The sequence below is a fragment of the Lissotriton vulgaris genome, chromosome 4_1 (assembly GCF_964263255.1).
Source record: "Lissotriton vulgaris chromosome 4_1, aLisVul1.2, whole genome shotgun sequence".
NCBI lineage: Eukaryota > Metazoa > Chordata > Amphibia > Caudata > Salamandridae > Lissotriton > Lissotriton vulgaris.
In genome coordinates this window covers 2066067613-2066211791 of record NC_141691.1, presented here as the reverse complement: position 1 = coordinate 2066211791, position 144179 = coordinate 2066067613, and the positions used below count along the sequence as shown (strand labels likewise).

Here is a 144179-nt window from a genome sequence, read left to right as displayed (position 1 = left end):
CACTGACCTATTTACACTCTATGCACTTTGTAATTGCACTGAACTATGAACTGCATGCACGCTGCAAAGTACAGATTTGAGCAAAGATTAATGGTGCAAAAAGGATTAATTTGGGCAGAAATCTATTCTCATTATTAAACACACACCCCAACTATGGTGTTCCTTTTTTTAAATTCTGAGTCGGTGCTTCTCTAGACCAAGCACTATTAAACTATACTGCCTACCAGTAGTGTTGACATGTGACGCATACACCTTGTGGCCCGCTATCCTATGTAACATTTCCTATATGCTGAATTATACTTGTATGATGGATTGTCTATGTAATGTGTGTGATGAAAGTGGTCTGACACCCTACACTGGTATGAGTGGTGCTATATATTCATCTGCGAGAGAGTGCTCTACATGCATCTGAGAGAGAGTGCTATATATGCATCAGAAAGAGAGAGAGTCCTATACATGCATCAGAGAGAGAGTGCTACACATGCATCTGAGAGAGAGTGATATACATGCATCTGAGAGAGTGCTATATATGCATCTCAGAGAGAGTGCTATATATGCATCTGAGAGAGAGGGCTATACATGCATCTGAGAGGCAGGGCTATACATGCATCTGAGTGATAGGGCTATACATGCATCTGAGAGAGAGTGCTATACATGCATCTGAGAGAGAGTGCTATACATGCATCTGCGAGAGATAGTGCTATACATGCATCTGAGAGAGACTGCTATACATGCATCAGAGAGATAGTGCTATACATGCATCTGAGAGAGACTGCTATACATGCATCTGCGAGAGATAGTGCTATACATGCATCTGAGAGAGACTGCTATACATGCATCTGAGAGAGAGTGCTACACATGCATCTGAGAGAGGGCTATATACTCATCTGAGAGAGAGTGCTATATATGCATCTGAGAGAGAGTGCTATATATGCATCTGAGAGAGAGTGCTATACATGCATCTGAGAGAGACTGCTATACATGCATCTGAGAGAGAGTGCTATACATGCATCTGAGAGAGACTGCTATACATGCATCTGAGAGAGAGTGCTATATATGCATCTGAGAGAGAGTACTATACATGCATCTGCGAGAGATAGTGCTATACATGCATCTGAGAGAGAGTGCTATATATGTATCTGAGAGAGAGTGCTATGGATGCATCTTGAGAGAGTGCTATAAATGCATCTGAGGGAGAGAGTGCTAAACATGCATCTGAGAGAGAGTGCTATATATGTATCTGAGAGAGAGTGCTATGCATGCATCTTGAGAGAGTGCTATAAATGCATCTGAGGGAGAGAGTGCTAAACATGCATCTGAGAGCGAGTGCTATAAATGCATCTGAGAGAGAGTGCTATATATGCATCTGAGAGAGTGCTATTTATGCATCTGAGAGAGAGTGCTATATATGCATCTGAGAGAGTGCTATATATGCATCGGAGAGAGAGTGGTTATGGAGACTCGGGCACTGTTAAAGGGTGGTGGTAAGGGAATCCGTGGTGGGGGTGGTCATTGGGGGGGGGGGGGCAACAAACATTATCGCACCGGGTGCCACCAGCTCTAAAGCCGGCCCTTCTGGTGAGACTGCATCCCCATCAGCAATTACGCTACTGCTGAAACTACAACCCCTGCTGCTGTTGCACTCCTGAGAAAACTACACCCCTCAGCAGCGATTGCACTACTGATAAAACTACAACTACCAGCAGCCACCGCATTACTGGTGAAAACACAACCCCCATCAGCCGTTACACTACTGGTGAAATCGCATCCCCATCAGCTACTGCACTACTCTTGAAACTACGGCCCACAGGAAGCATTGCACTCAGTGCTTTAAATGGGCCGGTACTCACCGGTACGGAGTACTGCTCCCTTTGAGTACCAAAACTTTTCCTTCGCCAAGGACAGTACCGGTACTCTTAGGGGAAAGCCAGGCAGGGCAGGCTTGATGGCACGAAAAAGGGTAGGTAGAATGGAGGGAGGGTCAGTGTACACCTCGAATGGAGCCGCTGCTGAGCACCCCGCAGCGGCTCATTGCATCACTTAAGGGCTGTCTTGGGTTGAGGATGCCCTGCTGCCCTCTGTGAATAAAAGTTAAGGGTCCAATCAGACCCTGCCTAGTCCATCACACCGGAGGTGTGGGGCTCTGATCCGATCCCCTATCCCAAAAATCAAATTACAGCGTGACACCCGAGATGAATGCACCTCTCAGCACAAGTCTGCGTGGGGGAGGGAGGTTGGGGGGGGGGGGGATTTCACACACTACCCAGCATCAGATTGGGAAGGCAGGCATTGGGAGATGGGATGGTGCCTAAGGGTCTCTCTGCTTTTCTTCCCGGCTTGTCCATGCTAGCGCCCTGAAGCTATAGTCTGCTGGGAAAGGTGGAGAGTTAGTGAATTGGCCTTGCTGTGTGCCTGTTGTTAGCACCTTCGCTCCAGTGTCTATCAGGCCTTGGTGGGGGGTTATGTGAGGCATCTTTCCCAGATAGGAACATTGAGAGGATGTAATGTTAGGGTCAGAGCTACCTAAAAAAGGAACAATGAAAACAGGTTTGAGTCTCAGCTTCAGTTCAACATCCTGTGATTCTGGGCAAATGACTTTTTTGTTTCATATGTGCCTAGGCTCAGAGACAATCTGCATTGGTATGACATTCCCACAATAATAAACAGAACCTTTTGCACATGGGAGGAAAAACCAAACACTCCACAGATTATCAAGCACAATTGGCACAAAGGAAATGGGGCTGCCATTAAATGCCTGCCTCCAAGCTCCGCCTCTAATCCCACCCACAATTGCCCCTCCTCCATCCACTGCTTAAATTAATGAGAACCTGCACTTATTTTTTCCCATTTAAAGCACTGATTGCACTAATGGTAAAACTGCAACCCTCAGCAGCTGCTGCACTGCTGGCTTACAAGATTTACAACGTTAGCGTCGGACAATCAACTTTTTGACGCGGGCGCGTTGAGAGATACGTGTGAGGGGTCCTTTGTTCGGTCTTACTTCAGGTAGCTGTGCTGTGTTGACACACATGACGCTGCACACACGCAGCATATGCATCGCACTGTGCAGCGGCTGTGCTGCCTGTGCATAGACTCGCTGCCATGTTGTCTGCTGTCCCAGGGACACCCTCAGACTGAAGAATCTTTTTAGCCAAAAATAATATGCTCTCTGGAAAATGGTTTCATTTTTAAAACCATTTAGCATGAAGTTGCCAGTTCCCGCGCGCAGTGCACTGCAGGTATAAGGTACAAGTGGCCAGCTGTGCACTGTTTTAGTCAGTTAATATCAGAGGGCTGTGCAGGGGCGTGCACTGCACTGACCTGCAGTGACTCAAGGTACTGTGCAGTGCATCGGCAGGGACAGCTGCTGTGCAGTGCATCGGCAGGGACAGCCGCTGTGCAGTGCATCGGCAGGGACAGCTGCTGTGCAGTGCATCGGCAGGGACAGCCGCTGTGCAGTGCATCGGCAGGGACAGCCGCTGTGCAGTGCATCGGCAGGGACAGCTGCTGTGCAGTGCATCGGCAGGGACAGCCGCTGTGCAGTGCATCGGCAGGGACAGCTGCTGTGCAGTTCATCGGCAGGGACAGCTGCTGTGCGGTGTATCAGCAGGGACAGCTGCTGTGCGGTGTATCAGCAGGGACAGCTGCTGTGCAGTGCACCGGCAGGGACAGCTGCTGTGCAGTGCATCGGCAGGGACAGCTGCTGTGCAGTGCATCGGCAGGGACAGCCGCTGTGCAGTTCATCGGCAGGGACAGCTGCTGTGCAGTGCACCGGCAGGGACAGCTGCTGTGCAGTGCATCGGCAGGGACAGCCGCTGTGCAGTGCATCGGCAGGGACAGCTGCTGTGTAGTGCACCGGCAGGGACAGCTGCTCTGCAGTGCATCGGCAGGGACAGCCGCTGTGCAGTGCATCGGCAGGGACAGCTGCTGTGTAGTGCATCGGCAGGGACAGCCGCTGTGCAGTACATCGGCAGGGACAGCCGCTGTGCAGTGCATCGGCAGGGACAGCTGCTGTGTAGTGCATCGGCAGGGACAGCCGCTGTGCAGTGCATCGGCAGGGACAGCTGCTGTGCAGTGCACCGGCAGGGACAGCTGCTGTGCAGTGCATCGGCAGGGACAGCCGCTGTGCAGTGCATCGGCAGGGACAGCCGCTGTGCAGTGCATCGGCAGGGACAGCTGCTGTGTAGTGCATCGGCAGGGACAGCCGCTGTGCAGTGCATCGGCAGGGACAGCTGCTGTGCGGTTCATCGGCAGGGACAGCCGCTGTGCAGTTCATCAGCAGGGACAGCTGCTGTGTAGTGCATCGGCAGGGACAGCCGCTGTGCAGTGCATCGGCAGGGACAGCCGCTGTGCAGTTCATCGGCAGGGACAGCCGCTGTGCAGTTCATCAGCAGGGACAGCTGCTGTGCAGTGCATCGGCAGGGACAGCTGCTGTGCAGTGCATCGGCAGGGACAGCTGCTGTGTAGTGCATCGGCAGGGACAGCCGCTGTGCAGTGCATCGGCAGGGACAGCTGCTGTGCAGTGCATCGGCAGGGACAGCCGCTGTGCAGTGCATCGGCAGGGACAGCTGCTGTGCAGTGCATCGGCAGGGACAGCCGCTGTGCAGTGCATCGGCAGGGACAGCCGCTGTGCAGTGCATCGGCAGGGACAGCTGCTGTGCGGTGTATCAGCAGGGACAGCTGCTGTGCAGTGCACCGGCAGGGACAGCTGCTGTGTAGTGCATCGACAGGGACAGCTGCTGTGCGGTTCATCGGCAGGGACAGCTGCTGTGCGGTTCATCGGCAGGGACAGCTGCTGTGCGGTTCATCGGCAGGGACAGCTGCTGTGCCGTGCATCGACAGACACAGCTGTTGTGCAGTGCATCTGCAGGGACAGCCGCTGTGCAGTGCATCGGCAGGGACAGCCGCTGTGCGGTTCATCGACAGGGACAGCTGCTGTGTAGTGCATCGACAGGGACAGCTGCTGTGCAGTGCATGAATGAATGAATGAATGAATTTGTACTTGTAAAGCGCACTGCTGCCCCAGCAACGTGGCGTCCTGGCGCTGTACTCATACTGCTGTGGAACCCTTCCTGGCTTTTCCCTGTGAAATGTCCACTCCTGGGCACCCCCAAGGTGAAGCCAGGCATCCCAGCTCATCGGCAGGGACAGCTGCTGTGCAGTGTATCAGCAGGGACAGCCGCTGTGCAGTGCATCGACAGGGACCGCTGCTGTGCAGTGTATTGACAGGGCAGCTGCTGTGCAGTGCATCGACAGGGACAGCTGTTGTGCAGTGCATCGAAAGGCTCAGCTGCTATGCGGTGCATCGGCAGGGACAGCTGTGTGCATTGGACCGGCAGGCAGTGGTGCAGTGCAGTAGCAGTGAGTGCTGCCACTCTGCAGTTCTCCACCTCTGGCTCTTCCAGATGTGGGTTCTCACCAGGCTGTACCAGGTCGCTGCTTACCATGGCCCAGCCCCCGCACACAGGCAGCGTTGCCCCCGCCCACCTGGACAGTACCCTATCCCAGCACTGGAGGGTCATGGAGAAAATAACTCCTCCTCCACAGATCATGAGCCCAACTGGGGGCGCTCCTCTCTGGCTAAATGAGGTGACGCTACGTGCTTCAAGGCACTGCAGTGTAACAGTGATGGGACGCCTCAGCACCAGTGAGAGGCCACTTATCTCTCTGCCCCACTCCTATCTCTCTCTGCCATAGGGCCAGACCCCCTCTCTTCACCACTGCCAGGCCACCTCTGTCTGCCCCCGTGATGGGAGGTCTCTCTCTGCCCTGGACAGGCCACCTCTGTCTGCCCCAGTGACAGACTACCTCCTCTCACCCTCCACAAGTGACAGGCAACCTTTCACTGCCCCAATGACAGGAAATCTTTCACGGCCCTGGTGACAGGCCACCGCTCTCTGCCCAGGTAACAGTAGATCTCTCTCTGCCCTGGACAGGCCACACCTCTGTCTATCCCTGAGACAGACTACCTCTCACTGTCCACAAGTGACAGGCACCTCTTACTGCCCCAATGACAGGCCACCTCTCACTGCCCCATGACAGGCCACCTCTCACTGCCCCAATGACAGGCCACCTCTCACTGTCCCAATGACAGGCCATCTCTCACTGCTCCAATCACAGGCCACCTCTCACTGCCCCTATGACAGACCACCTCTCTCTGTCCCTGTGATGGGAGATTTTTCTCTGTCCTGGACAGGCCACGTCTGTCTGTCCCAGTGACAGACTACCTCCTCTCACCTAGTGACAGAGTAAAAAGGTAGTCTCACTGGGACAGACAGAGATTTTTCTCAGTGACAGACTACCTCTCACTCTCCACTAGTGACAGGCCGCCTCTCACTGCACGAGTGACTGGTCACCCCTGTCTTTCGCAGCGACATGCCACCTCTTTCTCCCCCAGTGACAGGTCAGCTCTCTGTCCCAGTCACCAGCCACATCTGGCTCTGTCCTCTGTACACCCTGAAAATGTGGGCTTGCTGCAGTGATACTGACACAGGCTAGCCATCTTAGAATGGGTTTTACATAAAGCTTATTTGAATACCTTGCATGCTCTCCACTGTGCACTGCAGCTTTGAAACACACTGGCCAGGGGTCAAGACTACTAAAAGCAAATGTACTTTTCTTTTTTAACCATCCGAACAACAGCTGTCACGTGGAGTTTGCACATGAAGCTACTGTTGTGACTACACTAGCCAAGGACACACTACATTACCAAAGGATGGTATTACCCATTCTCAGAGCAAAGAAGCCATTATATTTATTTAATTTATATTTTGGAGAAATGCTTGTCCCTGCAAACAGCAATGAATTTTATTCTCAAGCCGTGATATCAAATTCAACCTTTAATTCCAGCTTTGAGTTGGGCCTTTTAAAGCAAAGCACATTTCGGAATTGCAGTTCTATATTCATATTCGATGAGCCGAAAACATTAGAAATGAAGAATTAGCAAGGATACACAATGTTAAAGACGTATGGAGAAATCTGTTTCACGATATACCTGGATATACTTATTACTCCCCACCTCATAAACGGTGCTCACGAATAGATCTGGCTTGGGCTTCGGATGAAATTATTAATACAGGACATATGGAGATCTTCTCAAGGATCTCATCCGATCATAGCCCTATACTTTTCATATTTAATATTGTTCAAAGGGTACCTGAACTTAGACTCTTCACGTTCCCTAGATATTTGTTAACAGACTCAGTATTTGTAGCTAAGCTTAAGGAACATATTAAAGAATTTATCAAAATTAATATCAATACTACTAATCTCCTATCAGTTTGGGACGCTTGTAAAGCTTCTATTAGGAGAGTTGCGCAGCAATACGTATTCAAACAAAACTTTATCCGCAAGAAAGAGCCTAAGGCCATCTTAGCTAATATTTTATTACTTGAGAATCAACTAGTTGACAGACTTAGAGCTGATGAGATGAACGCGCAAAGCATAGCTCAATTAGAAACTAAACTTGTAATTCAGCGCTCAACTCTTAAAAGCTCTCTTAGGGAGAAAAAATTTCAGAAAATTATTAAATACAAATTATCTCAATATGAATGTGGGGATAGAGTTGAGAAGCTTTTGGCATATAAAGTTGCAGATGATCGAGCAACAACCCTAGTTAAAGCTATTAAGGGTCCACATAACATTCTATACACTCAACCAGCACAAATTCTGGGACAATTTGTCTCATACTATGAAAATGTATATACCCCCGAGAGTAGATGCACTGAAGTTCAGATACAATCCTATATTAATAAGAACTTGCCTGTAGGAACATACTTGGAACATACATTAATTGACCAATTGGAAGAGGAGGTTACATTAACAGAGCTTCGCCTCGCTGTTACCTCTCTTCCATCTAATAAAGCGGCTGGCGAGGATACACTTCCCATAGAGTTATACAAAACTTGCGCAGATAAAATTCTACCACTGCTCTGCTTGGTCATTAATTCAATTGCTGCTATTGGGAAGGCCCCGGATTCATGGAAGACAGCTAAAATTATGTTCTTTAAAAAAAAATAAACCTCCTGTGGAGTGTGGGTCTTATAGACCTACATCTCTGATAAATACTGACGCTAAAGTTAATTCTAAACTTTTAGCAACGCGATTAGCTCCTCTTATGCCCCATTTGGTAAACGATCAACAACACGGCTTTGTTGTTGGGAGGGACACCACCACACATGTCAACATGGCTATTACTGCTTTCGATGTGGCTACAACTAATCTCACCCCACTCGGTATGATACTTTCAGACACGGAGAAGGCGTTCGACCGACTGGGGTGGGATTATTTGTGGGGAGTCCTAAGGCAATTTGGTTTTAGAGGGCGTTTCTTGAGAAGTATACAGGCATTATATAAGGACCCTAATGCTAAAATTAGCTATGCTGGGGCACTCTCATCAACTTTTCCAATTTTGCGGGGGACGCGGCAGGGATGCCCGTTATCACCGCTGCTTTTCACTTTCTCTATGGAGCCATTTATTAACGCTTTGGAAGCTCAAACCAAGATTTCCCCTATTTTGCATGAAGGTAAAACTCTAAAAATTACCGCATATGCAGATAATTTCGCTATTTATACCACCAATGTTGCGGATGCATTAATAGGGATAACGGCAGATGGTAAAAATTTTTGGACTATCTCAGGCTAACACAAGTCATTATGAATTATCAGGCCAACCTACAAGTGCAAGGACTCTGTCAATCTGCAGTATATCTAGGGGTAAAGATATCATCTAAAATTGCTGATATAAATTCATTAAATTATGATCCTTTATTAAAAGAAGTGATCAATCTTTTGAAAAAATGGCACAAGATCCCATTAAACCTCATAGGTCGTATGAATTTGATCAAGATGAACATACTGCTGAAGTTTTTATATCTTTTCCGTTCCATACCTTGCCGCGTTAATAACTTATTCTTTAAAAAATTAGACGCATTCTAAGTAGTATTTGGGGCTATAAGAAGGCTCGTAGGTCTATGACAATATTAAAACTCCCATCTGAAAAGGGAGGTTTAAACTTCCCTGATTTCAAAGCTTATTTTTTTGCTTCTTTCTTAGGCCGGCTTCGTAGCCTATTTGTCGCTAACAATCAATATTTTTTTCACCAATTCATGCTCGGTGGTTACTCAAAACAATTCCTGGCAAAAGTACAAGACCCAAATTACTTCAAACGTGTAAAATTTAAGACTGCAAGAGATGTTGTATTTATATGGAAACAGATGCTGATTAAGTGCAATACTTCGTTTTTTCACAAAGAGCTGCCAATATGGGACAATCCTGGGCTTCCAGATATTTTTAGAGATAAAATTGGTTGGGAATGGGCTAACTATGGTGTTGAGACACTAGGGGATCTTTATGGTACGGATGTTTTTTTACAATTTCCAACATTGCAACTTTTGTATAAATTGCCCGAAAAAATGAGATATGAATACATTCAAGTTAAGGATTACTTAATACGTAAAATGAATCTGATAGAAATTACCAGCTCAGATATATGGACTTGTTTCTATTCTGTGCATAGAAAATCATTAATTAGTTTGGGATACAAGTGTCTCAGTCAAAATACCTTTGACGAAGCCCATAGATTGGCACTAAAATGGACTGTTAGCTTAGGATCTAACATGACAACCCAGAATATTTTCGTTGCCTTAGTCAATATCAGTTAAGCCGTCCAGTCCTCCAGTTTGAAACTCCAATCGTATAGGACGATTAGTCAACTGTACTACACTCCATTAACATTTTCAAAATGGGCACAAAATAATTTCAATAATGACCGTACTAAATGTCCTAAATGCGGTCTGGTGGCAGCAGACCTCATACATATGATTTACTTGTGCCCATCATTAGCGAAATATTGGTTGGACATACAAAATATTTTAACCCAAAATCAACTGATTAATTTTTCATTAAATGCCGCGGTACTATTGTCCATATACCCGGTTAGTTCTACCTATAAAGATCTGCTAAATATTACATTGGCTTGTGCTAGACTGGTGGTAGCTAGGGCCTGGATTTCTCAGAACCCTCCTCATACAACCGAATGGTGGACATTGGTTTATGAAATTTATACTATGGAAGATGCTATTGCCAGGAATAGAGAAATCAAAGCTAAAACAAAGTTTGCCAAACTATGGGGTAATTGTTTGCAATTCCAGTAATGATTTGAATCATGTATGTTTTTTTTGTTTACGATGTTATTAATTATTAGTGATTTGTCCTGACTAGGAATTACTTCTCTTACTTGTGTCTGTGTTTTTTCATAATATGAACTTGCACCAAATTGAATTCGATTTATTTTTTCTGATTTTGTATTTGGATATGTTAATCTCCTTGACTTGCTTGTCAAATAAAAAATAAAAAAAATTTAAAAAAAAGAAATGAAGGAATAGTCTGAAGCAAAGGGTCTCTGCTGGTGGATCATAAATCCCCTTAATTGAATAAGCATTTACACTAGCAAGGACTTGGAAATCTATTCTCCTCAACACAATCAAAATGAGACAACCAAATAGAACACCTTTTAAATCTTGAGAAAAATTACAAAAGTACATTGTCTCTCCAAATAAGGAAATGTGTTCAAGCTTCCAGTATTTGATTAAAGCAAAAGCCAATGTCATAATTAAAAATAAATATTTGCATTTCATCATGAGTTAAAAACTCCAAGTAGGATCGTGTTTGATATGAAATTGGAGCACTGGAAACAACACAATCAGACATTTCTTCGACAGTGAGTAATATCGCTAGTAAAAGTGTTATTGTCCACTGCCTTCTTTGACTTGTACTTCCTGTTCATAAAGTGCCTGCATTCTGAAGTTGTGTCCACAAAAATCAAAGATCCTAAATGCAAACTTTAGATTTTCTTTGGGAGTACAATTTGATTCACAACCTTCCAAGAGCTCCTTGTGAAAGATCCCATGTTGTGTACAGGGAATCAGCAGTTGCTGCAGGACTTTGAGATATGCCCCATATTTCTTACTCGATAGATTAAGAAGTCAGACCTGCACATGCTCTGCTTAGCTTGGGGAGGTCTCCTCTAACCTAGGAGGGATTTTTCTCCTTATGAGATGCACTCAGCACCAGGCGATAGAGTGGCAGCCACCCTTGCCACGTACACTTTAGTTTATTGACTGCGGATGTCACCTTGCCATCACTTTATTCAAGAATTCATCCTCACCCTGGGAGATTGCCTGGGCTATCCATTGATTAACACAAGATGTCACAGGAGCATTCTGAGTCATACTCTTAGAAATGTCCAAAAGAACCAGATGGTTCAGTCCAGGAATGGGTGAGAGGAAAACCATTTACTGCAATACATGGCCTCCCTAGTTAGATCAATCACACAAAGGTATCCACCGACCCTACAATAATCGCACCCAGACGGTAGGGTTCAAGATTGCACATTCTCCGTCCTCCTTGTGACAATAAACCAGCAAGCCTAGCTGTTTTTATTGGTGAGCCTCACCCACTCTGGTGGTGGTATGCCCCATCAAAGGGTCGCATCCTGTTCCTGGGTGAGCCTCACCCCCTCTGGTGGTGGTATGCCCCATCATCGGGTCACATCCTGTTCCTGGGTGAGCCTCACCCTCTGGTAGTGACATGCTTCATGATCGGGTCGCATCCTGTTCCTGGGTGAGCCTCACCCCCTCTGGTGATGGCATGTTTCATGATCGGGTCGCATCCTGTTCCTGGGTGAGCCTCATCCACTCTGGTGGTGGCATGCTTCATCATCGGGTCGCAGCCTCGTCCTGGTTGAGGCTCACCCCCTCTGGCAGTGGCATGCTTCATCATCGGGTCACATCTTGTTTTTTGGGTGAGCCTCACCCACTCTGGTAGTGACATTGTTCATCATCGGGTCGCAGCCTCGTCCTGGGTGAGGCTCACCCCCTCTGGCAGTGGCATGCTTCAACATCAGGTCGCATCCAGTTCCTGGGTGAGCCTCACCCACCCTTGTAGCTGCATGCTTCATCATCGGGTTGCATCTTGTTCCTGGGTGAGCCTCGCCCTCTGGTAGTGGCATGCTCTGTCATCGGGTCACATCTTGTTTTTTGGGTGAGCCTCACCCACTCTGGTAGTGGCATGCTTCATCATCGGGTAGCATCCTGTTTCTGGGTGAGCCTCACCCACTCTGGTAGTGGCTCAACATCGGGTCGCATCCTGGTGCCTAAAAACCAGGATGGGCTCAACAGTATCCCATGGAGCACTTTTGGGATTTTTGGTGAGATAAAGTGAACAGTGCAGTGATTCTGCTGGGTACAGTGAGTGGGAAAGGAAAAGCTGTAAAGTGCACTTCATCTCTACACTTTAATCATATTTTTGAGACTTTATTTCCTTAATTCTTTGGTTTTACGCATGAGAAAGTGTCACTCTAAGGGCCACATGCTTGGCAACAGAATGTCATTCATAACTACCATGAACCCCTGAAAATGTCATACATAAGCGATGTGCACAAAATGGCAGCTATATATTCCCAAATATATGCAATCAATCACCTGCTCCAGAGGTCCCTTCACAAGTACCAATAAAATATACACTTCTTTGTAAACCTATTTATCAGTTTCACAATTGATTTGACTGTTCACTGAATATAGATACAATTCATTTAAACAATGCTGGAGTCTTGTTGGGTTAAATCCAGAATAATAATGTAGTCTGTATAGATTAGGATTAGGATTCAAATTATTTGTGCCACAAATGACTGAAGAACGTCATGTAAGAAAATGGGTTTCTGTTGCAGTACCTCCACCACACACTTTTTTGCCAGGTTTCTGATGCACTTTAACTTGATATGCCCTTGGTCCCTGCCAATCAGGTTTCCAGGGCATGTGTTCTTTTCCGAAAACTGTATCTTTGTACCCAAAATTGGCACATCTCTGGCCACAGGTAAGCCCCTTACAAAAGGTGCCAAGGGCACTGTGACCAAGAAAGGGCTCTAAGGGCTGTAACACCTATTGTGCCCTGCACATTAACACTCCCACACTGCCATTGCAAGCTCCGTGTTTTGGTGCACAAAAAAGTGAAGCGTTAAGATGGAACACATTCCTGTGTGCCATGCCTGCAACCCACTGCCTGGGTCCTAGGTAGGTTCCACCCTTAGAAAGGGGCACTAGACCATGGGTGAGGGTACAGTTGCATGGGCACTGTACGCCGACCGTCTCTAAGTCCATTCTTAGACATTGTAAGTGCAGTAAAGCCATAAAGAGTATATGGTCTGGGAGTTGGTCATTACGAACTCCACAGCTCCATAATGGCTTTACTGAAAACTGGGAAGATTGGTAGCAAACCTCTCAACACATTAAGCCTGCACTGATGCCAGTTTGGGATTTAATGTAAATTGAGTCAGAGGGTATCTATGAGTTGCCCTCTGAAAAACTACCAGCCCTGGTGTGGTTACTGAATGGCTTCCTGCTATTTGCCACCACCAGGCAGGTTTCTGGACCCCTGGGTAGTGGGCCTCCGCTTTCTGAGTCCCAAAACAAAGTCCATCCTGAGCAGAGGTGTCCCAGGATGGGCTGGGTCCACAAAGACAAAGCTTCAAAGGCAATCCCGCTTTGTTAGCTGACGCTGCCTTTTGCTACCCCCAGCAACTGGCTCCCACTGGTTCTGACCCCCAACATGGATGGCAGAATCAGCATGAAAACTAAGTTAGGAAGATAGGTGTACCCACCTTTGCCTTCCCCACCCCACAGGTATGAGAAGGCAAGGTGAAGCATGCATCTTAGTCCCTGACATCTTAAAGATGAGGGGACACAGCCTATTAAGAGAGGTGCTCATGCCCCTCTTCCACTGGAGGATGGCATAATAGGGGGTTGTTAGAAATGGGGGTCTCTAATTGGCAGGTTGTTACTCTGTCCAAGCGGTGTCCCTTCTGCCTAGTCAGGATAAGGGGGATACATTTCTAAAATACCCCTACTGACCACCTGGGTAACTTGCAGTCAGGAGTCAGGCTTATCTCAGAGGCAATGTGTAAAGCATTGGCACATAACACAGTGATAAAGTGAAAGCACTATAAAAAGACACCACACCAGTTTTAGATAAATATTAAATATTTGATCCGTGCAAAACAAGAACACAAATGTTATAAATCCACCATAAAGTTCTTAGATATATCAGCCAGCAAAAATAGACTTAACCCCTTCCATGCTTATGGCGAGCACAGCTCGTCATGAGGCACAGTGGAGCTGTGCTCATGACGAGCTGGGCTCGTCATAACGGTCGCCGTCCGCCCATGCATGATTGATTCCCCGCCTGTGCAAGAGAATCAATCAGTGGGCGGAGTCGTGACAAGCCCAGATCATCATGAGCACAGCTCCACTTTGCCTCATAATGAGCTGGGCTCATTGGCCCCCTCCCCCGCACTGTGGGGGACTTACCCCCACGGCGAAGGGGTTAAAATACAGTTCCTTGAAGTCCATAGCCCTGTCCAGGACTATCACGGCATCCTGAACAACAAATTCAAACAGTTCTGTCTAAGCGCTGCGTTGCGGGCCAGCTACGGTGTTGGGAAGAACGACAAAACAGTACCTTTAGAAATGCAGGGTATCAGGGACCTCGTGGTGAGCTCTAAAGAGCCGACGTTACACGTGTTGAAGATCGAGCTCCGTGCGGTTGAAGTCGGGAGTGGCGGGATCAGCAGGCATAGGGGATGCGGTGCGAAGTGCAGCGGTGTGGTGAGCACTGCTCTAAGGTCGCAAGGTAGGCATCGGTTCGGTAACGGTCGTCCAGTGGCGTCAGTGAGAACAGGGCTGCGGTGCAAGTCCCAGTGCTGGCCAGTACCGGCGCAGGCAGTGGCATCATCGCTGCCAAAGCGCTGTAGTCGGCTGATGAACCAGAGTTGATGGTGTTACATCAGTAGCCCAAGGCTGCGGTGTGGGATAGGGCAGTGTGTTGTGTAACTTACCAGCGGTGCCCTCAAGCCATGGTGTAAGCAGCTGCATCAATGTTGGCATGGAGCGTCATCAAGATACCAAACAACTGTGTGAAGCGAGGCAGTGCGAAGTGCCGTTACCACAGGTCACGGTGCAAGCAGCGGCTCGGTGACATCATCAGGCAGCATCATAGTTGAGATCAGGGTTGTGGCACGAAGTGTGGTGGTGCCTTCTGAGGTGCCTTCAGGACACAGAGCCGGCAGCAGCGGCATTGACAGTGTAAGGTTGCTTTTTCTTCTGTTGCACTTCAATACACAGATTTGCAAAGTAAAACATGTAAATTACAATAGCCCCAAAAAAATGGGGGGAGACAATCAATAATTTTTTCAAAAACATATAGCGGTCTGTATTCCAAGGATTCAATATACATCAATAGTTATATCAGCACTATTTTAAATGTATGTGGGTGTAACCCAAATAAACGCGTGCACATACGTGCTCGTGCAAGAAGTGAAATGCACAAGCGATACATATAAAAAATTTGAGTACACGGCGTATAAACTTTTTAATAAAGAATGGTTACAAAACAGTATATTTTACAGTGTGAAAAATTAATCCAGTGTTTTTTTAGGTAACCACCACAGCACCAAGAGATGCGCTGAATGGTTGAGGCGTTTCGAACTGTAATTAATTCAGGTCGTCATCAGGACCAGGTTACAGATGATTTGAGGAGTGCTGTGGTTGGAAGTAATCTACAAGGTATGGATTGGTTCAAACGATCAGGATAAATCTATTTAGGACATAAGGTGTGCCAGCACGTTCAGGCGCAGGGCGGAAGTGGTCCAACGAGGTTGTTATGGGCTGATGAGTGAATACAGCACCGAGTACAATAACCTCCAACCAATGAAAGTCTGAATCAGTGTGGTAAACTGGAGTGAGTGAAAATGGCAGTCTTCGGGGCAGCCGGTCCTAAGTACTGTGCCTGTGTTGGAATCCAGGACAAAACAAGGGAAACTAGTGAGAGTCTGAGACAGGATGGAGTGAATGCATGAGGATTGCTTTGTACTATGAGTCAAGGTACAGTTTACCACACTCAGGTCTCCAGATTGCCCACTGGCATATCTGGCTGCTACCCATGCCCACAGCGTCTTTTGTAGCTCGTCTTTTCTGCTGAGGCCTCTGATTTGGACTTTTAGGTTTTCGCAAATAGCCTTCAACTCATTACATTGTAGGTTTCCAACCTTTCCTCCTCAAAGGCCACTTCCAGGAATGCAACTGATGATGCTTCTAATTCAGGTGTGATGCAGTAGGAGGTTTCAGTTAAAAAAGAAGGGAACCCCAAATTAGACCTAAAAGGAAAACAGTATGTGGTACGTAGTGGTCTGCGATATGGTAGTATTTTACACCAATCACTGTAGGTCAAGTGCAAACGCAAGTCCTATCCTCACCATTAACAAACAATGTTAGAAATGGGGGTCTCTAGTTGACAGGTTTTCAACCTGTCCAAGTAGGGACACTTCTCCCGAGTTAGGGTAAGGGGGATACATTTTTAAAATAACCCCTGCTCACCCCCTGGGTAGCTTGACACGAGCAGTCAGGCTTATCTCAGAGGCAATGTGTAAAGCATTTGCACATAACACACAGAAATACAGCGAAAAACCTACAAACTGACACAACACCAGTTTTATAGAAATATCCAATATTTTATCTGTGCAAAACAAGACCGAAAACAATAAAAATCCACCATACAGTTCTTAGAAAAATCAATAAGTAAAAATAGACTCAATATGCAGTTTCTTGAAGTCGATAGATCCGTCCGGGACAATCACGACATTGTGAACAACAAATCCAAACAGTTCTGGCTGACAGCGGTGTCGCATGCCAGCTACAATGTCGGGAAGACCCGCAAAACAGTAACTTTAGAAATGCAGGGCATCTGGAACATCATGGTGATCTCTAAAGAGCCGGCATCAGAAGGCATCAGTTCTGGAGTTCATTGCAGGTGTCATCCGGCCCTTGAAGTCACATGTGTTGCAGATTAAACCCCATGTGGTTGAAGTCGGGAGCGGCCAGCATTGGGGATGCAGTGCGAAGTGCTGTGGTGCGGCGTGTGGTGCCCTCAGGTCGAGGTGCAGGCAGCAGCTCGGTGATGGTCATCCAGTGGTTTTCTGTGAGACCAGGGCTGCGGTGCGAAGTGGTGCAGTGAATATCACGGTGCCGGCAGCGTTGTTTTCATTGCTGAATCGCTGTCGCCGGCTGACAAACCGGAGTTAATGGCCACCGGCATCAGTAGCAATGTGGGACGGGGTTGTGCACTGTGCAACTTATGAGCATTGCCTTTAAACCACAGTGCAAGCAGCGGCATTAATATTGGCATGGAGCATCGTCATCAGGGATACCAGGGTGGCGGTGTGAAGCAAGGTTGTGCAAAGCAAGCAGCCCACAGGTCAAGGTGCAAGCCGCTGCTCTGTGGTGGCGGCGGGCATAATCGTTGGTGAGACCAGGGTTGTAGTGTGAAGAGTAACGATGCCCTTTGCGGTGCCTTCAGGACACGGAGCCGGCAGTGGCATTGTTGTTGGCATCAAGTTGCTTTTTCTTCTGTTGCAGCACAGTTACCAGTGCTGCTAGCAGATGAACTTGAAGTCTTTGTGCTGTTCCTGAGACTTCTTGAACAGGGGGCACGCTCTACCTCAAGCCCTGGGAGAAACTCAAACAAAGAAGTTGCAGAAAGTTCAGTCCAGTCCTGGTCAGGGCCCCACTATTTATACCATATTTTCTCTTTGTGGCAAGAATCTCTGATCCCAGTCAAAACCAGTTCTGCCGTCTCTGTTCCAGCTTAACTACAGGAAGTGGAGACAGCATTGTGCAGAGGAGACACTGCCTATTCAGGTGCTAGTAAAAAATTCTTCCTGCCACTCTAAATGCAGACTATGCCTATTGAGCCCAACTACGAGTCATCCAGGAAAAGCAGGACACACCTCAACCCCCCTTGTAGCTGATTACAGTAAAAGAACGTTTCCAACCCGTCACTCTAAAACCAGACAGTCAATACCAATGTTCCCTCTAATTTTGTTCCTCTATGTGCGGCAAAGAAGGAAGTTTGTGCACCACAGGTAAGGCTTCGTGCGCCGACATGCAACAAAACCCTACGCAAAATGCTGGTTATATAAGTTACCAAGTGCTTAATGTGTGTTTTGATTTAATTCCAATTACCCTCTCAGTCGTTGTAGGGAGACAAACATATTTAAATTCTTTTTGTAGGTCAGTCTGTCACCTCTATCAGTCTCTGGACGTAAACAATGTAATATTTAAGATCCACCAGTGTGGAATCCATTGAGGAAATTATGTAATTCCACTACTTGTTCAATTTCAGAAGATCTCGTGGCTCCGGTCAACCCTCCTCGAACGAGTAAGAATATTCAACAATTGTCAAGATCACCAAAAAGCAAAGAACTAACAGGTCCCTAGCAAAGGGTCCATCAGGTGCAGGTGACAGGATGTAATAAGAGGTGTAGGCAACTCAATGTTTTATTTCTCACTCACATTCACTTCCATGCATAAATGCTCCAACAGACTGACTTCATCTCAATTAGAGCACACCTGAGGGTTATCATTTGCTTTACAAATCTTACAGTACAAAAATATATGATAAAACAATTATGTATCAATTCAACCAATTTATTGAGATCACTTGAAAATGACGGTACATTTCTATGGAAGAAATTGGGTTTAGGGAGTTAAACATCCATGAGGGCTTAGAATAATTAGGAAGACACAGATTTTGGCTATAAATGTGGGTGCAAACCTTAACTGGGAGACAGCGCATGGCCCCCTCCTCTGGAACTCACTGCCTCTCGAGCTCAGAGCCTTAACCTTATACCCACAATTCCGAAAGCAGCTCAAGGCTCATTGTTAGACCTGGCACCTTGGCGTGAGTCTCCCTTCCACTTTTTGCTGATGTGCCTCCGATGTTTTGCTGGTTTTCCGATACTCAGGGCACTGCGCCACGGCTGATCCGTGCCGCAGTGCAAGTGCTCCCTACTGTAAATTGTACATACGATTGGTATCCATGATTGGTGCATTGGATTTACTGTTAGTCCCTAGTAAAGCGCACGAGAGAGTGCCGGGGCTTGTAGATGCCAATACTGCTGGTGGGCCTGCAGCGCTGGTTGCGCCACCCACCGAAGCAGCCGTAAAGATGTGTCTGGGAACTGCGACCGCAGAACCCGCGTGCGGTCTCGTACTGTCACGCTAGCTGGGCAAGTGTCCCCACTTGCCAGCACCGACCCTTCCCTTGACTACATATTAGTCACCCCTATGGTAGGCCTGCGGGCAGGGTGCGTTGTAGGTGCGAGGTAGGACAAGCCCTGATGTGCGTGGCCTGTCCTGGTAGTGACTTGCAACGAAGACCGTATTTCACTACTGAAGGCTACCTGCTCCATTAGGCCAGACTGAGCTGCGAGGGTTATTACACCCTATAAACCCCGCAGGCTCAAGGAGCATGGTAGTGAGTCATGTTTAGTATGCCTGAACTCAGGATAAGGAGATATTTCTTGTAGTCAAGTTTATTTCAGTATCCTGGGTTTGCAAATGCTACTTTTAGAAAGTTAGCATTTGCTTGCTTAACCATTTCAGCCGCCTCTGCTGGTGTGTATCTGACTGTCTGGGATGTGTGAGTGACAGGGCTGGAGGGATGACAGGTGGTGAATGCGCAGATTACACCTTAGTGGGAGGTAGGAGTGCCTCTTGACTCGAACTGTCACTGTGCTCGACCTCCACAATGCTGGCTCCACCCTCCTGGGGAGCGGCGGATGACTCTGCCGGCACCTGGCCCAGGAAGAGCAGAGCCCCCATCAACAAGGTACTCTGGCCACTCCTGTCCGGACAATGCTGGCTCCACCTCCTGTGGGGCGTCTGATGCGCCTGCCCCTCACACTGAAAGCAGAAGCCGGAGTGCACCCGCGGGGGTACTCCAGAACTGAGAGTGGCTATGCAAAGGCCCCCCTGGCCTGCGAGAACAAAAGAATTGGCCTATAAAAGACGGAGCCCTGCTCCTTGAAAATTAGATCCGGTTTGGGCCACAGAAAGACTCTGCCCTACGAGAAGGACCGTGAGAGACAAGGAAGGGTGCTGACTCTTGCCTGTGTCTGGTGCCTTGCTGCTGAAGGAGAGGAAGACAATAAGACTACGAAAAGACTATTGTGCGACTTGTGCCAAACTCTGCAAAGAGATCTCCAAGGGCTTGCGACTGAACTTGCCCCCTGACCAGCGTCCCAGGACCAGTGGACGCTACCCCCTGGGAAAGCGACTGCGGAGGCTGACCATCGCCGCAGCACCGACGGAGGAATCTCCTCTAAGGCTTCAACATCCTCCCGACCACCGTGACCGGGGCCCAAAGCAACAGCAGAAGCAAAGTGAGGTCCAGCCGCCGCTGGCCCGAACACCGTGACCGCAACTGCACCGGGAGCCCGAGAGCAAAGCAAAGGAGGACCCGTCCGGTCCGAGCTATCGAGGGACTGCATAGCGAGCAGTCACTCACCTGCAAGGACGGACAATTGCCCTACGAGAGTCCGCAAGGTCGGTAGCCTGCCCGACAGCCCAGCTGTGAGCCACAGCTGAACCAACATTTGGCTGGGTACGTCCTGCACTTGGGGACCGTATTGCCACCTGTGACAACCGCACAGCCGCCGCCTCCAGGGTCGGAGCGGACGACGAGGAAAGGACTCTGCCGCCACAGAACACCGCTGCCCCGGACGACCAGTGACCTGCTCGGCCGAAGAGCCACAACGATCAGCGACCCCGGGAAGGCAACGCGACGTGGGACAGATCCCTTGGAAGCCGCCGGCTCCACAAGAACTTTGAATAACACCGGCCTACGGGCCTCAAGAGAACTTCCATAAGAACTGTGGTAACCCCAAATTACGTAACTTGCAACCATCTTCATAAAGTTATTGACTGTATTCACAAGCCTGCTTAGAATCTATATAAAGAGATATATTTTTTACAAGAATACAGTCTGGTCTCGTTGTGTGGTGGGTTGGGTGTAAAGGTGTACTGTTGCAAGTGTTTAACCCAATGTGCCCCAAAGATTAGCCTACGACTGCTTAAGCCACACTACCTAGAGGGTAAGCAGAGGTTGTCTGGAAGGTAACCCTCAGCCCTGACGAGGAAGAGAGAGTCCCTGCTTGTCGCTAGTGTTGCACTGCGCCAACTAGAGCCTCCCCCTTCCTACATTGGACGCAGCGGTGAGGATTTTCGAATTTACACTTGCGATAGTTATACCTGAGCTTCTGACCACTACACAAGGATTACGGTGCAGTTACTAAACCACAGACTTTGCTTTTTGAATTTTGCCGGAAGAAGATTCCGAGTGCAGAAACCATGCCGGGCACAAAGAGCCTGGATGGAGCGGAGTCCACGACCTCCGAGGTGTTGGAGATAGAATGGGACGCCGCAAAGCTGGACAAATACTCAAAGATGGAGCTGAAGTTTTTCTGTAGGAAACTAAAGGTTCCGCACGCTGGTTGCAAAAACAAGCCGGAGCTCTACAAGGCCCTGAAAGCCTGGGTGGAGTCCAGAAAGACCCCGGAAGAGCAAGACGTCCTCGCCGAGCAGAATACGACGGAGGAGCAGAATGCGCTTGGGGATCTGATCGATCTGGAAAGGCAAGACAGCGAGCACAGCTTGGGTAAAGGCCTGTCGCCAGAGGAGCTGGCGGACAGGAAGGAAACCCGGAATCACGAAAGAAAGTTGGCAGAATTGAAAATCCAGCTGGAGCTTGAAACGAAAAGAATGGCGCTGGAAGAGCGAAAGCACCAGATGGATTATGAGGTGAAAATGAGGGAGATAAGTCTCAAGGAGAGAGACTTGGATCGTCCTCCCTCTGGTGGCAGCACATCGCCAGTGCAGGTAGAGTCAAGAGTGCATATCCCGAAGGACGTAGTCAAGGAGTTCTTTAAGGGGGATGACATAGGACAATGGTTTAGGGCATATGAGGTAGCCATGTCCTCCCACCGGGTCCCTGACAAGGATTGGGGAGCGGGGTTGTGGGGAAGGTTCCTTAGCGAAGGGAGAGATACCTTGCTAGATTTGCCCGTTGAGAATCAGAGGTCCTATATCCACATGAAAGAAGCTTTGTTGAACAGGTACGGGCTTACCCCTGAAATGTATAGACAGAAGTTTAGGGGATGTACTAAGCGGCCTGGGAATACGTATGTGGAGTATGTGACTTACTTTTGCAGAGCGCTGGATGGTTGGGTGAAAGGTAACAAAGTTAATGATTTTCAAGGTCTCTTTGATTTAATTGCATGGGAGCACTTGTCTGATCACTGTTTTCCTGAGTTACGCCAACACCTGATCGATAGCAAGCTGTCCAACCCGAGGAAGCTTGCTGAGGAGGCGGACCGCTGGCTCAGCACCAGGGTCCACAAGGGTCCCGTGGGAGATTCCGCCAAGAGTGGGCAGGGTCCCCAGCAGAAGAGTGGGGGGACAAGGGGGGAAAACAGAAAGGGTTCCAAAAAGGCCCCCAAAGTAGTTCCCAAGGGAATCCGCAGCAGGGTTCTCAGCCTCCCCCACCCCCGAAGCAGAATGGGGCCCCGACAGGTAAACCTGTTCCAAAGGGGCCCTTCAATTGTTTCAAATGTGGCGAGCCTGGGCACATATCCAGTGACCCCAAGTGTCGCCTATTTGGAAAACCCGCACCCACTGGTGCTCCGCCCCGACAAGTGACTAGCGTTCACCTGGGAGAAGAAATGATGGTCCCGGGGGGTGGAGATCCCGTTCACATGACCCTGGTCGCGTTAGGAGACAGTGAGATGATCCCTACGAACTACCTGCCCTCTAACACTAAGAAATATGGGCAGGTGGTGATCATCAATGGCAAGGAAGCTGAGGCTCTTAGAGACACAGGAGCCAGTGTGACTGCGGTGAGGCAGCACCTGGTGTCTCAAGAGCAGGTTGTACCCCATGCCTACTGTAGGGTTATCAACGCTGATAATTCTGAGAGTCAGTGTCCGATGGCTCAAGTTCCCTTCGAGTGGGGGGGGTCTCTGGTACTCTGCAGGTCTGTGTGAGAAAAACCATGCCTGTTGACTGTTTGCTAGGGAACGACTTGGAGCACTCCCCTTGGGAAAAGGTGGAGAAAACGACTCACCTGCGGATGGTGGGTCTGCCTGACTGGGCGTGCATGACCACCCGGTCGATGGCAGCCAGTAAGGGTGATCAAGAGGTCCTGGGGCCTGATGGAGAGGCCCAGGAACCGGCCTTAGGGAGAAGGCGCAGGAAACCGGCCCCGGAAGTTCCTACGGTCCAGGAGGAGGCAGACCCTGAGGGGGATGCCCTGGAGCCTACAGGGGAACAGATCGCTGAACTGGGGGACCTGCCTGAGCTGACCCATTGGCAGCAAGAAGGAGGACCCTCCAGGGAGGAATTCTGCAGGGAGCAGAAAGAATGCCCTTCTCTCGTGGGTATGCGGCAGCAGGCTGCAGACCAGGCCAATGGTGTTCAGGCCAAAACACATTACGTGTACTGGGAGAACGACCTCCTGTATTCGGAGCCTAAGGCTGCTGAACCTGGGTCAGCCCGTGTGCTGGTGGTACCCCAAAGGTTCAGAGCCTTCCTACTGGGTCTGGCTCACGATGTGCCTTTAGCAGGACATCTAGGGATGGACAAGACCTATGACAGGCTTGTCACCCACTTCTACTGGCCCCAAATGCATAAAAGCTCAGACGCTTATTGCAGAACCTGTCCGACTTGCCAGGCAAGTGAGAAGACGGGAGGGAAGAACAAGGCTCCCCTCCAACCCTTCCCTGTGGTCGGTACGCCATTCCAGCGAGTGGGTATTGACATCGTTGGGCCTCTGGACCCCAAGACAGCCATGGGCAACCAGTTCATCCTGGTCTTGGTGGACCATGCCACCCGGTACCCTGAAGCCATCCCTCTGAGGACAGTGACGGCTCCCGTGGTGGGGCGTGCACTGATGGGAATTTTCTCACGAGTAGGATTCCCTCTAGAGGTGGTGAGCGACAGGGGGACCAATTTCATATCGAAGTATATGAAGTCCCTTTGGCAGGAGTGTGGCGTAACGTACAAGTTCACCACACCCTACCATCCCCAAGGTAACGGGTTGGTTGAAAGATTCAACCGAACCCTCAAAGGCATGATCATGGGCCTGGAAGGTCCGATGAGGCGTAAGTGGGACGTCCTCTTACCATGCCTGCTGTTTGCATATCGCGAGGTACCACAGAAGTCCCTAGGGTTCAGCCCCTTTGAACTACTGTACGGCCACCCCGTGAGAGGACCACTGAGTTTGGTAAAGGAAGGCTGGGAGCAATCTCCCAGGAAACCTCCCCAGAATGTATATAGCTACATGCTGGCCTTCAGAAACCAAACCAGGCGCTTCAGACAACTTGCCGAGGCAAATCTGGAAGCGAGCCAGGAGGAAATGAAGCGGTGGTACGATCAGAATGCCACTCTGGTCGAGCTTCAGCCTGGACAAGAGGTGTATGTCCTGGCCCCAGTGGAGCCCTGTGCCCTTCAAGATAAGTGGACAGGACCATTTGAGGTTGTGGAGCGGAAGAGCCCTGTGACATACTTGGTGGACATGAAGACACCCAGGAACCCTTTGCGGGTCCTACATGTCAACCGCCTCAAGCCCCACTTGCGAAGGTCCGAAGTGGGCATGTTGTTGGCAACTGATGACGGAATGGAGGAGGAGTCAGAGCCTCTACCGGACCTCTTGGTGGCCTGTGAGAAGGATGGGTCAGTGGATGGAGTTAACCTCTCACCCTCCCTGACCGCCGAACAACAGGAGGACTGCCGCCAGTTGCTGGGGCAGTTTCCAGACCTGTTCTCCCTGGTTCCGAGTGTCACAGATTGGTGCGTCCATGATGTGGACACTGGAGACAGCTTACCGGTGAAGCATAAGGCTTACAGGGTAACTGACAGGGTACGGGCCTGCATCAAGGAGGAGGTCTCCAAGATGCTTGCCCTCGGGGTGGTTGAGTCTTCCAGCAGTCCTTGGTCCAGCCCCGTGGTCTTGGTTCCGAAGGCTGCTGCGCCGGGAGCCACACCCGAACTCCGGTTCTGTGTGGACTACAGAGGACTCAATTCAGTCACGAAGACTGACGCGCACCCCATCCCCAGAGCTGACGAGCTCATTGATCGGCTAGGGGCTGCCCGGTTTCTCAGCACGTTTGATTTGACGTCTGGGTACTGGCAGATCGCCTTGACCGATGGGGCAAAGGAGAGGTCGGCATTCTCTACACCAGATGGGCATTTCCAGTTCCGGGTTATGCCATTTGGAATGAAGAATGCCCCTGCCACCTTCCAGAGATTGGTCAACCAGGTGTTGGCTGGACTGGACGAGTTCAGTGCCGCCTACCTGGATGACATCGCGGTGTTCAGCGGCACCTGGCCCGAACACCTGCGACACCTCTGGGAAGTGTTGATGGCCCTGCGCAGAGCAGGCCTCACAATCAAGGCAAGCAAGTGCCAGATTGGGCAGGGTTCAGTGGTGTACTTGGGACACCAAGTTGGGAGTGGCAAGGTAGCCCCCTTGCAGCCCAAAATCGAAACCATCCTGGCTTGGGAACCCCCCAAGACCCAGACTGCAGTGAGAGCCTTCCTGGGGCTCACTGGGTATTACAGGAGGTTTGTCAAGGGCTATGGCACGATCGTGACCCCCTTGACAGAGCTGACTTCGAAAAAGCAGCCCAGGAATGTGATTTGGACTGACACCTGTCAGAAAGCTTTCGACACCCTGAAGACTGCCATGTGCACGGCGCCCGTGCTCCTGGCCCCAGATTTCTCCAAGGAGTTCATTGTGCAAACAGAGGCTTCAGAGCATGGTGTAGGGGCTGTTCTTTCACAGATGACTGAGGAGGGCTTTGACCAACCCGTAGCCTTCATAAGTCGGAGGTTACTTCCACGGGAAAGTAGGTGGAGTGCAATAGAGCGTGAAGCATTTGCTGTGGTCTGGGCGCTGAAGAAGCTAAGACCCTACTTGTTTGGGTCTCACTTCCGAGTTCAGACGGACCACAGGCCCCTCAGATGGTTGATGCAAATGAGGGGTGAGAACCCGAAACTGTTGAGGTGGTCCATTTCTCTACAGAGTATGGACTTTACGGTGGAACACCGCCCTGGCACCGATCACGCCAACGCTGACGGTCTGTCCAGATTTTTCCGCCTTAGTGATGTGGAACTCCCTGGGGAAGGGTAGTTCCCCCACATTTCAGCTGGAGGGGACACATGTTAGACCTGGCACCTTGGCGTGAGTCTCCCTTCCACTTTTTGCTGATGTGCCTCCGATGTTTTGCTGGTTTTCCGATACTCAGGGCACTGCGCCACGGCTGATCCGTGCCGCAGTGCAAGTGCTCCCTACTGTAAATTGTACATACGATTGGTATCCATGATTGGTGCATTGGATTTACTGTTAGTCCCTAGTAAAGCGCACGAGAGAGTGCCGGGGCTTGTAGATGCCAATACTGCTGGTGGGCCTGCAGCGCTGGTTGCGCCACCCACCGAAGCAGCCGTAAAGATGTGTCTGGGAACTGCGACCGCAGAACCCGCGTGCGGTCTCGTACTGTCACGCTAGCTGGGCAAGTGTCCCCACTTGCCAGCACCGACCCTTCCCTTGACTACATATTAGTCACCCCTATGGTAGGCCTGCGGGCAGGGTGCGTTGTAGGTGCGAGGTAGGACAAGCCCTGATGTGCGTGGCCTGTCCTGGTAGTGACTTGCAACGAAGACCGTATTTCACTACTGAAGGCTACCTGCTCCATTAGGCCAGACTGAGCTGCGAGGGTTATTACACCCTATAACCCCCGCAGGCTCAAGGAGCATGGTAGTGAGTCATGTTTAGTATGCCTGAACTCAAGATAAGGAGATATTTCTTGTAGTCAAGTTTATTTCAGTATCCTGGGTTTGCAAATGCTACTTTTAGAAAGTTAGCATTTGCTTGCTTAACCATTTCAGCCGCCTCTGCTGCTGTGTATCTGACTGTCTGGGATGTGTGAGTGACAGGGCTGGAGGGATGACAGGTGGTGAATGCGCAGATTACACCTTAGTGGGAGGTAGGAGTGCCTCTTGACTCGAACTGTCACTGTGCTCGACCTCCACAATGCTGGCTCCACCCTCCTGGGGAGCGGCGGATGACTCTGCCGGCACCTGGCCCAGGAAGAGCGGAGCCCCCATCAACAAGGTACTCTGGCCACTCCTGTCCGGACAATGCTGGCTCCACCTCCTGTGGGGCGTCTGATGCGCCTGCCCCTCACACTGAAAGCAGAAGCCGGAGTGCACCCGCGGGGGTACTCCAGAACTGAGAGTGGCTATGCAAAGGCCCCCCTGGCCTGCGAGAACAAAAGAATTGGCCTATAAAAGACGGAGCCCTGCTCCTTGAAAATTAGATCCGGTTTGGGCCACAGAAAGACTCTGCCCTACGAGAAGGACCGTGAGAGACAAGGAAGGGTGCTGACTCTTGCCTGTGTCTGGTGCCTTGCTGCTGAAGGAGAGGAAGACAATAAGACTACGAAAAGACTATTGTGCGACTTGTGCCAAACTCTGCAAAGAGATCTCCAAGGGCTTGCGACTGAACTTGCCCCCTGACCAGCGTCCCAGGACCAGTGGACGCTACCCCCTGGGAAAGCGACTGCGGAGGCTGACCATCGCCGCAGCACCGACGGAGGAATCTCCTCTAAGGCTTCAACATCCTCCCGACCACCGTGACCGGGGCCCAAAGCAACAGCAGAAGCAAAGTGAGGTCCAGCCGCCGCTGGCCCGAACACCGTGACCGCAACTGCACCGGGAGCCCGAGAGCAAAGCAAAGGAGGACCCGTCCGGTCCGAGCTATCGAGGGACTGCATAGCGAGCAGTCACTCACCTGCAAGGACGGACAATTGCCCTACGAGAGTCCGCAAGGTCGGTAGCCTGCCCGACAGCCCAGCTGTGAGCCACAGCTGAACCAACATTTGGCTGGGTACGTCCTGCACTTGGGGACCGTATTGCCACCTGTCACAACCGCACAGCCGCCGCCTCCAGGGTCGGAGCGGACGACGAGGAAAGGACTCTGCCGCCACAGAACACCGCTGCCCCGGACGACCAGTGACCTGCTCGGCCGAAGAGCCGCAACGATCAGCGACCCCGGGAAGGCAACGCGACGTGGGACAGATCCCTTGGAAGCCGCCGGCTCCACAAGAACTTTGAATAACACCGGCCTACGGGCCTCAAGAGAACTTCCATAAGAACTGTGGTAACCCCAAATTACGTAACTTGCAACCATCTTCATAAAGTTATTGACTGTATTCACAAGCCTGCTTAGAATCTATATAAAGAGATATATTTTTTACAAGAATACAGTCTGGTCTCGTTGTGTGGTGGGTTGGGTGTAAAGGTGTACTGTTGCAAGTGTTTAACCCAATGTGCCCCAAAGATTAGCCTACGACTGCTTAAGCCACACTACCTAGAGGGTAAGCAGAGGTTGTCTGGAAGGTAACCCTCAGCCCTGACGAGGAAGAGAGAGTCCCTGCTTGTCGCTAGTGTTGCACTGCGCCAACTAGAGCCTCCCCCTTCCTACACTCATCTTTTCACGAAGTCCTTCAACTGATCCACTAGCAGTTTGTCTCTCCTTCCCCCAGCTCCGGTCCTTTTGCCTAGATCTTCTGTTACTTGTAGCGCCATGAAACCGCTGGTGTACGTGCGCTTTATAAATAATTTTAAATTCAAAGTTAAATTCAAATTCAAATTCTACAGGCTGAGACATGGTCCAGCTTCATCAAGTCCTTGGTGGATGTTCTGTCCCACATGAAGCCATAGCCGTACAAAACAAATAACTGGTATTCAATGGGAAAGAGTGTCTCAGGCCCTAGGAGAGAACAATAGGCAACAGCATCAACCACAGATTCAGCGCCTACCCACTGACAGATTTGGTGTCTCATTGTCCAGTCATTATTCCTTTCTCCCTTTCTCATTGGCTCAATTTGGGTACCAAATTTTGTTAAAAAAAACCTTCACAGGAGCCTTCAAACGTTTAGCAGCACAGTGGTGTGGACATACAGCACCACACAATAAAGACCCCCCCACTTTGCTAAATTATCTGTTTTTGGGTAATCACTATTTTAATGTTTTCTTCTGTACCCATTTTACCACATGTTATAGTGCTTAGAATCAGCCTAAAGGTTTCTAATACGTGTATAATGAAAACTACTCTGCAACGCCTTAGTTCTACTTTACCAAACTCTTTCCTCTAATCTGAAAATACGTGCGACCTTTGAACTAAGCTTAATAGAATACATGAGCACCAGGACATATTCCCAGCACAGTTTTCATTCATACATCTTTATGATTTTATAAAATGTTCATGACCAAAATGGCATAGTTGAGAGACAAAAACCACCTGGTCTGTCACTGTAGCTGGTCGAACGCTACTTGGCCTCAAGTCCTGCCTTAGGTCTAACATGCTTACAATAAAGATTGTAGAAAATAAAAATCTTCCAACACATCTAAATTAATTCTTAAGATTCCTAAAATCACAACATTGTGGTTTCTTTTTCAACCTATATATAGTCTAATACTTGAATCTGTTTACCATGGGTGGGTTGAGGGTTCTCAGGCTATTGTTGTTACAGGAGTCTCACTAGCTGTTAACTTACACTGTTTAATACAGCACACACTGTGATATTACGCCCATGTACGACCCCCTTAACGCAAAGTAATGAACAGCAGCATTTCGCACTGCTTTGTGTTACTTTTCCATACAAACCAATGCAAATATGTATTTGCTATAGTTTGTAAATACCAAAACTGGCTTAGTGTCATGTTAGTATTGAAAACGTGATGCTAACCCAATGCTAGACCTTTGCGAGTCTGGGCCTTAGTGTATATTTTATTGTTAAACAGACACAAAGCAACTCGCAGAAGTGGTGTAATGTCCAAACAAATTACCATTAAATTGATAGTTCTATCGCTGTATAATACGCCATCAACATTGCAAACAGGCATGCATCTGGCACCCAGCTATTAATGACATTACCAATACGCTTGCACAGCCTGCTTAGAGGTATGAGCATAATAATGTATGGCTACACAAGCAAAGGGGGATCCTGCATTATGCAACAAAATGGACATAGCCCTACCAGCACTTACAAGAGCAACTAGGGTTGGACTGGCTGATAGGGCAATCAGGAAGCGCCCAATGGGCTGGCCTGACAGGCCAGTGTTTAAGCCAATCTGTTGGCTGTTTTTGGGCCTGTTTTAAGGTGTGGTGGGCCGTTTTTTACCATTGATTTCTATGAAATTAAAACCAATGCCAGCAGCAAACTCAAATCCATACAGTCTTCCATAACTTGCAAAACACTTATAGAGCGTGCCCTTAAAAGTTAACTGCCTCAATCCCTAAACATAGTTTCTTTTCCAGTCCAACCCACAGAGGAACCACCCTTGGTAACGGTAAAAGAAATGGCTTTACTTTGAACGTCAAACCAATGCTGTTTATAGCACATATACAATTTTTCTGCTTCTATAACTGCCACAAAAATCTCAGAAAGTTCAAACCTCCTTGCTCCCATTCTGTTCTAATGCTTTCTAATGTTTTGGTAATAAAATAACTTTGGCCATCATGGGGGGCGCTAGAGGGTGTCAAGCAAGATGGCCACACTTGCGTGAGGCTCTTGCTGCTCGGAAACCCATCCGGCAATTATCCTCCTCATCTCCCAACTTTTGTGTAGTTAAAAGACACCATCTGTCTGCTGGGACCGCTGAGCGTGCGAGGAGTTCCTCTGCGCCCGTTGGGCCTGCCTGGAAGACGCTAATCTTACACTGCTGACCTCGCGGCCGAGGAGCGCAAAACTGCAGGTGATCGGTGTGGGGCAACACCGCGCTGAGGGAGGAGGTTCGACCGAGAACATCCCCGGTGCCTGACACTGACCCTATGCCGACTGCCAACACTGGCGCTGGGGTCGAGCTCTGCTGGCGCGGAGTGGACTACCGCAGAGGCCTGACTGACCTGACTGCGGAGACCGGACGCTGGACTATCACGGCTGACATTCCGCCGACGTCCTTCCTGCTGGGCTGGAGATATGTGGCCAGGAAGTCGTGGGGAACTAGATTGCATTTAGAACGGCTGTGGCCTTGTCTTGGGACAATGCATACCAGCACACCGGCAGCCTGCACAGCTCTGGACCAGGGATTGGCCCAACTTGTGCACGAGAGACCGCATCAAGGGTAGGAGGGTTGTCTCAGGTCCTGACAACTTTGGCTGGGGACCCGCGGATGCCACACTAGCTGCCACCCGTGTTCTCTCACACCGGGATGTTGATTGCTGCCCGCGGCGACTGGGGCCCTCCGGTGTCAATGCTGTGGGGAGCACTGAAGAGAGGCTGCGCTTTACCGATCTTGGGGAACTCAAACCTTGCGCTTGGATACGTGCCCAGACCGGATGAAAAACTAGCCCCAACTGCCGCGGAGCCCTGCCGACACCACCTTGGCTTCTCCTGGCTGTGCGGACGCCTGAGGGGACCGACTTGGGCGACTCAGTCCACTCACACATTGCCTACCAACCCTGCGAAAGCCTCCCGGAAACCAACAAGACCGACACTGCACGGGGTTAGGACTCACCCACGGGCGGCCTACACCCCCACCGCTGACCCACAACATGCTTGACCTTGAGATCTTCACCTCAAGGCAAACAGATGCAAAGGACGCACTCGTGCAATGGATTCTCAGCCGGCCCGGGAGCATCGGCGCACCTCCCGCTCCATCACCATGGGAAAACCAGATGGGTGACAGCCGAAACTCACCTTTGATGCCCGTAAGTCTGCCCGCTCCCAGACAGAACCTGATGAAGACCAGGCTGATGCCCCAACCACTTCCACCGCAGACTTAAAATAACTCTTGCTGGTGATGCAATCAAGTTTGACATCCATTGAATACAAAATGGACTCCATGAACACTAAGCTGGACGGCCTTACTCACAGGGTGGAGAAACATGATGATCGACTAACAGAGGCGGAGCGGCGTATTTCTGATCTAGAGGACACCACAACAAAACGCACGCTCAAGATGGAGAGGGTCTTGAAGGTGATAGTGGCAAAGAATGAAGATTTAGAATATCGCGCACGATGGAACAATCTCCGCATACTCGGAGTGCCGGAATTAACAAACACCGGTAAGATGGAAGAATACGTCAAGCGCCTCCTCAAAACACTGTTTGGACGGGAGGCTTTTTCACAAGTCCTAGTTGTCGAACGAGCACAGCGCTTGCTGGATAACGGGCCCTCTCCTGGGAACCCTCCCCGTCCCATAATAGCTAAAATACTTAACTATCGGGACCGAGACACTACCCTCCGTCTATCTAGAGAGCACGGCCAGCTGCACCACGAGGAGATTTATCCCGACTTCACTCTGGCAGTCCAGGAACAAAGACGAAAGTTCCTCCAAGTTAAGAAAGAACTACAATAGCTTACGCTGCCATACGGAATGCTGTTTCTGGCCCACCTAAAGGTCACCCATCTAGGAAAGAAGCATTTCTTTAGCAATCCACAACACGTCCAGGACTTCCTCAAGACTCTACCCAAACAGCCTTCGGGCCGATCCTTGTCAGATAGTCACCCGGAGGGAAATGGCAGCACATCCGATGTAGAATGACCCAGGTGCAGCTGACCCTGTACGGCGGGCTGCGAGGCTCGCTGCAACCCAATCATGCAATCCATGAGAACCTACAAGAACCTGCAAAGGTCCACACAAGGTCTAGGCAAACATGCTCGTGATCCTAACATAATGGCAAACATTGACTGAGCCCACGTCATACAGCCCACACTATACGGGCTGCAACACATGTAAAGACCTTGTCATGCATTGCACAGAGCAACTTCAAAGATCAAAACGAGCAACGCGTCCCCAGGACGGGTAAGAACCTGCTCTCCAAAGAGTATCACCATCACCAATAAACCTAAAACTCATGTTCCCCCCAACAGTGCCCGCCGCTACACATGGACTAATATCCACCCTGCATATAAGCGTCCAAACATGGGGGCCTGGAGCTGAAAACTGGCCTCCGATACATTTACAATGCTTAGCAAAGCCTTGCCGACCGGACTCCTCAGGACAAATAAACGTAACAGACGTTATGTTGAGATGAAGGCCCACAACGTTGCACAAGCACCCTCGCTCGAGTGAGGTGACCCTTGTCACCCTCTAGATTCCAACCGACAGGTGAACCCTAAGAACTGTACTTTGCAGCTATGTTACTGTTTACACCACCTTCGCCAGTTGGGAATCTGGCATGAAGGGGAAATTGGGAGGAGGGGTGGGGATTGGGTCACGGCAGGATTGGGCTGCTGGTGTGGGAGGGGGAGTCATGTGTTATTCACTGAAGGGAACAGTAGTGTATGTTATACCACTCACCACTACACGCTATGCACATCCACGCTCACGCTGTAGAACCGCAATAGAACCCGCTCGCGCTCTAATGCCAAAATCTTGTACCATCTGTGAGAAGTTGGCCTGATATGCAGTGCCCACTATTCTAGTGAACACTATGTATCAGTCCAGACAACCCTTATTGATGATTGGTTGTAAGTCAACCTTATTGACCAGCTATCCTAGTAGCGTGGATACGAGCAGTCTAAGGCTAAAGACTCGAGAGGGCGTGTTAAGCCAGCTGTTATACCACACATATACCCCTTGAACACCAAGTGAAAGGACACCACACAAGTGTTATGAAAATAAACAGTGTATTTATTAAAATCACAACAGCCCTGTACTCTTTATCAGGACAGGGTACTAAGCACAAAACAAAACTCTTACGAAAATACTTAAGTTAGCACAGTATATACAAATGCCCGAGGGGCACGGAAAACCATATACTCTGAAAGTGGAATGCGAAATTACTAGCAGGTAAGTACAGTACTAATAGGCTTTGGAATCGCTAGGACTTGACTATAGAATCGTTAGATTACTTCTAGGAGGCCCAGGGGACTCGGGTGCAGAGTGTGCACTCTCACGCGTGATGCGGGACAAAGTCTATGGTAGCTAGTAAATGCAAAGTTAGTGTTCTCGGGCGAACCCGACCTGGTAGGAGGAAAACGAAAGTGGATTCTGACCCTTGGATAGTGAGGCTATGCTGGGGCACCGAAATGCCGAAGTTACCTACCCCAGGGGCTGCAGCTGCATAGGTCTCAAAAGACGTCGGGAATCCTCGTTGACAGACCAGGAGCCTGGAAGAAAGATGCTGGCAGGCGACCAGTGAAGAGAGTTCGAAGTGATCCAAGCCTGGATCTTGAAGATAGATGACACCTGAAAGCAGAGGGGACCAAGTTCGTGACTACTAGCCAGTAGTCAGGTGGCACCAGGAGGGCACCAGATGGTAGTCACCTCGACTAGGTGAGTGGGCGACGTTGGGCTCTGCAGATCTCACGGACCAGGAGGCGTTGTCGGCGACCAGGATGGAGGAGCGAGCTATCCCACGATGGAGGAAGCTGTCGGCGTCGCTGGACCCAGGATTGGGCAACAAAGCCTTGGCTAATTCAAGCCCACGCGGTGGACCTAAAATGGCGTCTTGAGTGGACCAGGAGGGTCCGGGGTGCTCCTCTTTTGGAAGGGAGCAAGGGCCAGTCTGGAGCAACCAGACCAGCAGCAGTGATGTCATCGGGCGTCGTTCAGAAGGCCACAAGCCAGCGGGCTAGTAGCCAAACAACGCGGTGAGCAGCAAAAAGCAGAAGGGCCCCACGCCGATCGTGGAGATGCTGGGGGGCTGATCTTCGGTGCTGGAGCTGCTCAGGGTCGGGGCTTCTCGGACCCCAAAGCACTCACCAGAGGAACACTCGGCGGGCGTGCTGTAAAGAAGTCGTGCAGTCTTGGCGATAGTCGGTCCCTCGAGGTCTCGTCGCACTCACGGTTCTCAGCTTGGCTGTAGAGGTGAGTAGAGGTCAGAGGTGCCAGGGAAGCCGGGTCTCGTCGAGCTGTGTCGTCGGATTCCTGAGGAAGGACTTGCAGCAGACCGCAGTGTTCTTAAGATGGTGCCTGCGGAAGCAGGGTGACTACTCCTTAGTCACAAGGGAGAATCTTGAAGAAGAAATGTTGAAGTCCTTTCGCAGAAAGTCGTGTCTTGATTCCAAAGATGATCTAATTTGAACAGGGGGCCCGCTCCTATCTTTATACTAAGAAAAGGGGCTGACCCGGTGACTAGGTCCTGCCTATGGGTGGGACTAGGAAGGGGGTAGTTACACCCCTCTCCCATGCCGGACTTTCCCCAGGCCAGGGGCTGGTGTGCCCCTGGAACTGGTTCTAGCCGGCAGATGCGTAGTGAGCACCGGGGTGCCACTCAGCAGTCACCTTCCTGTAAAGCCCTGCCTACCCAGGATACACAAAACCCTGTCTGGGATGGTGCTAGCACCGCCCCGGACAGGAAACCCTTTGTCCAAGCTCTCCTCGCTGGAAGGACTCCCAGCAGCAGGAGGTCAGACTCGTGTCTGTGGTGGCAGCATCCATTTTGTGGAGCTGAGGCTTCGCGTAACTTTAACCGGGGTTCACAGTTACATACATGTCGTGTCCCTCTAGAAGGGTGGAATGCTAACCCCGTCACCAGAATTGACGAGGGGTTAGTATTCCAATTCGTATGACACCTTACTCGACATGTTTTGATAAAGCAATACCAAAGATAGCATTTAACCGCGAGGATTATAATGCACTTAAGAGTATATGGTTTGCAATATCATGGAACAGCTATTAGGACTTGGTTCCGCAAGCTGCAGACAGGCTCAGCTCATGCCAGAGCACCATCTCACATGATTCCAAGCACTCTGCCTTCAGGATTGTCAAGGCCTGCCATAGGAGTGACTGATAGGAATCTGTGTGTCCATTTCTAGGGTTAGATATAGGTATACTATATCTACAGCAAAGGGTGATTACACGACTTTGCCCCAGCTGTCATGCAGCCAGTTGTGTCAAATTTAGGAGGCCAGCCAGGGGTGGCATAATACATGCTTCAGCCCCTGGTAGGCCCTGGGTACACCTATGCCCTGAGTTACAGGGTCTGATAAGGTGGCCCAGTACCAATTGGTAAATGCACCTAGGGTACATGTCGTAATTTAGAGAGAGAACAGCCAGGCTGTGGGTCTGATTGGCAGGCCCACAGCCAGAGAAAGTCGTAAACCAGTGAAACAAAAGCAAAAAATCTGGGTGATCATAGGATTGCAGACCCTACTCTCCTACACCATCACCATGGAAGACCGCCCTAGACCCCCACCTATACCTTCCTACCTTGGAATGTTCGAGGCCTGGGTGACCCCCGCAAACAGCGACACATTCTGTCATACTTGGACCACCTTAATATTCATTGCGCGATGCTTCAGGAAACGCACTTTAGCCTCGCTGCCTCCACCACGTTCGCATCCCGCTGGGCAAATTATGCGCGCCTCATACTATTTCTACGCCTGAGGCACGGCAGTAATGATTAACCGCTCGCTCCCCTACACCCCCATAGGATCCCACAAAGACTCGCAAGACCGCTACAACATCCTATGGGGTCGACTGGCGGCTCAATCCATAACTCTTGTCTCCTGCTATGGACCTTACACTGATGACCCAGAGATCTTTTGGGTACTATAGGGTAAGATCCTCGACATAGGGTCCACACATTTGATATGGGGCGGGGACTTGTGTTACCTTAGATCGCTCACTAGACCGCTCGCACCCACAACCGCACCATTACTCTAAGGCACACCATATCCTTAAAACGATTGTCGAGGAACACAAATGGATAGATGCATGGCGCCACTTCAAAGGGAGGAGACTTGTTACACCACAGCCCTCTCCTCTTGCTCGCAAACTGATGGGTGGCTCCTCACTAAAGGCCTCACCCCTCGGCTGTGGCACTCCTCACACCTCACCCGTACATACTCCGAGCTTTCCCCAACGCTGGTCACCCTTACCCCCCACATGAAGAATTGCCCTTCCTATCCTGGCATCTGAACCCACAAAACCTACTAGACCCAGTATTCAAACATGAACTAGAAGAAGAAATAATTGATTTATTCCCACCTAATGAAGGCTTGGTCGAAAAATACTCCACGATATGGGAGACATTCAAAGTCACCATTCGCGGAATCTGCATTGCAAAAAGCGCGGGAATTCTAAGGGATATTTGCTCCACGCTTCGCAAGCGTGAAGCAGAACTCAAACAAATGGAAAAAAGAATGCGGGAAGCCCCCGCTCCTTAACTACAAGCTCGGCTGAGAAGCTTACTTACTGAATATCAGGAAACATCTGAGAGCGAATGTTAGTTTAGAGTCAAATACCATCAGGCGCGTAGATATGGAGAGTGCGACAGACCAGGAAAGGTGCTCGCATCCCTGACTCTCCCCCCCCATGCATTTATAATATGGTCCTTGAAATCGAAGGTGAGGACGGCCAGGTGAACAGGAACACTGCTGAGATCGTGGGGGCTTTCCGCTGCTTCTACAAAACCCTGTACAAGACACATAGAACCCACCCGGTAGATTTCACCCCTTTCTTTGAGGACACCGCAATAGTCTGGCTGGGGAATGGACAGAGGGACTTTCTTCTTGCGCATCATGAGGATGAAGAGATCATATCTGCCATAATTCAATTACAATCAGGCAAGGCCCAGGGCCGGACGGCCTACCGGCAGAATTTTATAAGACATTCTGGCACTTACTCATCCCCCTACTGCAACATGTCTTTGAGGAAGCTCGCGAAACGGGCATACTTGCCCCATCAATGCGGAGGCGTGCATAGTTTCCCTACCCAAACAAGACAAGTCGACCTTGCACTGTGACTCATACAGACCCCTCTCATTAATGAATGTCGACGCCAAAATATTAGCAAAATTAATCGCCAACCGCATCAGCCCCCTCATGACTGTACTAGTACTTCCAGACCAATCGGGATTCGTACCCAACAGTGGCACGCATCACAATTTATGCACTTTGTTTGCAGTCCTCCAGGACATTGAGCCAGACATGAACGCTGCTGAAATATTCCTCGACGCTACCAAGGCATTCAATTTGTTAGAATGGGACTATCTCGCGTTTGTATTGCAACACATGGGATTCCCCGCTCCTTTCCTGGCCTGGGTAGACTTACTATACACTGGCCTACAGGCGAGAGTCATGGTCAACGGGGTCCAATCCAACCCCTTCCCAATAGCCAGCGGCACCCGCTAGGGGTGTCCCCTCCCTTCTCTACTCCTCGCTTTAGCAATAGAGCCCCTGGCGCCCAAAGTCCGACAAAATATCCGAGACCATGCACTGATCTACCCAGACAGACAAATCTTAATCTCACTCTACGCGGACGACCTCACGCTATATTTACGCAACCCAGACGAAAGCCTGAACCCCATTCTGAGATTCCTCATTCTATTTGGTCACCTCTCTGGAATTAACATCAACCGGGAGAAATACCAAATATTCCCTCTCACTGTCTCCACTGCACGCTTCGAGCCAGACTATCCACTCACATGGTGTGGGGATACACTTAAGTACCTCGGAATAGTCATTTCCAGGAACTGAGACGAGCGGATGCTCTCCAACTTCGGACGAGCACTTGATCTCCTCACAGAAAAAGTTGACAAATGGATTGCGACAACCCTCTCCATGGCTGGCAGAGCCTCCCTGATAAAAATGGTAGTGCTACCCAAATGACTATCTTTTCATGAACATCCTTCATGCATCATTTTTTTTAAAGATATTAAACCCCAAATGATTTGACTGGTCTGGGGAGGAAAACAAGCCAGGCTGAGGTGGGACATCCTCACAGGACCCTTCGCTGCTGGAGGATTTGAGATACCTGATCTAGAACTTTATTACATCTGTGATCAGGCTCACTTCGCAGCCTATTGGATGAACCTCCCCCTTACATGCCACACCTGGCAATAAAGGATGGATACATGACCCCTACACCACGTTCGGCATATCTGAGCACTCCTGCGGTCCCAAGGCACCTGGCCTCCAACACTATTTGAAGCACTACTGGGACTTGGCAGGATCTGGCTCGTCGAACTCACAGTTACCTACTCTATTCCCCTCTACTACCCATCCAGGGGAGACATGATCTCCCAATCACACAAAAAGGGGGATGTCGCCGTCTGCTGCTCATACCATCCAGACCTACCTGGGGACAACTCTATGTAAAAGGGAAGTTCTGCACTAGTGTCTAATTCTTCGGTGCCTCCTCTCCCACCCCGCTAGATCAGTTTTACTATATTAGGCTCAGGCAAGACATGAAAACCCTCACCTCATGCTTCCCACAGGAACCTTCGACTATGATCCCCCTCCACGCTCTTTTGCAGCAAACCCCCCCCAAGCATGTGGTGTCACTCCTCCATCGCACCACCCAATAGGAATGCAACTGAGATCCACCCCTAGCGAAGAATATATGGGAAAGTGAGCTAGGACATCCCTCACTGAAGAGCAATGGTCCTTCTGCCGTCGCCAGACCAGGGAAGTCTCCACCAGTAGCAGATTGCATATTATACACTACAAATACATACACCGGGTATACTATACGCCTGCGCACCTACATCATCTACACCTGTGTGAAAATGACCACTGTGGCTGATGTGGAGAAAGGGGAGCTCACTTCAGACACTTGGCCTGGAACTGCCACATTTCCGCCGCTACTGGGGGAAAGTTACACTTGCCTTAGACCAAATGACAGGGATACACGTATCGGAGGACCCCCTCACCGCACTCCTGGGATATACTGAACTGCTGCCGGCTAAGGTACGACGATATGTTTCCTTGGCAATCCTCCGAAGCTAAACCACGAATTGCCTGTACGTGGGGCAGAGGAAGAGCTCCTAAATTTAAGGACTGGCTGCAAGACCTTATATATTGTCAAGAACAGCTACGTACCTGCGCAGAACTCTTACCACCCTCCTCTAACCCGCGGGATATCTGGGGGCCTCTCCAGAATTATCTCCTGGAGCACACCACAACAGCAGACAAGACTACTGACTCCCGCACTGAAGGGGCTAACACATAGGGTGGGGATGACAACTGACGCGGGGAGTCATCGCACAGGCCAGGTCATTCCAACAAACACGTGGCTATGAGGTTTGGGACACACCATGTATGAGCGTACCTATGTGAAAGGATCTATTGACTGTGGACATTCTACGCTGCTAAAATTGGTAAATAGTGGAACTCTTCAGTTGTTGTTTGTTTTTCAGATCATGAATGTTCGTGACCTTTTTTCTGAGGCCAATTACAGTGCTTGCCCACCTGACGCGGCTGGCCCGATGTGGTTGTAAGGGATGTATGATGTTACAACGCGTACTTTTAGCACGCATACCATTACAACGGATTTTTTACAACGCAGGTCATTTTACAATGGATACCATTACAACGCAAAAAACTACAACGCACATACTATTACAACGCATACCATTACAACGTAAGTATAGGTAAGTATATGATATTAATATATAATATTAAAATATGTTGTAAATATTTATTAATGTATTATTTAATTTAATTATTTGTTATATATTATTTTAATAAAATTATTAATTAAATTAATTTTAATTTTTTAATGTGTAAAAATAGGTTAAAAATACCCCTCTACCCCAAAACCCAAACCCAGCCCTAAAACCTAAAAATACCCCTGTACCCCAAAACCCAAACCCAAACCCAACCCTAAAACCTAAAAAAAAACCTGTACCCCAAAACCCAAACCCAACCCTAAAACCTAAAAATACCCCTGTACCCCAAAACCCAAACCCAACCCTAAAACCTAAAAATACCCCTGTACCCCAAAACCCAAACCCAACCCTAAAACCTAAAAAAAACCCTGTACCCCAAAACCCAAACCCAGCCCTAAAACCTAAAAATACCCCTGTACCCCAAAACCCAAACCCAGCCCTAAAACCTAAACATACCCCTGTACCCCAAAACCCAAACCCAGCCCTAAAACCTAAAAATACCCCTGTACCCCAAAACCCAATGTTTTAAAAAAAAAGATAAACTTACCTATAATTATACTTACGATGTAATGGTATGCGTTGTAAAAGTATGTGCGTTGTAGTGTAATGCGATGTAAAGGTATCCGTTGTAAAATGACCTGCGTTGTAATAGTATCCGTTGTAATGGTATGCGTTGTAAAAAATCTGTGGTAACAGTTGCATACCGGTTGTAGGAGGCTTGCTGTGTACCTTCTCCTACGCCCCTTCTGCTATATATAATCTCACCTTGTATTGCCAGCCCGCCTGGGATGTAGATCAATAAAATCTTTTAAAACTAAACAAATGTTTGAATAATTACTGTTTGCTTTCTCAAAAGTTAACAATATAAAGATATACAGTTAAAAAACAGAGCGAGTACGATTTTCATGGCTACAAAGATGGCCTGCATTCAGAGGAGGGGTTCGGAGAGGCGGCATCGAGTAACGTCAGACAGGAGAGCGCTGCCAGTGCCTGATTTAGGTTGTCGCCTGTTTTAAGTTACAATTTCATCAGCTGCTAGCAGGGCGACCTGCATAGCCTGCTCTCTGTACCGGATGCTGTTCACTGACCTCTGAGTCAAGGGCAGGGCCACTGGAAATATGGGATTGTGCTATGCCAGCTTTTGATGCATAATCATGGATTTGTCACATTTATCACTGTCCATCATCTGATGCATAATCGCATATTTTAATATAAAAAATGAGTTTCTAGTTCAAACAGTTCAAAAGATACTAAAAATGCAACATCATGTGTTACTTGCAGAGGAGGGCCCTGTGCAAAGGTTGAATGGTCACCTTTCTGTCACTTTCATTCCAATAGACTTTATTGATTTGGGGTAAATTCACATAATCAGTAAAATTTAGGAGCCTCAGTTTAATCCATAACATCACTTACGTTCCACTGTTAAAGCTCTCCAAACTCTGCAAAAGGGAAGAGGTGTGGCGCAGCGGCCAGGGCAACTGACTCCGGAATATGGGGATCACGGTTAGATCCCCGGCACCGGCGGCAGATTAGCCCAGCACCATGTGACTCTGGGCATTAGCTTGCTTAATCTTCCCGACAGCCCCCAGCGCCTAGAGACCCTAACGGGTGATTGTGCGCTTTACAAATGTGGATATTATATTATTATTATAACATGAAAAATAAACAGGAATTTCGAATTCAGCACAGTTGAAATGCTTGTTATTTTTTTTGGTTCGACTTGCTGGAAAAGCTCGAACAAGAAATATGTTTTGCTGGCTCTAATTGAACACAAATAAGTAAGCAGGATCTCAGAATGATAGCAATAATAGTAACAACTGAGAATTATTGGTTATGTGAGGTGAAGAGTTGCCAGATAACAACCCTAAATAAAGAACCTAAAAGAAGAAACAAACAACAACAAAAAAGAGACTAACTCCTTTCCCTCGCTCTCGTGCATAGTCCCAATGTCATAAGAGGAGCCATAACCCTCCGTCATCTAAGGAAAGTTCTGTTGCTTATTGCTAAACGGGAGTATTAAACCGCTACCAATGAGGTGCAAACAGTGTTAACAAATGTAAAAGAGACAAAATAATGAGGTAATACTATCACTAACTGTGCAGCAGGAGGCCGCAAAATGGGCCTTTTTGTGACGCATAATTTAGTCAGCCCTGCCGCATAATTTGGCCCTCTCCTGCCTCATAATTGCAGTAGTCCTCGCCAGGGGCTACATTAACACTTTGCTCAGTCGGTCCCATTTAGTGAAGCTGTTTATATTCCTCAGTGGCATCTAACCGCCATATTCATGAAAATCGGCATTTGCGATTCTGTAATAGCGAAAAAAAGCGAATCGCTATTCAGAAATCGCAAATCCGAATTCATGAAGAATTGCGATAAAAAAAAGCGATTCGCACGCGATCGCAAATTCCGTTAGCGATGACCGATAATCTCAGAATAATCGCTATTTCCGGCTACCCGCGCCTGGACTGCGAGCTCGCAAATAGCGATATCGCTATTTGCGATATCGCTATTTGCGAGATCGCAAACTCGCGAGATCGGGAAAACAGGAAGTCGCATTTCGAGCCCAGTGATGACATCACAACCAGGAAGCTGCTGGTTCCCACCACCATTCTCCACAGTGAGGCTGAGAGAGAGGGAGCATTTTGGAGAGCTGCAGCTAATCAGGAAAAATACCACAGAACCACAACCCTGGTACAATGGCTGAGGAACCTGCACCTGGCACCAGCAGCTCGTCTGGGAGCAAAAGAAAATTGAAATTCTCAGAGCAGGAGCTTGAACACCTCATAGAGGGGGTGGTGGCAAATCATAACAGACTGTTTGGCACCAGATTCTAGGAGGGTTCCTGAACAGGAGAAGCGCCGGAGATGGCAGGGCATAGCGTCGACTGTGAACTCCGTGGGAGTGGCGGACAGGTCCCTCGATGAATTAAAAAAGCGCTGGTACGACCTCCGAGGCCGTGCCAAGGAGAAGGTGGCGGCGCGCCTTGGGGAGTCCTCGGGCACTGGAGGAGGAAGACCAACTGTACCACCCAATACTGCCATGGAGGACCAGGTGGAGGACACCCTGGAGAAGGAGGCCTGTGTTGGTTTTACAAGACTGGACTCATCCCGCACCACCCAAGACACCCAAGGTAAGTGGCATGCGACTGCGACCCTGCCCCCTATGGATGTCCATGACCAAATAGGCTCCTCCAATGTCCCATAGGCATGCCATAGTTGCACATCAAGGAATGTCCTGAAGCATTGTGGGAGATGTAGTCTGGCCACAATGTTGTAGTACCACAATGCAGCCAGACAGGTCCCAAAGCACACAAAGCCACTGCCATTCAGGGAATGTCACCCAGCATGCATGTAGCAACTGCACGTCTGCCAGATACATGCAACTAATGATCCACCACTTACCCCCACAGGTGGCGATAGCAGCGACAGCGAAAGGCTGGAAATCGATGAGGGGGTCCAGGAGGAGGTGCCACCACCAACCCAGGCACCAGCCCCTGCCGCTGCATCAACACCAGCAGCAACAACCACCTGCAGTGTCCCCCCTGTGACTGGTGCAGCACCCACAGCCGCTGCCAGGCCAGCCACCATCGTGCCACCTGCTACTGCTGCTCCTCCTAGAGCCGCAGCCAGGGCAGTCACCACTGTGCCCCCTGCATCATCTACACCAGCCACACCAGCAGTCACACCCCCTGCATCTGGCGCACCTGCAACACCTGCGGTCATACCCCCAGCAGCTGTCGCCTCTACATCCGGGGCTGCGCCAGTTTCCACGCTGCCGCCAGCCACACACTCAGGCCAGCAGGGCAGGCGTGGCAGGTCACGCCAGCATTCCACACCAGCTAGCAGGCAGGCCAATGCTCAGGGACTGGCGCAGCTCAGCGTCGAGAGACGCATGCTTCGGATTCACCAGCGCCAGGCACAGCAGCAAGGATCTATACAGCTGCAGCTGCACATGATAGGGCGCAATGTGGCCTCTGTTGCAGGCCACATGGAAGGCATGAGGGCAGACATGGCAGGTGTGGGAGAACGATTGGACACCATGACTGCAGCCATGGCAGGTGTGGGGAATGGAATGGCCCGCATGGCTGCAGCCATGGAGGCCAACACCGCTGCCATGTCGAGACAGCACAGTGGAGCACGCCGGCGCCACCGCCAACTAATGACCCGGCTGGCCACTTACAGCAGGGCAAGTTACGTAGCAGCGAATGCTACTTCTCTGTTGGCGCGGCGCTCCCTGACCCAGCAGCACCAAATCATACAGTGCAGCGAGGACATGACTAGGGTGCTGGAGACCCTCACCACGGCCGTCATTGCTCTTCACCCTCCAGCTATTCCATCTGTTGTGGGGGGTGATGATGCGAGTGAGGGGGCGTCCAGCGTCAGCTCTCAATCTGCCTCACAGGTCCCACCACACACCCGCAGCACCAGGCCCACCCCATTGCCTGAAGCCCCGGAGGAGGATGCCCCTCAGAGGCGCTATGGCGCAACGCGCAATAGGCGCTCCTGAGAACTGCAGTAAATCAATGGCACAGGCTGAGGTTAAGCCTGCCATGTAGTGATGCACAGCAGTATGGCGTAATACTGTTTGTTGTAGTTATTTGGACTGGAACCTTATTTTTATTTTTGTGAATTGAACAAATACATTTATTTTGCTACACACATTAGCGTTGTGTCATCATTACATTTAGCATGCATTGTTGATTTGTGGGGTGATGGAAGTGGTTGTACTAGAAACTGTTCACTGTGATGTGGCTGCGACGTCTGTGCCCTTCTGCTGGGTTCTCCCCATGTGCATGGCGTGCATGTGCAGGTGGCCGGTTGTCCCCCTCATATTCACTGCCAGAGATGTCAACAGGTATCCGGTGCTTGGTTGCAATGTTATGTAGTATTGCGCAGACAGCCACAATGCGGCAGCACTTTTCAGGACTGTAATACATGGCCCCACCTGTCTTGTGCAGTATGCGGAACCTGCTCTTGAGCAGGCCAAATGTCCTTTCTATGCAATTCCTTGTCCGTATGTGTGCAATATTGTAGCGCCGTTGCTGGGGTGTAGCAGGGTTGAGGTATGGGGTCAGGAGGTATTCACGGAGGGCGTAGCCACTGTCACCTGAATGAGAGGAGCAGATGGTGATTGCCTGTGCTACGCTGTTACATCTTTGCAATGTGACATTTCCAACAAAGTGTACTTACCAAGTAGGTGTCCTTCCCCAAACTCTCCCCTGACCAGTCGTGTGTGGAGTCCGCTGTGCCGGAAAATGAAGGAGTCATGGGTACTCCCTGGGTACTGTGCGACAATGTCAGTGATGTATGTCTTAGCATTGCAGACCATCTGGATGTTGAGGGAGTGGTAGGACTTTCTATTGCGGAACATATACTCCATGCCAGCTGGTGGGCAGATGGCGACGTGGGTACAGTCTATACATCCGAGCACATGTGGAAAATGGGCTACATTGTAGAATTGTAGCTTGGTCATGTCCAATTCCTGTTGGCTGGCGGGGCATTGATGTGACGGTGTAGCTGGGTGAGCATGGCGTCAACAAAAGTGTGGAGGCAGCGTGACATGGTGGGCTGGGATATCCCCCCAGCAGCCGCTACTATCCCCTGGAAACTCCCCGAGGCCAGGAGGTGCAGTCTACACAATACCTGCACATGTGTAGGCACAGCATTGGTACGGCTTGTTGGGTGCTGCGTCAGGGGGTCAAGGTCCTGTATTAGCTGCATTATCATTTCCCCATTCAGCCTGTATTTAGCATATATTTGCTCTCTGGTTTGGCCCAGCAAGGTGACCCGCTGGCGGAATATCCTGTCCTGGATCCTGCGTCTCCTCCGTGCTAATCGCTCTAGCCTGCGACGCCTCACCACCATGTACATTCCTGGCATTGTGGGACTCCTAATGCTGCTGCTGATGATGGTCCTTATGTGTGATTGGTCAGGCCAGTACCTGTTGGTGATAGGACAACGGTTTTTTAAATGTTTTTTTTGCATGGCTTTCATGGTTACCACCTGCTTTGAGTTGTCCTTATTTTGCGCGGTGCAAATAGCGATGTTTGGGTTTTTCGCTAATAGCGATTTTTCTTGAATACCGATTGCGATTATATTGCGATTTCACAATTATTTTCGCAGAATCCGTGGTGTGTCGCTATTTCCGATTCGCTAATGCTCACCTGCCGGGATTCTGCGAATATATTAGCGATTTCGCAAATATGTGTTTGCGAATTCGCTATTTTGATGTTGAATGCCGATTACGGAAATTGCGCCCGCATTTGCATTTTCGCAGCGATTGCGGGCGCAAGTTTACTTCATGAATCAGGCTGTTAGTGGTTGAGTACCTCGTCAGGTTTGGGTAGGCTTCATAAATACAGCACCATATAATTTCCGGGTGACGTGCTTTCAGCATACAGGATGCATAATGGACTGCAGCAAGGGTAGCCACCTGGTGGGTTATCTACCACTGGTATGGTAATGTCCCGTCGGTACAAAAATAAGCACAATCACTTAAAGCCATTATTTTTAGCCCTTCTCTGTACAACTTCAAACAGGAAATATAAATAGAAACCATTTTTAAGGGTGTTCCAGAGCAGAGTTAACAATGCCTTAGAAATAATTTAGGTAAATAAAGTCAGAAAAGTCATGTTACTAAGGAGTATTTTCGATTTTGTTTACAGTTCTATTTAGTATCATGCCCTTGCAGACCCTTAAAAATGGCTGGTATTTTTCACCTTGGAAGGTTGTGAACCTAACTGCAGCTCCTTATTGACAACAGCCCTGTGAACAAACACGGTCAGATCTAATCTCTGTCACTTTTAAGGTTTTCTAAAAATAGGACATTCTGTGCTCTATAACAAGCCGATGTGGCAGAAGGCAGACCTGGCAAAAGCCCCTCTGTGCAGCTCACACCCCTAGGCTAATAGTAAAAGAAAACAGGCTGTGTGAGTTAAAAATGCTTGCTCAGTCCCTGTATAGCCCCCCTCCCGCCCTCACCCCCATCTTGTGTGCTCTGCAGGCCCAGGCTGCCGTGCAGCTTTTTACCACCACAGGGGTCCGACACCTCCACTCCCGTTCACTTTACCTTTCTCAGCATCAAGAGAGACACTGCCTTCAACACTGATCGTCTTTCTAAAAGACGATCTGCTAACAGTAGGCAGGCTCTCTCCTTCCTAATGCCGAGAGCGATCTGCGTGCTTTCAGATTAATTCTGAGCGCATGGTGAAGGCTGTGTGCGCAAGCGAGCACCTTGGAGGAAACACAGGTCAATACACAAACCAGCAGAGGCACACAGAATGGTTAAATGAGAAAATGCCTAATTTCTAAAAGATTCATTTTCAATCACACAATTTATAAAATATCTCCCTAAAAAGATGTGATATTAAATTCAGTTCAGAGAGTCTACATTCTATTTCTCTATATTGTCCCAATAGATAGTTATATTTGTAAAGCAATTTCCATGTTAGCTTATGGGACAGATAGACTGTCAATACTGATAAACGAAATAGGCAGTATTTCACTATGAGGACATGTCAAACACACCAGGGTATGTCCTACCTTTCACAAACACTGCACCTTGCCCATGGGTGTACCTTGGGCCAACCTGGGGGGTGCCTTACTTGTAAGAAAAGGAAGGTTAGGGCTCGGCAGGTGGGGGTACTTACCAGGTGGACATCGCAGTAAAAACTGAGTGCAGAATCTGCAGTGGCAGGTCTGCGGACCCTATGAAAGGTTGCTTGTGTGGGTGGCATAATCAGTGCTGCAGGCCCACCAGCAGCATTTGATTTATTTACAGGCCCTGGGCGCACACAGTGCACTGTACTAGAGACTTAGTAGTAAATCAAATAAATCAAACATGGAAACACCAATCCATAAACACAATTTACAGGAGGAACACTTGCACTTTACCAATGAACAGAAGTGAGAAAGTGTGCAGAGACACTAAGCCAGCATTACGAAGTCCAACATACCAAAGAAACAAAGGGTCAGAAAGCAAAAAAAGACAGGGGAAACACGACAAAAGATGCCAGGTCTAACAGGGGTGTACTCACCCCAAGGAAGGGACCTATTGGTCCAAAACTGCACACCCCTGTTATGCCCCTAAATATAGTATTTAGGGGCGACCCTGAACTCTGCCTCCTCAGATTCTTGGAACCCACGATGAAGAAGGACAGAAGAAGCTGCACAGCAGAGGAGACTGTAGAGAAGAAGTGACTTGGCACCCAGTCCAATTGGCCAGTCTGCAGTTTCCAGACACCCTGCGCCAAACGTCAACTGGTTCTGCAGCCAGCGACTTCCAGGACCCCTGGGAGGACTGACTGCCTTTAACAAAGACCCGATTTCCTGTGAACAGCAGCGGTGTTCAGAAGAAACTCCAAAGAAAGACTGAGTCTGCTGAGGTAAAAAAAAATCCCAGACAAATGAAGCCACAACTGCACCCAATGCCTACGGCTCGAGTGCAAGTGGCCCACCAGTCGCAGCGAGGTCCCGGTAAGGTGAGACCTAACCTCAAAAGGCACCATTGCATCTAGCCGCCCTGCGCCCTTTGATAGAGGACCTGAAGTGCACCTATGTCCCTGAGCTCTCCAACTTACCTGCCCAGCTTGTGATTCCTCCCAGAAAACATCCTGGGCCGAGCCTGCAGACAAAATGCAAAACCAGCAACCTCAATAGGATTGCATTAGACATAGTTGTGTCTGCAAGTGCAGTTCTTTGAAAGACCTGACAGGGGCTAGTCAGGTAGCGGGTCTGCACCGATTTGTTTAAAATCAAGTAACACTAAGGTTTAAAAATAAAGGGGTGTGCCGGTTACACACATATCTTGTTCATTACTAAAAAAAAAACACTCGCACCCAGCACCCCCAGCTATGAATTTTGAGGAGATATCACACTTAACGGCCAATCAAGCTGAAGTAAAAGGATACACAGATGAGGAAGCAACGAGCATATACTCTCTGATCAAAGAAACCAGGGCGTTCCAAGCGGCCCCAGGCACAACCAGCAAAACTTTAAAGCAATTATACCTATGTGATTGTGGTGTTCAATGAGGTGTGAATACAGGATCAAGTTCTGATAAAGTGTTACCAACAATTGTGCTCACATACATGTACGACTAGAAGCACTTTGTTCATTTTCATTTTTACTTATGTTATTTTTTGGTTAACTACCTACACACTCGTGAATCTAGTTAGTGTTTACTTTTAATTCACATACGTGAGACGTAATAGACTCGCTTTTTAGATCTAAATTGATGTTCAAGCTAAGCGATAGTCTGTCTTCTATTACTAGTGTGAGGAGGCGATATCTGTAGTTTTTTTTTTTTTGTTTTTTTTTTTTTTGGTGTAAGAAGTTTATTTGCACTTAATAGATATGATAACACCATACATTTGCTTCGCCTACAACCATCAATGGCCGGCTGTTTGCGTGTATGCCCAAATGGGCTCGCTGGAAAATAAAAAAAAAAATAAAAAAAAATTACACAGCCCATCAGCCGACATCCCGAGGACCGGCGGCGTATTACAATGCAAACATAGTAGTAGTTTCCAGTGCTACAGTCATTCGTCACAATGCCAGTGTTCTTACATTTTTGGTATAATTTTCTCCCAACTGTACTTAAAATTAACCGTCCATTAACTGAACTCAGTAGTGTCTATCGGTATTAAAAGTTCTGTGTCACAGCATCCTCCCTCCCGATCCATACCACGTTATTGGTGTTCATTAGTATAACCCCCTTCACATTCCGGCCCTAGTTGTCCTCATTTACCTCCCGTTCTGCCTCGTGCTGCGTTACATAATCTCTGTAGTATTCCCAATAGTCCCTGGGCCTAGATCTGGCTGGGAGATCCTCTTCATATGTGATCAGCGTATCGTTTAGCCAGCAATAGCGCTACTGCGCAGAACTTACGCTTCCGTGCTCTGAGCTGTGGCTCGATACCTAAGAGGCAAATCCTGGCTTCACATAGTAGGGAGGTACCCAACATTACATTCAACGTTTGTATTACTTGTTCCCAGTAACCCGCCACTTTACGACAATGCCAAGCGAGGTGCATGAAGTCCGCCCCCTCCTGTTTGCACCGTTTGCACCTTGAGTCTTCCTGCAACCCATACCTAAATAGTTTGTGAGGGGTGTAGTACACTTGATGTAGATATTTGTAATGTATCAGCCGTAAGTTTCCATTCGGTGTCAGCATGTTAGTCAGCATACAAGCAGATGCCCATTCTTCCTCAGTGAGTGGTGACACTAGGCCCTCACTCCATCGCTGCCGTGCTTTGTCAGTTCCCCCACCTATCGCTCCCTGTAAGCTCGTGTATAGTTTGGACACTAGGTGTGATGCCGTGGGTGTGGTGAGTAGGAGTTGCAGGGGCGCTAGTGACGTCGGTTCCTCCGGGTGTGCTGGGTAATGTTCCTGTAGGGCCCTCTGCAGCCTATAATAGTTAAACTTGAATAGTAGGGACGGGTTACTTATGTATTGCAATGCATCTAAAGGTTGGAATACCCCGTTTTGATACAGGTCACCCATTTTGTCTATACCTGCCCATTTCAACAGATTCATGCCTGCTTGTTCGTGTGTAACGGAAATATGTGGGTGGTGGGCCAGCGGAAGAGCCGGAGCGTACAGCGGGAGAGCGTTAGCCGCCTTGCCCATCAGCCTCCATGCTTCCGTAGTGGCGTCTACAGTGTTAATATCTCGTTCATGCAGTCTGGGGCGTTTGTGTAATAATATGTTTGCCAGTGGTATCGGGTCCGTGTCTCCTGCCTCCACCGCAACATGTGTGAGGAAGGGAACTTCGTGGTGCCAGTAATGCGCGAATTGCGCCTGGGCGCATAAGTAGTACAGATAAAAGTCAGGCACCTTGAAGCCCCCTTTCGCATATGGGAGTGTCATTGTGTGCAACTCCATTCGAGCTTGCTTCCCGGCCCAGAGCAGACTAATTACCAAGGTGTTTATATGTCGAAATACTGCCGCCGGCGGCTTAATTGGGATGTTATTGAAAAGGTATAGAAACTTGGGCAGGAGCACCATTTTCACTATGGCGGCCCGGTCCGCTAGGGATAGTGGGAGTTTATTTCAACGTTTTACTTTATCCTCCAAGGTCGCTATAACTCGCCCATAGTTCGTGCGTATGACAATCTCCGGGTCCCTGTGAAACCAGACTCCCAGGTACTTCGTAGGGTCGTCCTGCCATTCGAGCGGGTAATCTAGGGGCGTAGGGCGTGTGCTGTCAGTTAGTGCTATGATAAGTGATTTGTCCCAGTTTATTTGTAAGCCTGAGTGGGTCCCGAACTTAATGTACTCCCTCATTAATGGATTCAGGTTGTGCGCTGGCTCCTTGACATAGAGCACCATGTCATCGGCATACAACGATATGTGAATGGGGCGTGATGGTATCTGTATGGCCGAGTAGTGATGGTGTTGCCTAATTTTACAGGCCAAAGGTTCCAGAACCAGTGCAAAAAGCATTGGTGATAGCGGGCAGCCCTGCCTAGTGCCTCTGCATATCTGAATTGGTTCTGAGATATGCCTATTTATGCGGATTCTTGCCGAAAGGTTGGTATATAGCATTGATATCCACCCAAGGAACATCAGGGGGAACCCCATGCGCACCAGAATTGCCTGAATGAAAGACCAGCCTATGGTGTCAAACGCCTTGGCAGCGTCAAGAAGCACTGCCACTGCTTTCGTGTCGGGGGACAAGTAGTGTGCCAGGGCGAACAGGGTGCGAGCGTTATGTGTTGTGGCTCTGTCAGGAATAAACCCAGATTGGTCTGGCCTGATTAAGAGGGGCATAAGTGGTTTAAGTCTTTCGGCAAGCAGACTGGCGATTATTTTAGTGTCTACATTCAGTAAGGACAGAGGGCGATACGAGTCGCATTTATCTTCGTCCTTACCCGGCTTTAGGAGAGCTATGAGCAGGGCTTCCCTCATGGATGCAGGCACTGTCTGGGCCTCATGTGAAGCGCCATACAGTCTCACCAAATGGGGAGCGAGCAGATCCACAAATTCCTTATAGAATTCTGACACGTAGCCGTCTGGCCCCGGCGCTTTGTTGTTCGGCAACCGCTTGATAGTGTCAGTAACCTCTTCCACCGTGACAGGCCGCGCTAAGTAGGCCCTGTGGCCATCGGACAGCCATGCCAACTCCACATCCTCCATATATGCCAGTAATTCTTCTTGTGTGGGCGAGGGTCGCGCCGCATACAGGGTGCTGTAATGCGCCATAAATTCCCTTATGACCTCCTTGATGTCGGTCACCTTTTCCCCCGTGACCCTACTGATGGCCGTTATGTTTTGAGGGGCCCGCCCCGAACAAATCTTGTCTGCTAGTGCCTTACCTGGTCTGCCTCCCTCTCCATAGCGCCTGGCCGTGGCCCTTTTTGTGGCATATCTGAGTTCGTCAGATGCGAACTGTCTGTGTTCAGTCAGAAGTGATTGTATGTTTCCAAGTACCGCAGTGTCCCCTGTGTGTGTGTATATGCGCTCCAGCTCTTGTATAGCCTCTTCGCGAGATCGAAGTTGTTGTCTGATGTCCTTCAGTATGCCCGAGGACGTACTGATGCATACCCCCCTGATTGTGGCCTTGAACGCCTCCCACAGCAGACTTGGGTCGTCCGTTGTCGGGCCATTAATTTCAAAGTAGTCTACAATCGCTGCGTGTATAGTGGTGACATATAGTGGATCCTTCATGGCCGCCGCATTAAAACGCCAAGTGAATGGCGGTGGCTCGTACTGCGGGATCTCAATCTTCAGCAGAACTGGGTTGTGACATGACAGTGTCCTGCGCGGATGTGAAACGTGTTTAACCCAGGATAGCACTTCTCGTGTACCCAGCCAGTAGTATAGTCGCGCCCAACTATTGTTCGCTGCATTAATGTGAGTCGCAGCCGTGATCCCCGGGTTACCATCCCTCCAAATGTCAGTCAGTTGAAGGTCCTCCATCGCATCCCCCAGCATGTGTCGTGCATTACCATGGTGTTCAGTGGTGTGTGCCGCTCGGTCTAAGTGGTCTTGTAACGTTACATTGAAATCGCCCCCCCACAGCACATGCTCTACATTTTTATCTGAAATTTTCTGCCATTGACGTCTGTAAAACCCAGGGTCATCTACGTTGGGACCATAAGTGTTCAGTAGCAGGATCCTCTGTCCCCTAAGCTTTCCCTCCACCATTACACTCCTACCCTCCGAATCCCTGTCCACACTTGTGATTTCAAAATGGGTCCCTTTACGTATGAGGATACTGACTCCTCTGGAGTAAGTCGAGTAGCTCGAGCTTGTTACCGATTCTGCCCACCTGTTACCCAAGGTAGGTGCGTGTGTGGGGCCCATATGTGTCTCCTGCAAGAACACTATATCTACATGCAGCCTGTCAAGATAGGCAAACATTTGTCTGATCTTTTTCGGATTGCCTAGCCCCCTGACATTCCATGTGAGTAGAGCCAATGTATTAACTCTCGACATTTGTACCTGAGCCCATCAGAACATATCGCTCGAAGTGTGACCGCCTTGTACGGTACCGAGTGGACAGGACATAGTGGATCCCATGGTGCGTGTCGCCCGCCCGATTAGTGAAACAGAGGTTTGAACCTGTGTGTGTTGGTACGGTCGAGGAGTTCGCCATGCTTCTCAGACACAGAGTTTGTGATTCGGACATTCCCTTTCCCCTCTCTAACCCCCCACCCACTTCAGCCCCCAAACTTTGCCAAAGCCATCCCGTAACAAACATAACTTTCTTTCGAAAACTCAGTGTGGGGCGCACCCTCTTGGGGGTGTCACCAGGTACACACATCTCCATCCACGTAGTGGACGTGGGCAGACGCCTCTAACGGCTGCAATGTCGTGTGTAATCTCTTTCACCCTTTTCCCCTCACCCGCCATTCGAGGGATAAGTATGGCATCCAGTAACATTAAGCAATGCGAGTCTCTGTACCCCAGTGTCGCTCGCCATTATAAGTTCGAGGCAGTGTTGGCAATAGTGTCCGGCTCAAAGGCCTGCCAGTGTTCGCCGGCCCAATATCATAGTCACTGCCAATGCAGCCATGTGGACCACCGACCATTCAGTGTTGCAGTACGTTCATCAGAGCTCACCAGCCTTACACATACTCACTGTGTGGTAGTCCGTCTTGGGTTCTCTTGTCTTGATATCAAGTTAGCAGGCCTTTTAGTCCCACAGTTTCCGGGCAAGTTCCCCAGAGCAGGTCGACGCTGGCTGTCCTAATACACCTGATGTCCAGCGCATTCTCTCGTCTGTACCGGGGTGCATCCGGGTATTCCGCTCACCTCTCCTGTTATTCCACATCGCTGGTCGATTCCGTCCTGTTCTGTTCCTTCCGTCGCTTCCCTTGTTGCTTGACAAAATCATAAGCCGCCTGCACTGATGTCAAAATAACCGGCTTGCTCAAGTTTGTGATTTTTAGTTTAGCAGGGTACAGCATTGCGTACTCTAGTCCCAGGTCGCGTAGCTTCTTCTTGATCGGTGCGAACTCTTTCCGCGCCTGCTGTACCGCCATGGTATGGTCGGGGTAAAACTCCAGAGTGTTCCCCTGATGTGTGACCTTGCCCATTTCCCTGGCGAGCCGAAGGACTACGTCTCTGTCCCTGTAGTTGAGTGTGCGTGCTATGATCATTCTTGGGGTAGCTCCCGGTTTCGGTACAGGTGCCAGGGAGCGATGAGCTCTTTCAATCAGGAACACCGGTGATAACTTGTCCGCGCCAAATATTTCTTTCAAGAGTGACTCGATATAGGTTTCCATCTTTCCAGTGTTGGTGGATTCCGGCAGGCCTGAGATTCGGAGGTTGTTCCGCCTGGACCTCGCTTCCTGATCCTCCACCTTCGCGCGCAAAATCTCCACTGTTTTTTCCAGCCCCTCGTACTTCTTCGCTGCGGTTTTATTCTCATCCTCCATGTCAGAGATACGTTGTCCCGCCTCCACTAGCCGCCCGTCGTGTTGTTCTATTTTGGCCGCCATATTATCCACCCTCTGCACCACATTGTCAAGTTTACCGTTCATTTCTTGCAGACTTTGCTGGATTGCGCGGAGCACCGATTCCATGGCTGACCCTTCCGCCAATTCCCCGTCACCTTCAACTTCAGGGGTGGTCGTCGCGTTTTTGGGCTGCTTCCTTGCTTCAAAGGGGAGCTTGGACTGTTTGTCCGGTTTCCCCATGCTCCGCTGCCGGCGAGGCGAGGTGAGGTCTGCCGTGTGCGAGTCGCAGGCCGTCCGTGTACTTTGTCCCGCCGAAGTCTGGGCCCCCCACCTCGAGGTGCGTCTGCTCATCGACCTGTGTGGTGGTCAGGAGCGTCGTTGAAGTCGCTGCCCACTCGTGGGATAGGTAGCGATGGTGTCTGCAGCAGGCTCCCTCCCTGTCCTCTGGGTGCTGGCCGGCTGTGGAGTGCTGCTCGCGCTGTTAGCGCCTCATGGGGATCTCCATGTGTTCCCGTGCCACCGGTGCCTGTCTCTCCCTTCCTGCGTGTGTTGAGCTGTTTGGCGCCCAATTCATGCGGGGCAGCGGTCCGAGTCTAACCGAAGCAATCCATTGGCAGGCTCACCTCGTGTGTGTGCCTTCCGCTTTCCGCTGGTGTGCCTCTGTGTGCCGTGGTCACATTTCGCCTGCCCCGGGGGTGGGCAACAGTGCCGGTCCCGTGCGTTCCAGCGCCGCCGCCATCTTGGATCTGCTGGAACGCACCGCTAACAATCGCTTTTCGTGCTGCAGCCGCTCGTTATTGCGGTGTCGCGGCCCTGCAGTGTCCTCCACCTCGCCAGTCCTCCCCGTCACCTTCTTGCCGTGTCTGACAGTGTCGGGCAGGCGAAGATCTCCGTCATTGCCGGCGAGAACTCGGAGCGGCCATTTTGAGCGAGCTCCGGCAGCTCTCCGCTTTTCCGCTGTTTACTCGCTGTGGGTCGTTCTGGCAGCTACCTCAGCCACACCATCGCGTCGGCTACACCTTCCGACATCCGATGCTGCGTTGTGGTCGGGTGTAACGGCAAACGGAACGGGTGAAAGGGCCGTTATTGTCGCGTCCGCCCGGCGGAGCCGACAGTTCAGCCAGCCATCCCGCAGTGCGCCCTCTAGCGCCCCCGGCGATATCTGTAGTTAGCAAAAAGCGGTAGTCTGTTTTTGATTTTGATGATTCAAGAAACATGGCGATAAATATAAATTGGTCTTTTCAGTATAGATTTCACTTTCCAGTATTTTCGCAGTATCTTTCATTGTGAACAGCTCGGCATTTTTAATAGTGTCGATGTGTAAATAAAAGGGGCTAGGGACACCAGTCCGTCGTTGATGTTGGACGCTATAAGACGTTCCAACACGCGACTCTGAGATATCGCGTGTTTTCAGTACACGGAAGTGAAACAAGGAGCCGGTGTCAGCGGTCGGTAGGAAGCCGAAGGTAGGATACGGGGGCAGTTTCTTTTTGGTTGTTGAGTAGATGCGAGAGTTGGGTAGTACAGATCTTAAGCAACTTAGATAGTAAGGGCAGTTCATTTGTTTTACAGGACAAACAGCGTATACAGATTAATCGAGCCGAAAGGAGGAATAAGAGGAAGTAAGTAATGTATTTCAAAAAGTTGGTTTAAAAACAATTGCGATGGCGTAGGTGTTTACTTATAGGAGTCCCGTCTTGTTTTCAGATTCAGATACAGTCGTTTTTGTTAGAGGTTTTGATTAAGAGACAACACACCCGTCTGGAGGGTATGTTTATTATTCATTCATTTTTTTCCATTTTTTGCACTGGTACATGTAGCGTAATACACACGTTGGATACACTATACCACACTTGATGGCATGTATAGGGCACAATCACAACATAAATAACTGTTTGACTTTTGAATTGCTGGTTTGCTTGGTTAAAAAGAGATAATGCAACAGCATGATTACTTAGAGTGCATGTTTAAAAATTGTATAATGTATAAGCACACGTTGAAAAATGATGGTTTGAGAAACATGTATATATCATCATTTGATCTCATATTCTAAAACATTTTTTTACCCAGTATTTCCCCTGACGAAGATGCTGAAGCATCGAAATGCATTGGGAGTCATCGCGAGTTCTGATGAAATCACTTTATCACACCAGTATTAGTTTGGCTCGTGTTAGAAAAAGTAAATCATATTTCTAATGAAGATGAATTAAGAATATGTTCATGAATAACTGAAAAAGTTGGAATATAAAGAATGTTATGAAAACTAATAGTAAACAATCAATGAACTATAATTGAGTTGGTTACTTCTGTTTTGAAAAAGAGGCATAATATTGACTAACGCATGCATTACATGTTACGTTTAAATGTTAAAAATAATGTTGAAATATTTGAAAAATATGTAGTAAATGAAGAAAAATTTAGTTGCACCTGTGCAAGTTCGAACAGTGCATTCCTGCATTAGACATAGTTGTGTCTGCAAGTACGGTGCACGTTGAGTGCCACCATCCTGAACCCTGGGGAACATTGGTTCCACACCCAAAACTCCACTTCCAAATCAGCTTTCCTCACCTGTAGCTTAACACTTTGGTTTTCCAGTAGGGCTCAATGGTGGGGTGTTGAACTGTCTTGTACTGCACAAAAAGTAACCTATTGCTTGCACAAGAGTTAATCTGACTACAAATATCCTGTGTTGGGCAAACTTTTTAGGAGTGTGTTTTATACAAAACTAGACAAGTAATCTGAAAGTAATCTGCATTGAAAAATAATCTGAATGTTCCTACAAATCCAGTATTCACTGTATTGCTAACAGTAACATTGTATGAGAAGTATCACTTACCTGCTACTATAAATAATAAAACAATATAACAACTTTTTATACAAACACTTGGTCTGGATTCAGTCTTTGAGTGAGTGACGGCATTTATTGTCTGAGTGTGTCCAACAAATGCTTCATACTACTCTCCTGAGAAGCCTGACTACTAGACCACACTACCACAAAAGAGAGTACGGTATTACCTACTTTAGCCTCTGCTATACCTCTGAGGATCCACTGGACTATGTGCGCACTATACCTTACTTTGATATAGTATATACAGAGCCAGCTTCCTACACATCCTCAATAGTTTCAACAGGTCTAACAAGCCGAACATATATCTTGAACATGGAAGAGAGCACACTATGCATCCCAGTCAATGGAGATTCATATATATATATCACTTCTTCAGAGCCACGCCGGTATCCATGAACCAGTTGTTTGCCTTCCAGCAAAATTAAAGAAAGCACTCACTTGTCATCTGAGTTCTTCGGTCAGGTTACTCTGACCTTGTTCACAGGATCAAGGTCAGAGTAACCTGACCGAAACGCGTAGGGCATGGCAAATAACTACTGAATAAATTTGACTGAAGAACTCAGAACACGAGTGAGTGCTTTCTTTAATTTTGCTGGAAGGCAAACAACTGGTATTATATATATATATCACACAAACACAGTCCTGACAACAAAGCGTTTCTTTAAATAGCACGACCAGGAATGGACCACCACACAGCAAGTATTTTCTTTAGTGCTTGTTTTGTTCTTCCACCAACAGCATGACGCGTTTCGACCGGGTTACCCCGGTCTTGATTACATGACATGCCGAGACCAAAGATGTGGTTAAATACTATTGCACTTGAAATAAGCTCCTCCCATTACACTCATAGAATTAAACAGACTATTCCCGCAAAGTGATATGTTAGGGTAAAACCACTAAAGCAAACAATTTTTCAAAATTCAAATTTGTCCATTTGATGATCATTCAAATATTTCATGTTTGTTAAAGCCAGGTCATATCCCTTTAAAAAAGAAGAAAATTCATGATTAAATGCATATATATATATATATATATATATATATATATATATATATACACACACACACACATACACGTACAAACTTCTCTGCAAGTGTTTATAGCTGGCTTAATGTTTGCAGTTGAAGTGTCAGCCAATGATCCATTATTTATAGATGTAGTCATGTTTCTCACCTTTCATGTACGTCATTATACATGTAAGCAGTCAGTGGTGCAATAATTCCCGTTTTTAATCATTGTGCATCATGGAAAGGCACACAAAACAAAAACAGTTGAAAGTTAAAAACTGTAGGTTATTATATTGGAGCAGCATAGCTAGGCTTTCCTGTTTTCAGTTTCTATTTTTGGTAAATTCTGGTGGGGTTTTTTCAGTGTTTTTAATATATCAAAAAACAGTTGTTATCAGTGGTTACACATTTTCGCGCCACTAAAAGCAACAGAAAAAGTGTTTTTCCGGTGTTTATGGAACGTTTTGCTTTTATTATTGTTTGCTCTCTGCACTGAAAGAACATGGTATATCGACAGTGTATTTATAGTGTATATGAGGTCCAAATAGATTTTTGCAAATTAATCTTATTGTAGTACACCATACAATACTTCTTCAGTGAGTATTGGGGTCATGTATTTGGGTCATGTGCACTCGCTCTTTCCTTCCCATGTAAACTTCTGTGAAAAGGCCCACTCAGCATTCTTAGCCCATTGGGCTGAGAACCATCAGCTAAGGGACACAGTTGGGATGACTCTTTCTTTGAAGCCACATAAAGCATGAAATGATAAATATTTGTTTTAGTTCCTGTGCATTAGAAACCAGTGCACCAGAATGGACTAAAAAGTCAATAGCATCCCTCATTAACTCTTAAGATTGTAAAGATGCTTTCATCATACCATCTAACAAGTGGCAAGGATCTACAGGGAATCACTTCAGCTCGGGTATCAATTTTGACAGGTCATCACACAACTTTTGTATACATGTAGCTGAATAACTGCAAATACAAACAAAATCACTCCAATCTTTGTTGAACTTGGAAAGAAGCTTTTTTGCACAGCATTACAAGTGACACTGCGTTCCATGTTTTCCAAAAGTCTGGTGTCATGTTTTCACCACTATCCCAGATGCTTGGTGATATAAATACTTGTCACTATAGCCTGAGGTGTTGGCAATTCACCTACTATCAATACTGACCCACTAGAAACTATGGTCTGATGTATTAAAGGTTTTAACCCATTCTCTGTTGGTAAATGTGATGACACATATTAGGAAAGATTTTTATGAAACCAGCCATTTAACCTATCGGTGAAAGAATCAAATGCAGCCAAAATATCAAATATGAGTTTGATATTTCCTGATTCTCTATAGTTTATAAAATAATTAAACTAGACCTAAAACATGAAACTAAACCCTGCATCTTTAGACCAAAGGCCACAAAACTGAAAAAGTAAAAGGAAGAAGAAACAATATTTTAGTGGCATCCCTAAACAACAAAACTCAAGCAGAATAATGTTAGCCAGTCTTTCTTACTGCTACTTGTATAACAAAGTTACATTGTAATGACCCCTTCAGGAAGAAAAAAATGACTTTCACTCTATTTTTCCTTTCTTTGAATGGCATTTAGCTTGTGGTTGTCCAGGTGTTTTTTCAGTGTTTATATGTTTTCACCGGTGAGGGTTTTTTTTCCCAGTGGGGTTTTATCACTTATTATAGGTTTAAACCTAAAACCCCACAGCCTAAGCATAGCTTACTTATTTAATAGCTTATTTAACATTTCAGGGTACACATACACTTGCTACACTAAATCAACCTTTACTGAGGATGTATCCTCAGATGCTGGAACACACATGCTTCGAGTGAAGCTTTCCCCATTTTTATGGTTTGTCCCTTGAATGGATAATTTGAGCTCTTAACAGTGTGCTGTTCAAATTATAGCATTTCCCATATTCTGTTTGCTGCTAAAGTTTGTCATCAGTATGAAGTAGCTGATGACTCAATAGGTTGCATTTTAGAGAGAAGCTTTTCTCACACTCAGTACACTGAAAGGGTTTCTCCCGACTAAGGATTCTCTGATGCTCCATAGGGTGTGCTTCTGACTGATGTTTTTTCCACATTCTCCACAGTGATAAGGTTTCTCACCAGTGTAGATTCTCTGATGCACCACTAGGTTGTGCTTGTGACTGAAGTTATTTCCACATTCTCTGCAGTGAAAGGGTTTCTCGCCAGTATGGGTTCTCTGATGTTCCACCAGGCAGTGCTTCTCACTGAAGCTTTTTCTGCATTCTGCACAGAGTTAGGATTTCTCACCAGTGTGGATTCTCTGATGTCTAAACAGTTTGCTTGGATGAGAGAAGCGTTTTCCACATTCTGTGCACCAATACGGTGTATCATAAGTATGAATTCTCTGATGTGTCAACAGTCTACTCTCTAAAGTGAAGCTTTTCTCACTCTGTACAATGAAAGGGTTTCTCACCAGTGTGGATTCTCTGAAGCACTACTAGGGAGTGCTTCTGACAGAAGTTTTTTCCACATTCTCCACAGTGAAATGGTTACTCACCAGTATGGACTCTCTGATGCACCGAAAGGCGTTTTTTCCGAGAGAAGCTTTTCCCACATTCTGTACAATGATAAGGTTTATCACCAGTATGGACTCTCTGATGTACCAAAAGGTCTATTTTCCGAGAGAAGCTTTTCACACATTCTGTACATTGAAAAGGTTTTTCACCTGTATGGACTCTCTGATGTATCGAAAGGGAGTACTTCCGACTGAAGTTTTTGCCACATTCTCCGCAGTGAAAGGACTTCTCGCCAGTATGGGTTCTCTGATGCGCCACCAGGCTGCGCTTTTCCCTGAAGTATTTTCCACATTCTGTGCAGAGGTAGGGTCTCTCACCAGTGTGGATTCGCTGATGCACCACTAGGGAGCACTTCTGACTGAAGTTATTTCCACATTCTATGCAGTGAAAGGGTTTCTCACCAGTATGGGTTCTCTGATGCCGCACCAGGTAGCGCTTTCCACTAAAGTATTTTCCACATTCTGCGCAGGGGTAGGGTTTCTCACCAGTGTGGATTCTCTGATGCACCTCTAGGGAGTGCTTCTGACTGAAGTTTTTTCCGCACTCTGCGCAGGGGTAGGGTTTCTCACCTGTGTGGATTCTCTGATGTCTGAACAGTGTGCTTGGATTATAGAAGCGTTTTCCACATTCTGTGCACCAATACGGTGTATCATCAGTATGAATTCTCTGATGTGTCAACAGCGTATTCTTTAAAGTGAAACTTTTCCCACACTCTGTACAATGAAAGGGTTTCTCGCCAGTGTGGATTCTCTGATGCACAACTAGGGAGGGCTTCTGACGGAAGTTTTTTCCACATTCTCCACAGTGAAATGGTTTCTCACCAGTATGGACTCTCTGATGCACCAAAAGGCGTATTTTCCGAGAGAAGCTTTTCCCACATTCTGCACATTGATACGGGTTTTCACCAGTATGGACTCTCTGATGTTCCAAAAGGTGTATTTTCCGAGTGAAGCTTTTCACACATTCTGTACATTGATAACGTTTTTCACCTGTATGAACTCTCTGATGTATCGAAAGGTATACTTTTCGAGAGAAGCTTTTCACACATTCTGTACAATGATAAGGTTTCTCACCTGTATGGACTTTCTGATGTTCCAAAAGGTTTATTTTGAGAGAGAAATGTTTCACACATTCTGTACAATGATAAGGTTTTTCACCAGTATGGACTCTATGATGTACCAAAAGGTCTATTTTCCGAGAGAAGCTTTTCACACATTCTGTACAATGATAAGGTTTTTCACCAGTATGGATTCTTTGGTGTCTCCACAGACTCTTTGGCTCAGTGAAGCTTTTCCCACATTCTGTACACAGGTGTGATCTATCCTCAGATGTAACTATTTCAGTACTGTTCAGCGAACAACCCTCAGTGCAGCTTTTCTCACATTCTGCATCCTGGTAGAGTTTCTTCCCTGAAGGCATTCTCGGATAATTCAACCGAAAGTTCTGAGAGTCAAGCTTTACTCACACGTCTTACACTGTATTGTGTCTCTTAAGGGTATTATGATGCTTTGACTGATTGTCATTGTAATGAGAAAAATAACACTTTGTACACTTGTGCAGGTCAGTCTCATTATGAATCATCTGATGCAAGTACAGATGTGAGCTCTGAGTGACACTTTTCTCAGACGTTGGAAACTTATATGGTTTCTCATCACAACATCCATGATACATATAGTAAAAAAATTGTGAAACCTTTTCACTTTATGTAATGATATAGGTTATCCCTGGTTAGAATCTTCAAAGTGGCCATACAAATGAGCTCTGTATGAAGCTTATCTCGCACTAGGACAGTGTTTCTCCAACTGGAAAATGTGTATACAGGGTCAGGCTTCCAGTGGACGTTGCTTAGACTCTGCACACTGATGCAATTCTTCTTCTTGTGATGCAGGGCAGTGCAGGGAAGGGCTTTTGCGGTGCTTGGGTGCTGCAGGTTTGTTAATCAGGTCCTTTTGATTCTGTGAATGAAAAACAAATTTGAATACCGTTACAAATGAAAATTCGTAGCTGTTATCAGCCAAGCGGCTATAAAATGGAGAAGCTGGAAAGAGTGATTTTGAGTGGAGAGGCACAGAAGAAGGAAGGCATTTGTGGCTGCCATAATTATTAAGCTCTGGAGTCACAGTTAGAATATATGTGCAGTACAGTTTCTTGATTTTAATTAGTGAACTAGTTTGTCTACTGCGCCGCCAATCATAAACCCTAATGTCAACAGCCCAGTTTCGAGAAACGGCCTCGGTCTCTGTATGTCCTACTCTACCTGTCTCAGTCGTTTGTTAATTCTTTCTCTCCGTATGTTTTTCTGTCTATGATTCTCTCTCCCTCTCTCTCTCTCTCTCTCTCTCTCTGTCGGTCTGTTTTGTGACAATGATGTCAATGACTGCTCATTTTGTTACCAAACAAGTACTAGAGAGAATCAGGGATGTGTCTTTTGATGCCATGTGACAGGAGAAGACAACAGTCAGTCAGTAATCTTCTAAGCTCCCTGCAGCCTCAGTGCTCCTCTGAGCTCCCTGCAGCCTCAGTGTTCCTCTGAGCTCCCTACAGTCACAGTGCTCCTTTGATCCGTCTGTATACTCGGTGCTCCTTGGAGCCCCCTGCAGCCTCAGTGCTTCTTGGAGCCCCTACAGCCTCAGTGCTCCTCTGAGCCCCCTGCAGCCTCAGTGCTCCTTTGAGCCCCCTGCAGCCTCAGTGTTACTCTGAGCTCCCTGCAGCTTCAGTGCTTCTCTGAGCTCCATGCAGCTTCAGTACTCCTCTGAGCTGCCGGCAGCGTCAATGCTCTTCTGAGCGCCCTACAGCCTCAGTGCTCCTCTGAACGCCCTGCAGCCATAGTGTTACTCTGAGCTCCCTGTAGCTTCAGTGCTCCTCTGATATCCATGCAGCCTTTGTGCTTCTCTGAGCTCCCTGAAGCCATAGTGTTCTTATGACCCCCCACACTGCAGCCTCAGTGCTTCTCTGGGCTCCTTCCAGCATCAGTGCTTCGCTGAGCTTCCTGAAGCTTCCTGCAGCCTTGGGGCGCTAATGACACCTCCCTGCAGCCTCAGTGCTCCTATAGGCTCCCTGCAGCCTCCTACAGCCTTGGTGCTCTTATCTCCCCCGCAAACTCAGTGCTCCTCTGAGCTCGCTGCAGTCTCTAATATTCTCTGGGCGACTTCAGCATCAATGCTCCTCTGAGCCTCATGCAGCCTCAGTGCTATTCCGAGCAACCTGGGGCTTCAGTGCTCCCCCGAATCCCTTGCAGCCTCAGTGATCCTCTGAGTCCCCTGCAGTTTCATTGCTCCTATGAGCTCTCTCCAGCCTCAGTGCTCAGCTTAGCCCCCTGCAGCCTCAGTGCTCCTCTAAACCCTCAGCAGCCTAAGTAATCCTCTGAGCCCCCTTAAGCTTCATTGCTCTTCTGAGCTCCCTGCAGCCTCTCAGGAGCACTGAGGCTACAGGAAGGTCAGAGAAGTACTGAGGCTGTGAAATGAAATCACCCCTCTGTTAAAATAGTTCCAACATGACTTATATGGCAAGGTTTGCATTATACCTATTTGTCTGAAGATATTGCGAAAAAACGCATCTTTAACAAGGCATTCATAGCAGTATGTAACAACAATAAAAATAAATATTTAGGCAGACAAGTAACGAGTGACTTTAAGTATGAAGCGAACATGTGAAAACTTAAAAGATCAGCAGAAGTGTCATGTTTGAGAGTTGCAGTTGCCGCAATAAGATGAGGTCCACAACCCCTTCAGTTAAAATTTACTTAAAAGGCTGGAACCCAAGGCACTAGGCAGGGGTGCCCCCTGTCCCCCCTATTGTTTATTGTCACAATGGATCCCCTTGCCCATCACATTCAGGAACATCATCTCCATAGAGGCTTGCAACTCCATACAGGACCACTTGCTGCCTCCGTCTATGCAGATGATATTATGTTGTTCGTTCAACACCCGGCGGAGAATTCACCCCCGCTTTTGAGGGAGGTGGTTTGCTTTGGGGTGCATTCTGGTTTACTCATAAATTGGGCAAAGTCAGAAATATTTCCACTTACCTCTGCCAGTACCCAAGTGGACATAGAATTCCCACTGACATGGTGTACCGACCCTCTCAAATATTTGGGCATCTATTTACATTGCAGTGCTGCAGAGGTCATTCGCCTTAATTGTGGGCCTGCAATTGACCGTCTTACGGAGCAGATAGATAGATGGATTAAGCGCTCTCTCTGTGTAGCTGGGAGGATTACTATAATTAAAATGGTAGCTCTGCCACGATTACTATATTTATTTTTAAACATTCCAATCGCCTTGACCTCGTCCTTTTTTATTACCCTATGCTCCCTGCTGATTCGCCTGATTTGGGTGGGTAAACAACCATGTATAAGTCTGGCCACTCGTACACTACCATTTGAACAAGGGGGGTTGATGTCCCCGACTTTTATTTATACTATCTTGTGACGCAGACACATTTCACATACTTTTGGTACCACCCAGACACTTGTATACAATGCCTTAGACCTGAGTGCTCCCAGATACATCCATGCTCACTCCTAACGGTACAGCCACTGGGCCTGCCTTGCCACCCCAGTGAGATAGAAACGATGGCAACAGCATGCTGGGCATGGACCAAGCTACGGCGTTACTTGCACCGTAACTTCTTATACTGCACCCACATACCCTTAGCTACAACCTATGGCTGCCTCCTACCACTGAAACACTCACCAAAAAAACGTTGGACAAATATAGACTACGCACTGCTGGGGATTTGTTTGAGGACTACCGTCCACGCATGATTGCTGAATTGACATAAGGTGGGGGCGTTACATACATGGACAGCTTCCTTCTCCATAGAGTGAGGGGTGGCCTACTGAGCGCCTTGCTAGAAACAGCTCCAGAACCGGAGGACTTTCCTCCTCTCACGTTGGTCATTAACTCTTCGGACTCTACTCACCTGGTTTCCCACCTATATCAATTATCGCAAACTTTGAGGCCTGTCTGTTAGGGCTAGAGTGGCTTGGGAACAGGACCTGGGGGGTTCAGCTGGTGAATGCCGTATGGGCATATTGCTGCTCACAGACGCAATATATCTTGTACAACTATGGACATAAACTACTACATTATACCTACCTACATAGACTATAAATCACCCCAAAACTAATTACCAGAATACACCCCAGTGCCTCTAATGCATGTGCCAGGTGCCCGATATTGAACGGTGACTTTGCGCATTTGGTATGGAATTGTCTAACTATTTTGTCATACTGGGGAGAGGTATTTCAACACTTATCACTTATGGTCGAGCAAATACTACCTCCCAAAACGCTGTTGGCATTGTTGAGATATGTCAAGCTCATTAAAAGGTGTATTAGAAGGTTCACAGCTATAGCCCTGATCTTAGCTAAACGTTGAGTTTTCTTGAACTGGGGTAGAGCACACCCACCAACAATAAAAGAATGGCTTTGAGAGCTTATATATTGTAACACAACCAGCGATGACTATGCCGCACTACTGCCTCTGACCTCTAGACCTCCTAATATATGGCAGCCGCTTAAAGATTACCTACAACTTCACCCATTTGATGAGACACCTGAGTGAGGTGAACAAGAACAAATAGAGCTGCTGCGCCCTGCTATGTTTCCTTGGACAAAAGATCCTACTAGATGGTGTCCGGATAGTGCACACAACGTGATGAACATTTACTATCCTATTGCTGTTATTTCAAATGCTACATGGTCACATGTGCACTGTGATTTTTACTGCATGATCAACCTTGTTATGCTCCTATGTTGTTGTTGTTTTGTTAATGATACGCGATTGCTGAATACTCCATCAAATGAGTCAAAATTTTACTGGGCATATTTTGATTGTTGTATTAGATACACAACTGTTTGCTGGATACATACAATAAACAATACATTAACAACAACAAAAAAAGCTGGAAAAAGAACCACTAACTTACTCTGACCAATTTCCTTCTCTGCCCTCCACTTTGAAGTCCTTTATCATGACCATGAACACTGACACTAAAGTTATACAGCATGGGTGTCATTGCCTTGGTGCCGCAGCACAAATTAGGCTAAGGCTTGCAATCTTGGCATGAAATAGATATATGTGTTTCCTTTAAAAAAAAAACTCTTCTCAAAATGTAGGGCAACACCTTCTTCCCAACATCTGAAAATTGACGCTCCCTCAACACCTCTGACACTATCATCATTACTCCTGTTCCATACTAACACATTCCACTTCATCTTTGGGGATCTGCCGCTGTCACACAACTGCTGACCTGAGCAATCTCATGAGCTTTTGCCGCTATCAGACACCCACTGACCTACGCAGTATGAGCCTGTGCCTCTATCACACAACCGCTGACCTGAGCAAGCTCATGAGCCTCTGCCACCATCACACAACCGCTGATCTGTGCAATCTCATGAGACTGTGCCGCTGTCACACAGACGTTGACCTGAGCAATCTCATGAGCCTGTGCCAGTATCACACAATTGCTGACCTGAGCAATCTCATGAGCCTGTGCCGCTATCACACAACTGCTGACCTAAGCAATCTCATGTGCCTGTGATGCTCATTTACACTTATCACTCATAATGGAATTGTTGTGGATGCTAAAACTTACCTTGAAAAGGATACTTACATGCATGTTCTTAACTTTAAAGGCAAAAGCACAGATCAATTTTTCAACAATAATTGTAAAAATCCTAAGGTAATCCTGGCAACAAAGCCTTTCCTGTTTAGATTGTAGATGCTTATCCTTATCCATAAGAAAACTTCCTTTTCCAGATTGTTAGACCCGACATCCTTGGTGTGGTTTCCCCTTACTTTTTGCCTTCTGACCTCCTGTTTTTTCCCACTAGGCTTTTGATGGATTTAGGAATCTTGGCACTTTGACACTACTAACTAGTGCTAAAGTGCATGTGCTCTTTACTTAAAACATGGTAATATTGGTTGCATTCACAATTGACATGATTGGTTTACTTATAAGTCCCCAGTAAAGCGCGTTATATGTGCCCAGGGCCTGTATATCAAATGCTACTTTTGAGCTTGCAGCGCTGATCTGCCACCCACTTAAGGAGCCCTTTAAACATGCCCCAGGCCTGCCACTGCAGAGCCTGTATGCGCAGTTTTAAACTTCCATTTCGACCTGCTAAATTAACCTACTTATTATATATAGGTCACCCCTAAAGTAGGCCCTGGACAGCCCATGGGCGGGTGTATTGTATTTGAAAAATAGGACGTATACTTTTAAGTTTTGCATGTCCTGGTAGTAAAATACACTTACATTTGTTTTTCATTACTGCAAGGCCTATTGCGTCCATAGGTTAACATTTGGATTGACTTATTAAATTTTATAAGTTTAAGTTCCAATGGGGAGGATATAGAAAACCCAAATTTGATGTCCCTGGAGTGCCAATTTAAAAACACAACTGATGGTGAAATTGGTTTTTAAATCGCAGTTCTGAAAATTCCACTTTTTGAAAGTTGATAAACAAGGAAACGACCGGATTGCACTCAATTTATACAAAGTAAACACTATTTTCAGTAGTTACCAAATGAAATAAATAACGGTGTGCACACTCTGAGGTGGTAGTACTACCCAACCACCTGTTCAAAAGAAAAGAACTAGGACCCAAGTCTTAGACAGAGCGTGCACTACTCATTGCACTTGACCGACCCTCTCACAATTTAATGGGTTCAATCTAAATAAATTCAAAATGTTATACATATTTTGCTGTGTGAGTAACCAGTAACTTGATCCCAATTGTACCAGTAAGTGTCTGTTACACCGTTACTCCATTAATAATAATAATAATAATAATAATAAACCATTTGTAAAGCGCCTGGCTACACAGAAGACAGTGTGTCCCCGCGCTGATTACTGCTAATTGACAAGAGGCAGATGTAGAAAGAAAAAGCCATAAGAGGTAAGAAAGTCATAAAGGTTACACAAGAGGGAACAGAAGCGTTTTAAGCTTTCCACGGAACCTAATTTCAGAGGGTTCCATTCGGAGATCGAGCGGAAGTTCATTTCAATGTTTGGAAGCCAAGTATCTAAAAGAACAGCCACCCATCCTGGCTCTGGTGATTCTAGGAGTTTTAAAAAGCATCGTACCGGACGATCTCGAATTCCGGATGGGGCGGTGCATAGTAAGAAGATTTTTCAGATGCGCAAAACAAAGGGCTTTAAATTTAATCCGCTCCTTGATAGGGAGCCAGTGGAGTTTAGCTAAAGCGGTCTTCCCAGATGCTCTGCAAGGAAGTTTGAGCACAAGGCGGGCAGCAGCGTTCTGAACGCACTGAAGTTGGTGTAGGCCTTTTTTACTCAAACCTAAGAGAAGAGCATTCCCATAATCAAGATGGGGGGTCACCAGAGCATGGACAATAGTCTTTCTGGCATCAATAGGGAGGAGATCTAAAACCTTATGAAGAACTTTCAGAATGCTGAAGCACCTACCTGTCACTTTACTGACATGAGATTTATAGGAGAGATCTGAGTCAAGCATTACGCCCAGATTTCGTACCGAATCCACAGGACGGGGAGGGCTACCCAGTTCCGCAGGCCACCACATGTGTGACCACGCTGAAACTGATTTCCCGACCACCAGTAATTCTGTTTTTTTGCCATTAAGGCACAGGCAATTGCTGTTTATCCATGTTGCCACTGATGACAAACAGTTAGAAAAATTAGTGGCATCTTCTCTGTGGTCGGGTGTAAGCTTGAACATCAGTTGGGTGTCATCAGCATAGCTAACAATGCCCACCCCAAATGCTTCCACTATGCGAGCCAGGGGTTCCATATAGATATTAAACAAAGTGGGGCTCAGACTCGAGACCTGGGGAACCCCATGGCTCACCTTCCTGAGGGAAGATTTGAAAGGGGGACAGTGCATCTGAAAGCTCCTATTGGCCAGGAAAGATCTTATCCAGGCATGGGCCCGTCCCACCACTCCCATGTCAGAGAGCCGAGACAGCAGCGTTGTGTGCAGCACGGTGTCAAAAGCTGCACTAAGATCTAATAAAACCAACGCTGCTGTCTCTCCTTCATCCACTATTTGTCGAAGGCACTCAGTAGAATAGAGGACGGCTGACTCAGTCGAGTAGCCGGCTCTAAAACCCGATTGTGTGGGGTGGAGGAGGGATTCCTCCTCCAAATATCTCATGAGCTGCCCATTTACCACCTTTTCCACGATTTTCGCACAAAAGGGAAGAAGGGAGATGGGGCGCAGATTCTGGAATTGGGAAATGTGGATATTGGGTTTCTTTTTTAAAGGGATGACCTGGGCTGTTTTCCACGCGTCTAGTACGCGGCATTCTTGGAAAGACAACGACACAATGTGACTAATCTGATCGATCATCATACTCTCCATGACTCCTTTATAGTGTGTAGGTGGACAAGCGTCGCAAGGAGAGCCAGATTGTATGCTATTGACGATGCTTAATAATTCCTGTCTCTCTGGTGTCTTGAAACATGTGAGACGAGACTTCCCCGTAGAGGTAACTTTTACTTCAACATGTTTACTCGAGAGATCATCGTCCTCTGTGAAGGTGGCATGGATTTTGTCGATCTTGCCTACAAAGAAATCAGCTATATAGTCACACAGCTCACTAGAGTAGGTGACTTGAGCTTCAAGTCTAGACGGGACCGTAAGCTCTTTATAAATAATAAAGAGTTCTCTGGTAGGATTGTCCGCTAGATCAATTCTACTCTTGAGATGGATACCTTTTTCTGATCTCACTAATTTCTGATATTTTTTTAGTTCCATTCTATAGTGTATTTTGTCCTCTGGATTATAGCTTTTCCTCCAGCTACGTTCTAGATTTTTACATCTGGCTTTAGCTAGTTTAAGTTTTTCCGAAAACCAGGGGGCGGTTTTAGATTGCCTTGTGGGAGGTTTGAGTGTCCAGGGAGCTACCATGTCCAGCGCATTGGACACCCATTTTTCATAGCTGCTCCACGCCTCCTGGAGAGAATTGCTTGGAGGCGGGGGGTTTTCTAATAGGGCACATTTAAATGTCTCTTGTTTGAATTTTTTCCATTCTCTCCGCTTCTGGGGAAGGGGTTTAATAAATCTAGTTTCTGAAGGCATAATTTCCATTACAAACGGAATAATAAAGTGATCTGACCAGATCGTTCTGACTGGAGAGGCGACCTTAATGCCCTCCCAGTTAGCAAAGATGGGGTCCAGGAGGTGGCCCAGTTGGTGTGAGGGAGCTGTAGATTGCAAATTAAGCCCTAGAGATTTCAGTGCTACAGCCACAGCCTGTGCCTCCCCGCACTCAATATCGTCAAAGTGAAGATTTAGGTCGCCCAAAATGATACATTTTTTATATCGAAGTGCCGCTTGAGTAATTAATTCCAAGAGCTGATCTCCAAACTGTGCTGCACTTCAAGGTGGGCGGTAAATTAGTAGTCCATTAATAACGTTTTTAGGTCCCATTTTGATAGTGAAGAGACCACTCTCACTGTCAGGTGATATGGCTTTCAATAGAGTGCATTCTAGACCTGCTCTATGGATAAGAGCTAGCCCCCCCCTCTCTGCTTTTGTCTGTCTAATCTAAGTAGACAATAGCCAGGAGGAATGGCTTTGAGAGCCTCAGAAGACGATGATTCGTCCATCCACGTCTCGGTGAGAAAAAGCACATCAGGGCCACTCGTCATCAATAAATCATATATCTCTAATTTATGTTTTTCATAGATCTGCAATTCAATAGTATCATATTTAATTTAACTGTTTCCCGCTTGTCTTTCTTCGAGAATTGAAAAATCTGATCACAAATTTCACATGACGAGGGAAGTGAGTCCGCCTGGAGAGTGTGATGGCAGCTGTTTACCAGACTTGGGCGTAAAGACAGTAATTCCTGTTTAGTATAATGTAAATGGTGCATGTGAGTTCCCATCATACCGGAAGGCTCGGATGAACCAGGGGGGGGGTCCAGCCCAACGCCCCGTTCGCTCGCGGACGGGCGCAGACGGGCTGGACTCTGGCTTGACTCCGGCGCGAATGCGGCGCGCCCGCTGAACGCGTCCGCTGCGCGGAGCCATAGCCGTTTGTTTTTATAGTGGCGACTCGGGCGCCAGGAGAGGAGATCCCTACCCAAAATGGCCGCTGCTGAAACTCAGCCCGGGCCCCAGGGATGATGGCCCTACAATCGGCCAGTCACAGTGGTAGAGAGGCAGCTAGAGCTGCTAGCACAGAGCAAAGTGGAGTAAGTTGGATTTTTAAAATTAAGATGAATTCCTTCACCCTCAAATCGGTGAAAGAAACAGCAAGCGCCGTAATGAAATCCGGGGGGGGAGAGGACACAAAGGGAAGTGCTCACAGTGTAATTTTAAGAACAAATTAAAAGAATGACCATCCGGCTCAAGCCTCAGGCATCAATAACAGCAGTCTTTGATTCTTGAATTTTTTTTTATTCACAAAAAGATTTCAAAGAGAGTTCATGAATGCTCAAATGTCAAACAAACATTCTAGGCGTGGATCACTAGAGTTCCAGTGCATTTCGGGTGCCAAGCTCACCCTTCTTCGGGGTAATCTACAATAAATCATAATCATGATCAGTGTATGTTGGACAGGCCACATGAAGGGCCGCTCTCCCCCGGCCCAACCAGGCCTGAGTCCAGTCCCGCAAGTACCACACACCACCATTGCACGTCCCCCGTCCCCTCAGGGACCCCTGCCCTCGAGCATGTCGACCTCGTGGGTCCGATCCACTGCCGGCCCACGCGCCCAGCCTGGGGCGCCATCTTGGACACTCCACCACGAGGCCGCCTGGCCCCCGATCGACCTCAACCCTGGGCCTGGGCCGGCCTCAGACATTCCGGCACCACCCTCCACCCAGGAGGTGAGCGGGCTACTTGGCAAGTCAATGGGAGAAAGAGGTGCCGATGGCTCTCCCCCACCAAGTGCCGCTCGCCCATCGCCTCCCCGGGCGCTGGCTCCACCCCCCTGCTGGGTGTCTGGACTCCCTCATCCCGGACCTCCCGACCTCCAAGTGCGAGGGTCCGGACATCAAAGCACGCCAGCCCTATAACTGGGGCAGCTCCAGAGCAGGAAGGCAGTTGTATCTTGGAGTCGAGAGACGTAAAGAGGAACTCATCCTGGACGGACTACTGGCGCTGCCGTAGCTCTGTCTTGTGCACCATCGTCCTGCCTGTTGGCGCTGCCACAGCCGTCGTAATCTTCATCACCTTCATCGTCGTCGGGACCTGCTGGCGTGGCCGCGGACCGTTGTAACCGCCATCTTCACCGGGACCTGCAGGCTCCGCCGCGGACCGTCGTTTTCCTTCGTCCATCTCGGGACCTGCCTGGCTCCGCCGCGGCCCGATCATCTAGAACGCCGAGCTCGAGGATTGAGAGCTATTTTCCACTCGTTGGTAACAAAGACTGTCCCGCTACCCCTTTCCTAAGCCAGAGACTAGAACCGAGGGGACCCCTGAGTCCAGACCTCCTTGTATCCATCATCGTAACCTAAGAATTGCATATAAAGTCTCGTTAACCTTCAACCTTGTGTGGTGTCCGTCTGTGGGGGGGAAGTTGCTTATCTGTACAGTCGTTGGAGACGGCTCTCCCTGGAGACCTCTCCCCGTAACCTCGGCCGACCCTCCCGGTCCGTCTAACATTGGTGGCCAGCGGCGCGATCCGAATCACCGCATAAACGTACAGAGAGTAGCTCACCCCACGACGAAGTCACAATGACCACGAAAGAGAGCGGATCAACCGAGAAATTCCAAATGGAGAAATTGGAGGAGTACAACCATCGTGAACTAAAACAATTCTGCATCGAACTGGGTATCGCTACCACCGGACTGAGTACCAAGGACGATTTTAAGCATGCCCTAGAATCTTGGGCAGAGACCGGGGCTGCCGGAACCCCTGATCAAAGCACCGTAGAAAAAACGACCACGGCCCCTGAAGGGCAAAGAACGGGTCTCTCGCAAGACGAGATCCAGGAAAGAGAAAGGACCCGACTACACGAACTAGAAATGGCCCGACTCAAAATGGACGTTGAACTTAAGTTGGCCGAACAAAAAATCAACTTAGAGCACCTGCGTCTCCGAGAAGAAAGAGAGGAGAAACAGAGACAAAGGGAGCTCGAGGAAAAGAAACTAGCGTACGAACACGAACGGAACCTAGCCGAGATCAACCTACGCAAGCAGAATAAAGAAGCAGGGGTGCCCGAGCGACCCCCCACCTCCGGGGCCACAGACAAAAAGGTACACATCCCCAAGGATGTTGTCCGAGAATATTTCAGAGAGGACGACATCCAGCAATGGTTTAAAGCCTATGAAATCGCTATGACTGCACACCGGATCGATAGAAGCGACTGGGGAGCCGGTCTCTGGGGAAGATTTCTCAATGAGGGCCGCGACACCCTGCTACAGCTCCCGGACCACCAGATGACCTCCTACGACCATATGAAAGCGGCACTCCTCACCCGCTATGGTCTCACACCCGAGATGTACCGTCAGAGGTTCCGAGACTGCACCCGCATCCCGGGTACAACTTGGGTGGACTATGTAACATACTTTAGCCGAGCCTTCGAGGGCTGGATCCGAGGAAGCAACGTCACGACCTACGAGCAACTATTTAATCTGATGGTATGGGAGCATCTGTCGAACAATTGCTTCATTGAACTCCGCCAGCACCTCCTCGACAGCAAGTTAACGGATCCCCGGCAGCTCGCAGCCGAAGCTGACCGGTGGGAGATCACCAGAGTGGGCCGGAATGGGTCCTACGAACAGAACCGGAACAACAATGGTCAGCACCGACCCAGAGGAGGAGGAGGGGGCCAAGGGCGAGGAAGAGACAACGCCCCGGTCGCCCCCGCTACCAACACCACCCCCCCGGCCAACCGGGGCAGCACCCCAGCGCGACCGGGGTACAGAGCCAATGTCACGTGTCACCGATGTCAACGAGTCGGCCACTATGCGAACGACCCAAACTGCCCGCAGTACCAGAGCCCAAGACCCCGCCAAGTGGCCGCTGCAGCCCTAGGGGAAGAACAGATCTCCGAGGAACAGGAAGAATACGAACAAGAGCATCAAGAGTGGGAGCCAGCCGCCATGACTCTAGCCTGCTTAGGGGGGAAAGACATGGTCCCGCGGGTCCCCCTACCCGCTAACACCCAGAAGTACAGCCAATGGGTGAGCATCAATGGACGCCAGGCCGAAGCCCTTCGTGACACCGGGGCCAGTGTAACAGCCGTCCGCTGTCACCTGGTGGCCCCAGAACAGTATCTACCGAACATTCTCTGCCCTGTACGATCAGCCGATAACTCGGAAAGCCTGTGTCGGATGGCCTGCGTCCCCTTCGAATGGGGGGGGGTCTCCGGCATGTTGAAAGTAACGGTCCGAGACGATGCCCCCGTAGACTGCCTCCTGGGCAATGACCTGGAAAGCTCTCCGTGGGCCGCCGTGGAGCGAAAGGAACACCTGGGGATGTTGGGCGTCCCGGACTGGGCGTGCGTCACCACCCGTTCCATGGCCGCCCGTGCCAACCACCGACCAGAAGAACCCGAATGGCCGGCGCCACCGCCTCCGGTCGCCCCAGCCGAAAACACCGACCGTAACATTCCCTCCGAACCAGCTCAACCTACCGACCTCGCTAACCTCGACCAGTGGCCTCAAGAAGGGGGGCCCACGCAAGAACAATTTCGCCAAGAACAGAAGACCTGTCCCTCCCTCGAGGGACTCCGCCAGCAAGCGCTCGCCCAAAGCGCAGGGGATACCTCCGGAACTCATTGGGTCTACTGGGACAATGATCTGCTGTACAGCGAGCAAAGAATCGCCGAGCTGGGGAGCAACCGAGTACTAGTGGTACCCCTCCGTTTCAGAGACTTCCTGTTAAACCTGGCCCACGATGTCCCCCTGGCAGGACATCTGGGACAAGATAAAACCTACAGTCGCCTAGTGACCCACTTCTTCTGGCCCAAAATGAGGAACGATGTGCACCAGCATTGCCGATCTTGCCCCACATGCCACGCCAGTGGAAAGAGCGGCCGCAAACTAAAGGCCCCCCTGCAACCTTTTCCCGTGGTCACTACCCCGTTTGAGAGAGTCGGAATAGACATTGTGGGGCCCTTGGACCCACGCACAAAACAAGGCCATCGATTCATCTTGGTGCTAGTGGACCACGCCACCCGCTACCCTGAGGCTGTTCCTCTGCGAACTGTGACAGCCCCGGTAGTCGGCCGGGCCCTGATGGGGATCTTCTCCCGTGTGGGCTTCCCCCGAGAAGTCGTCAGCGACAGAGGCACGAACTTTATTTCCAAATACATGAAGTCCCTCTGGCAACAGTGCGGGGTTACCTACCGATTCACAACCCCCTATCACCCTCAAGGGAACGGACTCGTTGAGCGGTTCAACCGCACGCTAAAGGGAATGATCGGGGGGTTGGAAGAGCCCCTCCGTCGCCAGTGGGATGTGCTGCTGCCGTGCCTCCTCTTCGCGTATCGAGAGGTCCCCCAGAAATCCCTGGGCTTCAGCCCGTTTGAACTGCTATATGGACACCCAGTGCGAGGGCCGCTCAGTCTCGTCAAAGAAGGTTGGGAGATGCCCCCGTTAAAGAACCCTCCAGATGTCTTCCGGTACCTCCTCACCCTCCGCAACCAGACCCGGCGGTTCAGAGAACTAGCGAAGGCCAACCTAGAGGCCAGTCAAGAGGACATGAAAAAATGGTATGACCAGAATGCCTCATCCATTGAATTCGAACCTGGCCAACAGGTATGGGTGATGTCCCCCACTGAGCCATGCGCCCTACAAGACAAATGGACGGGGCCCTTCAAAGTAATAGAGCGCAAGGGTCCTGCCACCTATCTCATCGACATGGAATCCTCCCGGAACCCTCTCCGGGTCCTCCACGCTAACAGACTAAAGCCCCACTTTGTGCGAACAGAGCTCAGCCTCCTGATGGCCACAGACACTGGGGTTGAAGAAGACTCCGAGCCTCTCCCTGACCTCCTACGGACTCAAGAGCAAGACGGCTCCGTGGATGGGGTCCGGCTCTCAGAGGCCCTCACCAGAGAACAACGCCAAGAGTGTCAAGCCCTCCTATCACAGTTCGCCAGCCTGTTCTCCCTCACCCCAGGTGTCACTTCCTGGTGTGTGCACGATGTGGACACCGGGGACAGCCCCCCTATCCGCCACCGGGCCTACCGCGTGCCAGACCGGGTACGGGCCTGCATCCAGGAAGAAATAGCCAAGATGCTCACGCTCGGGGTCATCGAGCCCTCAGACAGTCCCTGGGCCAGCCCTGTCGTACTGGTCCCCAAAGCAGCTGCCCCCGGCACCACACCAGAACTCCGGTTCTGCGTCGACTACCGGGGCTTGAATGCGGTCACCAGAACAGACGCGCATCCCATCCCCCGGGCAGATGAACTAGTCGACCGAATGGGAGCTGCCCGCTACCTCAGCATCTTCGACCTGACAGCAGGCTATTGGCAGATCGGCCTCACACCCCGGGCGCAAGAACGTTCTGCCTTCTCCACCCCCGATGGCCATTACCATTTCACGGTCATGCCCTTCGGCATGAAGAATGCCCCAGCAACATTCCAACGGCTCGTCAATCAGGTCCTGGCGGGGCTCGAAGGATTCAGCGCCGCCTACCTAGACGACATCGCTGTATACAGCCACCATTGGACCGAGCACCTCCACCACCTCCGAGCAGTGCTGCAAGCCCTTCAGCGAGCTGGCCTCACGATCAAGGCCAGCAAGTGTCAAATTGGGCAAGGGTCTGTAACCTACCTCGGACACCAGGTGGGAAGCGGCCTAGTGGCCCCACTACAGCTGAAAATTGCCGCCATCCAGGCTTGGCAGCCCCCCATCACCCAAACCGAGGTACGAGCCTTCCTGGGCCTCACGGGCTATTACCGAAGGTTCGTGAAAGACTATGGTACCATAGTGGGGCCCCTCACAGAACTCACGTCAAAGAACCAGCCCAAGAAAGTCACCTGGACCCCAGAGTGTCAAACTGCATTTGAACAATTGAAGGCCGCCATGTGTTCCGCCCCTGTGCTCCAGGCCCCAGACTACAGCCGGGAGTTCGTCGTCCAGACGGACGCCTCCGACCAGGGCATTGGGGCAGTCCTGTCTCAAGTGAATACCGAAGGCCTTGATCAACCGGTGGCCTTCATCAGCCGGAGACTCCTACCACGGGAGCAACGCTGGAGCACCATAGAGAGGGAAGCCTTCGCTGTGGTATGGGCCCTCAAGAAGCTCCGGCCCTACCTTTTTGGCACCCACTTTCGGGTGCAGACCGACCACCGACCCCTGCAGTGGCTGATGCATATGCGGGGGGAGAACCCAAAGTTGCTACGCTGGTCCATCTCCTTGCAAGGTATGGACTTCACAGTCGAACACCGGCCTGGGCCAGATCACGCCAACGCGGATGGCCTGTCCCGGTTTTTCCGCCTCGACGAGGAGAGTCCCCAAGAGGATGGGTAACTCTCCCCGCCTTCAGCTGGGGGGGACGCATGTTGGACAGGCCACATGAAGGGCCGCTCTCCCCCGGCCCAACCAGGCCTGAGTCCAGTCCCGCAAGTACCACACACCACCATTGCACGTCCCCCGTCCCCTCAGGGACCCCTGCCCTCGAGCATGTCGACCTCGTGGGTCCGATCCACTGCCGGCCCACGCGCCCAGCCTGGGGCGCCATCTTGGACACTCCACCACGAGGCCGCCTGGCCCCCGATCGACCTCAACCCTGGGCCTGGGCCGGCCTCAGACATTCCGGCACCACCCTCCACCCAGGAGGTGAGCGGGCTACTTGGCAAGTCAATGGGAGAAAGAGGTGCCGATGGCTCTCCCCCACCAAGTGCCGCTCGCCCATCGCCTCCCCGGGCGCTGGCTCCACCCCCCTGCTGGGTGTCTGGACTCCCTCATCCCGGACCTCCCGACCTCCAAGTGCGAGGGTCCGGACATCAAAGCACGCCAGCCCTATAACTGGGGCAGCTCCAGAGCAGGAAGGCAGTTGTATCTTGGAGTCGAGAGACGTAAAGAGGAACTCATCCTGGACGGACTACTGGCGCTGCCGTAGCTCTGTCTTGTGCACCATCGTCCTGCCTGTTGGCGCTGCCACAGCCGTCGTAATCTTCATCACCTTCATCGTCGTCGGGACCTGCTGGCGTGGCCGCGGACCGTTGTAACCGCCATCTTCACCGGGACCTGCAGGCTCCGCCGCGGACCGTCGTTTTCCTTCGTCCATCTCGGGACCTGCCTGGCTCCGCCGCGGCCCGATCATCTAGAACGCCGAGCTCGAGGATTGAGAGCTATTTTCCACTCGTTGGTAACAAAGACTGTCCCGCTACCCCTTTCCTAAGCCAGAGACTAGAACCGAGGGGACCCCTGAGTCCAGACCTCCTTGTATCCATCATCGTAACCTAAGAATTGCATATAAAGTCTTGTTAACCTTCAACCTTGTGTGGTGTCCGTCTGTGGGGGGGAAGTTGCTTATCTGTACAGTCGTTGGAGACGGCTCTCCCTGGAGACCTCTCCCCGTAACCTCGGCCGACCCTCCCGGTCCGTCTAACAGTGTACAATAAATGGAAGAAGTCTGTGCAAAGGAAGATAAATTGGTTCCTTAACCCGGGCGGCGCTAGAGGGCGCCAAGCAAGATGGCCGCATTTGCGTGAGTCTATTGCTGCTTGGGTGCCCATCCACAGAATAACCTTGTCATCTCTCGCCTTAAAAACTTCGTAACGGCCCTGCTTGAATGTTGCCACTTCGGAGCACCCAACACAAAGCTTTGCTGATTGCATTTTGACTTAAAACCTGCGATACCTGGCCTGCTTTGCCGCTCGGCGTATCGCACAACATGGCGGCGGATCGCACAACATGGCGGTGACTACACCAGGACACTCCAGCGGTGCTGGAGAGGTGCAGTTGTTTCCAGGACTGGGGGAGTCGCTGACCTGGTGGCGTGCCCTACACTACTGCGGCCCCTCCTCGACCGGGGCTGCCGAGGGACTGGGAGACCGTGGTGCCGCATCGTAGGAGCCGATCCTGCCGCTATTTGCTGAGAATCTGCGCCGTGCGGGTGCCGCCTGCGTAGATGAGGCCCTGGAGAAATACTGACCCGCTGGAGGCAGAGGTGGTCAGAGGAAGCGGTTACTGGAGCTTGCGGTGAGTGAGCTGCGCATTCGTTTGCTGCCCCCGTGGCCACTGAGGTGCACGCGCTACTACTGGGATGCGGTTTCAGACTTGACATTGTGGCGACAGGGCCACGCCCGCCCCCTAGTCTTCTGTGGAGGGGGCCCGGTCGTAATACAGGCTGCATGAACAGGGGATGAGACACGCTTCCGTGGACCTGGCACGGATCGTGAGATTGGGGATGGCGTGCCCCTTCATTACAGTCCAGCTGCATATGAATTTTACCTCGATCACTGTGGGGAAGCCACTACGTACACCTGAGGCCTGCCCCTATACTAGGATGCGAAAGGGGACACTTCCCATCACAGATATCAACTAGGGAACAGCTTAGATAACACCTCTGCACGGCGGACAATGATACCGGGCTCCCTCCCCCGCACCCATTGTACCTTCTATGGATGACAAGAGCCAGCCCGCCTATTCACTGAGACCGGAACCCCGCCGAGAACAGGGGTCTAAATAGAGAGAGCAAGGCATCACCCCCCTATCGAGCTGCACCTGCGGTGCCGCCCTGACTGCCGTCAGACTGCTTCACATTATTCGGTACAAAAGGGGGTGGTAATGGACGGAGCATCTGAACCGATCAAACACTCACACCCAGTCAAAAAATCTGGGTTTAATCCATCACCGTTCTTTAGCCCACTCTGCCACCCCAGTTCAGACATGGCTATATGCAAATCAGTCTTGTTTCCGGTCCAGGGAAGGCATGGCTTGGCAGTTCGGGCTGGACTGTTCCCATGAGGCACGGGGTCAGACTGATATGCATATAGCCATGTCTGACCTGGGGTGGCAGAGTGGGCTAAAGAACAGTGATGGATTAAACCCAGATCTTTTGACTGGGTGTGAGTGTTTGACTGGTTCAGATGCTTCGTCCATTGCCACCCCCTTTTGTACCGCTCTTGGCCGCCATAAGTGTGGCAGGGTATGCTCAGACGCGAGTCCCTTGCTCACTTTGCCACTGGATTCAAGCAAGCTGGGCTGAAGACGGCTGGAATGCCAGAAACCGGTCCTCGGAAGCTTGTTTCCGGTCCAGAGAAGGCATGGCTTGGCAGTTCGGGCTGGACTGTTCCCATGAGGCACAGGGTCAGACTGATTTGCATATAGCCATGTCTGAACTGGGGTGGCAGAGTGGGCTAAAGAACGGTGATGGGTTAAACCCAGATCTTTTGACTGGGTGTGAGTGTTTGATCGGTTCAGATGCTTCGTCCATTGCCACCCCCTTTTGTACCGCTGCTTCACATTATAGACTGCACCCGGAGACCGCCACATCCAGAGGCCCAAAACCTGGTACCCTGGTTGGATGACAAGAGGGAACGGAGATACACCAATGCATCCTTGGCTTCAGGGAGCCCGGCCCGGTGCACAAACCTGCGATTACCTTCAACGGCTCGGCGCTGCATGAACTGTCTCCAAAATCGGCTACCCCACCCACATAACTATCCTTGGCTACCCCCTGTAACCCGAAGAAACACATTCTAAAACTGATCCTAGCGGAGTGACTGAGAAATCCGCAGTAATCAACACACAACTTCCCCTATTGTCCTGTCGGTTTGCAAGTCTCTTGAACAGCGCCTGCCTGCACCGCTTCCAAACCCCCATGCATCACTGTTGTGCTGCCGCCGCGAAGCATTGAGCTCACTGGACATCAGTGCATGGCAGAATTGCCCGAGCTCAGCCGCGCCACCGCACCTCCTGCTCTGCAGTCATGGGAAAGCCATCAAAAATGGACTCCATGAACGCCAGGCTGGATGGCCTCACGCAGAGAGTGGACATGCACGACGATCGCCTAACCAAAACGACAAATCTCAGACCTGGAGGACACATCCAATACCACAGTGAACCGAGCACAGGAGATGAAGAGGGTCCTGAAAGTGATAGCTGTCAAAAATGAGGATTTAGAATCTCGCTCCAGAAGAAACAACTTATGAATCCTTGGAATACCGGAATTGACAGCCACTGGCAAGATGGAAGAATATGTGGAGCATCTCCTTATAACCCTATTTGGCAGAGAGTCCTTTTAACCGGTCCTGGTTGTAGAGGGAGCACATGGCTCATTGGCTAACCGACCAGCTCCCGGGACCCCTCGTCGACCCATTATAGCCAAGTTATTAAACAATTGGGATAGGGACACTGCCCTCCGCCTCTCTAGAGAGAAAAGACAACTAAACCACGAGGGAATGGAGATATCGATCTATCCCGACTTCACCATGGGCGTTCAAGACCAAAGACGAAAGTTCCTTCAGGTAAAGAAAAAGCAACAGCAACTCAACATGCCCTACGCCATGCTGTTCTCAGCCCGCCTCAAAGTTACGCATCAGCGGAAACAGCATTTCTTCACCAACCTGCAACATGCCCAGGACTTCCTCAGAACCTTACCCAAACACCCCGCAGGACAGTCATCCCCTGCACATCGAGCTGGGGACAATGGCAGCTCATCCGATGTCGAATAACACTTAGAAGATCGATCCCGGATTTGCAACGACACTAATCAAATCCCTACCAACAAATTCCGTTTTGAAAACATACTGCAGAAACAGAGGTAGCCCGTGATTTCCTGCTTATACCGCACAGACTGGGCAGAGCGCCAAATTAAAAAAATGCATTTCATGATTGTAGCCTGGAAGGAGACGCTAAATAGCTGCAATTGTGCTGAAGAGACACTTGTTACTAGACTTTTTTCCAACTCAGTATCCAGCGTTTTACTGTCACTTCCCTTCGACTGCAACCATGGCTGGCAGGGAACTGAGGGTTGACCTCTATAATTGGCTTACGTCAACATATTCGCAAGCTGGAAACTGCTGCCTGTAACACAATACATACCCCCGCGGTGCTCCACTAGCCGGAATTTCTCGACTGCAGAATCGTAGCAGCCACAGTGACGAGATGAAACTACAAATCATCAGCCAAGCACCCTCGTCTTGCGAGGAGAAACTGGTTGCCCTCTGGACTCCACACCTACAAGTGACCCCTAAAACATTGCACACCCCTAATGGTTAAAATGTTTATCCCGCTGTCCTCAGTTGGGTCAGCGGAACTTGGCACTTATGGGGAGGGGGGAGGGATGGGCCATAGTGAGTTTGGGTTGGTGATGTGGGAATGGGGAGGGACTGGAAAATGTTTTTACGCCACTTTCTATGGTATTGCCTTGCCTACACATATTGACTCTGAACATTTGGTGCATGCACTAAACGCTTCTTGTCCGCAACATTCTCTATGCTCCAATGGAAACCCAACCCATCTCCCTACAATATAACTTTTTAGCATGGAATGGGCGAGGACTCGGAGACCCCCGTAAACACCCCCATATCCTGTCATATTTAGGCCAGCACAACATCCATTGTGCCATGCTCCAGGAAACACACCTAGCTCCCACAGCATCTCCCACATTCGCGAGCAGATGGGCGACCAGCAAATGTTTCTCGTCCTAATCATCGTATGCCCTTGGAACCCTAATCTTGGTGAAACGCACACTCCCTTATACCCCCATTGGATCTTATGGAGATCCACAGGGACGATACAGCATCCTGTGGGGTAGCGTGTCAGCAAAGTCCGTCACACTTGTATCCTGCTATGGTCCTTACAGAGATGACCCGGAATTCTTCTGAATCCTTTGGGGCAAAATAATGGACATAGGCTCTACACACCTGATATGGGGGGGTGGGAGGAGATTTTAATGTCACGGTGAATCCGAACTCTGGATAGGTCGCATCCACAAAATCACCATTACACTAATGCACATAACACCCTTAAACACATCGTGGAGGACCACAACCTCATAGACACATGGAGAAGTCTCCAGCCACAAAGCCGTGAAGGGACTTGTTACTCCCCCGTCCACTCCTCTTGGTCCCGAATAGACAACTGGCTAATAGAGAAAGGACTGGCACTTTGGATAACTCATGCAAATCATCTCTCCCGCACATATTCGGACCATTCTTCCGTACTTCTAACTCTCACACCACCCTTGAAGACCCACCATACACATCCTGGCGTCTCAACCCGCAAACTTTATTAGACCCCGTCTTCAAAGACGAACTTGAACAAGAAATATCAGACTTCTTTCCTCGAAATGAGGACTCAGTTCCGCACTACTCTACGATATGGGTAGCTTTCAAGGTTACGATACGTGGATCCTAAAAGACTTCCGCACCACGCTGCGGAAGCTTGAACTCGATATCAAACAGATGGAAATAAATATTCAAATCTCGCCCACCCCTGAACTAAAGAAGCACCTACGGGACCTAACTGACTACCAAGAAACAGCTGACGGGAGTGAAAATATAGGGGAAAATACCATCAAGCACGACGATATGAGGAGGGAGACACGGCCGGCAAAGCACTTGTCTCTCTGATTCGGCCTCCCTGCTTTGCCAACACTATACTAGAAATAGAGGACGATGATGGCCAAACATATAGGGACACCTCAAACATAGTAAACACTTTCAGAAACTTTTATAAACGCCTATACAAAACGGACAGACAACAGCCGGCAGACTTTGCCCCATTCTTTGAGGACACTGCTGTTGCATGGCTGGGTGATGGACAGAGAGAATTCCTTCTTGCACACCACGAAGACGAAGAGATTATCTCTGCCATAATGCAACTGCAATCTGGCAAGTCCTCCCGGCCGAATTTTATAAAATGTATCGACACTTGCTTATCCCTATTCTACGCCATGTTTTTGAAGAAGCTCGCGAATCAGGCAATTTGCCTCAATTGATGTGCGAAACGTTGATTATTTCGAAACCTAAAGGGGGGAAACCGAGCACACAGGTCGACTCGTATAGACACCTATCTCTTATTAACGTTGATGCCAAGATTCTAGCGAAGCTAATAGCGAATCGCATTAGCCCTCTAATGCCCCATCTGGTTCTACCTAACCAATTAGGATTTGTGCCGACCAGGGGCACCTCCCATAATTTGCGGACCCTCTTCGCGATTCTTCACGATATTAACCCCGACACGAGCGCCACCGCGATTTTTTTAAGATGCCACTAAGGCATTTGACTCCTTGGAATGGGATTATCTAGCCTTTGTACTGAACCGCATAGGGTTCCCTCTCCCTTTCCTGAATAAAATCTACTATACACGGGCCTGCATGCCACAGTGCTGATCAATGGCAAGCGCTCACCCTCCTTCACCATAGGCCGAGGCACTAGACAGGAGTGTCCCCAGTCTCCCCTCCTGCTCTCCCTGGCCATCGAACCTCTAGCTGCCAAGGTCCACCAGCATTTCCGCGATCACTCCATCATTTACCCACAAAGGCAAATACTAAATTCCCTGTACGCGGACAATATAACTCTCTATCTACGCAACCCGGATGAAAACTTAAACCCCATTCTTAGGATCTTTATCCTATTCGAACGACTCTCTGGAGTGAATATGAATTGGGGCAAATCTCAAATCTATTCCCTCACCGACTCCACTTCCAGATTTGAACCGGACTATCCCCTCAAATGGCGCGAGGATGTGCTCACCTACCTTGGGATTGTCATCTCCCCTAACAGAGAGGAACTCATGAGGGCCAATTATGGGCATGCACTGGACTCAAGCACGGAAATAATTATGCGCTGGATCGCACTCCCTCTGTCCATGTTAATATTGCCCAAACTATTATATTTGTTTGTTATCATCCCCTACGTTCCCAGCCGGCACTACTTCTCGCCCATTAAAAGCCAACTCATAAAACTCCCTTGGGGAGGAAAAATAGCTAGACTTCGATGGAACACCCTTACGCACCCCGTTGGCGAGGGTGGGTTCGAAATCCCAGACCTGGAATTATATTTTAAAAGCGCGCGAGCCCATTTTGCCTCATATTGGATAAACCCCCCTCCCTACACGCCATATTTAGCGATCGAGGGTGGATATATGGCCCGACCCCCTGCACTGCCTATCTAAGCACCCCTGCAGTCCCGCGGAGCCTCGCCTCTACCACTGTGCAATGCACCATCAGCGCATGGCAAGACCTAGCGAACATCACACAATGCGCTCTGTTATACTCCCCCTTCTGCCCCTATCTGATAGACAGGATATTCCAGTCACACAGTCCAGTCTCCGAAAGCTGTCAATACAGGCATGGGGACAACTATATAAGTGGGGCAAATTCCGAACGAGCGAGGAATTCTTTGGCTCTGTAATTCCTTCCCCATTAAAGCTCTTCTACTATGTCAGACTGCGCCAGGACGTGAAAACCCTAATGCCCTGCTTCCCACAGGAACCCCCTATCATGCCCCCCCTTACACGCCCTTCTACAACAAACTACTCCCACCCACGTGATATCACTATTATACCGTACATTACAGACAGAAAGGGAATACAAGCAGCCTTTGGCTAGGGGCAGATGGGAGGAAGAATTAGGACATCCTTTAACCGACTATCAATGGTCCTTTTGCTGTGGACAGAGAGGAGATATTTTCGCAAGAGGGAGGGCGCCAAAATTCAAGGATTGGCTTCAGGACCTGGTCTATTGCCAAGAACAATTGCATACTTATGCGGAACTCCTACTCCCTTCCTCCCAACCACGGGATATATGGGCGCCCCTACAAAAATAGTTATTAGAACACACCACTATCACAGAATCCATGACTCCCCCCCACTTTACCCCTAGGAAGTGAGAGAAATTGTCACGGGAGACACCCCCACCCTATACTAAACGCGTTGGGCACAGGAGTAGATGGGTCATCATGCATAACCACTCCAGATCTGAAGGACAGAAATGTGCCAACACATTCATGCACGTTCAAGGCACACACTATGCGAAAGTGGAAATATTTCGTTTTTTATTTATAGGTTGTTGGTTTGAAACACGAACTAATGGACAAATGTATAGCCCTTTAAGACTCCCTGCTTCTTTAGATAAAGCCGGCCCGGTGTGGTTGTAGGCGGATTGCTGAGTAACCCCTTTCAATCTCAAACGACTTCTATTCTTCACATCGCTATGCCGGCACTCTTAGGGATGTAGGCATCAAGCTGTGTACGTGATTTCTTTTTTTTTTATCTTCTTTTTTTTAACAAAGGTTTTCAAAACTTTAAAACAAAACCTTCTGATAAAAACCACGATTTTTGCATATGTTTTGGAAATAAATAAAATTTTATAATTTGGGGAAAAAAATAATTGGTTCCTTAATCTGTTCGACACAGTAATTCCCCCGCTGTACGGGTGAATTCCACGCGTGCACATATCGGACGAAAAAAGCACTAAGAAACAACCAACAGCGCCCGATGCTCAGTCCGAAACCAAACAGTAATCAATCAATCATGCGTTTGTTAAGCGCGACTACTCACCCGTAAGGGTCTCAAGGCGCTGGGGGCGGGGGGGGGGGTTGCAGACTCCAGTCCATCAGGGAGGGGGGGGGGGGGTTCTGTCGAAGAGCCAGGTTTTGAGGTTTCTTGTGAAGATGGGGAGCGATGTGGTCTGTTGGAACGGCAGGTCGTTAGAGGCTCGGGCTGCGAGGAAGGAGCAGGAGCGGACTCCCGATCTGGTCTTTCTGGTGTGGGGGACGACATCGTAGGAGAGCTGGGCAGATGGTAGGGTCCTCTGGGGTGCGTCAAATTTAAGTCGGCTGTTCAGGTATGCAGGTCCGGTGTCGTGGAGGGCCTTGTGGGCATGGGTGAGCATCTTGAAGGTGACTCAAGCTTCAATGGGGAGCCAATGGAGTGTGCACAGATGCTGGGAGATGTGGAAGTTTCTTGGCAGGTCGAGGACCAGTCTTTAGGCGGCGTTCTGGATGTTCTGTAGCTTGCGGGCAAGGTTTTTGTTTATTCTGGCGTAGAGTGCGTTGCCGTAGTAAAGATTGCTGGTGACCAGGGCGTGTGTGACGGTCTTTCTGTGTTCGAGGGGGATCCATTTGAAGGCCTTACGTAGGAGGTGGAGGGTGTGGAAGTAGGAGGATGAGACGGAGTTGATCTGGTGGTCCATTTTGAGCTCGGAGTCCAGGATGATTCCCAGGTTGCGTGCATGGTCCGTGTGGGTAGGCGGGCTCCCGAGGGCTGGGGGCAACCAGGTGTCATTCCATGTGTCGGGCTTTGGGCCCATGATGAGTACTTCTGTTTGTGTTTAGTTGTAGGCAGCTGTTTTTCATCCATTTATCAACGGCTTCCTTGCCTTCTCGAAAATTGTGTATGGTGGTATTGGGTTTGTTGGATAGGGAGAGGATGAGTTGGGTGTCGTCTGCGTATGACACAATGTTGAGTCCGTAGGTTCTGACGATGGGGGCGAGTGGAGCCAAGTAGATGTTGATGAGTTTAGGGCTAAGGTAGGACCCCTGGGGTACTCCGCAGGTGGTAGGTGTAGGGTCGGAGAAGAAAGGGGGGAGTCTGACCCGCTGTGTCCTGCCGGAGAGGAAGGCGCAGATCCAGTTGAGGGCCTTGTCTTGGATCCCTGCGTCGTGGAGTTTGCGTATTAGGGTGCGGTGAGAGACTGAGTTGAACGCCGCTGAGAGGTCGAGGAGGATGATGGCTGCTGTTTCTCATTTGTCCAGTAGGGTGCGGATGTCATCTGTTGCAGCGAGTAGGGCGGTTTCCGTACTGTGCTTTTTTCTGAAGCCGGATTGAGAGGAGTCGAGGATGTTGTGCTCTTCGATGAATGTGGCAGTTGGCTGTCGATGGCTTTCTCGATGACTTTTGCTGGGAATGGGAGCAGAGAGATAGGTCTGTAGTTTTTAAGGTCGGTGGGGTCCACCGAGGGTTTCTTCAGGAGGGGGTTGACCTCGGCATGTTTCCAGTTATCGGGGAGTGGTTGATGGTGTGGCAGAGAATGGGTGCGATTGTATCGGCGGCTCTGTTGAAAATGTGGTGGGGGCAGGGTTCCGTGGGGCCCTGGAGTGGATTGACTTCATAGTCTTCAGTGTGTCTTCTGTGCTGAGGGCTGTCCAGTTGTCGATCGCTGGCTTCAGGGTGTCGGGGGCGGTTGGTGAGGGTTCAGTGTGTTGGTTGTCTTCGTCAAAGTTGTTGTAGATGCTCTTGATTTTGTGGTGGAAAAAGGTGCTGAGTTTTTCGCGGAGCGAGGGATGCCGGTAGACTTGCTGGTGGGTTGGGCAAACTCCTTGATGATGTTGAAGAGTTCTTTGCTGTAGTGTGCGTTAGTCGAAATTCTGTCTTCAATCGCAGTTTTTTCCTCATTTTTCTGATGAGTTGGTGGTGGGCGTTGGCGGCGGCTCTGAAGTTGTTGTAGGCTTCTGTGGATTTGGTGTTCCTCCAGGCCTTTACAAGGCGGCGGCAAGTGCGTCTGGACTCTCGAAGTTTGGTGGTATACCACCTGGCTTTCTTGGAGTGGGTGTTTTTCATGAGGGGGACAATGGTGTTGGCGCTGTCGGAGATCCATCTGTGCAGGGTTTGGGCTGCGGTGTTGGGGTCATCGTTTTCCGCAATGGTTGTGGTGGAGTTGCTCAGTGATGAGGTTAGCTGCTCGTCAGTGATTCCAGTCCAATTTCTTTGTGGGAGCAGGTGCAGGTGTCTGTGGATGGGGGGTGTTCTGAGGGTGAAGTGGACGCATCGATGGTCAGTCCATGGGAGTTCAGTGGTGTGGTTGAGGTGATGGAGTTACCGGTTGTGAAGAGGGGACGAGGGTCTGTCCTGCTGAGTGCGTGGGTTCAGTCATGATCTGGCAAAAGTCCAATGTTGTGGAGGTTGTCCAGGAGGAATGTGGTGCTGGGGTCCAGTTGGTTGTCGAGGTGGAAGTTGAGGTCTCCAAGTAGGGTGCAGTTGGTAGACGCAAATACAACTGGAGAGATGATGTCCGTGATGGAGTTGGCGAAAATTCCGCGGGGTCCAGGGGGTCGGTAGATGAGGGCTCCTCGGAAAGTGGTAGTAGGGTTGGCCAGTATCTTGAAGTGAAGGTGTTCCATCAGTTCAGTGGGCTCATCAGGGAGTGTGCTCAGGCAGAGGTTGGATTTGTGGACGATGGCAATTCCTCCTCCCAGGCAGGTGGGGTGGTCCTTCCTGGAGATCTTGTATCCTTGGCGAATGGCGATGGCTATGTCCGGTCCCGAGGTGATGTTGGTCCATGTTTCGGTGAAGAACGCTATGTCCGGGGTGGTGCTGTCGAGGAGGCCCCAGATTTCGGTGCCATGTTTGTGGAGAGATCAGACATTGAGGAGGATGCATTGCAGGGTTTTCGGTTGGGTTGTGGACTTGCGGGCGGGTTGTGCCAGGTCCGTGGTCTTGGCGGTGCTGCAGGTATGCCGGCAGCTGTGACCGCTGAAGGGTCCGTGGGTGTCGGCTGGTGATGCTAGCTTGCAGTTGTTATTGCGTCCTGGGTTGAGAGCATGGGGTGCCGCAGGGTTGTAGTGTTAGCGTTGAGTAGGTCCAGGGTTCCTGGCGCTGGTCGCCGATGGGAGCAGAAGGACTTGCCTTTGGCGCGGCACGCCCACTGCCCTCGTCCGCTGCGTGGACGCGCAGTAGCCGTCATTAAGTAGGGGTCGGGGAGGGCTGCACAGCTGGAAGGTGGGGATGGGAGCTGGATTGGGCCTGTCACGTTGGTCGTGCTGGGAGGGAGGGGCTGCAGGGGCAGCAGCGGCAAGGAAATACAGGCAGAAAAGGCAAACAGAGAGGAAAGAGAGGAAATGAGGCAGTGAAAGGTGCAAGAAAAGTGGGGGAAAGACAGAAGGAGAGTGAGAGGGAAAGATTAAATCAGTCAAAAACGAAGGAAAGACACAGAGGGGGAGTGAAAGGGCGAGATTGAAATCAGTAAAAAATGAGTGAAAACGGAGGAGAGACACAGGGGGAGTGAAAGGGGGAGATTGTAAACAGTGAAAAATAGGTGAAAATGGAGAGAAAGAGAGGAGCGAGAGAAAGGACACAGAGGTCCACTGGACCACCAGGGATGAGGCACAGATAAAACCTGCAGGTGGAGGAGGGCTTCGAACACCAGCACTCGACAGAGTAGGGGCTTGGGGGAAGGCCTCACTTGATAGTGGAGCTGCGAGGGGGGGGGGGGAGCACTTTCACTGACTGACAACAGTGGAAAAAACAAATCTCAAATACACAGACGTACGTGACCTCACGATTTTACTGTGAGCACTAGCTTATGTGTGCATCAACAACCTGCCCCATACCTTCATAGACAAAACCTTAAAAGTTTGCAGTTACCTCCACGCCACATGTATCGTGGGAAGAACATCCACAGTCTGATGACGTCTTCAGTGCACCAAACGAATGTAGTGGCTGTGTGACCGTGTATTCCTTCAATGGCTGAAAAATAACTAACTATGCCACTGCAAATAATGAAATGTCTACTTAGACTACGGACCCAGCCAATTGAACATACCCCAGCATATGTTTCTAACAAAAAAGTCAACATTACCAGGCAACTCATCTAATCTGAGCCTACAAAAGCACAGTGTATCCCAATATCCTGCTGCTTAAATTGAGGTCATAGATTAACCTTGTCCCGCACAGCCGGCAGCTGTGGGGAAAAAAAACATCGGGATAACGGAAATTAATGGACAAAACGATAAACAAACAGGTTAATCATAACTAGCTACCAGTCACAATGATACATTTATTTCTTTTTATTTATTTATTTATTTATTGAGTTTTATATAGCGCTGGCTAGACCCGGAGGTATCAGAGTGCTTCACATGAGCACAGCATTAAATCAGTTACATTCGTTGCTAGTGCATTAATAACATAGAAAAAATTTAAACTGATTAAGGAGGGGGGGGAAAGGGGGAACAATAGAGGGGATTGCGAGAATATAGGAGGCAAAATATAAAAAGGGCAGGAGGTGAACTTTAGGGGACAGTAGAGGCATAGGGGGAAAAAAGGAGCCTCACGATGATCAAGCCCCTTGATGCGGGGAGGGAAGGAAACATAACGGGGAGACGAGGAGAAACAATGTCCGATTTCCGGCTAGGTAGGTGCAGGCAGAAGGGAGGAATCCCAGGGCCCAACTCCTCTATAGCTACGTATGGTAGCTCCACCGGGTTTCAGCCAAAGTTTATGCAGGCTCCGCAGTAAGTTCGAACAGTTGAAGTTTCAGCCGAGAGGGCAACATCATTGTTCCGTAGAAAGTAGTGTCGGAAAGAGCTGGAAGTCCACAGGGAGGAGACAGCAGCTGTGAAAACGATGCAGCTGCTGGCAGGTTGCATTTTAGGTTGCTGCGGGCAGAAGTGGGGATTGGTTGGCGGTAATTGGTGTGAGCTCAATCCTTCTGATCTATAAAATCTGCTGCCCGGGAAGCATCGAGAAAAAACACTTTATTTAGCATGCAGCGGTCATTTTAGGGTCAGGCACTGCTTTCCATTTTGTCAGTAAACTGCTGTGGTTTCAAGCGGTCAGGTAGATCCAACATGTTTGGTGCATCAGCCACACTAGCACGCTAGCCACGCATAAACATGATCTCCATACTCGTACTTCAGTTTCAAGCCGCACCTCCTGAGGCCGCACCGCACCTCCATCTTAGGGTCAGGCAGCTGAGCCATCAGTGGAGTGCCTGATCAAGACCACAGGAGCCCAAAATATCAGGATCAGTAAAATTCTAGCTTGCCCACTGTTTCCGAGGACCGGAGAGTTTCCGGTTGTCACCGATTACGTGTGCGCTCTCCCCAAAGTGACAGGAGTGGTGGCTACAGTACAATGGCCATGATGTCCGCCGCCCACCATGAGGGAGAACTAGCAATGGCCATTTTGTATCTTCCATCTAACGCTCACCACAAATCCTCTATTGTGAAGCGAACTCCTTATGTGTCCCCACTGTGCCTAAAATTACTACAAGTGCCCAATGTGACTGCCTCATCTGTTTTTGAAAATGCTACGCTACTTCCAAAACCGTGCCTACGTGACGCGTCACCGCCCAGTGAAAGAAGCAGAAAAAGGACAAAAAAACTCCTGCCGATACCAATTGAAACGATGTGTCTGCCGTAGTGACTAACTACAACAGCTACTGAGTGGTACTGCACATGTGTTGAAGTATGTACGCTCCAGTACACCAAATCATTTGTCAATAATATACATGTGTGTAGTTCGCTTAGACAGTGATTACCAATCAACTTTGCAATGTACATAACAGCGTACATACTCCATTGCGATTATATATTATCTAATCCAAACGTATGGTTAGACAGACCATGCAACCTCAATGCGAAGCTTACTTGCAACAGTAAATGTAGGAGATCAGTTGCTACCAATTCATTGGGACAAAATACAATTATGTTGAGAGCTACTCACATAAATATATGCTCAACCCACAAACGGCCCTGTTAAATAAGGGGAGTTCATGTGTACCCACATTCCACACTAGACCTTTTAATACGGAAATTGAGTTGGACAAATTTATGAGGAAGCTCAGATTACGTGTGGAACACACACATATCACACAGCAAGATGTGGAATATCAGGAGTTTAGGCCTAGGAGCACTTTCATATCACCAATATCCCACAAAGTGATTTATTAACCCCTTCGATGCTAGTGACAAGGTCAACTCGTCATGGGCTTTACCTTCCCTGTGCTTATGACGGGTTGACCTTGTCACAAACAATGGTAAATGTGGGAATCCAGCACAGGGGGGGGGAAACCCCTTAGCAGCCAAGGTGTTAATTTGAGACACTAGTAAAAAAAGACCTGGCACAATTACCAGCTCCATCTATGAAACAGCAGAATCTATCAAGATCTAAAAAGATGGCGATGAAGTCCTTGAGAAGCAACCAATCACTGGTTTTCTTTTCAACCAATAAAGATGGGGGACTTGTAGTGATGGATAGGGATTCTACGAAGGGAAAAAAAAATTTAAAACTCGAGATTATGCTAGCAGACGAGGCCACATATCTACCTCTGACACAGGACCCAACCGTTGAGTTTGAGGAAATCTAACAGAAGATTTTTATTCACACTAAGGACATGGGTTGGATTTCTGAAAAAACATCAGAGTTTTATATTCAAGACTTCCATGCAGACCTCTTATCTACATGTTACCAAAAATTCACAAAGACCTGGGTAATCCCCCATTTCGCCCGATAGTATCGGGCTGTGGGTCAATCCATGAGCCCTTGGAACAATATCTGGATTCATTCCTCCAACTGATTGTACAGTCAAGTACATCATATGTCCAATACACCACCCACCTTTTAAAACTCTTGGATGACTTGGTGTTACCTGAAGGGGCAGAGATCTGGCTATGTACTGTAAATGTAGTATCACTCTATACATCCATTCTGCACATTGAGGGGATTGATGCCGTAGAATAGGCACTCCATCAGGAAGAAGTAATGGCAAGCAAAGTCTTTCTTTTAGACCTGTTTCACTACTACTTGTTTCACAGCTACTTCCAGTGGAAGAAAAGATTCTTTCTACAGACTAACGGAACCTCAATGGGGAACCCCCACAATGCAAATATCTATATGATGAAATTTTAGTCTGATCATGTGCTAAAAGATATGGGCTGGACGGATCACTTGATCTTATATCGTAGGTATATTGACGACATAATTATCATATGGCTTGGCACAGCTCAGGTTCTTCAAGCCAAGTTGCATCAACTCAATGCCAGAAACTCAAGGATTCATTTTACACACACAATGGATCGTCAGAGCATTTCATACCTTAATGTTAGGTTAGGGCTGGATGGCACTAAAATCACCACTAATTAACATATAAAGTACAGGGGGTCAAAGGGGTTTATTTACCGACCTGTCACCTTATGCCCCTAACAATAAGTTTACACAAACTAAGAAAGGTGACCAGGTCAAGGAAGGTGTGCTGTCGTGGTGATGGCTGTGAAACTTGGAGTAACATGTGTGAAAAGAGTCACTACTGGCTATAGAGAATCCCATCTGACCACCCTCGTGGCGGAATATCATCATGTGGGATTTATAAGGGACTTGTACCCAACTTGGTCAACCTCCAGACCTCACAGTATTGGTGCGGAGGTGAGTGTCACTCGATCTTAGCCAAGGTAGTGCTCAGGAGGATGATGCTCATATGGTGCAGTGCTAAAATAAAATTGGCTACCTAGATCTATGGGATTGCCTCAATGGGATTGTTGAAGAACGTCTAGGTGTCAAGAGTAAAAACCCGCCAAATCATCTAAATGTGTGATAATATTTATGGCGATATAAAGATGGTCAACATGTTTCAGCCAACTAGAGTGTTGCTCTGGCTTTCGTCAGGACCCAAAATATTATGCTACTGCAAATTAGAAAGTGCATGAACTACAAGGAGATTAAATAAGAAAAGTTGCCTTTTGCATACTGTTATAGCTACCAGGAACTTGGAGCCCCAATGTCCACTGGAGACAGTAAAAATTCTTCTACCCAGCATTATGTGAGTGACGGCCTCTCCTCACCCGGCAACCGCTCGGGAAATCGAGGCCCCGCTCTGTCCGTCGGTACCCCGCGCTTGCTTCCGAGCAAGTTACTTGGAGCACATGTTACTCCAAGTTTCACAGCCATCACCACGACAGCACACCTTCCTTGACCTGGTCACCTTTCTTAGTTTGTGTAAACTAAAATCACCACCACAGTTTTCACTAAACCCACAGATCACAATAAAACACTATTGTTCAGCAGTTTCCATCCTGAATCGTTGAAGAGGCATCTCCCAGTTCCTCAGGGTGAAGAGGATTACTTCAGATAGTCAGCAATATTCCAATGGTTTGGATGGTATCAAAAAGGGTTTCCTGGACAGCGAGTATCCCGTTGAAGTGATTGAACAGGAGGAAAAAAGAGAACAGGCTGTTCCAAGGGCAAATTTACTTGTGAAAAAAGTAAAGCCAGTGGAGAAGAGAGAAGTGTTTGTATATACATTTCCACCCAGTCAGCTGTGATCAGGAGGGTGTTCCTGAACCAGTGGGATCTACTACAATCTGAACCAGACCTTCTTAATTTATTTCAAGATCCCCCAAATTTTGCTTACAAGTGATCACGTAACCTCAGGAAGATTCTCATGAAGAGGGATAAAGATAAGACGGAGGAGCATAAGGGCATGAAAAAATGCTACAACTGATCGCATTGTAATAACGTATTGACTGGTGCCTCTATTTCACACCCTTGGACAGGCAAGCCTGTCAACCTGCAGTTTAATGCAAAAAATATCATCTATGCCATCAGGTGTCCCTGTGGTTTATTCTATGTGGGCAAGACAGAGAGGTCACTCCGGACACGCAGCACAGAGCATAAAAGCAGAATTCGAACTAGGTCATCCAGTTCCTCTTTGGCCAGCCACTGGCTTGACAACCATCACACCATAGCTCAATCACCGTACTGGCGGTAGTAAAGATCAGAAATGACAGGGACACTTCTAAGTTCATCACGCAACGTGAATGTTTCTGGATTCAACACCTTGACACCCTAATGCCCAAGGGTCTTAACGACAAGTTTGAGCTAACTTGTTTCTTGTAAAAATGCCCACAGGCATTGCCCTTTTTGTTCAGATAGTCCACTACCATGGTTATGGAGAATAGTTCAACAGTTATAAATCTTTCAAGGTAGCTTAACAGTTAGCATCACTAGAAAGTAGAATCACTGTAGCACTGCACAGTAACATCTCATTGTTGTGTAGCGATTGAGAATCCTCTATGAACACCACCACCAATTAGCCATTGGATCATCCAGTTTACATGTTTAGTAATCTTTATATGACTCCTCACTGTACAGTATGCAATTTCTGGATGTGTTCACTTTTGTTATGTGCATGTACTGTTGTACAGATGTATCGATGTTTGTTGAGGCAGTCCACAGACCTATTGGTTATGCATCATTAGGTTGCATAGAGATACCAGCACAGTTTGACTTTTACAGTTTGATTGATACTTTGTGTACCTCTGCTTCACAACTGTTAAAAAGCATACGTGATTATTTCAAACTAAGAACTGCATTAGATTTTGTAAAACATGATTGCCATTGTGGTGCTGGAGCACAAATTACTTTGAGCAGTTTTCATCAAAAATACTGTATTGTATTGTACCCTATTTTTATCATTGTAACATGCACATTTACTGAGGTTTCAATTTGATAACTGTATTGATTTCAACGAAATATTTCTGCCATCTTTGATTTGCTCACTGTGTGGAGGGTGGAGCATATATTTGTGTGAGCAGCTCTCTACATAATTGTAATTTGTCCCTTTGAATTGGTATCAACTAATCTCCTACATTTACTGTTGCAAATAAGATTCGCATTGAGATTGCGTGGTCTGTCCGACCACATGCTTGGACTAGACATTATATAATCGCAATGGAGTATGTACGCTGTTATATATATTGCAATGTTGATTGGTAATCATCCTCTAAGAGAATTACACATATGTATAACATTGACAAAAGATTTGGTGTCCTGGAGCGTACATACATCAACACATGTTCAGTACCACTCAGTAGCTACTATGGTTAGTCACTACGGCAAAAACATTGTTTCAATTGGTTTTGTCAGGAGTTTCTGTGTCCTATTTCTACTTCTTTCACTGGGCGGTGACGCATCGCGTTGGCACAGAATGGGAAGCAGTGTAACGTTTTCAAAAGCAGACGAGGCAGTCACATTGGGAACTTGTTATAATAGTAGGCACAGTGGTGACACATCAGGAGTTCAGGATAGAGGATTCATGGTGAACGTTAGATCGTTGCGACTGGTGGCTAGTTACGATTAGCCTGTTTGTTTATTGTTTCATCCATTAATTTTCACTATCCTGATGTTTTCACATCGGCCTGCTGTGCAGGACAAGGTTAATCTATGGCTTGCTTTTGCACACTCAGGTAAATTGTATGGTAATAAGGTACTTTTTTGTTGGAAACATATGTTGGGGTACATTTATTTGGATGGGACCGTAGTCCAAGTAGACATTTCATTATTTGCAGTGGCATAGTTAAAGTAATTTTCCAGCCGTTGGAGGAATACAAGGTCACACAGCCACTACAGTAGTTTGGTGCACTTAAGACGTCCTCAGACCGTGGATGCTCTTCCCACGATACTTGTGGCATGGAGGTAACTGAGAACTTTTAAGGTTTCGTCTATGAAGGCATGCGGCAGGTTGTTGATGCACCCATAAGCTAGTGCTCACAGTAAAATCGTCGGGTCACGTACATCTGTCTATTTGAGATTTGTGTTTTCTACTGTTTGGTTTCGGACTGAGCAAGGGGGCGCTGTTGGTAGATTCTTATGGCTTTTTCTTACTTGACCTTTACCTTCAGTACACACATAACTGACTCTTAAGGAACCAATTTTTCTTCCTTTAAAAAGATTTCTTCCTTGACACATTGCCTCTTTTTGGCAATAGTTGGCATGTCAATCTGCACAGGACACGGTTTATCATTTTCTTTTGATACTATTCACTTGTTTAACCACTTCTATCATCACCTCACAGGACTAAAGGCCAGCATGGCCAACTGCATGAGTTGACAAGAGTGCATTTATTGTACACTGATCAGGATTATGATTTATTGTACATTTCCCTGAAGAAGGGTTAGCTTGGCACCCAAAATGCACTGGGACTCATGTGGTCCAAGCCCAGGATGTTTGTTTGACATTTGAATATTCATGAACTCTCTTTGAAATCTTTTTGTGAATAAACACAAATTCAAGAATCGATGGAGTAACAGCATTATGGACACTTACTGGTACAATTGGTATCAAGTTACTGGTTACTCACCCACCAAAATATGTATAAAGGTTTGAATTTATTCAGATTGGGCCCATTAAATTGTGAGACACTCGGTCAATTGCAATGAGTAGTGCACGCTCTGTCTAAGACTTGGGTCCTAGTTCTTTTCTTCACTTTTGAACAGGTGGTTGGGTAGTACTACCTCAGAGTGTGCACACCGTTATTTATCTCATTTGGTAATTACTGAAAATAGTGTGTGCTTTGTATAAATTGAGTGCAATCCAGCTGTTTCCTGGTTTATTAACTTTCTAAAAGTGGCATTTTTAGAACTGCCATTTAAAAACACAACTTCACCATCAGTTGTGTTTTTAAATTGGCAGTCCAAGGACATCAAATTTAAGTTTCCCATATCCTCCCCATTGGAAATTAAACTTATAAAATGTAATAAGTCAATCCACATTTGAACCTATTGGAGCAATAGGCCTGCAAGTAATGAAGAAACACATGTAAGTGTTTGTCACTACCAGGATATGCAAAACTTAAAAGTATATATCTTATTTTTTAAATACAATACGCCCCGCCCATGGACTGTCCACGGCCTACAGTTGGGGTGACCTATATATAATAAGTAGGTTAACTTTGCAGGTCGAAATGGAAGTTTAAAGCTGCATACACAGGCTGTGCAGCAGCAGGTCTAAGTATTCATGAACTCTCTTTGAAATCTTTTTGTGAATAAACAAAAATTCAAGAATCAATATAGTAACGGTGTTACAGACACTTACTGCTACCATTGGCATCAAGTTACTGGTTACTCACACAGCAAAATATGTATAAAGTTTCTAATTTATTTAGATTGAGCCAATTAAATTGTGAGACACTCGGGAGAGTGCAATGAGTAGTGCATGCTCTGTCTAAAACGTGGGTCATAGTTATTTTCTTTACTTTTAAAAAGTTTTCATTTTGTTACGTAAACCATTTGGTGCCTTCTGACTGTCTGTCTCTGGAATACATGTCTGAGGTTGGTACCAGGAGACATCCTGCTTTCCCTATAGACCGGGTCAGGAAAGACAAGGTAGTGTGCACTTCAAAACATCTCTTAGACATCTTCATACTTCTAAGGCCCCACTGGGCCTCTGACACCACCAAATCAGAACTCTTCTGGAACTAAGGACCTTCTACCAGGAAGAAGGACTGCTCTGATGCCAGGCGGGACTGCCACTTTGATGGACTGCTTTGCTGTGTTGGCCTGCTGCTTGTTGCCCAGGAGTACGGACTGGACCTGCATCTGTACATCCCAGTACCAGAGCATCTCCAAAGGCTTGTTGGCTTGCCTCCTGCTTTTGAAGTTTCCGAGATATGAGAGACCTCACCCTGGAACCAGCAACCAACATCTGGAATCTGTCTGCTGTGAGCCCTTTTTGTATGTTTCCTATATAGCCATTGTCAGTTTCCCTGTGTTAGCCTAATTCTGCATTTTGTAGTCTGCTTTTGTTTTGCACACCTTACTAAATATCACACTTTTTGTTGTGCCACATTGGATTTTCACATGTATTTGATTTTGTTCTTTTCCTGGGATTTAGTTGGAACATCCTAGGTACGGTCAAAAAACATTGCTTTTTGTTATTCTCTGTGACACATATTTTGTCATATAACCTGAGACGTGTCATTCTAAAAACACAGAGTGAAGACTTGCAGACAGAGCAAAGGTGCTGAGATGACATGTTTGCGTAAGCTGGGATGTAGAGTAACTATCTATGCATGTTAAGGTATGGGGTCCGCCATTAAGCCCAGAGATCTATAATCACTTAGCTTTTGTAGTGACGGTGGGTTTGGCAAATCTGTCAGATAATAGGACAGAGTTTTTTATTGCATGTGGTCTGCTAATCATGCTAATGGCATTATTGACCTGTATCTATTTTCTAGTTGTGGTGCAATTACTGCACATTAGAGCACAATAGTTTAAATAAATATTGTAAACTTCCTTTGTATCTCTTTTCTATTTATTGGGGACAAGTACGAGTGAGAGAACAAAAAGGGGGTAAACTGCTACCGGGATCCCTGAGAGGAATGGGGGTGTTGTGGTCTGGGGTGCCAAATCTCTCTGGAAAGGTTAGGAGGGCAAACGAAGCACTAGAAGCTAGTCGGATTCCGGCCCATAGGTTCTGATGAGGTTTGGTGACTCAGACCCTACATCCTTATGTTGTATTACCCCAAGCATAGTTCTGATCTAGAGAATAAACCCTGAAACTCTGCCAAGTGGTGCCAATCCAGTCCCAGGCCCTTGGAAGTTAGTTTAAAGTGCTGGGTCTGTGAAAATGTCCCTTAACGCTGACACATCGCTATTGCTGTAAGGAGCGCAATTTTCTCTTTGGGGCTTCACCGCATCGTCGACGTTGCGCGGCTCAACTCCGACTTATCGCGTTCAAGCCAGCAGCGCAACTTTGATGCATTTTGACCCTTGACGCACCTTTGAACATGTGCTGCTCTGTGCCAATGTGTTGTCATGGAGATCAGAGAAGCACTGAGGCTGCATGGAGTTCAGAGGAGAACGGAGGCTTCAGGGAGCTCAGAGGGGCACTGAGGCTGCAGGGAGCTCAGAGGAGCACTGAGGCTGCAGGAATTTCAGAGGAGCACTGAGGTTGCATGGGGCTCAAATGAGCACTGAGGCTGCAGGGGGCTCATAGGAGTAATGTAATGTATGTGTCTTGTAAGAGTACTGAAGCCACTGGGGGTCTCAGAGGAACATTGACTCTGCAGAGAGCTCAGAAGAGCGATGAGGATACAGGGGGCTCAGAGGAGCACTAAGGATGCAGGGAATTCAGAGGAACACTGAGGTTGCATGGGACTCAAATGAGCACTGAGGCTGCAGGAGGCTTAGAGGAGCACTGAAGCCACTGGGTTCTCAGAGGAGCACTAAGGCTGCAGGGGTCTCAGAGGACCATGGAGGCCGTAGGGGTCTCAGAGGAGCACTGAGGCTGCAGGGAGCTTAGAGATGCACTAACACTGCAGGGGCTCAGAGGAACACTGAGGTTGCAGGGGGGGGTCACATGAGCATTGAGGCTGCAGTAAGCTCAGAGGGAACAACGAGGCTGCAGGGAGCTCAGAAGAGTATTGAGGCTGCTGGAATCCAAAGGACCACTGAGGCTGCAGGAGGCTCAGAAGAGCACTGAGGCAGCAGGAGGCTCAGTGGTGCAGTCAGGCTGTGGAGAGCTCAGAGGAGCAGTGAGGCGGCAGGGAGCTCAGAGTGCACTGAGGCTGCAGGAAGATCAGAGGAGCACTAAGACTGAATGGGACTCAAGGAGCACTGTATCTGAAGATGGATAAGAGGCCGCAAGGGGCTTTATGGCATAGTGGAGGGCAAAGGTTTCTTAGCTAACAGCAGAGACTGATCAGAGGTGCACTGAGCTGCACAGGTGCCTAGAAGTTGTATATTAAGCAGGTGAACATTGCCTGCATGATGACTGAGACACAGGTAGCACTTCTAAGTGCTACTCATCTCGTGTTATTGTAACACATATTAGTAATATAAATGCACCCCGCCAAGCTTTGAACACTGGCGCACATACTCTTAGTACTTGGTAGTGTTAAACCCAGAGAATAATGCTCTCCCTCTAAAGTTGTTTCTTCAACAGCTGCTTGCAAGTGACAGGTCAACGTCTTTTGGTTATACACCAATAAATGAGAAGGGCTCTGTCCCATTAGAAAGCACAGATGCCCTGAAAATTGGGCTAGCGACCCCACCTTTCTATGCAATTGATTTGTTAATTAATGGCACCATGTGCGCTACTCACACTGTTTGTTACCTACCACCACCACAGCTCCGATTCTCTTGAAGGAGGAAAGCGCTGAGAAGTGTGAGGAACCTTCTCCATAGTCCCACCCAACTGTTGTGTAGTTCTTTAGACCTATATAGGATCTGTGAGTTTAGACAACATAGACGGTGTGTTGGGTGTCCAGACTTATTCCATAGACCCCCACCGGGTATGTTTGCCTGTATACCAGCTAGCTCACAGTGCCACTGTAAACTCCTCTTGTCAATGAGAAAATAGTTTTTGGCAACTATCAAACATAACGCTGTCCCATCAGGGATCGTGGAAAGATTACATTACTTTTCACTCAGTCAATCGTGCTAACTTTGTCTCAGAGAAATACACAGAATAAACAGTAGGGATTTTTTCAATAGGCATTTATTGAACCAGAGTCATTTTGGTGTAAAATAGGTGTGCTGAAACAACCATAAGACAGAAACAGATCTAAAGGATTATAAGAACCAACAAAGTAAAAGGATGGTAGATTCCTACCATAGTGCTAAAACAATGAATACAGGCAAGTATATAAATACATGACAGCAATGATGCGTACACCTACGATGCAACCCTAACTAGATGTACCTAAATGTACCCAGCATGTTTGAAGGTGTCGAGCCAAGTATCCCCCTGGGATGAAGCTAACCCCATTACCTGAAGTGAGAGTCTGTGGGACCCCGTCTTGGTCTCAAGATGGACGCCCTGTGAGGGATGTCAGACCACTGCGAAGTGGAGTGTCTGCATGCAGGAACCTTGGCATCACGCATTAGTGTGTCAGCATGGAAGTCTTTCTTCTCCTCTCTTCCCTCAGCAGAAGATATGGTGTTTATATACCCAAAGTGGTACCCCCAGAGGATCTACCTTGCTGCGTCATGTCGGACTAGGATGAAGGAAGGAATGAACCATATACATAGTTATTATGCAGGAGATGGTAGTCCTGGTCAGATTCCAAGAATGCTTATGCATGATGAATGAGGCTAGTTTTTGAGAGAAAACCCCACCTCCTTTAAGCAGTACCATAACTAGGTGGCTCTAAGAATGCAGACATCAACATGGGAATACGCTGAGGACACAGCAGCACAAGGGCCCTTAATGGGTCCAGTAAAGCATCCAAGTCCGGTGGCACAAGCAATGGAAGTTATAGACTGAGATCCAACCCACATTCTTGTCTGCAGAACAGGCATCGAGGACAGGCAGAACACAGTCAATCCAGACTGGTCGAAACAATAGGAACCAAGACTCGCTTAGTTCAAGAAGGCAAGGTGTGCTCAGATGGAGTACAATGCGATCACGGTATCGGCGCTCCAAGAGCATTTTTTTCCATCTTTTTGGTGACTGGGACATCCATTGCGTAGCAAAAAAATTACAATCAGGATACCTGCTATTAGTAACAGGATTAGAGGAAGTCCTCCAAAAATGCCTCCGAATACTAGGTGTATGAAGGCTGGAATCACTCCAAAGATTGTCTGAAACGTGCTTAACAGTCCAGAACCTATGGCCTTAAATAGAAGCAATATACCCTTCGTATCAGACATGTTAAATATGCGTTGTACCATTTCTGTGAAATGGAAAGGGCGGTATGTTCGTACAAGTGCCTGTATCTCAGCTGAGGATCGTGCGACCTGAAGATCAAAAATCTCCTGGGCGGAGGTTAAGGGCACAGGTGCCTCCCTGACTGTGTGAGTTGGTGGAAACAATACTTGGATAGAACAAGTAACTCTGGAGCCTACAGTGACAAGATATGCGATGCCCAGAAGCATCCCACAAAAACCTTTATCATTCAGCCTCAAGTAACTCTCATTAGAAAGCATTCTGAACACTGGATTAATCACGGCCTCCGAGGACTCTTTTAAATGACAGGATAAGTTTGCAACTGAACCGTAACAGGCCAGGTGCAGCATAATATCCTGGCAAATAAGAGATCCACTTAAAGAGATCTCGCAGTTTGTACCGCTGAGAAACACTGCCATGTCCCCACTCCTGCATAGAATTCTATACTGCAATTTCCAAGATTCTTTAATTAATTCCTTACCCATTACTTCATATCTACCTGCCTGTTGTTGTTCTAGGCAATACTGAAACTGGAAAGTTGTGGCCGGTATCGTTATATAGACATAAAGTAACCATCTGTGGATGGTGATTGTGCCACAGTTAAAGGTAATCGGTCCAGTTTTTCAATACACTGCATTGTATATTTTGCTCCTCTTTGTGCCATTGGCCATTGTTATATGTTTCTTAGTTAGATTGTATGCAGAGAACAAAACGTACTGTTGATAAATCACCAAAGGCACATAACCAGATCACAATGATTGTAACGTCCAGCTCAACAACATTTTAAAACGTAATTGAGACTGTCCGTGCTGTAGTATGGACAAATCCTGTTTTGGTATATCTATAGCAGAAGATACAATGTAAAAGAGTTTTTGTGCAAATATATGGGAACTACCTTTCGGTGGTGTTGGGCAATGTTCCTATTGGTGGTATGTAAAAACCTTATGTAGGATACTGGATTTATGTAAAAAGTGATGACCATAATGCTGGTAACAGTATTTTGGGTTGTAATTAGTTGTGTCCTCTAACATTTCAATGCTTGAAAAAACAGTGGATTGTTCTAAACCAGACATCATATTACTTACAGTTTCAAAATCCCAATCGTCAGAAAATGTACTGGAGGTAATTCCATCATTTAAAGAGATTTTAAATATATAATGTATTTTCAAAAGTTCAGTGGGACCAAACACATCATATGCAACTCTGTTCCAAACTATACCATCAGGAATTGGAACAGCTGTAATTTTCGAGGAGGACAGGTCTGTTTGTTCACAATGAAATGATATATTGTATTGTAATTGCATTTATATAGCCTTACTACCCCTGACAAGGCGTCAAAGCATTTTTCGGTGAGTAGCATGCTACTCCGGGACCCCTAGAGGATTAGTGTTGAATTAGTATAGTGAAACATGCAAGTACATTTTAAGTGGTGGATAGGTTAGTCAGTTATTTGGATTTGGAATGATAGCAGAAGCATAGAGGAGGAAAAAGGCTTGTATTTATATAGCGCTTGTTACCCCTGATGAGGTGTTGACGCACGCTATTCAGGAAGCCCCTAAAGGATTAGTGGTGAATTAATATATTGAAATATGAAGTAATTTCAGTGGTGGATATTACTCAGTTATTTGGAGTGATAAGGATAGTGGAGGGATAAAAGGGGAAGAAAGGTTTGCATTCATATAGCACTTGTTACCCCTGATGGGTGTTGAAGCACTTTTCTGGCGAGTAGCATGCCACTCCGGAACCCATAAAGGATTACTGTTGAAAATTAGTATAGTAAAATATGAAGTAATTTGAAGAGTGGATATGTTATTCAGTTATTTGGGTAGAGAAGGGTAGGTGGCAGGATAGAAGAGGGAAAGAGTTTGTATTTATATAGCGCTTGCTACCCCTGATGGGGTTTTGAAGTGCAAGTAGCATGCTACTTTGGAGCCCATAAGGATTAGTGTTGAATTAGAATGGTGAAACATGAAAGTAATTTTAGAGGTGGATATGCTAGTCAGTTATTTGGTTTGAGAAGGGTTGGGGAGGGGTAGAAAAGGGAAAAGGTTTGCTTTTATATAGCGCTTGTAACCCTGATGGGGTGTTGAGACGCTTTAATGGCGAGCAGCACACTACTTTGGAACCCATAAAGGATTAGTGTTGAATTAGTATAGTTGAATAAGGAATTTGAGAAGTGAACATCTTAGTTTGATCATTTTGATTGAAAAGGATAGTGGAGGGATAAAAGAGTTAAGGAGTTTTTTATGTCTTAGCAGTAGAAGGAGGCTTTTGGATGAGTAAAAAGGAGTTTCGGAGGGGAGGAGTCAGAGCGAAGAGTTTAGAAAGGTTTATTTTAGGGGATAGGTACAGTAAAAGGTGTCAGATGGTGCAAGGAGGGGTAGAGTCGGAAAGAGTCTAGAGAGGGTTATTTTGGGGATCATAGTAGTGGTATGGGGTTTGGGATGAATGAGAGAGTGGATGTAGATAGATAAATAGAATGAGAGATAGGGTAGTGCATTGGAAAGAGTAGTAGAAAGATGTTTGAGATGAGTCAGAAGGTTGGGTTAGAAGATAAATTGAGAGAAGTATAGGCTGAGAAATAGGGTAGTGCATTAGAAATGCCAAATTAGAAGAAAGTGATAAATATATAGATTCATAAGTACATTGAAAGTATATAGATACATAAAGGAGGTAGGTATATGTAGATTAAAGATATTGATAGAGGCACAGGATAAGAAATAAGGTAGTGCATTGAATATGCTTTTTCAGGAGAAATTAACAGACACACAGATCCAAGTACATGGAAGGTATATAGATGCACAATGGAAGTATGTACATTTAGACCAAAGATAATTTATATTTATTTATTTAATATTATTTTTTTCCCCAACAACATAATTATTTTACATGTTTATACAAAGCAATACACAAAGTTAGGTACATATCTATAGTGTAAACAAATGCTTATATACAGAGAGATATGCTGAAAATGTATGTTTGCATATGGTGCTTATGTGGGGAAGAGCCAGTTCTGGAGTAGTTTTGTTAAGATAAGGTGGTTGTCGGTGGACCTTATGTTGGGGGGTAACAAGTTCCATAGTTTGGCTGCTTGAACAGAGAAGGATGTGCCACCCATGTTTTTTTTCTTGTTTGGTGGGATTTTGAGGCGAGATGCTCCTTTAGAGCTGAGGTTCCTTTGTTGAATGTGTTTGGTGATTTTATTCCTGATGAAGAGCGGGTCCATTCCATGTATTGCTTTGTGGGTAATACAAAGCAGCTTGAACGTGGATCTTCTGGTAACTGGTAACTGTTGGACAGGCCACGTGTAAGGCTTGCCCCCTCCCCGCACGACCAGGCCCGAGCCCGGCTCTTCAGGTGTTACACGCAACAAGCACCCGTTTCCCGTCTCATATGGGACCCCTGCCCCTGAACATCTCCACATCATGGGCCCGATTCCCTACCAGCCCTCTCGCCCGGTCTGGGCGCCATCTTGGACACAGCACCACGAGGCCGCGTGGCCTCCGATCGACCCTAACCCTGGGCCTGGCCAGGCCCCGACATCCCGGCACCACCATCCACCCAGGAGGTGAGCGGACTACTTGGCAGGTCAATGGGAGAAAGAGGTGTCGATGGCTCTCCCCCGCCAGGTGCCGATCGCCCCCAGCTCCCCCAGGCGCTGGCTCCACCCCCCTGCTGGGTGTCTGGACTCCCTCATCCCGGACCTCCTGACCTCCAAGTGCGAGGGTCCGGACATCAAAGGGCGCCAGACCTATAACTGGGGCAGCTCCAGAGCAGGAAGGGAGTTGTATCCTGGAGTCGAGAGACGCAGTGAAGAACTCATCCTTGACGGACTACTGGCGCTGCCGTAGCCCTGCCTTGCAAACTATCGACCTGCCTGCTGGCGCTGCCGCAACCTTCTGAAACCTTCATCATCGTCGGGACCTGCTGGCGTGGCCGCGGACCGTTTGTAACCACCACCTTCATCGGGACCTGCTGGCTCCGCCACGGACCGTCGCTACCTTCAACCATCCCGGGACCTGCTGGCTCCGCCGCGGCCCGATCATCTAGAACGCCGAGCTCGAGGATTGTGAGCTATTTCATCTACCACCATATCCACCAGATTGGTAACGAGACTGTCCCGCTACCCCCTTACCCAACCAAGAGACTAGAATAGAGGGGACCCCTGAGTCCAGACCTCCTTGTACCATTTCACCGTACTTAAAGAATTGCTTATAAAGTAACGTTGAACCTTATCCTTGTGTGGTGTACATCTGTGGGGGGGAAGTTACTTGTCTGTACGATCGCTGGAGACGGCTCTCCCCGGAGACCTCTCCCCTTGTCCTCGGCCGACCCTCCCGGTCCGTCTAACATTGGTGGCCAGCGGCGCGATCCGAATCAACGCGTAATCGTACAGAGAGTAGCTCACCCCACGACAAAACCACAATGTCGACCAAAGAAAGCGGATCCACCGAAAAATTCCAGATGGAGAAATTGGAAGAATACAGCCATCGTGAGTTGAAACAATTCTGCATTGAACTAGGTATCGCTACCACCGGTTTGAGTACTAAAGACGATTTCAAGCACGCCATTGAGTCATGGGCAGAAACCGGGGCCGTCAGACCCCCGGACCAAAATGTCGCAGCAGCAGAGAAGGACACCCCGGCTCCCGAGGAGCGAAGAACGGGTCTCTCGCAAGATGAGATCCAAGAACGAGAAAGAAACCGACTACATGAACTAGAAATGGCCCGGCTCAAAATGGATGGCGAACTCAAATTAGCCGAACAAAAACTGAACCTGGAACATCTGCGGCTCCGAGAAGAACGGGAAGAGAAACAGAGACAAAGAGAGCTTGAAGAGAAGAGATTGGCGTATGAACACGAGCGCAAACTAGCTGAGATAGACTTACGCAAGCAGAACAAAGAATTAGGGGTGCCCGAGCAACCGCGCACCCCGGGGGCAACAGAAAAGAAGGTACACATCCCCAAGGATGTCGTTCGAGAATATTTCCGAGATGACGACATACAGCAATGGTTCAAGGCCTACGAGATCGCTATGACCTCCCACCGGATCGATCGAAACGACTGGGGAGCCGGTCTATGGGGGAGGTTCGTCAATGAGGGCCGCGATGCCCTGCTACAGCTCCCAGACCATCTGATGACCTCCTATGACCACATGAAAGCTACCCTCCTCACCCGCTATGGGCTCACAACCGAAATGTACCGCCAGAGGTTCCGAGACTGCACCCGGATCCCGGGTACAACTTGGGTGGAATACGTGAACTATTTCAGCAGAGCCTTCGAGGGTTGGATCAAGGGAAGCAACGTAACGACCTACGAGCAACTCTTCAATCTCATGGTATGGGAGCATCTATCAAACAACTGCTTCGTCGAGCTCAGGCAGCACCTCCTCGACAGTAAATTGACTGATCCACGGCAGCTCGCCGCCGAGGCTGACCGGTGGGAAATTACCCGAGTGGGCCGAAATGGGTCACATGAACAGAACCGGAACAACCCAGGTCAGCACCGTCCCTGAGGAGGAGGAGGGGGCCAGGGACGAGGAAGAGACAACGCCCCAGCCGCTCCCGCTACTAGCACCCCACCCCCGGCCAACTGGGGCAACACCCCGGCGCGGCCGGGATACCGAGCCAATGTCACGTGTCACCGATGCCAGCGAGTCGGCCACTACGCAAACGACCCGAATTGTCCACAGAGCCAGACTCCGAGACCCCGCCAGATGGCTGCCGCCGCCCTGGGGGAAGAACAAATCTCCGAAGAACAAGAGGAGTACGAGCAAGAACACCAAGAGTGGGAACCAGCCGCCATGGTTCTAGCGTGCCTAGGGGGAAAAGACATGGTCCCGCGGGTCCCCCTGCCCGCCAACACCCGGAAGTACAGTCAGTGGGTGAACATTAATGGACGCCGGGCCGAAGCCCTACGTGACACCGGGGCCAGTGTAACGGCCGTCCGCTGTCACCTGGTGACCCCAGAACAGATCCTGCCGAACGTTCTCTGCCCTGTCCGTTCAGCCGACAATTCGGAGAGTCTATGTCGGATGGCCTGCGTCCCCTTCGAGTGGGGAGGAGTCTCCGGCATGTTGAAGGTGACGGTCCGAGATGATGCCCCCGTAGACTGTCTCCTGGGAAATGATCTTGAGAGTTACCCGTGGGCCGCCGTAGAGAGAAGAGAGCACCTGGGGATGTTGGGCATCCCGGACTGGGCGTGCGTAACCACCCGGTCCATGGCTGCCCGTGCCATCCCCCGACCCGAAGAACCTGAATCGCCGGCACCTCCTCCCCAGGTCGCTCCAGTAGAAGACACCGACCGGGCCGTCCCTCCAGAGCAAACTCCCGAGGGGCTCGTTCAGCCTCAGGACCTTCCCGGCCTGGCTCAGTGGCGTCAGGAGGGGGGGCCCACCCAGGAACAGTTTCGCCACAAGCAGAAGACCTGTCCCTCCCTCGAGGGACTCCGCCAACAAGCCCTCGCCCAGAGTGCAGGGGATACCTCCGGAACCCATTGGGTCTATTGGGACAATGACCTGTTGTACAGCGAACAGAGAATCGCAGAGTTAGGGGCCAGTCGAGTGCTAGTGGTGCCCCTCCGCTTCAGAGACTTCTTGCTAAACCTGGCCCACGATGTCCCCCTGGCTGGCCACCTGGGTCAGGACAAAACCTACAGTCGCCTGGTGACCCACTTTTTCTGGCCCAAGATGAGGAACGATGTACTGCAGCACTGCCGATCTTGCCCCACGTGCCAGGCCAGCGGGAAGAGCGGCCGCAAGCTCAAAGCACCTCTGCAACCTTTTCCAGTGGTCACCACCCCGTTTGAGAGGGTGGGGATAGACATTGTGGGGCCCCTGGACCCCCGTACAGCACAAGGACATCGGTTCATCCTGGTCCTGGTGGACCACGCCACCCGCTACCCCGAGGCTGTTCCCCTGCGGACTGTGACAGCCCCGGTAGTCGGCCGGGCCTTGATGGGGATCTTCTCCCGGGTGGGCTTCCCCCGAGAAGTCGTCAGCGACCGGGGCACAAACTTTATTTCAAAATACATGAAGTCCCTCTGGCAACAGTGTGGGGTCACCTACCGATTCACGACCCCCTATCACCCTCAAGGAAACGGACTAGTTGAGCGGTTCAACCGCACGTCAAAGGGATGATTGGGGGGTTGGAAGAGCCCCTCCGTCGCCAGTGGGATGTGCTACTGCCGTGCCTCCTCTTTGCCTACCGAGAAGTCCCCCAGAAGTCCCTCGGCTTCAGCCCGTTCGAACTCTTGTATGGACACCCTGTGCGAGGGCCGCTCAGCCTAGTCAAAGAAGGCTGGGAAATGCCCCCTCTAAAGAACCCTCCAGATGTTTTCAAGTACCTCCTAACCCTCCGCAACCAGACCAGACGGTTCAGAGAGATGGCAAAAGCAAACTTGGAGGCCAGTCAGGAAGACATGAAAAGGTGGTACGATCAAAATGCCTCCTCCATCGAATTTGAACCCGGCCAACAAGTGTGGGTAATGTCTCCCACCGAACCGTGCGCCCTGCAAGACAAGTGGACGGGGCCCTTCAAAGTCGTTGAGCGCAAGAGCCCTGTCACCTATCTCATCGATATGGAATCTTCACGGAACCCTCTCCGGGTCCTCCACGCCAATAGACTGAAACCCCACTTTGTGCGCTCAGAGCTCAGCCTCCTGATGGCAACAGACAATGGAGCCGAGGAGGACTCCGAACCCCTCCCTGACCTCCTACGGACTCGGGAGAAGGACGGCTCCGTGGACGGGGTCCGACTCTCGGAGGCCCTCACCCTGGAACAGCGCCAAGGCTGCCGAGACCTCCTGCTGCAGTTTGCCACCCTGTTCTCCCTCACCCCAGGGGTCACCCCCTGGTGCTTACACGACGTGGACACTGGAGACAGTCCCCCTATCTGCCATCGGGCCTACCGCGTACCAGATCGGGTACGGGCCTGCATCCAAGAGGAGGTGGCCAAGATGCTCACGCTCGGGGTCATCGAGCCCTCAGACAGCCCCTGGGCCAGCCCAGTGGTACTGGTCCCCAAAGCGGCCGCCCCCTGCACCACGCCTGAGCTCCGGTTCTGCGTCGACTACCGGGGCTTGAATGCGGTCACCAGAACAGACGCACACCCCATTCCCCGAGCAGATGAACTAGTCGACCGCATGGGAGCTGCCCGCTACCTCAGCATCTTCGACCTGACAGCGGGCTACTGGCAGATCGGTCTCACACCCCGGGCCCAAGAACGATCTGCCTTCTCCACCCCTGATGGCCACTACCACTTCAAGGTCATGCCATTCGGCATGAAGAATGCCCCAGCAACAATTCAGCGGCTAGTAAACCAGGTCCTGGCGGGACTCGAAGAATTCAGCGCCGCCTACCTGGACGATATCGCTGTGTACAGCCGCCACTGGTCCGACCACCTCCACCACCTCCGAGAGGTGCTACAGGCCCTCCAACGAGCTGGCCTCACGATCAAGGCCAGCAAATGCCAAATTGGCCAGGGGTCCGTGACCTATCTCGGGCACCAGGTGGGAAGCGGTCTGGTGGCCCCTCTGCAACTCAAGATCGCTGCCATCCAGTCTTGGCAGCCCCCCATCACCCAGACCGAGGTCCGCGCCTTCTTGGGACTCACAGGCTACTACAGGCGGTTCGTGAGGGACTATGGCAGCATTGTGGGGCCCCTCACGGAACTCACATCCAAAAACCAACCAAAAAAGGTCAACTGGACCCCAGACTGTCAAGCGGCCTTCGAGAAGCTGAAGGCCGCCATGTGCTCTGCCCCGGTGCTCCAGGCCCCCGACTACAGTCGGGAATTTATCGTCCAAACGGATGCCTCCGACCATGGCATTGGGGCAGTCCTTTCCCAGCTGAACCCCGAAGGACTTGACCAGCCAGTGGCTTTCATCAGCAGACGGCTCCTAGCCCGAGAACAATGCTGGAGCACCATCGAGAGGGAGGCCTTCGCCGTGGTGTGGGCCCTCAAAAAGCTCCGGCCTTATCTCTTCGGCACCCACTTCCGGGTACAGACCGATCATCGGCCCCTGCAGTGGCTAATGCAGATGCGGGGGGAAACCCCGAAACTACTGCGTTGGTCCATCTCCCTGCAGGGGATGGACTTCACTGTGGAACATCGACCCGGGCAAGACCACGCCAACGCAGATGGCCTGTCACGCTTTTTCCGCCTCGACGAAGAGAGTCCCCAAGAGGATGGGTGACTCTCCCCGCCTTCAGCTGGGGGGGACGCATGTTGGACAGGCCACGTGTAAGGCTTGCCCCCTCCCCGCACGACCAGGCCCGAGCCCGGCTCTTCAGGTGTTACACGCAACAACCACCCGTTTCCCGTCTCATATGGGACCCCTGCCCCTGAACATCTCCACATCATGGGCCCGATTCCCTACCAGCCCTCTCGCCCGGTCTGGGCGCCATCTTGGACACAGCACCACGAGGCCGCGTGGCCTCCGATCGACCCTAACCCTGGGCCTGGCCAGGCCCCGACATCCCGGCACCACCATCCACCCAGGAGGTGAGCGGACTACTTGGCAGGTCAATGGGAGAAAGAGGTGTCGATGGCTCTCCCCCGCCAGGTGCCGATCGCCCCCAGCTCCCCCAGGCGCATGCTCCACCCCCCTGCTGGGTGTCTGGACTCCCTCATCCCGGACCTCCCGACCTCCAAGTGCGAGGGTCCGGACATCAAAGGGCGCCAGACCTATAACTGGGGCAGCTCCAGAGCAGGAAGGGAGTTGTATCCTGGAGTCGAGAGACGCAGTGAAAAACTCATCCTTGACGGACTACTGGCGCTGCCGTAGCCCTGCCTTGCGAACTATCGACCTGCCTGCTGGCGCTGCCGCAACCTTCTGAAACCTTCATCGTCGTCGGGACCTGCTGGCGTGGCCGCGGACCGTTTGTAACCACCACCTTCATCGGGACCTGCTGGCTCCGCCGCGGACCGTCGCTACCTTCAACCATCCCGGGACCTGCTGGCTCCGCCGCGGCCCGATCATCTAGAACGCCGAGCTCGAGGATTGTGAGCTATTTCATCTACCACCATATCCACCAGATTGGTAACGAGACTGTCCCGCTACCCCCTTACCCAACCAAGAGACTAGAATAGAGGGGACCCCTGAGTCCAGACCTCCTTGTACCATTTCACCGTACTTAAAGAATTGCTTATAAAGTAACGTTGAACCTTATCCTTGTGTGGTGTACATCTGTGGGGGGGAAGTTACTTGTCTGTACGATCGCTGGAGACGGCTCTCCCCGGAGACCTCTCCCCTTGTCCTCGGCCGACCCTCCCGGTCCGTCTAACAGTAACCAATGCAGGGCTGTCAAGGAAGGGGAGATATAGTCTTGCAGTTTAATATGCAAGAGTAGTCTGGCAGCCGAGTTCTGAATCGGTTGTAGTCTTTTCATGGTTGTTAAAGGTGATCTGTGGTAGAGGCTATTGGCATAATTGAGCTTGAACAGAACAAGGGAGATGGTAGCTTGGACATTGTGTGGAAATCCTAAATGAGGGAACATTTGTTGCAGCGTTTTTATAGTGACAAACCTAATCTTGCTAGTTTGTCCCCTTTGGCATTCATCAACAGCTTGGAGTCCATGGTCATTCCGGGGTTTCTTACTACCTTCGATACTTTAGACGGTAATCCCAGTTCATTAGGCCATGTGGCAAGCGGGTTGTAATGTTTACAATCCCTACACGTGAGTATTTATGTTTTTGAAGCATTCAATATGAGATGCCTCCAAGTCATCCACTGATCCACGGCTCTGAGACAGCTGAAAATTGGTGATTTTCGAATGTCTTTAGTATCTGTGGGTCATCTGCATAGTTATAGCACGTGAGGTAACATTTATTGATAAGTACCAGTATGACCATGTAGATGTTAAAAAGCATGGGCGAGATGATAGAACCTTGAGAGACCTCTGCTTTTGTGGATTACGGTTTGTACGAGGAAGGTGGGGTATGGATGACATTAGTTATGTTTCGAAGGTAGGACGCGATGCAGTCTAGAGTTGTTCCCTCTATGCCGGCTTCATAGAGTCTTTGTTTCAGAGTGTCATGGTCAACCGTGTCAAAGGCAGCTGAGAGGTCTAATCGGAGTAGTGCAGCAACCCAGTTGCGGTCAACTGTATTCTTCAGGTCATCCCAGATAGCAAGGAAAGCAGATTCCGTGCCTCTTCCCGGATTGAATCCTGTTTGGAAGTCTGAAAATATGTCATTCTCTTCAATGAATTGTGACATCTGAGCGAACGCTGCTCTTTCTATCAGCTTGCCCAGGAAAGGTCCATTTGAAATGGATCTCTAGTTGTCAGGGCTCAGGGGGTCCAAGTTTGTTTTCTTCAGTAAAGGGCGTATGTGTGATTTTTTTAGTTATTCTAGAAATATTCAGTTAGTTAAGGAATCGTTGAGGATTCTTCTTACTGGAGTGGCAGCAGAAGTTGTTAAAAGAATTGTCTTGAAAGTTTTTGGTGGACAGGGTTCCGAAGGGCTGCCGGCAGGCTTGCTTGCTTTGACCAGGTCCATAAATTCATTGTGTGAAATGTGTTGGAAGGAACAGAGAGGCTTGGTTAGGGTATTCTTGGATTGCTGTTTTGTATAAGGGTTAGTGCTGGTGCTTTGTTTCAGTTTTAAGTATGAGTCCAATGTGTCTGCTTTGTTTGTGTAATGATTTGCCAGTTTGTATGAGTTCTTGAGTAACAAGATGAGGTCCTTCTAGGCAATTTGGTGTGCAAAATTCATTGAGTATTTTATAGAATTTTTTATTTGCACATTTAGCGTTTTGAATTCTGTCTGAATAGTACCTTTTCTTAGCTTTTTTGATAGCCGACTTGTATAAACTGTTAATTTTCTGTAGGTGAAGTTTGTTTTGTTTGGCGTTTGTTTTGAGCCAGGTACGTTGCAGCTTTCTAATTTTTGGTTTTATGTCTTTTATTTCTATGTTTCTCCAAGGCGCTTTTTTCTTTTCTTCTGTTGTGTGGTTTTGAGTGGTATCAGGATGTCAAAAGCTTCCTGTAGCCACTCGTATAGATTTTGAACAGAATTTATTGTTTACAGATGTATGAGGTTACAAGACCAAGTTCAGATTTGACACTGCAGAGCATTCTGGGAGATAGTTTCCATTCATGAGTAGGCCAACAGAAAAAAACAGCATTCCAGTTATTATCTGTAGCCATGGTGAGACCAGGTATGTCTTTTTCAGTAAAAATGTAGGAATCATGAAGTTGTTGTTTATAGGAAACTGGAGCCGACGGTGATTCAGGTTCACTGGGATCAAGCGAAAAAGCATCAAAATCGATGAAGTAGCCAGATGCAGTTCGATTTATCCCAGGGAGGAGAGCAGGTTTTGTTGAGCTGGCAGATGTCTCTTCTAGAGGCATATGGATGTAGGTATTGGTGTTAGAATTAATTGATATTTGCCTTTCATTTGTGTTTAGATGTTCTGTTTCAACAGGAACGAGTTTCATTTCATTGTTGGTAATTCCATTACATTGTATTGGTGACTCTTCAAATGTTATGAGTCTTTCTGTCTGAAATCACTGTATGGAAGTGAGAGGATAGCAGTGGCTACCCAGGAAGCACACGAGGCCTACTATTCAATATCTGCCACATAGTGTGGTTTGATCAGATCAATGGAGACAAATCTCTTTTTCTTGTTTGCCGGCAAGAGGCAGAAGAAGTACTGTTCTTGTTCATTCTACAGCCAAGACAGGGACAGGCTTTCTGAATGATGGCCCAAATTTGTCCACAATCTTTTCTCTGACAAGATCCACGACTTTTGGAATCAAGGCAGGTCTTGCCATAACTGAGTTGACTTCCCCAGTGGCAGTGCATTTTACTTGCACATGGCTTTGTAGTGTGTGGAATGCATTGAGATCCTGTAAAACAGCCAAGCATGTATTGATGACAAAAGGTTTTTCATCCACCACTGGGTGTTCATCATCGAGATCAGGTACCCACATTCTTGCTCCAAATAGGACTTCATAAGGAGTGACACCTCCTAGGGAACTTCTTGGCATATCGTTGAGTGCCCTCTGGACTCCATATAAGTAATCGACCCAACTACCACCCAAACCTAACTGTTAAAGTTTGCATTAAGTCCCGGTGTTTCCTCTCCATAACCAAATTTCCCTCGGGATGGCACGGAGAGGAGTACCGCAGTGCAACACCCAAACTTCCCATGGCTTCCTTGTAGGCCATGGAGCTTAACACGGGGCAACAGTCAGAATATAATGAGCCAACTGCGCATGTCCCTATAAAGACTCGCACATCTTTTATAACAGTTCGAGCGTCAGCCGAGCGCTGAGGCCAAACCAACAGGAATCTAAGGCATGAATGATTTTAGGGGGGCCTTTGTGACAGCTTGTAAGGTAGTTACCAGAGTTATGGCAATTATTTGTTTCCCCTTAGCCAGTGCTCTTTCTACCACCACAGCAGTCTGTACTGCTGTCAGAATTTTTTCTGTGGAAACAAAACACATTTCCGCGTTTGAGTAAAAATTTGATTTATATGCTATAGGTACCATTTCGTCTTCATTGAGGGTTAGGCAAGAGTACCGAGATTGACCAGCTCTAACACGGATGACCAAATTTGTGGTGTTTACACGTGTGTAGGTGTTTGGAAGCAATCATGTCAGTTTGTATGGAACAAAGGATATCTGTGTGTTTCTATGTCCAATGCCTAACTGAAAAATCAGGTCTTATTAGGTCGTAGAAAGGTTTCACTTTTTCTGCATAATCTTAAACTATAAATTAATCCCAATATGGATTGTAAGTTTTTCAACGATTTAGGAGGTTGGAGCAGCGTGCACTTTTCTAAAAAGTTAGCTGCCAAGCTTTTCCCTTCACCTGAAAGTTCATATCCCAAAAATAGGACATTGAGGTGGGCTATTTTTGATTTTTTAAAGTTGAATTTGTAGCCCTCAGAGGCGACGTCCAAAATTATGTTGCTCAACCTGGTCAAATGATCCCTTAAATCATCATCCATCAGATAAATGTAATCTAAATAGTACAATGCCTCTTCATCCAAATTCTGATGTAACTCTGGTACCCTAGCTGAGAACAATACAGGGATATTCCTATATCCTTGGGGGAGTCGACAGAATTGACCCTGAGCATCGAGCAGTGAGGATGCGGTCACATATCTGCTTTCAGGCGCTATATTTTGGCCGAAAACTCAATTTGAGATATCTAATTTTGTTTTGTATTTTTTCTGCATAATGTTATTCATTAATGCTGCACTGTTTGCATTCTGTACAGCAAATGTTTTAGTGCATGTGCTCAGATGTCTGTAGTCTGAAACTAGATGGTATGAATTATTGGGTTTTGTTATAGGACTTTGTATGCTCTTCTTATCTGTGTTCTGACCGTTCTTCCCTCTCTGAGTTTTTGATGACTCCTGAAATGAACGAAAGGAACGTGTATCAGTATCCTGATACCCGTCATGTTTTTTTAATGTTATCTTTATAACTAAAGACGGACCTCCTTCCGCAGGGCTCCTGGTTAGGAGAGCCACCCCTGGATTGTGACCTATTTTCTCTATTCTTTTGTTTTTTATTATTATTGTCCAGTTTCTTCTTGGAAGAATCAGGTGTTTGTTTGTTGTTTTCTTTATCAGGACCACCCATGAGTTGAAGTTTTGTTCTTCTAGCTGCCAAATTATCTCTACCTAATTCAGCATAGGTATCTTTGATAATTTTAGTTAATTCACATTACATGTTGTAAAAGAGTCAAATCCCTCAGGTGTTGACGTATTGCCACTGCTGCTGCCTCCCCTTTTATGTTTGCTAATATAATGGGCGATAGCTGGACAAAATGTCCTAACAATTTCATCCCTAAATTCAGAGCAGGTTCTGCTCCATACTCATACTGTATCTGTCTTAATACATCTGGTATTACTGCTATTGAAGGGATACCACCAGTTCTGGTAAATATGGCAGCAAAAACTGTACCTCAAGAGGTAAAATCCTCTATCTGGGGAGCTATCCCCATTAGCAAGCAGATTGTTAGCATCCTGTGTTCTTCTTGAGGGCTTGTGTGTAGAAACACTGCCTCTAGCTGTGTTATATTTTGAGGTATCCAGAATGGCATTTGCTCACATCTAGTGAACATTTTACCGATACATGCATGTCGAATTTGTGGAGTTATTTTAGTTGTAGATCACTGAAATTGACCTCTACATGTAGCCCTTGTTGGCTGAAGTGTGAGTGTTCTCATCGCAAACTGGGTCAGGTTTCTGTAAAGTTTTATTATTTCTTTATGAAGTGGATGTAAGTCTGCTACGGCATTGTGTCAATGTCTGAATACGGTGTGTAAGCAGCTAAGACTGGCCAAGTTGCTCCACCTCCTAAGAGCGGACCGAGTCTCACTTTTCTTTTGTGTGTGGGAGGGTGCCTTTAAACCAATTTATGTGCTCTTGGTAGGTGAGCGAAACTCCAATGTCCTCATTCGGACAGTATTCCTTTGGTGTTTCGTCTTCAGTATAAAAATGAAATGTATTTGTGCGTTCATCTACTGGTGGAATTTAACCCATGAATAGAATACCTCTGCTCTCTATGAGTTGTGTGCCTCAATCACGAATGTTACTGTCCCACCCCTAGCTGTGTTCCCATATTCTGCTAGTTTTAAAGTAAGGGCAGTTCTGACATTTTGTGAAATGTTTATTTTGCCTTCTTGTTTTCTTTACTCTACTGCATTCGCACGTTGTGCTGGTGCAGCTGCATCTTCGTCAGCCATTATTGAGTGAGAAAAAAGAAGGAAGAAGTTTCAAGAAAACTGAGATAAGGTTTTATGCACAACAGGGAACTAGCTGTCCTTCAAGCTTGATAAACCTACAGCCAATACGTAGGATATGCCCACTCAGCTGTAGTGAATTGTTCCCTTTCCACTCCAGACGTCTGTGGAAAAATGAAAGTAGAGGTCTCCGAGAACTACTTAGATTTGACCGGTAAAAAAGTACCAAATCAACGTTGGTGGCGCCATGTTGTGTAATTCCTGTAAACCTATATAGGATCGGCATGTTTAGACAACATAAACTGTAGGATTGGTGTCCAGACTGATTCCAGACACCCCACTGTGTATGTTCCACTATTTAGGGGCTAGCTCACAGTACCACTGTAAACTCCTCTGTTCTTGGCAACTATCGAACATGACAACTCTATCCCATCAGCGATCGTGGAAACAGAACAGTAATTTTCGCTCATTCTCTCGGAGAGATATACAGACTAAACGGTGGGGACGTTTTCAATAAAAATTTATTGAACCACCGGCATTATAGTGTGAAATAGGTGGGCTGCAACAACCATAAGACAGAAACAGAAATAAATGATTATAATCACCAACAGAATAAAAAAATGGTATATTCCTACCATAGTGGTAAAAAAGGGAATACAGCCAAGAATCCCCCTAGGATAAAGTCCACCCATTACCTAAAGTGAGAGACTGTGGGACCCCCATCTTGTTCTCGGGATGGACACCCTACGAGAGATGTCAGACAAGTGAGAGCTGGAGTGTCTGTGCGCAGGAACCTCTGCGTCTTGTGTCAGTATGGAAATCTTTCTTCTCCTCTCCTCCCGCATCAGAAGGTATGGTGTTTATATACCCAAAGTGGTAACCCCAAAGGATCTACCTTGCTGTTTCATGTTGGACTGGGAAGATTGAAGGAATGACCCTTATACATAGTTATTATGCAAGAGATGGTAGTCCTGCTGAGATTCCAAGAATCCTCATGCATAATGAATGAGGCTTGTTTTGTGAGAAAACCCCACGTCCTTTAAGCAGTACCGTAACTAGGTAAAAATGTAAACTGTTATGTAGTGTAATGGCAGGGGAAATATAGGTGAAAGGTTTAGTTACTACCTGAGCCTATTTCGGGTACCTGTATGAAACATACCTCCTCCATAGTCCCACAGAACTGCATCCTGTCTCAAAAGCAAAATGTCGATCTCCGACCCCTGGCTTCGATACCAGAAATGTATTCCTGTCCTGGGCCGATGCAAAAAAGATAACGGATTACTCACCCGGAACCAGAAAAAAACTGTTTTCTTGTGGTTTAGAGCTCCTAGGCTCCCTATTCCCACGCCACAGTAATATTTACCACATACTGGACAGGTAAGACGCCTGCTCTCACTCCAGTAATCAATGTGTTTATAAAACAAAAGATCAAACATAGAGGTTTAATAATAAATGCTTATAATATTAAAAGATTGTTGATGAGGCGCGTGAATGTCATATGGAAATAGATATGTTTCTAGACCACAATAGTGTTTCTTTATAATCACAATTAAATGTTAAACATTCTGGAGACTTTTTTTCATCACTCTTTTCTCTTGCCGATATTGCTTTACAGGAAGACAGGATGGACAACACTTGCAGCCTGTAAACCTTAAGTAAGGAATGCACTTTTTAAAGAGTAAGGGAGGTGAAGATTAAAAGGGAGTCGTGGCCAGAATAACTCAGATAATCTCAAGATTGAGAGCACAAACCAAGTTGTAATTATTTGTCTTCCATCCTACCAGAATTTAAAAGAACCATATATTTTTTAGAAAAAGTTGGCTTTGTGATTCTGCCCAGCATTATTAAGTGTGAGCAGTGGGGGAGGGGTGGGGAAGTTGTAAGTCCAAAACATAATCCTTACGTGGTGCAAAATATTTGAGGGACATTCCAGCTATTTTAATACCACCAGCAAAAATGTTTAATTTCTGACATTCCTACTTTGTTTTGCTAGTACAAACGTGCGTCAAAGTGTCACACATAACACATTGAAAGATCATACAAAACTGTACTCTCTACCTACCTTGCCGTACCCACAACACACCTCACCTCTGAGAACCCCACTGGCTTCCTGTCCAGAAACGCTGTCAGTTCACGGTACTCACACTTGCCTACAGGGCACTAAATCAGAAAGGACACGCCTACCTCAACAACTATCCGCACTTCCACCAGCTACCCCGGAACCTCAGATCTACCTCGCTATCACTCACACACATCCCACACATTCGCAGAAGAAGGTAAGGAGGCCGATAATTCTCCTGTCTAGCAGCAAAGACCCGGAACGCCCTCCCCCAGGGCATCAGAACAGCCACCATGCTCACAACATTCGGCAAGAAATTGAAGACATGGCTTTTCAACTGCTTCACCTGTGACATTTCGGCACCTACTCAGTGCCTAGAGACCCTCACGGGTGATTAGTCCAAGCTCTACAAATAACTCTTACATTACATCACTGAATACCAGGAAAAGCCACTCGTAAACCGAGAACAGAATGAGCCATTTAGAGAGGGGACTGAATGAGTTACTGGGAAAATTATTCTGTTTAAGGATGGGCGCCAAACAGGCCTCCAGGAAGCAGATGCTGCAGTTGAAACATTCTCCCGGCGCCATCTTGGAATGGGACAGGTCACCCTTACATTGAAAGATGCTGAGTCCTGCAGATAAACAACATTAGTGCAGCGTCTGTATCTCTGCTGCCTGCTCAGAGCTCACCTTCCATATCCAGCAGCACCGCCTCCCTCGGGCCCCTGCCTCGTTCTCCTGCACCTCAGGGGCTGCTGCTAGGGTGCTTATTGCACCCCTCACTGCACTTGCACAAAGGGCAGACACAGTTTTATGACCAGAGGACAGAAAGAGATGTAAAAGAGTGATGGGCCTCTCTTACCATTTCTTATCCTATGATTATTTTTAGTTGGCTGAGAGGTAAAAGGGACTTAACATTAATCAGGGAGTTTAATTATTTGTGTAATCCATTTTGCTACACAATGAGGACCCAAATTCAGTATTCAGAATTAAGAAAAATTTTACTACAAATTAACAGCCAAATTAATTTATATGAATATTAAAAAAATACTATAAAATTACAGAATTAGCACTAGAAAACCAAATTTAAAGAACTTCACTCCCAGTAGCATAGTGCATACAAGAAGTTCAGTCACAGCAAAACAGAAAATGAGTATCAATATTTGATGTTCCGTAAGCCACACTCAGGCAAGAATAAAAGGAAGCAGAGAGGTCTGGTGCAATGGAAACAGTCCTAAAGTCAAAAGGTGTGAACACCAATTAATACCAAAGAATCATTCAGAGGATCATCCCGTATCCACGTCATCAACAATTGCTTTGTCCTTTCCATTCCCACCATCCACACCGGCAACATTACTAAATTCTCTCATCTAATGAGCCTGGGCAACGGTATCGACCTTGGGTACCGCACAACTCCTGATACAAAATAAATAGAAATCTTCTGTTAACGTTCTGCCTCTCAGTGTTCCTGCCAAGGTCCTTCTTCTCAGGCTCCTTATCACTAATACATTGATACTCTTTTCTCTAACCAATGAAACCATGTGAACGCACCTGCAAACATTTTGACTGCAAATAAATTGTGCTTCATAACTGACAAGTTCACACATTGCCTATGTGTGACATTCCCATGATTTCATAGAGGTGATGATAAATTAAGAGGGATACAGATAACTATCTGACCCAAAGGGCCAGATATAAAAAATCCTCTCTGAGGGAAAAAAGGCAAGACAGGAACAACTTTGGGGTAAAACTATTCCACGCACGTTGAGATCGTAACCCAAAGAACGTTTGGCAACCAGTCAGCATGATTGACAGGGGACCTCACAATGCAAACAATAAAAATATCCCAGAACCTAATTGGGTATCTGAAAGGAAGTAAATGCGGCGGAGTCGGGACTATAGGTAAAGTCCATTATTCCTCTCTCCGTCCACTGGTCATAACTGCCGCCCTCCAAACCCCCGCACCCCAACTTTTCAGGCAGGGAACCACAAGAACAATGCTAACCTAACACATCACCCTTCCTATAAACAAATACCTACAGAAAAATAAACACAATAATTACATAGCAAGAGTATGTGGTGAGGACATAGAATCCAAACATTTTGTAATTGCAAAACTTAGCAGGACGAGACCGGGTTCTGACAGGCGCTCTAACAGGGGTAACTGAAACCGAGCTTCCCCTGGAAAGAATGGGACTTGAAGAACGCGGAGGATGTGTGTGTGAGTCAACAGGCACCCCATTAGACTGAGCTGGGTCAGAGTCAACATGCACACCCATCCTCCTGCCAGTATATTCCACCTTGGATTTGGGTACAACCGAAATGAAACCCTTATTCCCAGTTTTCCCATTCTCAAGTACCATTACATGCTTCCCCACCTTCTTGACCCGAATGGGTGCAGAAAAACGTGACCAACGCTTGTGAACAAAACCCGCCCTTTTCACTCTCACCCAATCGCCCACGTGAAATGACAAAACACGGTGACAACCATCTGTGGAATCATATCTCTCCTACACAGCAGCTCTCACATCTGCTACTTGGGCCAACTTCGGAGCATCAACAGTTTTCCTTTCCATCCATTCCTTATTGAGTTTGGAACCAGCAATATTTTCCCATAACAGGGTCAACATGGACATTCCAGTGCTTATGTGGGGGGTAGTTCTCATGGCCCACAACAGGTCATCTATAGCTTTTTTTCATTGTAGACCATTTATGAGTGCGAGTTGCAACTGGTCTTTGATACAATGGTTTAACCTTTCAACAAGACCGTTGCTACGAGGATGGTAAAGGGAAGTTACCATGTGCTTAGTGCCAGAATTGACGAGAAAATTCTGTATTTGCCTGGATGTTAATTGGGTTCCATTGTCAGTTAACTCCTCCTCAGGAAAACCTTCCCTGCAAAATGTCTCTTCGAAAAATGTAATGATGGCCTCTGAGTTCAAAATGTCTACAAATATTACCTGTGGCCATCTTGACATATAATCAAGACCAATGCGTACTTGGGTGTACTACCCCCAACCCTGAAAGGACCAGCAACATCAAACACCACCTTACGCCAAGGCAAGTTTTTTTACCACAATGGGGTTGACAGGGGATGGACAAGTCACCTGTGACTTGACACTAAGAACACACACACACACACAACAGTTCCTAACGTAATACTTGGTCGCCCTGTTGACACCAGGCAAACAGAAATCCTCTCTTATCCTTCTTTTCATGGCCCGAATGCCAGGATGCCCTTCATGAGCTAACACAAGAACTTTCTCACAAAGACACTCTGAGACAACTAGTTGCTCACTCCTGCGTAGAATGCACCCAACGATGGACAGTTCTGTTCCAACTCTGCTGAAGGGAAACGCCTTAGGAATACTCCTAATTGGAGGCCAACCATTCGCCATACACTTCATCACTTCCTGCAGAGTTCCATCACAATATAGTGCATCCAACCATTCTTGCTCAAACAATACACCATTAGTAGAGTCGCTGATAAAGCACGCTGCACACACAATTTCTAGCACCTCAACATGGTCCAGACCTACATCGTTGTCATCCAATGGCAACCTCGAGAGACAATCGGCAACATAGTTTTAACTGCAGGCACATATTCCAATTTGTATTGAAAGCTCTGGAGTCTATACTGCCATTTGACGATACGAGGAGTTGCTCTGCCCCCACCTTTGGTCGTAAACAGATCTAACAAGGGTTTGTGGTCTGTTCTCAAAGTTAATTATTTTACCTACACAAAATTTTTGAAGTATTGGACGCCCCACCACATGGCAGTGATTCTATCTCTAGTGGAGTCAGCTGATTCTGCACCTCCTAACGTCCTGGAAGCAAAAGCAATAGTCTTTCCCTTTCCATCAGCTCTCACCTGCATAAGTACCGCACCCAGACACACATTGCTAGTGTCAGTGGTTAAAATACACGCATCATTAAAATCAAACATTTTGAGTGGACCAGCGTTAACAATTTCCATATTGGTGGACTCAAATACCTTGTCACAATCATCATCCCACTCATACTTTTTGTTTTTCTTCAAGAGACAACGTAACCTACGGGTTTTGTCAGAAACGTTTTTGATATATTTCCAATAATATTCCACCAGCACGAGAAATGAGCGGAGCCGGTCATTGCTTTTGGGTTTAGGTGCACGCTGTATGGTATCAAGTATTTTTACCTTGGGCTCGACTCCCTTCCCAGACATGTGGTGACCTAAATAATCAACGTCATCCTGTGCAAACTTACATTTATCCTTTCTTAGGATCAACCCACTGCCCTTGATGATATTGAGGACTGTCCTCACTCTGGTGTCATGCTCGTCCATTGATTCGCCAACAATTTAAATATCGTCCTGAAAGAACATGACACCCTTAACATCCAAAAGTTTGTACTGACAGATAGACCAGGCCTTATCCACCCCTTTACGAGAATCTTTTCCAAACTTTGAGAAGAAAGTTAACAAGGGTTGATCAATAGTCAGAGCAGAGGAGATATTGAAAGGAAGGGAAGGTTTGGGACATTCTGACGTGAGCCTGGTCCTGGTGGATTTGTCCAAAGGCAGATGAAGCCTACCTGAAATATAACCACCTACATGAGATGCAAGGAACCATTCCGTAGAGTTAGGGTGATGAATAGAAGAAGGGTCAAACATAGGATCACCCTCAGAATCCAAAATAGGTTGAAAAGAAAAAGAATCAATTCTTGACTTTTTAGCAAGATGGGAAGAAGGATTATTGGCATCTAAAAGGTCAAACTCATCATCTGCGTCCCCAAGATCGTCATCCGTGCCCAAAATTTGAGAAATACCCAATTTCTGTGGTACCTTAGCATTTTCATTTACCAGCATTCTTAACATTAAACACCTCCTTAGCAGGATGCCTGGGAGCCACCACGTCCTCAACCTAGCAAGAGGAAACCTCACTGAGCACTTGTGACTTCATAGTCGCAGACACATTGAAATTATTGCTGGAAGGCACCAACTTTCTCTTTCTGTTATCCCCCGCAGAATTGGCCAAAGCTTTGGACATTAGAGATAACATAGAGGTTTCCATATTCTTAAAAAACCTCTTCATAAAGGCTTAAACAGCATTTTCCTAATACTTTTTTAAAACAGTGCTCGTCTAGCTGCTGGCTGCTGCTGTGGTGAAGGCGGAAGCAGGAACATTTTAGGAAGAAAGCCAGAGGACACAATGAGGTAAGTGGGGCAGGCTGAGCTGGGGGTTGGGGTAGTGTTAAGGGCAGCACCGGTTGGGGGGGTCGGGGTAGGTTATGTAATGGCGCAGGGTTTAGACCTCAGGGAAGGGGAGGGAAATGGGTAGTCGGGTAATTTTTAGGGCTGGAGGGGTAGGTCTCAGGGCAGTGGAAGGGGTTGGGGTAGTTTTCGAAGCAGAGACGGGGTGGGGGAGTCAGGGCAATGTATATTAAGGGGCAGGGTTTTAAGCCTCAGGGCAGGGGCAGGGAGTGGTTAGTCGGGGTCGTTTTTGGGCTTGTAAGTCGGGTAGGTCTCGAGGAAGTGGAAGGGGTTGGGGTAGTTTTATGAACAGCGTGGGCATGGGGTCAGGGTAGTGGTGACCTTAGCCATGCATACCCCCTTACCTATTATGCCATTACCATGACATTTTCAGGTGAAGGCATGTGTGGTAAAGGAATGCGCGGTTAAGTTGCATTTGTGGTTCGAGCTGCGTGGTAAAGGCATGCGCGGTAAAGGAATGCGCGGTAAAGGAATGCGCGGTAAAGGCATGCGCGGTAAAGGCATGCGCGGTAAAGGCATGCGCGGTAAAGGCATGCGCGGTAAAGGCATGCGTGGTAAAGGCATGCGTGGTAAAGGCATAAGTGGTAGAGTTATGCCTGGTAAATGAATGCACGGGTAAGTTGCATTCGTAGTTCGGTCTGCATGGTAGAGACATGCCTGGTTTAGCCATGCGCGCCTCTATCATAAACCAAAACCAAGCTATGACGTGAATGGAAACCGACTAATATCAGAAATTGCACCTTCAGAGCAATGAGAAGCTCTAAAAAGTTATTTAACCGCATGCGCGCTAGCGCAATTCCGCTTCTATGCTGAGTTTTATAAAATCCCATTGTTCATGACGAGCTGGGCTCGGCATCAGCGTGCGAGGAGGCTACGCCATGACGAGCCCAGTTCGTCATGAGCGTGGAAGGGGTTAAATGCGTCTAACCCCTGAAATGAAAGATCACTGACCCATTGTCCTCCCAGCCAGGCAGGGTCTAGGGTGACAGAGTTTGAAAGAGAGGCTCTGCAGCAGCCCAGCGCTGGAAGGTGCACCAGAGAGCAGCTCAGCGCTACAAATAGGGCTTTAAATGGGCCGGGTCTCACTGGTGCTGAGCACGGCAGTTTTTTAAAGGGGGCCTCGAAACGGGTCTCTATCGGGCTCTTTTTCGGGACCTGGCACAGGTGGTCCGTTTTACCTGACTGCAGTGTCAGGAGGCACATCGATGTGCGCAGCTCACACTGCTCACATCCCACTAGTGTGCGCTGCTCACCTTGCTCACATCCCACTAGTGTGCGCTGCTCACACTGCTCACTTCTCACTAGTGGGCGCTGCTCACACTGCTCACTTCTCACTAGTGTGCGCATGCTCACACTGCTCACTTCTCACTAGTGTGCGCTGCTCGCACTGCTCACTTCTCACTAGTGTGCGCTGCTCACACTGCTCACTTCTCACTAGTGTGCGCTGCTCGCACTGCTCACTTCTCACTAGTGTGCGCTGCTCGCACTGCTCACTTCTCACCAGTTGAGAAGTTACGGCATGACGTCATGCCAGGTGAGGGGTGTAGGGGAAGGGAAATCCTTTAAAGAGTAATTTTCTTTCTGGATTTCGCTTCTCTTTTTGAAACTTAGGAGCAGCAACATTGTCGTGGTGTCACCAGGGCTTTAAGTCGAAGCTTTTTCCATCCATCAAGCCATAGTAGCTGCTTATCTTATGCAACTAACAGCCATTAAGAAAGCCAATATCCCTGACTTCTTGTAGGTATGATGTTACTTGTTGCATCATATATCTGGATGCACTGACAGAAACAGCAAAATACAAGTCGGGCGGCACACTATGCTAAACACAGATTTTTAGCTTACGCGTTTTTAATCCAAGCCTTAATTGCATTGGCCACGCCCCCTTGAGAGACAACCCCCTCCACCAGCCTAATCCTCCCCCCCCCCCCCCCCCCCCCTCTGCCCCAACAGTTTTTCATCCCACCTAAAGCCCTGGCTGCTTCAGTGAAATGCAGCCGGGCAGCCCTGGATGCAGAAGCACAAAACCAAATACCTTTCTTCTTGGTGCTAATAACAGGACACGTCATGAGTGACGTCACATTCCCAAAGGTGTTGGTTTTGCTGCCTGTACCCCCTTCACACTTGAAATGAAACAATGTGATTATAATGTGAGAAGGAAACAGATAATGCTCGCCATCTGGTCCATGCCTAATAGGAAGAGAATTACCAGCGACAGCATTTAATAGAAACATCAAAACTGGAAAACAGTTTATGAATAATATTCAAATTTATGAAGAGCAAAACAGAGGCTTCCGGTAATGTTCATGAAGCGCTCACCTGACTCTGGGCCCGGACTCCGGTTCCTCTCCTGGGTCAGGGTTCCTCTCCTGGGTCAGGGTGTCTCTCCTCCTGGGTCAGGGTGTCTCTCCTGGGTCAGGGTTGGTGTCTCTCCTGGGTCTGGGTGTCTCTCCTCCTGGGCCTGGGTGTCTCTCCTGGGCCTGGGTGTCTCTCCGTGGTCAGAGTGCCTCTCTTCTGTTCAGGGTGTCTCTCTCCTGGGTCTGTGTGTCTCTCCTCCTGGGTCAGTGGTGTCTCTTCTGGGTCTAGGGTGCCTCTCCTCGGTTTGGGTGTCTCTCCTGGGCCAGAGTGTCTCGTCTGGGTGTCTCTCCTGGGCCTGGGTGTCTCTCCGTGGTCAGAGTGCCTCTCTCCTGTTCAGGGTGTCTCTCTCCTGGGTCTGTGTGTCTCTCCTCCTGGGTCAGTGGTGTCTCTTCTGGGTCTCGGGTGCCTCTCCTCGGTTTGGGTGTCTCTCCTGGGCCATTGTGTTTCGTCTGGGTGTCTCTCCTCCTATGTCAGGGTGTCTCTCCTTGGTCAGAGTGCCTCTCTCCTGGGCCCCGAGTGTCTCTCCTGGGCCCCGGGTGTCTCTCTCCTGGGCCCCGGTACAGGCCGCTTGCCCCTGCCTGCAGACAGTGAGAGGGCCCCGGCGTTACCTGTCAAAAGGAGGGACGGGATCAAAGCCAGGATCCAGGGGCCCCAGAGTGAGCAGCAATGTGTCCGGATGTGGGGCCCCTCTGGCAAACCTATCCTGCCGCTGCCCCCTGCACACAGCGCCTCGTTACCCACGTTTAATCTTCTTTTCATGCAGCGCTAGCAGCACCAGCGCCACTGTGGAAATGAGTCAGTTTCAGTGCAGCAAAGGGCGGGGTCCGAGGAGAGAGTGTTACAGGGGGGCGCACGCGCAGGGTGGATCTAGGGGAGGGGGAGAATGGAGTAACTTTTGGGGCAGCCCAGCACTGCAGACACCCCCTGGTGAGCATGGCGGACTATTTTAATTGTATTTATTTATTTAATGCGATTTTATAGAGCGCGAACTTTACGCGAAGGGGTCAGAGCGCTTTACTTGAGAACGAGTTGCAAAACATAAGGACTACAAATTACCTGCTTTACATAAAAGATACAAACCGAAAAAATTGCAAATGTACAAGATGTAAAGTCACTCAAGGAAGAGATACAAACAGAAAGGAAAATTGCAAATGTACAAATAGTAAAGTAACTCAAGAGATACGAATGGATGGTAGAAAGGGGATGTCTCACAACCCCTCACAGCATCCTGCCAGAGACTGCAGGAGAGCTGTCTCACAACCCCAGACAGCATCCTGCCAGAGATTGCAGGAGAGCTGTCTCACAGCCCCTGACAGCATCCTGCCAGAGACTGCAGGAGAGCTGTCTCACAACCCCCGACAGCATCCTGCCAGAGACTGCAGGAGAGCTGTCTCAAAGCCCCTGACAGCATCCTGCCAGAGACTGCAGGAGAGCTGTCTCACAACCCCTCACAGCATCCTGCCAGAGACTGCAGGAGAGCTGTCTCACAACCCCTGACAGCATCCTGCCAGAGACTGCAGGAGAGCTGTCTCACAACCCCAGACAGCATCCTGCCAGAGCCTGCAGGAGAACCGTCTCACAACCAATGACAGCATTCTGCCAGAGACTGCAGGAGAGCTGTCTCACAACCCCTGACAGCATCCTGCCAGAGACTGCAGGAGAGCTGTCTCACAACCCCTGACAGCATCCTGCCAGAGACTGCAGGAGAACCGTCTCACAACCAATGACAGCATCCTGCCAGAGACTGCAGGAGAGCTGTCTCACAACCCCTGACAGCATCCTGCCAGAGACTGCAGGAGAGCTGTCTCACAACCCCCGACAGCATCCTGCCAGAGACTGCAGGAGAGCTGTCTCACAACCAACGACAGCATCCTTCCAGAGACTGCAGGAGAGCTGTCTCACAACCCCTGAGAGCATCCTGCCAGAGACTGCAAGAGAGCTGTCTCACAACCCCTGACAGCATCCTGCCAGAGCCTGCAGGAGAACCGTCTCACAACCAATGACAGCATCCTGCCAGAGACTGCAGGAGAGCTGTCTCACAACTAATGACAGCATCCCACCAGACACTGCAGGAGAGATGTCTCACAACCCCTGACAGCATCCTGCCAGAAACTGCAGGAGAGCTGTCTCACAACCCCTCACAGCATCCTGCCAGAGACTGCAGGAGAGCTGTCTCACAACCCCTCACAGCATCCTGCCAGAGACTGCAGGAGAGCTGTCTCACAACCCCAGACAGCATCCTGCTAGAGACTGCAGGAGAGCTGTCTCACAACCCCGACAGCATCCTGCCAGAGACTGCATGAGAGCTGTCTCACAACCAATGACAGCATCATGCCAGAGACTGCAGGAGAGCTGTCTCACAACCAATGACAGCATCCTGCCAGAGACTGCAGGAGAGCTGTCTCACAACCCCTGACAGCATCCTGCCAGAGACTGCATGAGAGCTGTCTCACAACCAATGACAGCATCCTGCCAGAGACTGCAGGAGAGCTGTCTCACAACCAATGACAGCATCCTGCCAGAGACTGCAGGAGAGCTGTCTCACAACCCCTGACAGCATCCTGCCAGAGACTGCAGGAGAACCGTCTCACAACCCCTGACAGCATCCTGCCAGAGACTGCAAGAGAACCGTCTCACAACCAATGACAGCATCCTGCCAGAGACTGCAGGAGAGCTGTCTCACAACCCCCGACAGCATCCTGCCAGAGACTGCTGGAGAGCTGTCTCAAAGCCCCTGACAGCATCCTGCCAGAGACTGCAGGAGAGCTGTCTCACAACCCCGACAGCATCCTGCCAGAGACTGCTGGAGAGCTGTCTCAAAGCCCCTGACAGCATCCTGCCAGAGACTGCAGGAGAGCTGTCTCACAACCCCCAACAGCATCCTGTCAGAGACTGCTGGAGAGCTGTCTCAAAGCCCCTGACAGCATCCTGCCAGAGACTGCAGGAGAGTTGTCTCAAAGCCCCTGACAGCATCCTGCCAGAGACTGCAGGAGAGCTGTCTCACAACCCCTGACAGCATCCTGCCAGAGACTTCAGGAGAGCTGTCTCACAACCCCTGACAGCATCCTGCCAGAGACTGCAGAAGAGCTGTCTCACAACCCCTGACAGCATCCTGCCAGAGCCTGCAGGAGAACCGTCTCACAACCAATGACAGCAACCTGCCAGAGACTGCAGGAGAGCTGTCTCACAACCCCTGACAGCATCCTGCCAGAGACTGCAGGAGAGCTGTCTCACAACCCCTGACAGCATCCTGCCAGAGACTGCAGGAGAACCGTCTCACAACCAATGACAGCATCCTGTCAGAGACTGCAGGAGAGCTGTCTCACAACCCCTGACAGCATCCTGCCAGAGACAGCAGGAGAGCTGTCTCACAACCCCTGACAGCATCCTGCCAGAGACTGCAGGAGAACCGTCTCACAACCAATGACAGCATCCTGCCAGAGACTGCTGGAGAGCTGTCTCACAACCCCGACAGCATCCTGCCAGAGACTGCTGGAGAGCTGTCTCAAAGCCCCTGACAGCATCCTGCCAGAGACTGCAGGAGAGCTGTCTCACAACCCCCGACAGCATCCTGGCAGAGACTGCTGGAGAGCTGTCTCAAAGCCCCTGACAGCATCCTGCCAGAGACTGCAGGAGAGCTGTCTCAAAGCCCCTGACAGCATCCTGCCAGAGACTGCAGGAGAGCTGTCTCGCAACCCCTGACAGCATCCTGCCAGAGACTGCAGGAGAGCTGTCTCACAACCCCTGGCAGCATCCTGCCAGAGACTGCAGGAGAGCTGTCTCACAACCCCTGACAGCATCCTGCCAGAGACTGCAGGAGAACCGTCTCACAACCCCTGACAGCATCCTGCCAGAGACTGCAGGAGAGCTGTCTCACAACCCCTGACAGCATCCTGCCAGAGACTGCAGAAGAGCTGTCTCACAACCCCTGACAGCATCCTGCCAGAGCCTGCAGGAGAACCGTCTCACAACCAATGACAGCAACCTGCCAGAGACTGCAGGAGAGCTGTCTCACAACCCCTGACAGCATCCTGCCAGAGACTGCAGGAGAGCTGTCTCACAACCCCTGACAGCATCCTGCCAGAGACTGCAGGAGAACCGTCTCACAACCAATGACAGCATCCTGCCAGAGACTGCAGGAGAGCTGTCTCACAACCCCTGACAGCATCCTGCCAGAGACAGCAGGAGAGCTGTCTCACAACCCCTGACAGCATCCTGCCAGAGACTGCAGGAGAACCGTCTCACAACCAATGACAGCATCCTGCCAGAGACTGCTGGAGAGCTGTCTCACAACCCCGACAGCATCCTGCCAGAGACTGCTGGAGAGCTGTCTCAAAGTCCCTGACAGCATCCTGCCAGAGACTGCAGGAGAGCTGTCTCACAACCCCCTACAGCATCCTGGCAGAGACTGCTGGAGAGCTGTCTCAAAGCCCCTGACAGCATCCTGCCAGAGACTGCAGGAGAGCTGTCTCAAAGCCCCTGACAGCATCCTGCCAGAGACTGCAGGAGAGCTGTCTCACAACCCCTGACAGCATCCTGCCAGAGACTGCAGGAGAGCTGTCTCACAACCCCTGGCAGCATCCTGCCAGAGACTGCAGGAGAGCTGTCTCACAACCCCTGACAGCATCCTGCCAGAGACTGCAGGAGAACCGTCTCACAACCCCTGACAGCATCCTGCCAGAGACTGCAGGAGAGCTGTCTCACAACCCCTGACAGCATCCTGCCAGAGACTGCAGGAGAGCTGTCTCACAACCCCCGACAGCATCCTGCCAGCGACTGCAGGAGAGCTGTCTCACAAACCCTGACAGCATCCTGCCAGAGACTGCAGGAGAACCGTCTCACAACCAATGATAGCATCCTGCCAGAGACTGCAGGAGAGCTGTCTCACAACCCCAACAGCATCCTGCCAAAGACTGCATGAGAGCTGTCTCACAACCAATGACAGCATCCTGCCAGAGACTGCAGGAGAGCTGTCTCTCAACCCCTGACAGCATCCCACCAGAGACTGCAGGAGAGCTGTCCCACAACCCCTGACAGCATCCTGCCAGAGACTGCAAGGGAGCTGTCTCACAACCCCTGACAGCATCCTGCCAGAGACTGCAGGAGAGCTGTCTCACAACCCCAGACAGCATCCTGCCAGAGATTGCAGGAGAGCTGTCTCACAACCCCTGACAGCATCCCGCCCGAGACTGCAGGAGAGCTGTCTCACAACCAATGACGGTACAAAAGGGGGTGGTGATGGACGGAGCATCTGAACCAATCAAACACTCACACCCAGTCAAAAGATCTGGGTTTAATCCATCACCGTTCTTTAGACCACTCTGCCACCCCAGTTCAGACAGCATCCTGCTAGAGACTGCAGGAGAGCTGCCTCACAACCCCTGTCAGCATCCCGCCAGAGACTGCAGGAGAGCTGTCTCACAACCCCGACAGCATCCTGCGAGAGAATGCAGGAGAGCTGTCTCACAACCCCTGACAGCATCCTGCTAGAGACTGCAGGAGAGCTGTCTCACAACCCTGACAGCATCCTGCCAGAGACTGCAGGTGAGCTGTCTCACAACCCCTCACAGCATCCCGCCAGAGACTGCAGGAGAGCTGTCTCACAACCCCAACAGCATCCTGTGAGAGACTGCAGGAGAGCTGTCTCACAACCCCTGACAGCATCCTGCCAGAGACTGCAGGAGAACCGTCTCACAACCAATGACAGCATCCTGCCAGAGACTGCAGGAGAGCTGTCTCACAACCCCGACAGCATCCTGCCAGAGACTGCAGGAGAGCTGTCTCACAACCAATGACAGCATCCTGCCAGAGACTGCAAGAGAGCTGTCTCACAACCCCTGACAGCATCCTGCCAGAGACTGCAGGAGAGCTGTCTCACAACCCCGACAGCATCCTGCCAGAGACTGCATGAGAGCTGTCTCACAACCAATGACAGCATCCTGCCAGAGACTGCAGGAGAGCTGTCTCACAACCAATGACAGCATCCTGCCAGAGACTGCAGGAGAGCTGTCTCACAACCCCTGACAGCATCCCGCCAGAGACTGCAGGAGAGCTGTCTCACAACCCCTGACAGCATCCTGCCAGAGACTGCAGGAGAGCTGTCTCACAACCCCTGACAGCATCCTGCCAGAGACTGCAGGAGAACCGTCTCACAACCCCTGACAGCATCCTGCCAGAGACTGCAGGAGAACCGTCTCACAACCAATGACAGCATCCTGCCAGAGACTGCAGGAGAGCTGTCTCACAACCCCCGACAGCATCCTGCCAGAGACTGCTGGAGAGCTGTCTCAAAGCCCCTGACAGCATCCTGCCAGAGACTGCAGGAGAGCTGTCTCACAACCCCCGACAGCATCCTGCCAGAGACTACTGGAGAGCTGTCTCAAAGCCCCTGACAGCATCCTGCCAGAGACTGCAGGAGAGCTGTCTCACAACCCCCGACAGCATCCTGCCAGAGACTGCTGGAGAGCTGTCTCAAAGCCCCTGACAGCATCCTGCCAGAGACTGCAGGAGAGCTGTCTCACAACCCCTGACAGCATCCTGCCAGAGACTGCAGGAGAGCTGTCTCACAACCCCTGACAGCATCCTGCCAGAGACTGCAGGAGAACCGTCTCACAACCAATGACAGCATCCTGCCAGAGACTGCAGGAGAGCTGTCTCACAACCCCCAACAGCATCCTGCCAGAGACTGCTGGAGAGCTGTCTCACAACCCCCGACAGCATCCTGCCAGAGACTGCAGGAGAGCTGTCTCACAACCCCCGACAGCATCCTGCCAGAGACTGCAGGAGAGCTGTCTCACAACCCCTGACTGCATCCTGCCAGAGACTGCAAGAGAGCTGTCTCACAACCCCTGATAGCATCCTGCCAGAGACTGCAGGAGAGCTGTCTCACAACCCCTGACAGCATCCTACCAGAGTATGCAGGAGAGCTGTCTCACAACCCCTGACAGCATCCTGCCAGAGACTGCAGGAGAGCTGTCTCAAATCCCTAACAGCATCCTGCCATAGACTGCAGGAGAGCCGTCTCACAACCAATGACAGCATCCTGCCAGAGACTGCAGGAGAGCTGTCTCACAACCCCTGATGGGGAGTGAGAGTGCAGACTCGCGATCCTGACTCTCTGCCGCCGGGACCCACTGATGGACGTTTCCATTACCATTGGGATTACTGGCTTTGCTTTGGCAGAGGCGCAGTCATCGATGCTGCAAGGTGTGCCTCCCGATCCCACCGACAGAGGCCCTGCAACAATGCTGCACCCACCGCCAAGGTGCGATGCTGCCCCCTCAAAACCATGCCATGACCTGAGGGCTGATTTGGGGAGAAGGGGTCAGAGGGCGAGTAAGACGACTCGTGTGTTGGGGTACCGGAAACAGTCAAACAAATGGGGGGGCTGAATGGGGCAAACTGTGGCATCAGCTTGTTTGATGAATTAAGAATGGAGCCATCCTGCGAAGCCGCCCCCGGCAGGGGGTTTCCGCACGGACTGCAGGGTCAGTTCAGGCAACAGTTCATGCAGGCCACCTTAGCCACTAAACCATAGTGCCTCACCTTCGTTTGCGGGGGCCGTGAGCTTACCGGAGGTGTCCTACACTGCAATTGGAGTACCACCACAAGACCTATCGAAATCTCAGAAAAGTGGGGAGAGAAGAGATGCACAAAAAAGAAATTGTCCTTTTTTAAGAAGACCCCTCACTCACCGTTTCTATGCACTACTTCTTCACCTTTTACAGATACTAAGGGTCAATTTAACCAACACAAGTATCTTATGAACCTTTTTAATATTGTCCAGTAGCTCCAGAAAAAAACATTTTTGAGTGAGTTATATCTGGACAATTTTTAACTCACTTTTTTCACTTACACTCTCACAAAAAACAACCCGCTCCACTGTAGTCAGGTGTAGCTGCACACCCGGATGGCTTTCGGCTGTTCGGGTGGGACCCCGATGATAAAGCATGTCACCAACTGGTTGGTGAGTGAGGGGTCTTCTTAAAAAAGGACAATTTCCTTTTTTGTGCATCTCTTCTCTCCCCACTTTTCTGAGACCTCGATAGGTCTTGTGGTGGTACTCCTCAAATTGTTTGTTTATTTGACCATTGAGGGGACCAAGAGTATTCCCCTCCACATAGTGGAAATCCCTTTCTCTCTCCTTTTGTTTTACCTGTCCGACACTGCTACAACTTTGCCATACCTGTAACCAATTGTGTGGCCCCGCTGCCATCACCCCATTCCGCAACATCAGGCCTGCGCAGGCGGGGTCCGTACTTAAGATCGCAGAAGGAGAGCAGCATGACACCTGCTACCCACCCCTCTCCCAGCTCGCCGCCACAAACCCGAAGGCCGAGGCCTTCAGGATTCGCCCCTCAAACGAGCTGATGCTCCACCCTGTACTGTGCAACCGGAGGCGGAGCAACGCGACCTCGCCGCCCCCTCCTCCACGAGCAACCTGCACCCGCCTGTCATGGCCCCAACCCTAAAGAGCAGCAGAGAGCATGCAGGCTTCCGGGGTCCACGAAGAAGACCCACTAAAAGGGAGACCTATTTAGTGCCACAAGAGGCACAGGAGGCAGCCTCCCAGTGTTTGGGACCCTCAGGGGTCCAGGTGTGCCACGTCACTTCCGGGGAGAGGGGGGCGGGTGAGGTACATATACCTCACCCGCCCACTGGGCTCCCTCTTTGCCCACTACCCCAACGCTGTTTAGTTGGCCGCTGGACACGCTGTGCTGGTGTCGGTGGTGTGGTGGGTGCATCCAGTGGGATCCTCCGTCGTGTGGGGGAAGATGCGTTGCGATGTTGACCGGCCTCGTCTGTCCTGCGGTGAGTCTGGACACTGCCTATACATAGTGGGGGACAGCTTGCCCCATGGGTGTGAGGTGGGGGTAATGGGGGTGCTGCATGCTGTGGTGTGCGGGCCCCACGCTCACAGCTGGAAGCTTTGGTATGTTGCATCGTGTCGTGTGGATGCATTGTTAAGGTGATTGAACGAGTGGAGTTCGGGCCTTTTGCAGGTCATATCCAGTCTCAATTAAATAGTTCGGAGGGTTAACTCGTTGGCGGCGGAGGTCCGTGTAAACAGCGTAATTCCTAATTGTTCAGTTCACCATTTAACCTCGACAGAAACGCTCGATGTGAAATGACAGGCTGCAGAGGTGATCTCTAACAGTGTCTGCAGACCCACGATTTACACTTTTGTAATTAGTTACAGGGGTATCATAGCAAATCGCTTGCATTTCAATGCTACAGGATAGTATAGTTTTTGGCGTACTTGGGCAGAAACTCTAAAGGGCCAGGTCGCTTATGTATGACCATAAGATACTTGAAAATACTGGCTTGGTTTTATTGAGTCGGGCATCTGAGCCGAGATGTGTGTAGGTCATGTGAGTGTTTGGCACATCTTCACTTGCGTGCATTCCGGGAAAAAGTCATGGGTGAGGTAAAATGGCATACATTTGGCTGTAGTTAAATGGTAGATGTCAAAGCATAATGCGACCAATGTTTTTTACGGCGCTTTTGGGCGCTAGTGGTAGTTTAATATAATTTCAGGTACGGCCCATTTATTAAACGTGCAGTGGAGGCGTAAACAACACGCTGTTTCAAACGGTGGATGTCTTGCATATTCGCCTGATTCAGCAGGACTACAAGCGCGTTGCTGGTTCCATCGGCATGGCTGCGGGTGCCCATCTTCGGCTATTTCACTTTGCGATGCGGCCGCAATTACCGGGTGTTGTGTTGGTTAATCAATGACCATTGCCATTCGAGTGTTAAGCCCCTAAACAAACTAATGATTTGGTTTGGCCATTCTATACTCCTTTGCAAGTGATTAGAACTTTCTTATAGTGGTTATGATGGTAAATTTCATGCACGATTCGAGGTGGAAGCGGTTGAGTGAATGTGTGGGGTCTAAGACACAGCTGTCGATTTTCAGGCTATGGGTCTTTTGGTGCGGTTGGAAATAGGCAGAGTTGGGCGGACAGTTTTATGCCTGAAGGAGTGCTCCAGGATGCTCTCCACAGTGTTGCTGGAAGTGGAGCCATGTACTCTCTGCCTAGCTTGTATAGCGCTCAGCTGCCCCAGCAAAGGGGCGTCCCGGCGCTGTTTAGCAGACAATAACTGACTCCGATGGAGTTCAACAGGGCATACTTCCAGAGGAGGTTAGTTTAAGGGGAAGAGATAGGTTTTGATTGCCTTCCTGAAGTCTAACAGGGCTTCCTGTTCTCATATGTGGGCTGGTAATGTGTTCCACAATTTTGCTGCCAAGTAGCGGAAGGAGCGTCCTCCCGCTCGGCAGCGCTTGATCCTTGGTACTCTGACCAGATGTTGACCTGCAGAGCGTAGTGCACGAGTTGGGACATACGGGGTCAAAAGGTTACAGAGCATTTTAGGCGTAGCAAGCTTTAAGATTTTGAAATGTAATGTAATGTAATGGCCCATTTATACCGCGCTAACAATCGCTCCAAGGAGCATCTCGGCGCCAATGTGAGGTCAACCTGATGTTAAAGTTGCCTTACTGCTTGAGGAGACCAGGACCGGAGTCACACTAGTGCTCTGGCGGTTACATCTGGAAGATTGTAAATCCAGGTTTTTAATTGTTTGCGGAATTCAGATTCCTTGTCCAGTGCTCTTAAAAATGGGGGGAGGGCATTCCATGCTTTTGCACCTAGCACCGCTAGGGATTTACCCCCACGGGTTTTAAGTCTAAATCCTGGAACGGTCAGCAGGTTGGCATTTAAGGACCGTAGTGCTCGAGTTGGGCAGTATCTTACAAATTTTTTCCTTAGGTATAGAGGGCCTAAATTGTGGACAGCGCGAAAGGTAATTATCAGCACTTTGTACAAGACCCTTTTTGTTATGGGCAGCCAGTGTAGTACATTAAGGGCTTTAGTTGCTGAGGATTTCCTTGGCCATTTTAAAACCAGCCTAGCTGCCGCGTGCTGTACCATCTGGAGTTTATGGGTGACCACCTTATTGGTACCGGCATACAAGCTGTTACAATAGTCAATGCGAGATGTAACTAATGCAATCGTGACTGTTTTCCTTGCTTCGAGGGGCAGCAAGTCAAAGAACTTCCTGAGCAATTTTATCACCCCAAAGCAGGTGCCTGCCACTTTTGACGCCTGATGTTTAAAGGATAAATCGGCGTCGAATTGTACCCCAAGGTTACGGGCCGAGGAGGTAGTGTGGGGTGGTATTTCTGCCTTCTCAGGCCACCACAGTCTGGGGATAAATTCGTTTTTTGGGCCTATAGGCATGATCTCGGTTTTACCTGTGTTGCATTTTAGATGGTTTTTCCACATCCACTCAAAGGTGGCTGTTAAGCAACATTTGAGTTTTTCCTCCCAGACCTGGTTATCTTTGTCCATTACCAGGATCAGTTGAGTATCGTCGGCATATGCTATTACCTCTATGCCGAAGGACGATATCAACTTTATCAGGGGTGCGGTGTAGACATTGAATAATGTCGGACTCAGGCTGGAACCTTGAGGTACTCCCGTCGACAGTGATTTCTCACTGGAACGAGAAAAGAAAGGCATAAAGAAAGTGAAAGAGAAAGAGAAAGAGAGGTATAAAGTCTTAAACTGAATTCGCTGAGCCACAGGGAGCCAATGAAGCCTCCGGATGGTATCAGAGATGGAGCAAAATCAAGGAAGGCCTACTAAGGCTCTAGCAGCCGCATTTTGGATGCGCTGCATTCGGGTGATTTCTGCTCGATTTGCACCTAACAGCAGGGAACAGGCATAGTCCAATCGAGAGAGAACTGTAGACTAGACTATTAGCTGCCTTGTGACTGGGTCAAATAATTTTAAAATAGGTCTTAGACCGCGCAAAATGCCAAAGCATGTAGCAGAGACTTTTTTTGTCTGCGAGTAGAAACTAAGGGAGGAGTCCAGCCAAACCCCCAAATTTTCGATTTCAGTTTTGGGTTCTGGGGCTTTACCCAGAGCATTGGGCCACCAGTGATCGCCCCATAGTTCTTCGTTTTTCTGACCAGTAGCACCTCTGTCTTATTTGCATTTAGCTGCAGACAGTTAGATATCATCCAGTCTGCCACGGCGGTCAGGCCGTTTTTAAACCTGGAGGGGCTGATCCTTCCGTTAAGGCGACCACTAGCTGCGTGTCGTCAGCTTATGAGACGATGGTGAGGTCCCATTGTTTAGCGACAGCAGCTAGCAGCTGGACATAGAGATTAAATAGTGTAGGGCTCAATGCCGAGCCTTGGGGAACACCCTGCTCAATAGAATGTGCCTGAGACAGGAAGGGAGGGGTGGAAACACGAAATGACCTCTCGGTTAAAAAAGATCTAAACCAAGCAAGGGCCCTATCTGTGATCCCTGCCTCCTCAAGCCGGTGGAGCAGAATCCTGTGGAAGACAGTGTCAAAGGCGGCACTGAGATCCAACAGGATCAGTGCCGCCATTTGACCATGATCAAGAATAGATCGCAGATGTTCCGTCATGGCCAGGAGAGCAGTCTCGGTATTATGACCGGTGCGGAACCCATGCTGTGTTTCATCCAGAATGTTATTGGAGCTCAAAACGTTGGTAAGAATAGAATTAACATGTGATTCAGCTACCTTCGCTATCCAGGGAAGAAGTGAGATAGGCCTGAAATTTTCAGGCTTCAAGGGGTCTAAATTAGGTTTTTTAAGGATGGAAGAGACCCACGCTTGTTTCCATTTCACCGGAACAATGGCGGATGAAAAAGAGGCATTAATCAGCTGGTGTAGCAGGGCCATACAGGGCAGCAAGGATTTTCTGAACTGGGCAGGTTTGAGCGGATCAGCCGGAGAGCAGGACTTAATTTTCACAGTTAATTTACTAAATTCTTCCCAAGAAATTTCAGGAATAGCAATCAGATTAGATGCTACGGCTGGTCTGATCAAAGGAGCTGGGCCGGGCATACTCATGGGAGAGAATGATTGATAAATAGCACGTATTTTCTGTTAGGGTTTGTGCACAGCAAAGAGCATGTCCCCTCTCATTTCACTAGTGGTCTCTGTAATAGCTCTCTTTAAACATACTACTGAAAGCGTTTCTTGTTATCTCAGCCCCTCCCTAAGACTTCTGTGTATGTTGCTCAATGTATTCACAAGTTTGGACATTGCTGTCTTGTTTGCACATTGGACCTTGCTTTTACCAAGTCTTATTTAGAAAACATTGGACCTTGCTTTTACCAAGGCTTATTTAGAACACTCCTCTCTAGGCCATGGGTTACTTCAACTCATTAGCATAATAACTGAAGCTCTGCACACCTGCTTGTGAGAACCACACCCAGTTCTTCTAACCACACCCAGCTCTTCGAACCACAACCAGCCCTGTCTATAAAAGGCAGCCCCTGAGCCTCACCCAGTGCTTGTGCTCGTCTACCTCCCACTTACCTGAGAACAGATCCTTCGGCGCTGGCACTCCTGCTCTCTCCAGACCTTCATTGACTTCAACGGGCGCGGCTTCTGGCTCTTCCTTCTTCTAGTTTCCGGCTACTTCTTGCCTCAGCCCCTCTTCTGCCACTGCAATCGACCTGCAAAAGAGAACGAGGTCAAGGTTAGACTGATCAGTATTCCTTTTCAGTAACAAGTAAGTGCAAAACCTTTTATTACCTGAAAGAACTTTATCGGCGATTTCTGGATTCATGTAAAGACAATTTGGAACAAGATATCTCCCACGAACTTTGTGGTTCAAACCCTTTGTTACCAGAATACTTTGTGGAACTTTGTGAAATGAACAGTTTTACATGGAAATTTTTTAAGACTCGAACAGAGGAAACCATTGACAGCAAGGCAAACAGTAAATCAAGGACTTACACAAATTACCTGCTGTATTTTGATGTAAAAGTGCAGTATTTGTTTTATAAAAAGTCTGGAAATGTGTGAAAAGTGAGTTTGCTATTAATAATTTAGGTTTTAGTTATATTAAGGTGAATGTTAGACGTTGGTAATTCTGATAATGATATTCGTTTGATTTTACAGAAGTTTTACAGTAATAGAAAACACATCCCAGAGCAGTAACACATTCCTAACCTGGAAGCTTGAGACCAGGATCCAAGAGATACTTTAAGAAGAGAATTTCTAATAAGATTAAGGTTTAGTCAGGAACACATTTAGGGATAGGTTGCACTTATCTGTTCTTTGTTTATGTTTCTTTAAGCACCAGTTTCTACAGAAGTCCGAGAGGGCCGCAGATTTTAGCAGCTC

At 48.8% G+C, this 144179-nt stretch overlaps 1 protein-coding gene across 1 annotated transcript; it reads right to left on the bottom strand.

Annotated features, from left to right (window-relative positions):
• Positions 1–58668: 58668 nt before the first annotated feature.
• Positions 58669–130782, bottom strand: LOC147724999 (uncharacterized). Its single transcript, XM_086966469.1, has 2 exons — positions 129960–130782; positions 58669–63567 (listed from the first exon to the last, which is right to left on the bottom strand). Exon 2 carries the CDS (start codon positions 63029–63031, stop codon positions 61586–61588), a length of 1446 nt encoding a protein of 481 aa, XP_086822595.1. The 5' UTR covers positions 63032–63567; positions 129960–130782; the 3' UTR covers positions 58669–61585.
• Positions 130783–144179: the final 13397 nt, after the last annotated feature.

Bases quoted from the DNA above. Each gene is read 5' to 3' on its own strand.
- LOC147724999 (XM_086966469.1), bottom strand. From the start codon at position 63,031: ATGCCTTCAGGGAAGAAACTCTACCAGGATGCAGAATGTGAGAAAAGC.